Genomic DNA, 141,688 nt, shown 5'->3' on the forward strand with positions numbered 1-141,688 from the left:
AAGGAAACCTCAGCATCAGTGAGGGTTAGAGCCAGGGCTGGAGGCCAAGGCCAGAAACTCAGAGCACGGGCTTGAACTCTTTTTTTTTTTTTTTAAATCTAATTTACTATCATTGTATGTGTGTATGTGTTAATATAGATGTGTGTGTGGTATGTGTGTCACAGTGCATATGTGGAGGTCAAAAGACAATGTCAGGAGTTGCCTCTCTTCCACCGAAGGCTCCGGGTCGGGGAAGACTTGTCTGGAGGAAGTGACATGAACAGGGACGCAGCCAGGAAGATGGTGGCCCTGCAGAAAGCTAAAGGCTAGATTGGTGGAAGCAGGGCCAAAGCCAGGTGAGGAGGACCTGACATGTCTGAGGGTTGGACAGCGGGGGGGTAGGAAGCTTGAGGGCAGGAAGTGCCCCGAGGCCGCAGAGCAGCCTGCATGTTCTTCTGGGAGTCGCCACGGTGCCCAAAGAGTGGAGGGCCCTGACCTGCAAGCTTTGCTTTGGGAACGGAGTCTGGAGAGCAGTGGAGGCTGCTCTGGAGCTTGTAGGCCCTTGTGTCCTCAGGGTTGGAGGTGGTGGCGGCTTGGAATGGTGTGGAGCTGTGGCTAGTGGCTGGATCACAGATGTGTCTGGGAGCTGAAGCCAGCAGGGTGATCTGGTGGATGGCATGTGGAGGGTAGAGGAAATAGCAGAACCAGGGGCTCCCCCATCTAAGTTTTTGGCCCAGGTGCTGGGTGGATGAAGGTGCCATTTATGGCTATGGGAGAGCAGATTTGGGGAGAATAAGTAGGGTTGGGTTTGGGTCACAGTTTGATGGTGGAGTGCACCAGACTTTGGGGTGAAGAGACCGGAGCACAGGGAGAGCTCCAGCTGCCCACAGACAGGGTCACGGTGGTATGCAGAGTTCTGGGCACAAAGAGGAAGTGAGTTACCCAGAGCTACAGAGAGTCAGCGGCCAAGGTGCTCCTTCCACTTCAGGGGAGACCATCTCTGGGAGGATGAGGAGAGACGTGGATGAAGTACTGGGGTATTCATGTGAACAGGCCCAAGTGGATCAAGGAGAAACCCCAAGAATGAGCTCAGAGACAGATCCCTCCAGCCTGGGCCACTTGCCCTCCCACCTTTGAGCTGCCCAGCTGGAGGAGCCTTTTCGGAGCTGTCTCCTGCCTGTGGTGTGGATGGAAAAGCCCAGGTCCAGAAGAGGTGGGGCTGGAGTCAGGTTGTCGACAAAGCCTACTTGACTTTGCCATCATTCTATGGTGGGCTTTTGCCTGGGCCAACTCAGGAGCTGGGTGGAAACCATTCAACCGTGACCTTCCTGGACTTAGGACTCAGGGCCTGAAGTCTCTCCTGGCCACTTGCCTGATGCCTGCCTCTGCCTCATGGCCAGCCCACCCCTAGACCTCTGGACCCCTCCAGGTCCCCCTCAGCTTGGCTCTGGTCATGGCTCTTGCCCTGAGGCCAGGACTGAGGCCTCCCTGGCTGCTGCCCAGACCACCCAGCGCCAGGCCCTGGCGGAGCCCGTCAGGGCTGGCCAGCCGTGGTCTGGCTCCGCCTGAGGGGCTGTGGCCTGGGAACCACTGGCTGTCTCCTCGGGGAAGCGGCTGGGTCTCCAGAACAAACATGGAACCGCAGGCTCCTCTCCTGCCCACCAAAGAGGGAGCTGCTTCTGGCTCCCAGCCACACCCCACTCTCCAGGCCTGGCTCCCACTTGTGTGGGGGATGGGCTGGAGGCAGGGGTGGGGGTGGGCGTGGGCAGGAGGACTGCAAAGCAAGAAGAGGGCAGATGGGCCTTTGTGATCGGGAGGAAGGGACAGATGGCTGAGACAGCTGTGAATGGAGAAGGCTGTGGTGGGAATGCAAGTGGCCTGGGGTGCCTTGGGAGACCCTCAGGAAGGAGGCTCTGATGGCTGGGGTGGAGCTGGCCTCAGCCTCAAGCGAAGAACAAAGCTTTGGAATCCTACAAAGCTGGTTTCAAATCCAGACTCAGCCACATCCAAGCTAATGGGTCTTGGGAAAGTGGCTTTGCCTCTGGACCCTCAGTTTCTCCCTTTACAGGAAAAAAAAAAAATTCTCATAATTCCAGATTCACAGAGTAATGGAGGGATGACATAGTCCCCTGGGAAGAAAATACCTAGCCCAGGGCATGGCACCAAATGGCTCCTAAAGGACATCAGCCACAGCCCCCTCGTGGCTCCATAAGAGCCAAAACAGGTCCTGGTGGGGCAGGCCAGGACAACCTCACTGATTCATACCAGCTGGGGGGAATGGGCCACATCTGACTCCAGTCGAAGCCGCAATTAGAGCCCAATTTAAAGAAATGCTGGCCTGGTCCTTCCCCGACAGGTGTGATTACAGGCTCAGAGCTAAAGTGTTACTAACAGGATGACACAGAGGCCAGGCCAGGCCACAGGGGTGTCCGGCCCAGCCCCCTTCCTACACTCCCGGGGGAAACAGGGACCTTCAGTGCAAGAGGGGACCAGGCTCTAGCCCCCAATGCAGGAGAAGAGGGTGACGTCCTATACTTCCTGCAACTCCTAATTTCTCTGAAAGATTTGCTTTGGCATTTAGATGATGGGGAGTGGGGCAGGCAACCGCATCCCCCAAGGAATGGGCATCTTGGAGTCAGTGATGGCCACAAAACCAGGGGCTTCCCCATGCCCACCTCCCAGGGACCCAGACCCGATCATCAAAATGATCAGTGGTGGCACTTCCCATCTGGAACCTCTGCCAGATGCCCGCAGGACACCAGGGTGCCTCATCCTCCTCACAGACCCTAGGAGGGAGCTGCTAGTGTGACCCCAGTCACACTAGGGAAGGGAACACTGGGGTTCTCCAGTGACTTGTCCACCGTCAGACTTGGAGCCAGGGGCAGATCTAGGCCGTGACACAGCACAGGTGTTCCCAGTAACGTTGGATAAATTACCCTGAGCCCCTTCAGCAGAAGGCCTGGCCAGGGGGTTCGAGGGTAGATGCGTCATCTCAGTGAAGGGAGTTGGTGAGCAAGCCGGCAAGGGTGGAAGTGTGGTGGGAGGATACTGTGCGAGCACGGATGAGGTGTTGGAAGGGTGGGCGGGTAAGCAGGAGATGGGTGCCTGGGAGGAGGGTGGCTGTCTAAAGGTACAGAGAGGCAGGTAGGCAGGGAGAGGTGAATGGGTGGATGGGTGAGTAGATAGGTGGGTAGGTAGATAAATGCGTAGAGATGCAGATGAGTGGATGGATGGATGGACGGACATGCAGATAGACAGTGTGTAAGTGGATAGACAGGTGGATGAATGGGTGGGTGGATGGATGAATAAATGAATGAATGGGTGGGTGAATGGATAGACAGGTGGGTGGAAAAGCTGTTTAAGGGGCTCTGTCTTGAGAGGCGAAGAGGGACACAGACGGCCCAGCTGCCACTCCTGGGAGACCCTGAAATAGAGTTTGGTATCATTGTTGAAACATCACGCACACGCACACACAGGCACAAGGTCTTTAATATTCTGGGTCTTAGGTGTCCCATGGCTGCCTCAGATATCCCCTAGGGCACACAAAACAGTACCTCAGGACTGTCTCTTCACTTTAGAAGGCAGAGTTTCCCTTCTTCAGGTCCCTCTCCTGCATCAGTGGCCAGAGCGGAGCTCCAGCCCTGGCCTAGGACAAAGTGGGCTGGGGAAAGAGGAATCCTCAAGCCTACCCTCACTTTCCAGCTTTCGCTGCAGCTGCCTTTGGAGAGCCTGGGGCTGGAGCCAGCGCACCCTGCCTTGGCTCCCAGGAGCTCAGGAGCAGAGTACTGGAGCCCTCTCCTGGCCGTGTATCCCATACCCTACCGGGAAGGGCTATGAGGAGGCTTATTCACCCAGCTTGTATGGCCGGCCCACTATGTGCCTGCTGCTGGGGCTCAGCTGAGCATACAGGACCCCCTCTTCTGTGTCCGGTGACTGTGCTTGGATGTCACCTGATGCCCTCACCATGTCCTCCAAGTTCTCTCCTCATTTGGAAACAGCCCTCCTTCTCAGGCAGGAACTGTATCTCTACCCTCAAACCAGTCTGTGGAACTGGCTGTCCCTGAGAGGCCTCCCCTCTCTCCTAGGGCCACCAGACAGGACTGCCAGATAAAACACAGGGTGCCTAGTTCACTGTGAATGTCAGGTAAACAGGAATCATTTTTTTCTTTCTTTTTTTTTTTTTTTTTTTGCTATAAGTATGTCCCAAATATTGTATGAGGTATACTTAGGCTAAAAATGAGCCTGTGTTTACCTGACATTCAAATTTAACTGGGTACCGCATGTTTCTGTTTGCTGCCTGCCAACCCTCACCCTGAAGCTCATTCCCCCAGCTGGCACCTGGCCTGGCCAGATGGTCCAGTCGTGCCTGGACTTGGCCTCTGCATGCCGGGCCTAGCTCTTGTCAGCCCTAGGACTCCTGTCCTCCTGTCCAGGTGGACACCCAGCTCCACCAGCCTGCATTGAACAGGCTGTGGACCATCAGGTGTGCTACATCCGGGGGATGGGCATGGAGAGGGATGGAGTCACAGCTGCAGAGAACAGACCAGGAGTGGCAGACTGAAGGGACACAGTGATGGAGGCTCATGAGACCTGGAAGAAAACTGACTCTCTCTCTCTCTCTCTCTCTCTCCCTTCCTCCCTCTCTCTCTCTCTCTCCCCCTCTCTGTCTCTCTCTCATGTGTGTACACAGGATGGTCCAGGGACCAAGACAGAAAGCTAAACGTGCTGAGCTGCTTCGGAGGAGGGTCTACACTGCAGCAGAGGGGAGCCTGGGCCTCTGCATCCCATGATCAGGCCTGGGCTCACAGGCCTCATGGGGCAAGGAATAAGAGCCCCTCCCAGAGGCACACATAGGAACATTCAAGGCTTCCCAGAAAGGCCTATGGGGCAGCCAGAGTGGCTTTTAAAATTAGCCTTACTTACCAGATCTGGTTATTTCAGGAGGCTCCATCCTGGGCTGTCCCCTCAGTAAGGCAAGCTTGGGGAGGGAGGGAGGGAAAACCTCCATATTCCAGGGTCCCTGGCTGAGCAGCTCCTGCAGCCTGAGAAGCAGGGAACATCCAGGCCCCGGTCCCTTGGCACCAACCTGGACCTGCAGCCACCTCTTTGGCCAAGTTGTCCCGGAGTTGGCCATAGATATCCAGGGACACCTTTGCTATGGGGGCACAGGGCTGGTGGGAGAGGACCCTCATTTGGGGCACGGATTCTGCACCAGGCTTCATGCATGGATCCTTCGAGGTATGATAGGATCTGCCACCATAGGTAGGTCTGTACCATGTCAAGGTGACCAACTGGAGAGTCCAGCCCACAGGGAGCTGGGGATGCCAGGGGTGTGATGTGCCCCCACTGTCTCCTGGGGAAGAGCCGCTGTTTCCAGAACCTGCGTTATTTCTAACAGAGCCAGTTGCTTCCCGGAGCTGGTGCCCCCCGCCCTAGCCCTAATTCCAGCCTTGGGTTGGCGTCCTGGCTTGCCCTCCCCACCTCAGTACCCAGGGTAGGCACAGAACTGGCGCGGGGACAAGAGAAACAGCACTGTCCACTTTGATCCCAGAGGCGTCCTCGGCCTCCCTGAGCCCCACCTTGGAGCTTGAGAGTATTGGCTTGGGCTGTGTTGCTGTGGCCTGGAGGCTTCTCCCAGCATGGCTGCAGCCGTGCAGGGGGTGATGGTGCTGAGAGGGGCTGGCCAGGGCTTGCTCTCCTAGCCGCTCACCTGTTCTTGTTCCAGGGCCCTGGTGCTTCGGCTCAGCTCTGGGATAGACCCAAAGGCATTGGTGCACAGCCGAGTGAAGCCCCGTGAAGGCACGCTCAGCCCAAAAGCCTGTGCTGCTGAGACAGGCCAAAAGCTTGTGGCCTTGGAAAGCATTCCCAAAACCTCCCAACTACTCCTCTTCCTCCTACTACTTTAATTTTATTCGTTTGTTGGTTTACAGAGGGTTTCTCTCTGTGTAGCTTTAGCTGTCCTGGAACTTGCTCTGTAGACCAGGTCAGCCTCGAACTCACAGAGATCTGCCTTCCAAGAGCTAGGATCAAAGACCCACTACCCAGCTCTACCACCCAGCTCTAGCTACTCTTCTGGAGCCAGCTCCTGGGACAAGGACCTCTGGACACAGATTTGATTATAACCATCTGAAGTCTTGGCAGTAAGGATGTCCGAGGTTATCTTTGTTCAGAGGCCAAATCATCTCTGTTCCTGCCCCAATCCCCTTGCACTATTATCTGAGCCTTCCCAGCTCCAGCTCCAGCTCCACCAAGACCACCATGCTGAGGCTCCATTCACCAAGCCTCATACCAGGACCAGAGAAGAGGGAGCAGAGGACCAGCGGGCCAAGATCACTAGGAGAGTGAAGCCAGCCAGTGTCCGGGAAGTGCTATGCTGGGTGCCATGGCTGCAGGCCTTAGGCTGGGCAGAATGCACTCATCTCTTAGAGCTGAGATGGTAGGAGACGGAATGAGCGAGGAGGGGAAACCACTGAGCCAGGGTATCTTGGAGCCAAACCCTGCTGGTCAGGGCTGGAGTTTGGGTATGAGTCATGGTCCTTGGGTGGCCTGAGGCATGTGAGGGTCATAGAAGGGCCCTGTCGAGAAAGGCATGGTGCATCTCAAAGAGCCTCAAGGTGCGCTCAGCATCTTCCTGGGAAGGTGAGAGTGATGTAGAGAGAGGGTGGCAAGGTTCTAGGGAAGCTGAGCATGGCTTCTCCCTCAGAGCGCAGCTGGATATCTACCCCTGAGGTCACTGTCCCACCCCTGAACCTCCTGTGGCTCGGTCCCTAAAGGAACCCATCCTCCATGACTTCTCCGGCCAGCTGGGCCCACAGAGACTCCATTAGCAGCCGCCACGGGTTCTAAGTGTCTCTCCACTGCTGTCTGCGTGAAGTCCCAGCCCTGGGCTTGGCATTCAAGACTGTGTGGTCTCCGGCCTCACCCCAGCCTATCTCCTTGTCCCATCTATGAATGTGCTCACTTTGGACCCCTCCCAATCTGAGCTGCTCTCACCCTCTACACACACAGGTCCTTCTTGCCTAGACCCTGTTCCTCCTCCAAGGCTTCTGCCCAGCCCAGCACTCTCCATTCTTTAGCCTGTGGTGTGACTGTCAGCTCCTGAGGCAGGGACTTTGACCTAGGCTCTGTCCCTGCTGGCGATCCTTTGGTGCCCCCTGGTGGCCATATAAAAGAACTCCTCGGGATTTGCAGGACATAAGTCAGTTGAGCACCAATTTTTCAGTTGTGTGCAAGCCACTCTGGTGACTGTGTACCCCAGCTCACTGGGTGCTCAGACAGCCTCTGATGAGGTCACAGGCTCTTCCTGCTCCTGGGAGAGGACACTGACTTCCTCACTACCAAGCTAAGGGGAGATGGTACCAGGGCGGACTCCAAAGCCACACTTCCTCCATGGGGAAGGGCTCACTGTGTGGGGAACAGCAAGGCCATGGAGGGGAGGCCTCATCTGGTGCTCACAGGCCCTGTGGCCTGCTGGCCTGGGAGGTCCCTCCGGACTCAGCATTGCTGAAAGGGACAGCTTGGGTCCTCTGGGCATCTATCTGGAGTGTGTCTAGGCAGGGTTTATACAAAGCCACGCTCAACTCTGGGTACAATAGCGATAAATAGAATTTATTTTGTACAACCCTTACTGACATACATGTGGCCACAGGGCTTCCAAAGTGGGTGTTGGGGCTGGAAGTCTCACCTTGGGCGTGGCTCCTAAGAGTGAACAGATACACACAAAGACATGGCTCACAGCAGCTGTGCCTGGCAGCCCCCTCCACAGCAATGGTGGGCAGGGGGTGGTGAGGCCTGGACTCCAGACCGGCCGAGACCCCTCAGCCCAGAACGCCCAGGAATGTGGAGTGGCAGAGTTAAGCTGGGTGCTGGAGGAGGAGCCAGGGAGGACTATCCCCACCAGGGGATACTCCACCACCGTGTGGAGGCAGTGAGAGGGCGTCGGCAGGTCTGTGGTAAAGCTGGGGGGCTCAGGGAGGGTGATGGGTACAGCAGCCCCAGCCCCTTAGCCCGCCCGGGGCCTCAGGAAGCAGTCCGTGTGATAGGAGGTCCCCAGGACAATGACCCCCTTCCGGCCAGGTGCAGTGACCAGTCTTCAGTGACCTCTGAGAGGATCCTGCTCACTCGCAGCAGAGACGTCCAGAGAACGAGGGTGTCCTGCCCAGGTCCCAGAGCAGAAACCCCACAGGACTCGCTGCCCAGTGCTCACTCTGCACCTGCTGCTCCTACGGTGGGGGGTGCGCGCGCATGGAATGCTCCTTTTCTTTTTCCTACCCTGTTCCCCGTGGCTCCAGAGGGGAACTCAGGGGTGACAGAGGCCCAGGTGGGGGCGATCCAGGGCCACAGTGCCTGCCCACACCCAGAGCCCCAGCCTGGGGTTGAGGGGTGGGGTGATGCCAGCAGCATCCGCTCCCAGCTCTGGATGGCTCCGCCCTGCGGAGACAGCCCAGGTGGGTGGGCCCGGGGCTTGGAGGCAGGGGTGCCAGGGGCTGGGGTGACTGTGGGGCAGAGGGCCAGCTGCCTGGATGTGTTGCAGCGTCTTCTCCTTGTGCTTCTGAGGCCTCATCTGCAGAGAAAGGGAGAGGAGAGGCTTAGGGCTACAGCCTGAGAAGAGCAGGCATGGGCTCCTCCCATCCCTCGGGCATTCCCAATGTTCCATCACCACCCAGATCCTTTCCCACAAATAGGGAAACTGAGGCCAAAAGGTGCCAAGACTAGCCCAAGTCCAAAGCCACCGAGGCACAAGATTCCCACCCAGCTGGAGGGCTCTCATCCCCTCCTCCACCCCACAGGATCTAGGTAAGTACTGGCTGACCTGCTCAGTCCCGCCTTCTGATGAGGTGGCAGCTAGCAGCCCTGTGGGGACAGATGCAGCCAGAGGTGGGGCAGGAGACACGGGGAACCAGAAGTCATTGGCTGAGAACCAAGTCCTTCTGGCCTGGAGGGGCACCCCAGCCATCCAGTCCCTGGCTCCTTGTCCCCCACTAGCTCTACCCTCTCCCAGGAGGGGGTTCCCTCATACCATCTGGGGTGTGTGCTGCTCAGATGTTTCCAATTGGATCTTGATCTCGGGACACGCAGGGTCCCCCGACTTGCCGGCGTCTGGGTGGGGTGACCGTGTAAGGCCTGAGAATGGGGGCAGGAGGGAGCCACCTCACTGGCCAAGAGGAGGCACCAAGGAGATGTAGGCATGGAGGGGTGCTTGGCACTGAGGTGCCCCAACCCTGCCAGGTCCCTCCCTTAGGGATCCTCACCCTTACTTCGCCTCCCAGCTACCCTTTATTGTCCTCTGAGACCAGTCCACCTACCCTGGACTACGGCCACATCACAGCCCCATGCTCTGCCCTTCCCCCTCCCACCCAGCACAGCCTGGTACCTGGGGAGCTGCCCCCGCTCGTGGTGCTCACGCTGTCGTCCAGCCATGTGCTGTAGAGGAAGGAGTCCCGCTTATGGGGAGTTCCTGAGGACGACACGCTCTCCTGGGGAGGGGGGGGAGGTCAGCCCCGCCCACAGCCCCACCCCACCCCCATCCCTCTTTCACGCAACAGGCTTCTGCTGATGTTCTTCTGGTCTGGGTCTCGGGGATAGAACAGACACGGTCCCTGACCTCAGGGAGCTTGAAGCCTCAGAGGCCAACAGGCTGTGAAAAGCCCTGTAACTCCTCTCTAGACGGCCAGCGGGCAGGGCCTGCATCAGTCAGGGTACAGGCCAGGCCAGTACCAGGTACCCCCTGGAAGTATGTTTGATGAAAAATGGCCAAGGTGCTGAAGTTGAGGCCCGGGCCAGGGGGAGGGAATGAGTCAGCCTGGCCCAGGGGGAAGGAGAAGGTAGGAAGGTGAGAACTGCAAAGGTGTGAGGGTGGGGTTAGCCAATGACAGGGACTGCAGAGGAGCTCCGGGGGTCTGAAGAGGTAAGAGATGAGACAAGCGTGAGGGGCGCCTGGGCCCTCCGTGGTGTCTGTGGACAGCACCGAGGTCTGTCTGCCATCTCCTATGAGCTGGGACACCCTCGCCGCCAACCCCTAAGCCACAGCCGGAAGCCCCTCCCGAGGCCTAAGAGAGCCCTCTCTCACCCCTGTGGGGCCCTCACCCCCGGGCATCTCACCATGCCTGTGTCATCCCCGTCTACGCCCTCTGTCTCCTCCACCACGCTGGCGAAGCTGCTGGCGCTGGATGAGGATCTGGAAAAGCCCTGCAGCGCTTCTGCTCTCTGGGCGGCCGTCTCCGCTCTGTCACACAGTGCCAGCAGCCAGCAGCTACGGGGCTGCACCTCACTCCCTTGTCCCCCGACCTCACCGAGGAAGCCCAGCCTGGAGCCAACCCAGCACCCTCCAGCTGCCATGCCAACTCTTCCAGCCTCTTCGCCGTGGCTCTGGGTAGGTCTCTCTGCCTCTCCTGGCTCCTCGCTGCCCCCAGGGAAAGTCTGATCGCGTTGGTGCTCAGTGACCGTGATGTGTAATGGCTTTGTCTACTCAGCGTTCATTGGCCCCCTGAGATAGTCTAGTATAGTGGAACCCATCTCACACACACAAGGAGGGTGGCACTCAGCCTCAGGTCACTTAGCTCAAGACAGAACAGGGATTAGAACCCTCACACCCAGGGCCTTTGTGGCTCCTGCCCAAAGTCTTGCCTGTTCCAAAAATTCCACGACCCAAATTTGTCCCCGTCACACTTTTCTCTCCGCTCGGCAGTGTGACCCTCCAGCTCATAATGAATCCTCTTGCCTCGCCCCCATCCTGGCAGAGACTGGCCCAACAGAGCAGCAGCCTCCTCAGGCTTCCCTGCTGTGGTCCCGCCCGCTGCCCGCCTCTCTTAACAGTGTGTTTTAAAAACACTGCGCTTTTCATAGATTTTTTTTCTAGCCCATTTAAGATAAAACTCCACGCTCTCACATAGTCCCCAAAGCTATGAGCAGGTCTCTGCCTGCCTTTCTGACCTCATTCCTGCCACTGCCCAACGGGCGCAGTCCTTCACCCTGCTCCAACTGCCCCTGGTCTTTCTTTCCATTCACCGGGCATGCCTCAGGGCCTTTGCACTTGCTGACATCTCCCCAGAGCCCTCCTCTCTCCACCAGGCCTATTGCTCCTCTCTCAGCATTCTGTCCCCCCTAAAAACCCACTAAGGAGACCTCATTTCTTCTTATCCCCCTGCTCTCTCCCTCCGCTTTCTGCAGGTGTGGTTTGTTAGGTATGTTATCCAGGCCAGCAGCTCCCTGGCTGGCTGTGCACACAGCTTGCAGCTGTATTCCAGAGCACAGAGGGGACACAGCATCTACAAGGCGCTCAATGGGACATCAGGGAACAAAAAGAATGAGAGCCCCCCCCCCCCCACCAAGCGCAGTGCACCCAAAGCCCTACCTGTTCTTGGTTGTAGGCATCTCTGGGGAGCTCTGAGTGGAAGAGTTCTCAGACTTGGGCTCCTGTGAGACGTGCCCACTGTCTGGGGTCTTCTGGCCAGCTGGAGGGCTCTCCCTGAGGGGCACATGGGGACAGCAGGAGGGACTCAGCACCAAGCCTGACAGTGGGGTAGAATGAGTCCCAGGCTTTGAGGGGTGGACAAGGGGATGGTGTAATTTTGGAGGCCAACTCTGGCCCTGTCGATGGGCTTTTTGGCTAGCTGGCCCTTCCTCTATATGAAACAGTCTCCTAAAGGATGCCCAGCCAGGACTTGGTTACACTGGGGCTTGAACCCAGGATGTACAGTCTGAGTTCAGGTCGGGGTGACAGTCTACTGGCCGCTGCCTTGTGTTCATGAGAAGGACCCTGCACAGCAGCCCAGGCAGTTGGCTGTTTTCCTATCTCACGTCTCATGTTGCGGATGTGAGTCTATGAGAAGCACAGAGGCATGGCCAAGGCTGCGCAGCTGCAGTAGGGAAAGGACCCTATTTTCTTTCTGGGCTCAGCGCCACCCAAAGGCATTCACAGATGCTGCCAGCCCCTCTCTTGCTTGGCCCTTGCTGGGAGTATGAACTGGGCAAACTGTTTCTTCATCCGTAAGGTGCTGGCCCAGAGAACCAGTGGAACCGCTGAGCGTCAGATGCAAGCGCTTCCTCCTCAGTGACAGCTGTCACTGGAGGGGTATGAACTACATACAGGTCAGGGTGGCACTGTGGGGACTGGGCACCCTTGCAGGTCAGGGTAGGCAGCAGTCGGCGCCCCTGCAAGGGCAAGCTGGGAGATGCGCTGGCGCCCTTTGCAGGTCGCGGTGGGAGGCGCTCCGGACGCCCTGGTGGGCGTGGCCCCACTCACCCACCTCTTCTCCTGCACTTCCTGGATGTTCTCGATCCCAATGGCGCTGCTGCGGCGGGAGCCAAAAGGACCAGACTTCTTCCTTGTGGGGCTTTTCCCGGGGACAATCAGGGACTGTGGGGAGAGACTCGGACTCAGTGCCTGCCTGGCCGCCACTGGCCACACCTCCCACAGGGGCCCTGCCACCGCGCCCTGAAGCCAACAGGTTACGAGCAAGAAAGGAGAGAAAATGTGCTTTCCGGAGGGTTCCCTGACAGACGGGCAGGCCCAGAGAGGGTCAGTGCTGCTCCGGAGGACACACAGCAGGACTGTGCTGGACCTTAGTCCAGAAGGGCCAGGACAACCATTGGGCTGGGCAGGAATGAGGACAAATCCTGAGACGGCCCCGCCTCTAGCCCCTGGGCCTCATGGGAGCTGCAGCCTAAAAGCCTACTAGAGAGAAAGCAGTGGCGCAACCCCAGCCCCTGCCAGGGCTCCTCCACCCTCAGACTGCACACTACTTGGGGAAGCTGTGTCCCTCCAGCAGGGGCACACACTCCCGTGGGACGCCCGGCATCATAAGCATGGGGAGGTAGGAAGTGGGCCCTGAGGAGGCATGAAGGGAGGGGCAGGATCTGCAGGCAGCTCATGATAAGGAGGGGACACAGGGAAAGGGGAGGGATGATGCTTCATGCAGAACCGGCAATATTGGGAGACGTGCAGCTGGGCAGAGGATGTTCGAGTACCAGATCCCCGCAAGGACTCAGTCAGGGTTCTAGGGGCCAGGCCAGGGCCAGAGTCTCCTAGTGAGGGCCTGGGGACTCTGGCCCAGGTCCCAGTGTCACCAGAGCAGTGGCACTCTGCCCTGCACGCCCTTTGGGCCTGTCCCGGGAAGGGGGCAACGTCCCCAATATGGCCTCCGTCCTGAGAGCGAGCGGAGAACAGCGCGTGCAGGCAGCTCCAGAGCCGCGGCCCCTGGATGGATGACAACCTCTTCCACAGCTCCTATGCCTAAGGCGCTGCCCCGGCGTCCGAATCTACTCGCGCTTTTCCCGGGAATAAGCAATGACTGGTGAGGGCGAGGGGCAGAGAGGTACAGAGTGGTGGGAGAGAACATGAAGGGAAGGTAGGAAAGACAGAGAGAAACAAAGGAGGAATGACAGGCGGGTACCGCAAGAGCACACAGGGAAGAGAGAAACCAGGGGTAGGGAGGGTTCAGTGGGACACAGATGGGGCAAGGGAGATGAAATAGGTGAGAGAAAGAGGGTTTGAGAAAGGCAAGGGGGGGAAGAAGAGTCAGAGAGGGAGCAAGCAGACAGGGCAAGAGGAGGAATGACGGATGAGCAAGAGAGAAAAGGATGAGGAAACAGGAAGAGTAAGAAAAGGAAGCCACGTGAAGAGAGGGAGAGTTGTGCAAAAACAAAAACAGAAATGGGTCTGGTTACTGCCATGGTGGGTGCTGCTGGCCTGACCCTAACCCGGGGCCCCTCCACAGCCACCCACAGAGGCCGGGCCATTCCACAGGCAAGAAGGGAGGGGCTGAGAACCTGGGGAGAAGTTGGGCCAGTTCCTAGATGACAATGGACTTGGTGACCACTGAACAGCAGAGGCCTCACCTTGCTCCCCTGGCCAGACCAGACCACATGAGAGATTGGGGGAGGGGGGAGACGACTCCCGCCATACGGCACAGCCTCATAGCACGAAGCACAGGGCTCGGCATGCAATGGACAGTTAGAGGGAGATGAGCAGCTGAGAGGGTGAGCAGATGGATGGACTGATGGATGAATGGACAGATGAGTGGATGGGAGGCTGGCGGCCTGGCTGTGTAAGCGGGTGGATAGATGGTTGGACAGACGGACAGGTGGGTCGACGGATGGTGGGTGGATGAGTAGTAGGATGGGTGGATGAATAGTTGGGTGGGCAGATGAATGGATAGATGGATAGGTGAGTGGATGGGTAGATGGATGCGTGGGTGGCTGTATAGGTGGGTGGATGTATGAGAGTAAACGGGGAGTGGGAGAGGGGCAGGGCGATGGGTGCAGTGTCCGAGGTGGCCACTAGGTGGTGCAAAGCAGCTAAGTCATGATGTAGGTTTGTTGAATTCACTGAGGGGCGGGGCAGACTCCCATAGAGCCTGGCAGACAGAGTGAAGGGATTCACTTAGGCAAGCTCACACAGAAGCCCAATTCCAGACACACAAGAGGCAGTCGCAGGCATTGAGGCCCGGGCTGCTGTAGACAGTGCCACACAAGAAATACCCACACAGCATCCCACGTTCTGACAGACAGCAGATGTCCCCTGATAATCAGGGCTTAGCACACATCATTTGCTCACACAGCAGCCCGAGTCCTGAAACACAGTAGGTGCTCACACAGCAGCCCAGGGTCGGGGCACACAGTAGGTGCTTACAGACTTGATGCCCACATAGCAGCCCATTTCCCAATACACAGTACGTGCTCACACAGCAGCCCAGGGTCGGGGCACACAGTAGGTGCTTACAGAATTGATGCCTACATAGCAGAGGTACAAAGTAGGGGCTCACAAGAACTCAGGGCTGGGCTCACAGTAGGTGTTCACAAAGTGCATGTCCACATCCTGACACACAGTGGATGCCCACAGCCTGACATACAGAGACCTAAGGCTTCTAGAGACCTCATACAGATGCCCATACAGCAGCCCAGGTCCCGGCACACAGCAGACAGTGGGTATTCAGTAAGGACGGGGACACAGAGGCTGCAGAAAGTCACACCCAAGTAAACAAAGGGCCAGGAGGAGAAGGCCAGGGGCTTGGGGAACAGTATCCCAGTACCCGGATGGGAGCACTAGATCATGGAGGACAGTATCTATACCAAGTCCAGTGCCGAGGGTGGGCACATGAACAGCAGGGCAGTGGGAAGAGGCAAGGCGAGGCCTCAGAAGGCAGGGAGCACCAAGGGCCCTGGGGGGAAGGAGAGCCACCGGGCGGGGGACACACTCACTATTCCAGCTGCCTTGGCCAGGTCAGGGTTGTTGGGGGTGAAGCTCCCGCTGTGGCTGGTAGACACAGTGTTGGTCTTCTTGTTGCTCAGGCCCATGGCGTCCATGGACTGGCTCCGGCTCCGGATGACCCTCTGTGGGAGTAGGGGTGGGCGTCAAGGAGGCATGGGCTTACTGGGGCCTCTTACCCTTGGGAAACCTCAGGATCACAGGCATCTAGCCCCCTCCTCCCCTGTCCCGACCAATGCCACACCTGGTGACCCTTGATAAAGCATCGGTTTCCCTGTGTGCCACACGAGAGGCAGGAATACAGAGCTGAAGAGTAGCTAGGCTCTGGCCGTGTCACCGGCATGCTGAATGTATCATGCGGTGTCGTGAGGATGGCTGGTAGTACTGAGTGTGGACATGGCTGGCTCTGCTCACCAGCAGCCCTCCAGGACCCTCTGAGGGCCCCTTCCCCTCTTTCCATACATTTTCAGATCCTGCTAGACCAAATCCTTCCTCTGGAGCCAGACAGTGTATATTTACTGTCATCCAGGCCTCCCCACAAGGTGGGACTGTCTAATGCCCACTTCACCCAGGGAATTAAAAAAACCTAGGCAGAGGTGAGCCTGGGGCCCACAAAGCCAAGTCCTGTGCTCTTCCCTGCAGACTCTGTTGCCTTGGAGGCACACTTTGACCCTAATCTGGGGGCCCTACTTGGCACCAGCCAGATGAGAAACCCCTTGCCCTGCTCAAAGAAAACACTAGGCACCGTTCAGCCCATGGGTCCCTGACTCTGGCTGTAGGGTCAGGGTTCCCCATGACAGTTTGTTGGTGTCCTTTGCGGCCCTCTCAACTAATCTTCTATATAAACCCACAGTTCCCACTATAGCTGAGCCTGGGTAAGAGGGAGGCCACCTCCTGCTGGTGGACTAGGAGGAGCCGAGCAATCACAGCAAACTGCCCCGCAGCTGGGTGAGGCGAAAAGGGAGGTGGGAGCCCCCCCACCTCTAGACTGTCCCTGCTCCAGTAGATGGGCAGGATTTTACACCCACCTTATGCTAACCTAACTGCTCTGCAAAGAATTCAAAAGCTGTTAGGAACCCCCATTTCCTTACTCAACGGATAAACTGAGGTTTGGAGAATGCCAAGCTGACAAGTGGCAGAACTGAGATGTAAACCCAGGGAATCCATGCTCTTAGCTAAACCACAAAGTACCAGCGGAGGTCACACAGTGAGGTCCGTCCGCAGCATCACCCAGACAAGACAGACCTCAGACTGCGGCGGGCGGCCACAGCGCTCGGCACCAGCGGCTCCTTGCTGGTCTAGAGGACTCCAGCCTCTGGTGTTCTCACACAGAGCCTCTCCTGAGCCCCTCTCCAGCCATTAACGCCATCCTAACTAGAGCCCCACCTTACACACCTGACTCAGACTACACAGGGCACAGGGTGCATCTCCAAATCTCCATGCACCTGAGAGCTTAGGTCCACTAAGCTATGTCCTCAACCCTAGCCACCCTTCCCAGCAGAGACAGGAGCCCTCAGCCACACCCTGCCTCCAGCCACACCCCCAGAACTAAGACTGACACCTGTCCTGGCCACACCTCCAGCCACACCCCCTCAAAGCACAAGCCCCTCCCCAGACCCCACGTCTAGGGGGAAGACCAGCAGCCGCTCCCCTGACCCGCCCCCAACTGAGCTGCCTGGGGCTGCCGTGCCCCACTCCTCCTCCATCATCACCAGCCTACCCAAACCCATCCTGCCCGGGTAGGGCCTTCACCTTGAAAGACTCGAAGAAGCCGCCGCCACCCCCGCCGTTCTCCATCTTGTCGTCATCGCCGCCCAGGCCCATCATGGACTGGCTGTGGATGTGGAGCTCCTCATAGAGCGTCTCCAGAAGGGCAGCACGCGTCCGCTCCTGTGGGTCGGCCGGGAGAGACCCCAGAGATCAACCCCCGGCCTGGCAATCCAGTCCCGGCCTCACCTACCCTGTGCGGGAGCATGGGGAGGTCCTTAGGTCCCTGCAGAGGCTTCCCCAAGCCTCCAGCCTTCTCCCCGGCCCCCTGCATGGCATCTTCACCTCCCAGCCCGGGCGGACACTGCCCTCCGCTGCCTCTCACTTGACCTGCAGCTCTGTCCTCCCCAGTCAGCCCCCCAAATCCAAGGTCCGAACATGCCTTTTCCCTCCGCGGAGGGTGTCCACCCCTCCAGTCCACGCTCACCTCCAGTTTGGCAAACTTCTCTGCTTTGTAGCAAGCGTACTCAGCGTTGATCAACTTCGTCAGCAGAAATTCCTGGAACTCAGGCCCCTGGGAGCCCCCAGAGTGGAGGAAATGAGAAGCTGGTCAGATGAACGCTAGAGGAAGGGGCTGGGGGAGCCGGCTAGAGCTCCGGAGCTGTGCGGGCCGTGCGGTTCTGAGGCCTGGGGTTGCCGTCTTCGCTCCCAGGGGGCTGCTTCTCTTTAGCCTCATCTCTCTAGCCAGGCACCTGTGAGGGACCCTGTACCCCTGATGGAAATCCCCTAATGGGGGAGGGCCCAGCAGAACACGCAAGCATGGGGAGGGGTCAAACCACGGTTTACCGCGTGTCTAGGAGCCTGATCAGGACTTGGTGCCTCCCAGCTCTGCCCCCCACCCCCACAAACATTTTAGAGGAAAGAACTTGAAAGAGAGAAGAAATAAAAGGCCACAGTCAGCTAACAAAGAACATAAAACAGCCCTGCAGTTTGCGCCATGAGCTTGTAGAGTGGGCCACAGCATTTATCAAGACAAAGAGGCAGTAGAGCTGGAGGGCGAAGGAGGACTAGATCAGGACACCACACGCTGGGGACTCAAGTCCTCCTGGGGCAAGACTGAGGCCCCTCAATCCCCTCCCGCTTTGGTCCTGCCCTGGTGATGGGGAGGTAGGGCTGCCTCTCACCTTCCTGAACACAGCAGGGTCCGGGAGGGGGGGCCCAAAGAAGGGCACATCGTCTCTCGCGGTGACGGAGACCTGGAAGGAGAGAAAGCTGTGTCTTGGGGTCAGAAACCCCTAAACCAGCTTCTGTCTTGTGGGGCTGGGGAGGCTGTGGGGTTTCTCCGTGTGGTCTTCTCCAGCCCCTGCCCAGAGTACAGGGTTGGGCTGGTGGTGTGTGTTGAGGGACCTCATGAGGATGGGGAGGCTGAGGAGGCAGTGTGTGTGTGTGTGACACCAGACCAGAACGGGAGGGAATGGCCACTCTCGGAGTCCTCCCTCTTCATGGCCCACAATCCCTGGGAGGCCCCAGGTGCACTCACCTTGTAAAGGGGGCCATCGGGGCCGCCCCCCTCTGCCTGCACCACCACATAGGCATGCAGAAAGTTGGATGCAATCATGTCCGGCACGAAGGGCGTGTTTTCGTCCTGGAAGACCACAGCGACGATGTCGTTCCCAATATGCCGCTTCCGCTGCAACTGAGCACAGGGCCACACGCCTTCACAGCCTGGCCGAGTACTGTGTGGGGCAGGAGTGCCCAGAGAGTGTGGGATTGGAGGTGGGGATACAGCAGGCAGAGAGCACATCAAGGGACCTGTGTTCCCTGCCCACCCAGAAAATGGCAAAAACTTGTCTGAAGATGATTCCCGTTTCCTTGGAAACCTCTGACAGATGAGAAAACGGAAGCTAGAGAAGTGTGATTCCAAGGTCTCCTGACGCCTTCAGGGACTTGAACCCAGGTCTCAAACCCAGGTCCCGCCTCTCAGCCCTGCCCCCATCTCAATCCCTTCTCAGCACCCCCAAACACAGTCCCTTGCTGAACAAGGAAATTACTGTTGCTAAAAGGGAAAACCAAAGGGTGGGGGGGAACAGTAAGAATAATAAATTTTCCTCATCTGTTCTAACACCTTTTTAGCACCTTTGGCTGGGGAAGCGGAGTCAAGCAGATGGCCTGATGGGAAACTCCAGGCGAAGTGAGCCTGATCTTGAGTTTAGGTCTAAGAACATGCCTGAACTCCCTATTCTTTCTGCGTGGGATTCCACACTCCCTTCTCTTTAGCAGCTTGACAGCCCGTCATTTCATCTTAAAAGCGCTTCCTAACTCCCAGCTCTGCCAAGTCTCAGGACCCTCACATGACCCCACCATGTCTCTTGCTCCCCCAGCAAAAAAACAAGCTCACCCTGGCAGGGCCCCTCCTGCGTACAGTCGACTCTAGTCACATTCCCCCTGTACATGCCATTATCATCATCACTTCTCAGAGGCAGAAGCCAGACCTTTCCCACCGCCTTGATCCACCTGCAGCCTGCTTTGTGGGGAGCGGATCATTTCCGTATCCACCTCCCAGGGCCAGCCTCGAGTCTACTGTGGTGGACACTGAGCGGACAGGTGGATGGGGTCATGGGTGACTGTAGGACACAGGTAGATGGGTGCCCAGGCTACCTGCTGGGCGTCCCCTTCTGTGTATGGCAGCTTGGTGGACACGTGAAACATGATCTCCTTGTTGCGGAAGTTGCAGTACACAGACTCGGTCCCCGTCTGCCCGTGAGTCACATCCAGGCCTCCTCGGAACCTGTCCCCAGGCCCCCAAGGCCACGGCTCAGTCTCCAGCTCCAGTCAGGCCTCCATGGGGCCAGGATGGGGCTCCCTCCCTGCTCAGGGACTGTTCATCTGGGGCTTACCCCTTGAAGTCCTGCAGCTTGACTTTCTGGCCCAGAAACTCAAGGAACTCCACGAAGGCAGGACTTTCCTCGTTGGTGCTGAAGAGTTCTTCCTCAGACGTCTGGGGACCACACAGGGTCACAGAGCTGCAGCACCTGGGTGGCCCTCCCTCAGCCCCGCTTCCTCCCAGGGTGGCCATGGGCAGTCCCCAGGCTCCTGGGAACCTGAGTGGCCTGGCAGGTGACAGTTGAGGGTGGGGTGGGCCGGGCCGAAGGGCCAGGCTAGGGGAGGCGAAGGGTAAACACACCTGCCCGAGCTTCTGATAAATGACTCCAAACTTGAAGTTATTGCTGATAACATGTTCGTCAAAGGTGACAATGAGCCTGGAGGCCTGTGGAGAGCACAGGGTAGCGTTTGCTGGGAGCGTGGCAGTGACCTCCTCCCTGAGCCAGGCACCACACACCTCCTCAGACAAAGTCAGGAGGAGAGCCTGCACTGTTCCCCTGACCCTTGCCTTCAGAGGGCTTCAGCAGTTTGCCTTAGGTCGGCAGCCTGCAGGCCTGTGTAGGGCTAGAACTTGGCCCTGGTCCTGTTGGATTTCCAAGTTCTACCACAGGCCCTGCCTAGCCTGGCTAAGGCCATCCCCAATCCACTCTGCAATGCCCAGCTCACTCCCTGACACTTTGGCGAACCCCCTCATGCTCCCAGACACCGCAAGTCTGACCAGCTTGCAGTGGGGCCTTGAGTGGGCATCCCTCCGCACCCTGAGCCTGTTTCTCCCACTGAAACCAACATAGGGGACTTGATTTCTGAAGCCCCCTCCCTTTACCCTTCAAGACCTCAGGCTGAACAAAACTCCAGCCAGGACCCCCCACGATCTTTCAAGGCCATGTCTTCCAGGAAGACAGGAGCCCTTATTCCAGCATCGACACAGCCGTGAAGCCAGCAGCATGGGCTATAAGTACACATGTTATGGAGGAGGCATTTATGGGGGTCTCAGTGTTATTCTGTCTGTCTCCCTGCATCCCCCAGAAGGCAAGGGCCATGCAAAGAAACTCCAGAGCACAGACATCCTAAAAAGCTCCCTGGATAGCACTGAGACACTCCAGGCATGAGCAAGGCTCCAGGCATGACCCCCTTATTGGCTGTGCGACCTTAGGTAAGCACAGAACCATCCTTTCTACTGTACACTGTGGGTAATACAAGAACGTCAGGGGCAGGCAAGAGGGCCTGGGGAGACGTCGAGCCATAAAATGCGCACACGGGTGCTCACTCCTCCATCTGTCACCCACCCTTGGTAAACAAGCCAGGTCAGGTACCTTGGGGTAGAGCACAGGGTAGAATCGATCCACGTTGACATCTTCACATACCAGCTGCAAGAGATGACGGGGGAGGGGTGTGGGTTGGGGTCAGAGAGAAAGGGGGAGACTTCCTGGGTCTTGGTAGGCAAGTCTAGGGGAGGCAGCAGCAGATTGGGGGTGCAGGGACTGGCTGTGCTGGAAGCAGCGGAGGCTAGAGAAAGACGAAGGACCTTCGCTACTGCTCAGAATGGGACTCAGAGAACTGGGGCCACCCGGGATCTGTGGGTGCTGTAAAGGGAGCTAGAAGCACATATGCAGGTACCCAGGGCAACCCAGGGACCGGGTAGGAGGCTGCCCATAGAAGCAGCTGAAGTATGTAGGCACAGGGGTCCTGGAAGTGCCAGACCTGGGAAGCTCATGGCCTCACCTTTGCCATCTGGACCACGTTGGGGAACTCCGTGAGGCAGGAGATGGGGATGACGTCATGGAAGGTCCGACACTTGGTCCTGGGAGGAGAGAGCAACACAGGTGAGAGACTGGACAGCAGGAAGATCTCAGGGAGACCAAAGGCCGCAGTGGGGCACCAAGTCTGACTAAGGCACTACCTTGCTGTGTGACCTCAGGCAAACTCTCGCTCCTCTCTGGGCCTCCATCGGGACGGTGGGTACACTGAGCTGAGCACAAATGCTACGTCTCAGTTCTCCCTACTGCCTTGGGGTTCCCCCTCCACTGCCCTTACCTCAGCAGCAGCCGCAGGTGCTCCTGATCCCCAATGACATCATACTTGAGCGAGAAGACCAGGTGGCCGAGAGCAGCGTCCAGTGAATAGTAGTTGAAGTGCTCCTGCGGCGAGAGGGACAGAGGAAGTGTGAAAGATGAGGTTTTTGGCTTCCCAGATGACATCCCTCACCAAGCAGCAGATGCCATGGGCAACAGCATCCTCTGCGTCAGATTGATCCCCGCACCCACCCCTGCCAGCTGGGCAGCCTGAGACACATGCCTGCTTCTCCTCCACTCACTTTCCTAATCTACTAGATGGGAGGGAGGCCACCTGCCTGGATGGGGCAGGCGGGTGAGGTTAAAGTGCCTGGCACCGGGTTCAAGCATGCCTGTTGGAACCCTGTCTCTGGCTCCTTATGAGCCACACGCATAGCTGCATACCTGTATCTATACGTGTGTGTGTGTGTGTGTGTGTGTGTGTGTGTGTGTGTGTTCTGGGCCCTGAGTACCCAGCAATCGCTCAATAAGAGAAGCCAGCCAGTCAGGTGTGGTGGTAGACACCTGGCATTCCTGAGGCAGTTGATCCTGAGTTCAAGGCCAGCCTGAGTTACACAGTGGGATGCTGCCTTAAGGAAAAAAGACGGTAGGGTGGAGCTGGGCGCCTCAGCAGGTAAATGTGTGTGCTGCTCTTGTAGAGGCACTGAGTTCTGTTCCCGGCATGCCTGTCAGGTGGCTCACAACAGCCTGTAACTCCAGGGCCAGGGGATCCGATGCCCTGTTCTGACCTCCCCAGAATGAAGGGAGCAGGAAGGAAGAGAGATAGAAAACAACCAGCTAAAAGGAAAAGGAAATTAAAAGGAAAAGAAGCCAAACGGCTGATTGCCTAATCTGTGGCTCAGTGGCCCCTGAAGCCCGGGCCCGTGAGAAACAGGAAGTGAAGCATCTTAACTGACCAGGCAGGTTCCTGCCTTCCTGCCTCACCTAGAGAAGAGGGTACAAGAATGGGCAGGCAGTCCAGAGGGCACAGGGATGCCTATGACTGGAATGAAATCCCCTCTACGGGAACCCAGGCCCAGCTTTTTTGGGGGATGGGTGGGGGAGGAGGAACCCCTAAGCCCAGAGGTGAGGAGCTGCAGCTGGGCGCCCTGGGCTCCCCCTGCTGGCCCAGGCCTGGGAGTGGAGCTGCTCAGCCACCCCCGCCCTGAGAGTCATCTGGAAGTGAACCTTGTTTAAACATGAACATTTGCAGGCCAGGTGGAAAAAGAGGTGGGGCTGGGGCCGTGCCCTCGGATTTTCGTTCAGGGGCCAATGAACGGACCTAGACCACCCCCCAGCCTGGGCACAGGAAGGAGAAAACTCCCAAATGCCTGACACTGTCCACGGGTACTTGGCCGGGAAGTCCAGGGGCTGGCAGTTCCCCACAAGGCCAGAGGAACCCTAGAGACACAGTGGAAGGTAGGCTCTCAGGACATCTGTGCCTAAGGTCACCCTCGTTGCCTCTTACTGGTACCACGCGCTCCCTGCTTCTTTCCTGGCCACCCCACCTCCTCTCCTCCGTCCGCCCAACCCCAGCTGTACATTAGCAACTGCTGTGCTGAAGACCCCCACCTCCACCCAGCACTGTGACCCCTTTAGTAAGCTCGAGAGTGCCAACTGTGTTCCAGGCTCATGGTCCCCGATTCCTAGACATAGCTGAGAACGCTGGACAGTGGACACGTGGGATGAAGGTTCTCCCGTCCTCCACCCCAGCAGCCAGGAGGTCGAATCCCAGGCTATGCTCTGGGTCTGTCCCCAGGCAAAGGCTGGAGCTTGGGCTTGCTGGGTTAGTTACTGGCACAGGGAACGGCCCCACCCACCCCCAAACCAGACAGCACCAGTATTTCTTAGAGGCAGGCTAGTGCCCCGGTTCTACTCTGAGACCACAAAGCGTCCCACGCCTACAAGGGCACCCCTTCCTCCATTGGCCCACCCCTGGCTGTGAGCCCCACCTTCTGGTGCATCTTAGTGAAAGGTCAGTCAGTGAGAGCGGGTTCGATTCCAGGCTCAACGACTGATCTTGGCCGAGTCCCCTCCCCCGAGTGTCAGCTCCCTCTTCTGTGTGGAGCGAGCAGGCAGTGAGGTGGCAGCTACCGTCCACCACGTGTTTGTAATGTCCTTCACATGCATTTGTCTTACCCTCGTCTTTACAGATAAGGAAACAGTTTAAAAGGGTTCAATAAAACGCCCCAGACAACACGGCCAGATCAACAGAAGGAGGAGCCACCGTTGGCAGCTGGGCCCTGAGGCTCCACAGCGGCAGCGCCCCATGTGGAACCTGACATATTTAGGGTCCCAGCACACGATTCTCTCAACGCCCACCGGTAACTTCTCTCACTCTGTGGCCTAGGTAGGCCCTGGTGATCCTCCTGCCTCAGATTCCCAAGTGCTGTGATTACAGGTGTGTGTTACCATACCCAGGTCATACCTGGGAACTCTGGAGAGTTCTTGCCTCGCCTTGACGCTCAGCAGAGTGTCACATGGGTGCCAGACCCCCGAGCAGTTGGCCGTGGTGACGCCAGGCCCCATCAAATCAGGACTCTCCTGTGCCTTCCCAGCCTATCCTGGCTGCTGAGGGCTAGGTCTGCATCGATTTTGTCTTCTGTTCCGTAGCGCCCAGAGCAAGACCAGGCATACAGCTGGTGCTCATTATTTGTTCATGCTACTAGGACCTTCTCATTAAGACCTCCCAGCAACCACACCAGAGGGATGTCATGATTGCCATTTTTACAAATGGGGAAACTGAGGCACATAACAGGCAAACCTAAGCTAAGGTGAAAACCATGGCCGGGCCTCTTCTCTTGACAACCACGCCCGACTGCCACATGACCCCCCCCCCAAGGCTCACAGTTCTGGAACAATCACCTAGCTTCTCCTTAATGCCGCTTCCCCTCCCCGGGGCCCCCCGAGTCCTGCTCACCTTGCCGAGAAAGTGCTTCCGGTAGATACGCGCTGTGGGGTTGCACTCCAGCTTGACTTTGGTGGTGGGAGACTGCAGTGGCTCGGTCTCCGGGATGCTGGTGATTTCATGGTTGGTGCCTTCAATCCAGTAGCCCCCAAACTGGGGCAGCAGGATGAGGGGGAAGGGCCCTTCTCGCCCCAAAACCTAGAGGGGGACTCAGCTGAGAGCCACTCCACACAGCACCCAATAAAGGTCCCCCAGGACAGCCTCCCAACTCAGAGCCAGCACTGCCAGGTGCTATGGGACAACCCAGGGCTATGAGACCCTAGACTCTTTTCCATCCACCCCTCTGGGGAGCCTTCGTGGCTCCTGTTCTCTTAGCACTATGCCAAGGATGGGGGAGGGGTGGAGGAGGACATCGCCTAGGGCCATAGGCCCTAGGCTCAGAGGCCTCAGACTCAAATGACCTCCTTGGAAGTCTCAGAACCAGAAGGTGAGTCTCCAGGGAGGAGGGCATCCCAGGGTCACGGTAAGGGTGGGTGTGGGGTTGAGCTGGTACCTCGTGGACACTTGGGTAGGGGATGTAGTCCTCCTCCGTCTGCAAAATATAAACAAGCCAAGGGCCAACTGAGGTGGGGCTTCACCCTTCACACACACACACACACACACACACACACATGTACACATTTATGTGTGTGCACACACACAGAGCTTGCCCTGAGGCTCCCTGAGTCTGATATCCTCAGAAGCTTTCTGCCCGGGACAGGGGAGGCTCCTGTCCGCCCTCCCCACATACACACAAAGGAAAGCTCAGACACAGTGGCACAGCCACCTTACAGCTGACCTTTGTACTGAGCTCCCCGGTGGCATCAGTCTGAGAACCGCTCTGAGACCCCAGCCTTGAATGAAGCTTCAGGCTTACAGCCCTGCACCCCCTGTAGCCCTGGGACCCTGGCCTAGGTCCAGCCACATCCACTAGGGGGAATCCCGAACCACAGGAACTGCCCGCCTATCTGAGGACTGTGCGTGGCCATGCCCCAGACAAGAGCTGAGTGGACCAGGGGCACACAGGCCAGCAAGACCCTGTGCATGGGTCAACACAGCCCTGTGATGACAGCCACCGCTGCAGCCGCAAGGGCTTCAGCTTTGGTGTGAGGTGGCCTGGAGGGGCAGGGGCCTGCAGTGGTCCAGGAAAGCAGGAAGACCTAGCTTTGAAGGCTCCAGCCAGGGTCAGGCTGAAGGCTCTTCTTCATGCTGCTGAATTCCCAGGGCCTCTTGCCCTGCTCAGCCAGGGCTCAATCCTGGCACACAGTGGAACCTGGGACACCCTTCCTAGACCCTACCCAGCCCAGTGAACCCTGCCCAGCCTGCCCCACCTACTTTGAGGGGTGGTGGGAAGGAGCACCGCTGTTCATCCATCCTGCTTCCCTGCAAGAGAAGGTACGCTGTTGCCCTTCTGCCATGCTGGCCACCCGCCAGCAGCCCTGACTGGGCTGAAGGGAAAGCCCCGAGAGAGCTGCCCACGTAGACAGGGGCACTTTCAGGACAGGGTGCTGGCCAGATCGCTCCTCAGGCTTCCGGCATCCCCGCAGTAATGTGCTGAGGGAGGAGCTGGGGGCTCTGGGCAGGAATGCACGTGCTGCTGGGAGTGGGGGCAGGGTGGTGCATGCAGGCATGTGGTGTGTGGAGGGGAGGGGGGGCCAGTGCATCAGGAGATACATGGCAGGGAAGAAGGAAGAGAGGGGAGGCTGAGAGGCAAAGAAACCGGAGGGGTGGGAGCCAAGCCAGAGAGCTGACAGGAGGGACGCTCCCTAGCTTTCTAAAGCCACCTCCCACCCTACCCTCCACTACCCCCTCCTCCAGACACTCACCCACACTGCCAACAGACTGGGGCTGGGAGGTGGAGAGTGAGAAGGGGTGAAGGGGCAGGGCTGCACCCCAGGCTGCCTGGCTCACGAATGCCTCCCCACCGGCATTATCCCCTCCTCCGGTCTGCAGGGGTTACTGCAGAGGAGCTTGCTAGGACTCTGATGAGCTGGGTTGGTATTTAAGTGTGGGGATGAGCTGCTGGGGACCCAGATGAGTTTGTAGCCAGAGAGGAGACAGGTACCTAACGCTAGTCCTTCAAAGCTCTGCAGAGGACATCGCCACCTTTAGCCCAGCCATCTCTGGGGCTCTCTGGCCCATCCTTACCTGCATCTTTTCAATCATCTCAAACAGATCTGTGTTCTGTAATAGAGATGGGAGAGCTGAGGTCAGTCCTGAGGAAAGCCCAGCTCTTACTGCCAAGCCTGCAATAGGCTCTAACCACCCCAGCTTGCCTGGACCTCTCATGAGGTATCAGAAGCGATCAAGCAACCAGGACAGTGTGGGAGGGGCTTTATACAACTGACCCTCCAGAGTTTGGCCACTTGCCCAGTGAGCTGAGCCAAGGGCCAGGTCCTGAACCCAGGTCCTGGATCTCCCACCCCACTCATTTTGCTTTCCTGAAAGAGGAGGCAGTTGTTAGTCAGTCTAGGGAAATAGACAGAGTCCCCCCTGACAATGCAAAGAGATCGGTTCTGGGATTGGCATATGGACCCCCTGAGAGCCCCCAGGACCCAGTCCTAGAGCCAAGCTCCACCAGGAATGGGATGAGGGGGTCTGTGGCTCCACCAGCACCCAAGAAGAAAACCGGTTCACCGATGCCCCGCCAACAGCCCTCCCCACAAACCAGGGACTATTTAGGGAGAGATGCTGGACCGCCATTGTCCCCTCACTTGTGCATGAGCCCTCACGCACCCCCACACCCTCGGGCCAGCCTGTCCAAGGCGAATCAGGACACACACAGGGTTAACACAGTGTCTGGCAGCTGCTTGGCAGCATGGGCCTCTCCAGCACCAACTCCCTCCTGAGTCTTCCTGGAAGGCAGCATCACTACCGGACAGAGGCTGGCAGATTGGGGGCCTGCGGAGCCCCCAGAGTGTCCAGGATAGCCTTTCCCCCAATCCTGCCAGGGTTTAACTCAGGTGGTGCCTGATGTCCAGGAGGGGCCATCTGAGCTCACACACATGTGCTAAGCTTGTGTACCAGGAAACACACACTCTCCATCTGTGGGACACAAACACTGGCCTGGACAACCATGATTTGAAGAGTTTCACTGCACCACCTTGATGCACATAGCTTTTGTGTATCAAGAAATACACACGCACACACGCAGATGCACACACGAATCCATATGGAATCTGTGCACAGGAGTTCTTAGAGACATCGCCTAACACACACGTACATACTCAGGCCCATGTACCTGAGATTCACACCTATGCAAACCCATACCAGTGCGTGCCTGCATCCCAGTAACTGCACACACGAACACAGCCATTCCCCTGGCTGAGACCAGGACACAGTGGCATGCGCAGGATCAGCCATGTGCTCAGGGAAACGAGGCACTACTGCCAAGACGGAGGCATACTGCGCAACAGACCCAAGACAGCAGCCCACACTGTGGACCAGAGTCCTGAGCAAAGAAGAGAACTCAGACAACTGCCAGCGTTGCTAAACCTCGTGGGGTCCTGTGTACAACCACCTACCACCACACAGGCACAGGGTGAAGGTCCCAAAACCTAAGCCCTCATGTGCACACCCTGAAGCCTTCCTACAGAACAAGACCCCAGCCTGTTAGGTCCACTTCAGCAGTACCCAGAAGCCCCTGGGCCATGGGCACCTGTGGCCACACCCAACACCTCTGAGTCTGGAAGAACAGACCCCGCTGGCAGTTTGGCAGATAACGCAGACATGCACCTACAATCCAGGAGGAGGAATACACCTGTCCACTCACTCGACACATTGTTACAACACTGTCTCGTCTGTTCAGGGTCAGCCAGACAGCCTCTGACCTACCCCTTCCAAAGAGCCCCAGCAAAGGGCTGACGGGGAGGGGAGGCCCCTTCAAGGTGACCAAACAGCCAGGCACAATGAACCACCACACACCAGAATCACAGCCACATAAACACTGACACATGGTACTGTCACCCAGAATGTACACACACAGCAACAAGTAACACCCACAGTTACAGCCCCACAGGCGGCAGCAGACGCCCTGACACATGGCAGAGGCAGGCTGGGAGTGGTGTGGCCAGAAGCCACGCATCCCACCTGGGAAGAGCCACCATAGAGTTTCCCTCTGACATCGGTGCTCCAACGTGCAGTCCCAGCAGCAGTTCCACATACACCGTGGTGTCACAGCAGCCCACGGCCACGGTGTCCCCACGTCTGTGCCACGGGCAGCTGTGGAAAACTGCCCACGGAACTGGGGTGTCAGTCCAAAAGCGCACACACCCACAGGGACGGGGCTCGGGCATAGCCTGCTGGACTCCGGGTAGTGAGGCTGAGTGGTGGCCCTGGGTCCCCCAATCGGCCAGGCCGCCCCAGCCCCTGCTAGGGTCCTCACCTGCCAGCCGGCCCCAGCCGGCAGCGAGCCCCTCCGCGGACGGCCTTGGGTCGCTGGGGGCCGCGTCTGCGCCATCCCGAGCCCCCGCCCCGGCGGCGCTGTAAGCCGGCCCGGCGCGGGGCCCCGTAGCCCGAGCTCCGCGCTCCCGTCCCGCCGAGGCTCTGCCTTCACTGGGCTCACCCAGCGGCCTGGCCCGAGGGGGCGGGGCGCCAGGTGCGGGAGGCGCGGGGAGGGGGCGGGACGTCTGGGCCACGCCCCCTCGTGGGGCGGCCCGGCTAGCGGCCCAGGACAGTGCGCCTGCGCGCAGGAAGCCTTAGGCACTTAATGTTAGCAGCTGTGTCTTCCCAGGCTAGGGACTCTGCCTCAGGGCTTCAAGGACAAGGTTCTTGGGACAGCTGTGCCCAGGGAATGCAACAGTCCTGGAGATAGTCTTTTACTTGACCAGTTCCTTAGCTGGCCACTTTGTGTGTCTCACCGTCTCACCATAATCAAGGAGGTACAAATGTCCTCAGCAGACAGATAAGAAAACCGTATTCCAAGAGGTGCAATAGCTTATCCGCGATGGCACCGCTAGAAAAACCAGGGATCCTTGGAAGAGCCTGGAGCTGCCTCATCCTCACCTCTTCTCCTCCTCAGTGCCCAAAGGCGGCTGACCTGTACTTGCCCTGCCCAGCCCTAGGCTCCACAGTGCTTTGCTTGCAGCCTGGTGTGGAGAGAGAGGCACACAGGGTTTTTACGACACTTGTTCTAAGGTCTAGGTTCTTCAGCGTCTAGTTCCGGCCTTGCTACAATTTGCAGAATCTTTGGCACCTCACTTGGCCTCCATTTGCCATCTGGAAATTACCAGGCCACTCAAGTCCTCCCGCCGCTGTCCTCGCATGTTGGGCTGGTGCAGCAGGGACAAGGCCCCCGACAGATGCTGGAGAAGCCTGGGCGCTGCAGGGGCAGCACTGTCCTCCAGCTAGGAGCCAGGCCTCCTGAAACTCCCCAGCAGTGCTGCCCGCTACCCTCCATCCCCAGGGCAGGGGAGCTCCTGAAAGGAAGGCAGGCAGCACTTTCCCTTTGCTCCCAGACCTGGCCCAGGGTCAGGCGTGGACCCAGAGAGCCAGCGGGAACACCAGAGATGTGCATTCCAGACACCAAGTAGCTTTGGCTTTAATAATTAACAGCAGCAAATATTGATTTACCCAACCACTTCCAGGCCTGCATACTTCCGGGTACCCATCACAACGCAGCCAGGGGAACATCCTTTCCCACACTGGCCCTCAGGGAGGCCAAGCCTGCTCACATCAGCAGCGATTATGTAGGCCAGGTAGTGGATGCTGTGCATGCGGCTAGGTCCTTATCTGTGTATGTGCAGCGGTTCGTGATGTACTGCGTTTCTGTGGCACAGAAATGTGGAGTGGGTGGCAAGGGGTGGGTAGGGATGGGTCTGGGTGTTTACTTTCCACTTCCTTTATGCGTCCATGTGCAAGTCTGGATACACTATAGATATGTGGGAAGACAGTAAGGCTGATTATTCCCGAAGTGCTTCCACAGGCATCGCCCAGTGGCGAGCTGGCAAGGTTTAATAAAGAAGATACCTTCAGCAAGGTGGCGGTGACACACCCCTTTAACCCCAGCACTTGGGAGGTGGAGGCAGGTGGACCTCTGAGTTTGAGGCCAGCCTGGTCTACACAGCAAGTTCTAGGACAGCCAGGGCTACACATGAAAACCCCGTCTTGAAAACCCAAGAAGAAGAAAAAGAAGACACTGTCCACTCTATGATATAACTGGCACTTGCCTTTGGACACAGGCTGGTCACATGCCCCTCAGACTAGTTCCGGTGCCACTGTAGATATGTACTAATACAGGGCGCTGAGGAAAACTGGAGAGGGTGCCAGGCAGGTTGCCTTAGCCCGCCAATAGCCTGCTGGAAACCCCAGATGAGTCACTCTGGGAGCTGGTTTCTGTGAACGGTGACAACGGGACACAGAATGGGTCTTAATTTGGAGGAGGGGGGAACTGTGGGGATGCCGTGGTCTGAAGTTCACTGTCTGGGCTGTCTCAGCACAACTGGAAAGAGGTGGCCAGCTGGGTGGAGGCCAAGAAGGGGGTTGAAGGGAAGCAGATCAGTGGTAACAGAAGGGCCCACCTTGAGCCGTCTGAGGCGCAAGACTCCAGGGATGTGCTCCCGTAGGCTTCCTTTCCAGATGAGAAGACCAAGGCCAGGCAGGACAGACGACAGTCCTGTGCCCAGGGAAGACCTCACTCTCAAATCCAGCTGTTCAAGCAAGTGGCTGCCATCAAGTCACTGTTTCCTGAGGACCCTTGTAGCCCTGCCCGGGGCTGCTGCCCACCAGGGAAGGCAGGAGAGGGTCTCAGGAGGCCCTTGTGCTACTGACAGCACCCCTGCTCCGGATCTCTGTGTAGAGAGCCGTCCAACACATAGATCACTTTCCTCGGTCCTCCTTCCTCCGGGCTAGGAAAGGTGCCAAACTTTATTCTAGGCCGGAGCTCTGAAGGAGGTGCCACACAGACCCTTCCTGGCTGTGCAACCCTGGGGGAGAGCCCTTTGCCTCTCTGAGCGTTTGGATCCTAGTTGGGAGCATGGCTTCCTGCCTGAGGTTGATGAAAGGGCTGAGTGGCAAGTTGGCTGTGGGTGGGCTTTTAGTCACTGCAGAACATTCTGCCAGAGCAAGGGTTCAACCCCCTGCACTGAAGAGTCCACAGGCCACACCCTGGCCAGAAAGCACCAGCCAGTCCTTGCCCCACAACATCCAGCATGTAGCCCACTGGATGAATAACAACACCTCTGGGCTTGGATTTGATGACCGTGGCCACAGCACAGAGTGGCCAACTGAGAGACAGAGCGACCCTACAGGCAAGACACTAAGTACTATGCAGTGCCAACCAAACCTCCTGGAACACTGGCTCCCCCTGGCCCCTGATATTCTGAAGAGGCCATTGAGTCACCCATCTCATGGCCAGGGCACGGCTTCTGGAGATAGAGTCTGTGTCCTGGCGTGCAGGGAATCTTTACATTTGGCACCAAGCAGGTACCAGGCAAAGCAGAGCTGTTGATAGCAGCAGAAAGGTCTTCACCCCAGAGCCTGGAGTCAGGCTGTTGGAGAGACACCTTTCATCCAATCCTGGCGTGTGTATTTTGGGAAGCAGGGGCTACCATTACACCTGGCTTATAGCAGGGGCAGCTGTGGCCATGGTGATAGTGTAGAAAAGGCAAAGGAGCCGTCTGCCTTTTTTATCACTAGGCCCCACACCTAGCACTTTGGTAGACCCTGGTTCAACCTCTGAGAACACTGGTTCAACCATTCAGTCCACCCAATAGTCAGGAGCAGTGTCCTTTCGGAAACCAAGCCCCAGTGGCATCGCTGTGAGCATTTACAACTTCCCAATAGTCATGGTTAGGCGTCTCCTGGCTCTGGAACAGTGGGGCACAGCCCAGAGTCACAGGCTGGCTTACCTTAGGGTAGGGTGAGGCAGGGTGGGATGGAACTGAGCCCACGAGTAACAGGTCTAGTGCCTGCGGGAAACTCTGCTTCTGTCCATCACTCCTCCTGGAAGAGGAAAAGAATCTGCAGTCAGAGAGAGCCCAGGGCTGGGGGATCGGGAAGCTGGTGGAAGAGGCCTCTGAGAGCTGGGAAAGCAAGGCGGGTAGGAAGGGCTCTGAGCTCTCTAGGAGCTGGGGTGAGGGGGAACACCTGAGCATGGCTGACAAGCAGACTTCTCTTCCTAGAGGTCAGAGGTGTGGACCCCAAGTTCTCTCTACTAGTTCTCCAGCCCATTCCGAAGATGGGCGACTGAAGTAGGGACAGCAAGAGCTGCTGCAGATTCGGGAGCTGTCAGGGTCCCCTGAAAGCTCTCTGGGTCCCTCCCAGAGTCTTTAGAGGGCAGAAACCTCAAACTGCTATTACTAATGCCAGTAAGTGTCACATAGTGGGGGCATCATGCCAGGCCTGTGTGACCCAGCCTCCAGGCCTTGCAGGCATGACTTCTCACTTCCACTTTAGGACATGGACTAGAATGTACGACAGAGGTCACAGGGCCATCCCGTGAGAGGCCTCTGTTCATGATCTATATGACTCTAGGCCTGGATGATGTCACACCCACAGCCCTTCATGGACAGGGAACAGGTCTAAGAAGAGTGAAGTCAGCGCCTGTCTCCCGCTGAGTCCCAGCTCCCAGGTCAGACGTGCTCAGCGGCTCCCAGATCCAGGGAACCTGCAGCCTGGTGAAGCAGGCCTGGCTTCCATCGCTGCCCGAGGCCAACCTGGCATGGTTGCTCCCCCGCCCCAGTTCCACCAAGGCAGGCTGGTCCAGAGAGGGTGAGTCATCTTCCAGAGTAGCTTCAGTGGCCTGTAGCAGGCTTGAGTCAGGCAGAGCTAGACAGACACACCCAGGAAAGGGAGGACCCATAGGCTCTCAGCCCAGAAGGAGACCCTGGCAAGTTCTAAGCCCCTTTGCTTCCTTCTGGGTCAGAGAAACCAGCCCCAGCCATGTTTGGCACAGGGAACCCCCTAACCCCCAGGGTGTCAACTTCTTACAAGGTTTGTGCCCTGGCATTGCTTGACTCAAAAGGACAGATTGGTGGCAACAGCCTTTTAAGCCCATGGCATCAGTGTGGGCATGATTTCCAACACTGACTGGCTAGTGTAGCCTGAGTCCAGGACACAGCAGCCCCCCTCTTGGCCTCAGTTTCCAAAACAAGTCATTACCATGACTGGGCAGTCATAGGTATTCACTCGATGAACTGTCTTCCAAGTAGGGCCTCAGAGAGGATTGCTGACTGATTGCCTGACTGTGTGTGTGTGTGTGTGTGTGTGTGTGTAGCTACGCATGCATTTGGGAGCCAGAGGTCAACGCCATGTGTCTTTCTTGATTGGTCTCCATCTTGTTTTTTGAGACAGGGACTCTCCCTGAACCTGGAGCTCATGATTTGGCTATCCTGGTTGGCCAGTGAGGCCTAGGCTTCCTCTTGTCTCTGTCTCCTCAGAACTGGGGTTAAAGATGTGTGCCATCGTGCCAGCCTTTTACATGGGTGCTGGGCATCTGAACCGAGGTCCTCATGCCCGCATTGCACAGTCTTCACCTACTGAGCCGGCTCCCAGGCCCCCTACTGACCCCATATTTTACAAACAAAAGGACTAAGGCCCCAGCAAGTGCATGACAGAGGGACTCGAAAGCTCACAGTCTTGATGTAGCATGGCTGCTACCCATAACCAGGAAGCAGTGTTGACGCTGAAGCAAAGCTGGTTCTCTGGGTGGGGACCACTGTCCAGGGTTCCCCTGGCTGCATGTGAGGATGATTTCCACAGCCAGGCTCAGTAAGTGGCACCTTCTGTCTGCCCATTTCTTGACAGCCACGGGTCAGTTTGCTGGCAACTCCCCCTAGCCTGCTTCCCAGATTCCACACCCATCTCTGTCAGAACTGCTGAAGCTGGAATGGGGACAGCTGTAGGGGGTGGGGGTGCTCCAGCTCCCATCTTGGAACCCCTTCCTCTACGTAGCCCCCACCTCCACCTCTCACCTCCCTACTCTGGGCTCCTTTCTCTCTATTGGCCAGAATCCTGTCCCTACCTCAGCAACCGGCTGGGTCCTAAGGGCTGGGGAAGGGAGGGTGGGACTGGGGCAGAAGACATTCTGAATGGAAGGACAATCTTAACAAAAGCCTTATAGCCTTAAGAGGTAGCACTCTCAAGCCACCTACTTCCTAACAAGGGGAAACTGAGGCTCAGAGCGGGTATCTGTACCCAAGTTTGTCATTTCCAAAGTCAAGATCTGAGCTCTGTACTATGGCCAATCCCGAGGGCCCAAACCTGACAGAGCCTCCCCAGCCTGAGGGCGGAGCTTTGCTCATTGTCAACAGCTGGAGAGAGAGGTGTCAGCAGCATGAGCAGGGCCGACCAGACCACGACACATGTATGAGGAAGCTTAGTGGACAACCCAACCAGTAGGAATTGCTTTTCTCCATCCACCATGGTCCCAGGGATCAAACTCAGGTCCTCAGGCTTGGCAGCAAGCTGCTTTACCCAGAGCCATATTAGCAGCTGGGGTCCTTATTATTATTTTTTTTTAGAGAAGAAACTAAGACACTGAAAGACTGAGTACCTGCCCAAGGTCATATTCAGTGACTCCAAGTCCATAAAACTCGTAAGGATCAGGGTGAAGGAGCTATTCCTTTAACCACACTTGAAAGAGCCTCTTAGCAAATAGCAGATGCTCATTTAACACTCTGAAGCAAAGAACAGATTTAGCCTTTCCTCTTCCCCTCCTCCTCCCCTCAAGTCTGCCTTCTGCTCAGACATTCCTGCTCCACATCTCCAGCCCTCCTTCCCTGCAGCCTCTAGCCTCTACACACCTCCCTGCCGTCTTCATGAAGCTGACCTAGGGCCCTCCTGTCTGGTCTAGCCCACCCTTGTCTCTGTCATCCTGTTTATATGGGGGAAAGTCCCTTGCATCTTGTCCCCCTCCCACTCTTCCAAACCCTTCCTGACCCTCAGACCTAGCTCGGTCAAAAGATCTCCCATTCTTTCGATCCCAGAGCAAGGGATTCTGCACTGCTAGAAGCCCCGTTGGGCTCCCCAGTTCACACAGGCCGTCTCCTTCCGTTACTGCAGTGACTCAAGAGGAAAATGATGTGTGCACACGCGTATATGCATATACGCATATATGCATATGTAGTGCATACTTGTACACTACAGTATATGCGGAGGACAACTCGCAGGACTTGGTTTCCTCCTTCACCGTGTGGGTCCCGGGAATCAAACTCAGGGAGTCAGGCTTGGTGGCAAGTGCCTTCACCCGCTGAGCCATCTTGATGCCCCCCACCCACCTCCCAACAGTGGCTTTTTGAGATGTGACCACATCAAACTTTCATCCAGGGCTGGAGGGATGGCTCAGAGAGCACTGGCTGTTCTCCTTAAGGTCCTGAGTTCAATTCCCAGCAACCACATGGTGGCCCACAGCCATCTGTAGTGAGATCTGGTGCCCTCTTCTGATGTGTAAGCACACATGCAGGCAGAACACTAGATAAATAATAAATAAATCTTTAAAAAAAAGACTTTTTTCCTCTAGATGAAAAAAAAAAAAAAAAAAAAAACAGACGCTGCAAGACTTTCTCTAACAGTCCAACATCACCCAGCAGGGAAAGGACAAGGCTGGGGTCTGACTTCACTACATATACCTCAGCTACAGAGGCCCCTCATCCTGTCAACTAGCTTCCTGCCCACAGCGACTTTCTAGCCCAGCCCTGGGCTCTTGCAGACACTGCCATGGCCTTCCTGTCTCCGGTCCTGCCCTGCCTGCACTAGGCACACATCCTTGGACACATGAACTGTTGCAGCCACAGAAGAGGTGGCTTGCCCAATGTTGCAGGGAAAGCCAACCTGTAGTCTTGGCCAGGCACACTCTAGAGTGACCTTCAGCTCTTGCTGCTGGCTGCCTGGTTGCCAGCCAGTTGGCCCGGTGTCCTTACCTCTCGGTGGTGTCCATCTTTCCCTGAGAAAGAGTAAGGCAGGGAGGGGTCTAGGGGACGCGGCCCCTGTTCCAGAGTGGGCCGGCGGGAAGCTGCTGCAGACAGCTCCCGGTTTCTTGGCAACTGTTCGGCATCTCGCTTATCACCGCATCAAGGTAACATAACAATAATAATCACACCTTGGGGGTTGGGTGGGGGTGGGGAGCAGGCTCTGTGCTTTTCAAAGGCTTCTTTTTTTTATCCTTTGCTTTATTGGCGCTCCTGGGCTCTCACCGGAACTGAGCAACTGAGCTGGCAGATAAGGCCAGGCTCCTCATGCCCAGAAAGGCAAACTGAGGCTTAGGAAGAGCAAGACACCATTTGGAGGTGGTCCAGCATTTGACAGCAGATTGGAGAGGAAAAGTCAAGTTCCCCACAGTACACCCTTCAGGGCTCTGGACACCTCATGAGGGTAGGAGGACCTCAAGAGATCTTGCCCTGCCAAACAGCAGGGTCCAAGCCAAGCTTGAACTAACGGTGCTGGAAGTGCCAGGGCAGGCTGAGGATGAGGGATGGCTCACCTCCCCAGGGTACATTCTCCTGTGACCCCACAGGAGGGTGGCAGGAGAGCCCTGTCTCTTCTTGAATCTACAGAGTGAGAGCTGGGAGTCCATCTGCAAAGACTGGCTGCACTGAGCCCGGATGCCAGGCACCAGAAGGGTAGCTAAGCTGACCCAGGCGTCTGAACACGGAGGCTCTGGTGCACCTGTGCCCTGCTGACTCGCCCTCCCAGCCTCCACTTCTCATGCCCCTCTCCTTGTCCCGTCCTGAGGACACCCACCTGGCACACATGGGCAACCAGATACAGTCGTCTGGAGAATTGGCAAGCTAATGAAGGCTTGGGCAAGCAGAGCCAGCCAGGGACAGAGGCCTAAGGGAGGGATGCCTGCCAGCAGAGACTTGGGGTAGGGGGCTCTGGCCAAGTGCTTCTCTCTACCTGGTGGGTGGGAAAGAAGCACAGATTTCCCGGTAAGAAACAGGTTTGGGGGGGCCATGTCCCCCAGAGCCCCAGTCTCCTTTCACAGACCTAGAGCTTTGGGTTTAAGAGAAACCTATTATAAAACAGGAGCCAAACGGCTAACCGGGAGCTGCCCCCACCCAGGGGGTACAGAGGCCCATTGTTTTCGAGGCTCAGCCATCTGGCACAGCCCTCCTTCATGCCCCATGCCCTGCCTGCCCATCCCTGCCTATGCCCAGGTGCCAGAAAATGTGGCTAGGCACAGCCAGGTGAACAGGTTTCATTGCAAGGTGTGTTTGGGAAGGGGGGAGGTAGGGGGCTTCCGTCCAGGCAGGAGCAGAAGCCTAGGCAGCCAGACATAGACCTGAGCTATTCCACTCCTGCCGTCCTCCTTCGGTACCTCTGACCTTATGGGAACTGGAAGGGAGCATGAGGCTGGGGGTCAGGGAGGGCCAAGAGACACTGTTGACCATGATGTCATATAATCCTTAAAACAACACCTCGGAGGAGGCTGCTGCCGCCACCACCCATCTCTGAGATGAGCCCAGGATCTCCCTCAAAAAGTCTTAAGATGGGCTTGGGGCTCCAGCTGCCAGGGCCCCCATGGATCATGAAGATGAGAGGTCTCGCACCCCAGGCCAGGGTCACCAGTGGGCAGGAAGGTGGCATATGGGGCTCTGGGCACCATGTGCTGGCTCCGAGCCCAGATACCCGGATCCCGGAGCTGGGCCAGGCAGCGGCCTCCTGAGCAAACAGCAGGTTGGCAGGCCAGAGAGGAGGTCATGGGCTGGTCCCAGCCTGGCTGGGGTGCTGGCATGCCCAGCTCAGGTAGCCTGACCCTCCCAGCTCCCCTGGTCCTGAGGCATGGTCCCTGGCCCTCATTGCATACAAAGGAGGAGGCACGTGAGAGGACCCTGGTGTGGGGAGCTTTTCCTGCCCAGGGAAACATCACCTTCCAATTGTCACAGCACCAGCTTTCCCCAAGGAACGCTGTACCAGCTACCCAGAAATCCACGAGCAGGTAACACAATCCACATTGTACCTGGAAGAAAACTATAGCCCCAGCAGATAGGCAGGGACTTGACTACAGAGACACCTGAGGCTCACACCTTGTATTTCCAGTCCTTGCCCACACTGCCACAGAAGAGAGCATGTGCCAGCTCTCTCAGATGGGCCTGCCACCCCCACCCCTGACACAGAGCAAGGGTGGCCAGGGTGCCCTTTGCAGCACCCACAGGCCACGGAGTTCCATAGCTGCCTACAGCCTCTGTGCACCACCCCACCTCACCCTTGACCTATTGTCCTAGCCAGCCTCTGCAGCCCAGGGGGTCCCCCTTCCCCAAGCTCCTAGCATTCCTGTGCTCACTCACTCCACCGGTGCCCACGCAACCCTCCCCCCACCCCGTGCCCTTCATTCCTATGCTTGGTCGTCTATCCACACCGCACGTTTTTCCCGCCTGCTGTGAGCCGGACAATGGTGCTTCTAGATGTTGACAGGGGGGGAGGGTGGGTGAGATACCCCAAAAAGCAGATCCCCAGCAACACCCAGATTCTCTAGCTGTGCCTGGGACTCTCCGATTTCACCGGCAATATGCTCAAGCCCCCATGACCAAGGCCTTGTGGAATCCACCCCGCCCCTCTGCATCAGCCTTACTAACGACCTGAGCCTTGAGGGCTCCAAGCTGGGACAGAAACCCAGGGACAAGGTCACCATCTCCTGACTGAAGATGACAAGGGCTCTGTCTTGGCATCAGTATGTAGGTGTGTGACTCCCATCTCTCCAGACCTCGGCTTTGACGTTAGACCTTGGGTCTCAGGCTACACCATCCTGAAGTTCAACTCTAAGATCCCACAGAAGGTGAATGGGAGAACAAGAACTGGTGGGGCAGGGGAGGTCTCCCAAGGATCATCTGGAACCAAACCCTGGAAGGAAACCTTTCCCTGAGGGGAGACCCTAAACCTCTCAGAGGTTCTTTTCTGCTCCAGGCCTCAGTTTTTCTGTCTGCAAAATGGGATAATAAACACCTACTTGGCAGAATGGTTACATGTGCTGAATTAGGTGCCATATGTATACCCTTACTAGCCTAGCATTGAGTATATAGTAGGTGCTTTATAAGTTATGGACTTCTGGCTATAGAGGCAGTATGGGTCATAGTGTAGACTCTAGAACCAAGTTTCCCACATTTTAGTCCTAAGTCTGACACTTAACCACTTTGTAACCTTGGAAAAGTTACCTAACCTCTCTGAGCCTCAGTTTCCTCATCTATAAAATCAGGATGAAGAGGAGCTGGAGAGATTGTTCAGTGGTTAGAGCACTGGCTGCTCTTGCAGAGGACCTAGGTTCAGATCCCACCACCCACACGGCAGTTCACAACCATCTATAACTGCAGTTCCAGGGGACCTGACACCCTTTTTCAGCCTCTGGGGGCTTTGCACATACACATACATACATATAAGCAAACACTCAGTCACAGAAAATAAAAATAAATATTCAGGGGAGGGGTAGACAGTTTTGTTTGTTTGTTTGTTTGTTTGTTTGGAACTTTCTGTGTGGACCAGGCTGGCCTCAAACTCACAGAGATCCACTTGCCTCTGCCTGCCGAGGGATGGGATTAAAGGTGTGCGCCACCACCACCCAGCATAAAATAAATAAATCTTAAAAAATAAAAAAGCATATCCAGCAAAATCAGGAAGAAGAACCAGAGATGTAGCACAGTGGCACAATGCTTGCCACACACACACACACACACACACACACACACACACACACACGCAGCACACATTTAGATTTACAAGGGAAGATTACAACAGTGTCAGCCTGTGAGGATTTGTAAGCCCAGACCGTGAGCGGTAGTGAATGCTAACCTCAAACCTCCCCCTTCGCTGCCTGTCTTCTTTCTTTGCTGTCAATAGGCCGGGCTCTGTTCCAGAAGGGTAGATATGAGCAGTGAAACAGCCAGCTGTATGGTGGATTGGTCCCCCCGGAAGCCAAGGCAGGCCGGCACTGGACTGCAGCTGGAGACCAGAGTTTCAGAGACAGAAGCCTGGGCAGGGCTTTTAAGATGCCTACCCACCTCGCCTCCTTGGGACCCCCAGGGTCAGGATAAATCCCCATGACTTCCAGGCTTTCCCCAGGGCAAACGACACAGGCTTTGGCCTGGCAAGTTGATGGCGGCAGGGTTTGCAGGAGCTGAAGTCCGATAGGTTCCTGGGGCCCCTTAAAGGAGGCTGGTACCTGAGGGTGGACTCAGCAGCGGAACACTTAGATGGCTCTGACTTCACCCACAGTGTTGCAAAAACTAACACAATTGCGGGGTCTGACGGCCCAGGCCTATACCCACCATTCTAGAGGCTGAGACAGGATGGAAAGTTCTGGGCTTGCCCGGGCAACTTAGTGAGTCAATGTCCCCAAATGAACGTAAGAGGGCTAGGGCTACAGCTCAGGGACAGAGTACTTGTCTGGCGTGTATATGGCCCTGGGTTTGGTCCTCACCACCATTATGAAGTGAACACTGGAGACATTTCAAGGTACATACAAGATGCGAAATACTAGGCAGCAGGTATAAAGGCAGCCTGTAGTCCCTGCGGTTCGGGCAGATTAAGTAAATAAAGCAAGGCTAGCTCCACCCTGTTGGTGTACACCTTGAAATCCCAGGACTTGGGAGGCCAAGTGAGGCCAGGCGGGCTTATACAGGGAGTTCTAGGACTATGTAGACTCTGTTGAAAGAAAGAAAGAAAGAGAGAGAGAGAGAGAGAATACTAGAAAGGTTAGCTGCAACAAAAATATGTCCTCTTTCATGAAAAATCAAAATGACCTGCAAATGTCTCCATAGCTGTGTCTAAGAAGCTGGATCGCAGGAGCGTCACTTTTTTTGTGACACACTTCTCTCTCTCTCTTTTTGTTTTTGTTTTGTTTTGTTTTCTGAGACAGGGTTTCTCTGTGTAGCCCTAGCTGTCCTGGAACTCACTCTGTAGACCAGGCAGGCCTTGAACTTACAAGGATCAGCCTGTCTCTGCCTCCCAAGCGCTGGGACTAATGGTGTGCATCTCCTTTTCGTTTTAATGCAAGCCGTGAGTGCTGTGGGATGAACCTCCAGGTTTGCACTGACTGCCGCTGAGGGATGATCTCAGCCCTTCCCGAGGACTTAGTTTTGTGATTAAAAAAGGAGAAAAGTCAAAAAAAAAAAAAAAAAAAAAAGGAGAAAAGTCAGTCATGGGGTGCACAAGCCCATAATTCCCAGCACTTGAGAGGCGGAGGCAGGAGAACTGAAAATTCAAACTCACTGTTGACTGCATAATAAATTCAAGGCCAGCCTGGGCTGTGTGAGACTCTGTCTCAAAAAAAATTTTTTTTAAAAAATAAAAAACCTTGACAGCCCATATATAGACCTGGCTCTTTGGAAAGCTGAGAAAGTGGCTCTCGGGCTGGGTGGCAGTTAGACCCTACCTTTTCATCCTGATTGACACAGTCTCACTCTGTAAACTGGCTGGCCTGAAACTCACTCTGAAGACCAGGCTGGCCTGGAACTCACAAGGATCTGCCTGCTTCTGCCTCCCAAGTGCTGGAATTAAAGATGCATGCCACCTCACCAAGCACCCTTCCTTTCTAAAAAAAACAATAAAACACTGTTTACTTGGGGGAGGGGCACATGGCATCACGCCGTCACGCACGTGTGGAGGGCAGAGGACAACTCGTGGGACTTAGTTTCCTCGTTCCGCCATGTGGGTTCTAGGGACCAACCTTAGGGTATCAGCTTTGAGGAAGACACCCCCACCGGCGAGCCATCTCCCCTCCCCCGGTCCCCACCCTGTCTTTTAAGAAAACAGAAGAGCCATGGTGACTCCAGCCCTTTGTCCACCCCGAGCCTGCAGCCTTCAATAACTGCCTGGGGGTCCCATGCTGGCTGGCCCAGCCACTGAGCACTGCGTTAAACCTCTGGAGATGGATGAGGCCCAAGGCTAGCCAGTGAGTTTTGTTCCTCATGCAGACGCATAGTAGGCCCCTTGGGTGTCCCGCCAGTGTAATGACACACCAGCTTTGCTGTCGGACAGACATCAGGGATCAGCCTCTGTATTCTGGAAACTCTGGGGACAAGATCAACCCTGGAAAAGGCTCCATATATTGATACTTCCCAGTAGACTGGCAAAGCCTGGGCTAAGATTGTTTAGACCAACTAGAGGTTATCAGAACCTCACGAGACAGCCGTGGATTTGGAATTGCAGATATAGACGCAGAAGAGTTAACGGGTCTGCAAGAAACTGCAAATTATTACACTGCAGATAAAAAGGGTGCCAAGGAGGTGTTTGGCAAATAATAATAATAATAAACAAATAAATAAAGACAAAGGGCAATGAAGCACATTTCCAGACGGTTGGTTCCTGGCTCCTTTGCTTTCTCCAGTTACCCAGAGAGGGAGAAGCTGACCCAGAGAGATCAGAGCCCAGAGCCAGCAGAGACGAGGCAGGTAGCCACCTTCCTGGCACTCCACACTCTTTCCCTGAGGGCTGAAGGATACTGGTGCCACACCAGCGTTCAGGAAGCCAACACTGCCTATCTCATTTGTAAATGCAAATACAGGCCCTGTGCCCAGCTGGCCACCAGCTGTGGGTTTGCCCTACTGTACCCTAGACCCACCCCAGAGACCTCCTGGTCAGACAGGTGGGTACCGGCTGGCCCAGCACCCCCTCCCTGAGCTCTGAGTAACTTTGTGTCAATCAACTTGTTTGTGGAAGAACTGAAGGTCGCTTGTCCCTGTCTCAGGGAGAATGGCAGACCGGCCATACCTGCACATGCCAGAGTCAGAGAGTAAGGGACTGAGAACAGATCTGGAGGCCTGGGAACCCCGAGTTCAGTTCTTGGCTGTGTCAATGTCTGTGTGTGGCCTGTGCCCCTGAGCCTCAGTTTCCTCAATGCACAGCTCCAGCCTGCAGGTTCCCAGGAAAATTCCTAGGCAGCTAGCCACCTCACCCACAGGGGCTGGGCCCCAGGAACCAGGCTGTTAGCGGTGGGTGTGTCTGTCCCTTCTGAGTGCTGGGTTCCCTGCAAGCAGAGCAAGGGGGGCATGCAGCACTGGGTGGGAAGTGGCTGGGTGTGCATGACAGGAAGTGGGGGTGGCAGAGAACGCTCTTGTGTCTGGGGCGTGCGTGGGTTTGCGCGCCTGTGTGCTCGGATGGGACTGTGCCACCCACCTGCCTAATGGATGCGCTCTGCGTGAGGATGAAGATACGTTGCCTCACGTGGTCCCCCCCCCAGCTCCCCTTCAGTCTGGGCCTCCCTCCCCATCCCCTGCAGCTCCAAGCCCCAGGGGCTTTTAATAATCCCAGGCTTTGTGCACGCCCTGTCCCTGCCCTCACAATACCACCTCATGCTCTGCCCTTTTCAGCCTCTTCTGAACCCCCTACCAAGCCAGGAGAGGTGCCCCACTAACCAGCCTGCCTCAGAAGCCTAGGCCAGGCTTTGTGACAAGGTAACCTTGTTACCAGAATTTGCTCGGCACACAGTGTGACCCACTGGATGCCCAGCTGGTTAGGTCATCATCCTCCAGCTCAGTGAAGGGGTGTATTCATGCGATCCCATGTTCGCCAAGAAGCTGTCGGCTAGACCAGCCTGGAGCTGTGTGGGCACATGGGCTCGAAATAAGAGAGCTTGAGGGACCTCTGGCCCTATGGGCAGCTGGCTGGGGAAAGCAGAGAACTGAGGTCAAGAGACGGTAACATACTCCTAAAACAAAGCATCTTCTGCCTGGACCACCCTCCCCACAACAGACTTTCCCATCAGTCCTTGGGACCACCCCAGTATCCTTCCAAGGCAGGATGGATTCTTCTTCGTATGCCTGTTACAGAGCCCGCTAACCACTTGAAACCACCTGATTGGCCCATTAGCTCATCTCATGTCGGTTTCCCTAACAGGAAGGATGCTGTGTGGGGTCAGGACCTGGTTCGTCCAGCTCCCTGCAGGTCAGATGAACGCTGACCCAGGCAGGACATGAATCTGGGCAGTGTTTGCCGAATGAACAAATAGCTAATGAAAAGCCTTACAGGTCCTGGCATAATCTCGGCACTCGGGAGACAGAGGCAGGAGGATTTCTGTGAATACGAAGCCAGCCTGCTCTTGATAGAGTCCCAGGATAGCCAGGACTAGATAGAAAGACCCTGTCTTAAAACAACAATGGCGACGATGACGACAACAATGACAACAAAGGAATGAGAGGAAGAAAAAAAAAAAAGAACAAAGTAAAAGAAAGCTATGTGATGATTAAATCCCTATTTATGTATTTTTGGGCGTATACAGGCTCAGACAAGGCAAGCCTCCGGCCCGAACTCACACAGCAAACAGCCAGACCAGGTCAAACAGGTTAGCCCTGCTGGCAGCTCGGTGCCTAGGAATGTGCGACTGTGACCTTTGTTTTACACAGCTAAAAAGAGCCTCAGAGGAGCGATTACCTACAGGTCCCTGGGGTCACCACCCAGGCTTCCCTCCAGCACGACCTCCGCACCTCACTGGCCCTGAAGTGGGGAATCCCATCCATCTATCCATCCATCCATCCATCCATCCATCCATCCATCCATCCACCCACCCACCCATCCATCCATCCACTGCATAAAGGAAGAAAGCAGGACTCAGGCGAGGGACTCCGCTGGGTTGTCAGCTGAGACAGCCAACCCGAGTGGCCGGTGCCAGGGCTCCAGTGGGCAGTGTGTTCACTCACATAGGGGAACTGAGGAAAGTCTCCTCATCCTGAGGCAGAGTCCTCCATGACACCAAGCAAACCGGCCCACTGTGCATTCCATGCCAATGGAGTAACTGCTGCAGCTACCACAGTCAGGGTCAGATCTGTGCCAGGTCCTGAGCTGGTCCTTGGTGCACAGTGCCTTATGAAATCACCACCTCAGTGTCTAGCCAACTCTCGCCAGGGTCTCAAGCAACCTCTTCTCCTCTCTAGTTATTCTTCTGCAGGCATCTGCCTGGGGTCTGGGCAAAAGGTGCAGCAGACTTGTGTGTGATAGAAATGGGTAGACTTGAACTCATTTCTTCCCTGGGCCTTGTTTTGTTCCTCTTTTAAACTCTAACATACACACGCACACACATACTCTCTCTCTCCTCTCTCCCCAGGCTAAAGAGCTAACAAGTGGGGAAACTGTGGCCCAGAGAGGCTCCCTACCTTTCCAAATTCGGACTGTGGTAGCAGCCACAAGCCAGGTCCACAGCCCGGAGCTTGCAGTTCAGCCTGCAGAGCACCAGCAGGGTACTGGGCTACAAAGCCCCGGAATGATTCACCTTCAAAGAGGAGTTCAGGGTAAGTCCTAGTTTGGGGTTCAGAGACTCTAGTGTTCCCCAGAGGAGATCGGACACATGGCCTGGTGGGTAACTCTGATGCCCTCAGTGGCCAGGCATGGCCCAGGCTCTGTGCCCAGCACATACCATCTGCTCCTCCCTGCCATGATCTGCTAGAAATTCTCTTACATGAGCCCCACTCCCCACCAGACACAATCCACAACCTGTGTCTCCCCACCCTTCTGTGACACACACGCAGATGTATACACACACACGCACGCACGCACGCACAATGCCATGCAGCCCATGTTCATGCTGTGCCACTGTGGTGAGTGGTGGAGTCTAGGATCACTCTGATGAAGGATCTCTGCACCTGCCCGATGTTGGGACCTTTTGGATTGGGTGGGAGGAGCCACTTACGTGGTGGCAATGCCTGGGCTGGCGTCCTGGGCTGCGTTAGTAAAGATGGCAAGCTTAGCAGCGGGCATTCACGGCTCTGTGTGCCGACTGTGGATGGGGTGTGACCGGATGCTTCAAGTCTGATCTCCCTGCCATGACATCCTGTACTCTTACTGTGGCCTCATCCCTTTCCTCTCTGGACTGAGAAACTCCAAGAGCCGTGGCCTCGTTGCTGCCTCCACAGCTTGCCACCCTGTCCTCTGGCTTGCACAGGCTTTGGCCCTCAGAGAGCCCTCCACATTAATACCCGAGCCGGCCTACTTTGGACAGTAATCTCACGTAACACCCTGCCCCCCAAGATACCAAGAGAGGCCCCTCCCAAGCTGTCCACTCATCTCACGTGCTCAGGCACATGGCTCCTAGTCTCTGTGAATTCATGAGTCTGTTCTTTCAGTCTGTTCTTTCACAGAGGCAGGCAAGATCCCTGAAGACCCGCAGGGGAGGACTTACTCAGCTGAAGTGATACTATGGAGAGTGGAGGGCCCAGAGAGGCAAAGCAGGTTGAGAAATGCCACACAGTAAGTGGGTAGAAGCCAGAGAGGGCTTTCCAATCTGGGTCTGCCTAGCTACGGAGTTCATATCTTTCCTGACAGAGCAGGAAGTCTGAGATTCAGCAGGATGTGAAGTCAATCAAGAAGAACCAGGACCTTGAACGTGTGGATGCTGTGCCTGGGGTTCTCGGCAATCGCCTCCCTAGGCCATACCACAGCAGTCTGGGATCAAAACCCACCCAGAAGGGACCTGACTCTTATCTCCTAAAGCTACAGAGAAGCCTCCCCTCAGAAGGCATCTCTCTGAGCCCCATCCAGGGGTTGCCCTTTTGTATAGAGTGATGGGAAGGGTCAAGGATAGAGGATGAAGATGGAGATGAAGATGGAGGATGAAAGGGAGAGCTGGGAGGCAAACGTGCAACACTTGGCAGGAAGAGCAGCCTCAGAGAGCTCCCTTCTTTCACTGAAGGGCTGTGGGGGTGGAGGTGGCATTAAGACCCCGGAACACACCCAGGCTCAGGCAGCCCGGAAAGGAAGACCCTCTGAAACCCAGCTAAGCTGCTCAACAATGCAAGGGGCCCCTTCAAGGGCAGAGAGCCTCCTGTCCCCGGGCACGCGCGAGAAGGTGTGACAGGTGAGCCTGATGCCCAGCGTGGCAATCTGAATTTCCATCTCCAGGTTCCATCTGGTGGGAAGCGAGAACCGCTTCCTGAAACGTGCTGTGGTACCTCATACCCTGCGCCCCCCCACATTAGATAGATAGATAGATAGATAGATAGATAGATAGATAGATAGATAGATAAAATGTAATGAAAATTTTTTAAAAGAAGGGATGATGGTTCAACCGAGGCACAAGGGTCTCAAGAGGCCAGTGAAGGCATTGAAAGTAGAGGTGTGCTTCTCACAAGGTCCCGAGAAACTCCCAGTACTCCAAGGGGTCACAAGCCAATGAAGCCAGCCCTCGCCAAGTGCGAGGCTACAAGATGCTCTTCTGTGGCTCTTCCACCTCCAAAGACTCCAGGAGGTCTGTAGCCTCCGGGATTCCACGAAGCCAGGCAGCCGAGACTCGGCGCCCGCACAGTTTGGTGGCTGACACAGTGAACCTCCCATCGTTCCTGCAGAGCCCACTCAGCCTCTCCCAACCTCAGAGCCACCTCTGACCTCGTGCCCCCTCAGCTCTCCAGCCGCCTGGCTCCTCACCGTCCAGGGAACATAGTGAGATCCTTCCTGCCTCAGGACCTTTGCACCAGCTCTTCTCGTGGCCGGTTCCACCCCTTCCTCCAGTTCAAGTGTAAACACTAGATCTTCTAAAAACTTCTCAGGGTTTGCTCTCCCTGCCTCAGCTTCCTCCTGGCCCACGAACAACTCATGGCTCACAGAGTCACTGGGACAAAGCAGTTCATCCATCTGTGTCAAGGCGGCGGGGCACAGCCTAGAGCAGCTAGCTTCCTCCTTCACTTGTGAGCCTGCTTGTGATTCCAGAGAGAGGCTGAGGTGGCTTCTGTCAGCTTACAATCCTTCTGCCCTATTCATTTCTCAAACGAGGGTACCAAGGCCCAGAGAAGTACGGCCCAGCCCTGGCCTGTCTCATGTTTCACTGACTCCAGCACCTGGAAGCCTGCCTGCACACAGTAGGTGCTTAGCAGTCACTGCAAACTCCTCACACACAGTAGGTGTTCAATGGTTGCTGTTGATTCTCACTTTTTGGAAACCTGCACACACATAGTAGGTGCACAATAGTTGCTTGAGGCTGAGTGGATACATGGTAAATAATTCATTACAGCTCCATTCCTCGATGGTTCCAGACAGCCAGGTCTGTGTGTATGTGTGTGTGTGTGTGTGTGTACCTCAGACTACATCAGCCACCTCGTCTAGGTCTAGAAACTCAGAAGTGGCTGATGGGATGTGTTTTACCCCTTGGCCAGTGGGATTCCTCACTCTAGCTGAGCTGGAAGAGACGGTGGCGCTGCCTTGGCCGGTCCAGACTTGGTGTTTGCCCCACAAGGTCCTGCCCAGAGCCGGGAGCAGGTGTGGGCTCAGGAGGCAGCTGCTGGCTCCCAGCCTGGGCTCTGCCAGCTGCCCGCCAGGGGCCTACCCGCCAGATGCATAATAGATGAGGAGGCCCAGCGGGCTGGGCTTGCTTGGCATTTCAGAACTGCTAATGAGGCCAGCCCTGTGCCTCCTGCGGCAGTGCCAGGCCCCAAGCCTGGCTGACTGATGGCTGAGGGGAGCCACCGGGGACAGGGGCCACCACGCAAGCCCACCTCTCAAGGCTGTTGGAGCTGGCAGGTCCTGTTTACCAATCTCTGCCTGCCTGCCCTGGCTCAGCCACTTGCCCTCTGAGTCTACTCTGGAATAAAATAAGCTAAGCGAAACACCTTGCCCGGGGCCTGGCCACACCGTTAGGGGGACACATCCTGGTGGCAAGTGAGCCCTCCCACACTCAGCACTGACTCCCATTTGGGGGGTATTTGGGAGCAAGATTCATGTTTCCGTAGTTTCCCTGCTCCACCGACCAAGGTCCCCTCTCCAGCAAGAGAAGGAGCCAGATTCAAATCCAGCCCCAACCAGCTGCATGACCTTTGCCATCCTCAGGCTAAATTGCAGCCTGTGAAATAGAGGTCTACTACTTTCAGGCCTGGCTTCATGACTGACCAAGGCACCCTGTTGGCTGGGTCCTGCCTCTGCTCCCAAGGCCTCTAGTCTTCAGGGCAAATCAACTGCTTTTCCTACAGTTCTTCCCAGAAACCCCTGCCTTCAGCATGTCCACCAGCTGCCCCCCTACCTCTTATCCTCCTGCCTCTGTCTGGACCCCCCATAAAAGCCCAGTCCCTATACCAAGACAGCAGGCATCCTTAGGGCCGCAGAGGCGGAGCCATGCCTCCAATCCAAGATATCCCCCCGGGGAACTTGGCTGGGTGCAGTAGCTCCGGAACTGACAAGTATTCGAAGTCCAGCCCCGGAGGGACTTCAGGATAGCCTGCTCGGAGGGGCCCAGAGCCTGCCTCACACTTCAGAGCCACACACGGATGGGGTCAACAGCACAGGCGTTGCCTTGTAGGGACTTCCAACTCAACCAACGTGTTGGGGTTCTGAGCAGGGACTGACCTGCCCAAGGTCCCCCAGCTAGAACATGGCAGAGGCGGATCCCGCCCACACCTGTCAGCCTTCCCCAGCCTCGCTCTTTCTGCGAACCGGGGGGAACAATCAGTAATGCGAGATAAACAGGCGGGCGTTCTAGGGAGAGGGAGGCGTGATGTGGGATCAGAAAAGAACTCCCTCCCCTGCCGCCCAGCAGCCGAGGAAGGTGTCTGGTGGAGGCACGCTGGGATGGCAAGGGAGACACATGACCAAAAACATCATGGTGGTTCTAGTCAAGAGTCCCAAGATGCAGGCCGTGTGTGAAATAAACACCCGCTAAGAGAGGAAGGCGGAGACGGCCCACAGGTGTCAGGAGATCATGACTTGAAGGAAGGCTGTCACACACCAACATAGGCTAGGACCAGGTTGGTGGTGAGGAGGGGTAGGTGGGGCACACCTGGACAGCAGCCCAAGCGACCGAAGGGGCAGGGCAGGGAATTGTGGGTAACCGGTGCATCCTGAGGATTCAAGATCCTTACATCCCAGAGGCTTGTAAAAAGCCACACAGCCGTTCACTTCCCTCAGCCAGGGGCCCTGTCTCCAGCTCTTGTCTGTGTCAGGCTTGCTCGCCTGCCCCCCAATAGAACCTCCCTGAGGTCTTGGAGACCCCTCTTCAGAGCTGGAGGTAGATCTGGGCCTGGAGGCAGCTGGCTCCTATCAGGTTCCCATGTGGGTTCTCTATCAGGTCAAAGATCAAATCCCAACTCTGTGTGATCTTGGGCAAGTCACTTGTCCGCTCTGTTTCACCCGTATGTTATTAGAGATAACAGTCCTAAAGTCAGAGGTGTGGTCAGGATGTGTTAATGCACAACCAAGTGTCTGACGGTCACAGCAGCTACCTGACAAAGGGCAGTTATTGGTGACTGAAGCCTTGGAAGAGAGCTGCCCTCCTCACCCCTGCTTGCCCCTCCCCACTCCTCCTCTGCTCCGGCCCATCATTGCACATCATTCTGACTCAGCAGAGCATCAAAAGTAAAGCTCAGAAAGGGAGAGCCACCGGCCCCCAGCTGCACAGCTGGCAACAAAGGGAAGTGAAAGAGACACCCCAGGGCTCAGCCTGGACACCTGTGTGCCTCCGGCCCGGCTTCCCAGGGCCCTGGGCCCACTGGTGCTGGTTAGGAACCTGGCCCCAGTTGGAGCGCCGTGGGGTGTGCAGACCCCAGGAAGCCCCTTCCTGCAGGGGCAGGGATCTAGAAGAGCTGGAGTCACCAGGGAGCTCCCACCGGAGGGGAGGCTTCTGCGGGGACAGCTGGCGGGGCCATGTCCTGTGGGTGCCAGGAAAGCCGGGAGGCGCCCGCCCGTGGGGCATCGGGCACCCGGTGCTGTGTGAACCTCGAGGTGAGGCCACACCTCCACCCACTGCCTGGCGCCTCTCGGTGTTGGGGAAGCTGCCGATGCCACCTCCTCCAGAGAGAGGGCAGCCTCAGACTCAGGAAACAGCTTTAGGGCTGGGTATGAATGGGACTAGAGGATTTGGGGGTCGGTGAAAAGGCAGGACATCTGCCCAGCTCGGGGGCACACCAGGGCAAGGGCTGGAGAGTGGGAATGAAAGGGAATAGGAGGATGAAGGCCTTTTATACCCTGGCTCAGGTTTGCACACCTGAGCCCCCAACCTCACACTGCCAGACATGTATCTGTACCCCCATTTCCTGGATGAGGATGCTGAGGTTCAGAGAAATAGAAAAGCACCGATGAGTGCCCAGCCAGCGTGAGCTGAGATCTGACTCCAAGGTTGTGGGGAGAATATGTAGGTTTTAGGGAAAAGGTCTCCCTCGCCCTTCCTGGAGGGGCTGTAGGTCTGATTATAGGGGGTGGGAAAGGACTGGGCCCCCCCCCAGGAGCAGCCAAGGCAGCCCAGGTGCTCCTGAGGGTCCTCGGTACTCACCACACACTCTGTCGGGGGGAGAAGGATTTGTCCACCCTGAAACACAGCAAGTGGACAGCCCATGAGGGGACATCCTTCATGGCCTCACAGGGCACACCAGACCCGTTCTGCTCCATCCTGCCCCCTGGTGGTCCTGATAAAGGAGCCTGATGCCCTCAAAATTCCAGGGGTGAGCAGGTAAGGTTAGTTTAGACACCCGGGAAGGTGGGCGGGGGCTATGCAAGGAAGAAAGAGAGGTAGAGCTGGGGTCTGGGGCTCAGGGAAGCAGGGATCATGAGTGTTGGCAGGGGTGGGGCCCGAAGTGGTTCTGGGGCAAGCAGAGCAGGGCAGCGAGACTATAGGGTCAGGGCAAAGCTGCAGGTGTGCAGACAGGCTGGAGACGTGCTCAGTGTCAACGGCTTACTGCAGAATCTTGTGCGGTCTCCTAGTCTCACATCCCTGTCCCACCTCATATCCACCCAGGAGCCAATCACCTGGGGACCGGAGTGATCCTCCCCGACCCTCAACTCACACCCCTGCCCTTCCCTGACATCACGGGCACCCCCAGACTGCATTCCCCGTGTCCTGTAGGCCCAGCCTGTAGGGAATGGGTGGGCATGGCCTTGCCCGGCTTCTCGCCCTGTGTTCCCTGAGAGGGCACCTTGAGGCGGGGGGGGGGGGGGGAGGGAGGGAGAGGAAGGGGGCACTGGAGCTCCTCCCTCCATCCTAGTGGGGCACCACAGGACCGGGCAGCTGTTGGGAAAACAAACAATTCTTGCCTTTCGCCTGAGGCAAGCAGGGAGCGCAGAGCAAGGAAAAGGCTGGGCGGCAGTGGCTAGGGGTGAGGCACTGAGCTAGGGGGCATGGTGGATCCTGCTGGGGAGAAAGTGAGCCTAGAAGGCCAAGACCCACCCAAGGTCACAAAGCAGACCTTGTCCTCACCTTCTGGGCTGCCCCTGGATGCCATGACCAGGAAGCCCCACCCAGCCTCGGCTCCTGGCTTCACTTGACAACTAGGGTCTCCCTGTCAAAAGGTGCCTCTCTGTCTGCCCACCCTGTGCCTCTGCAGGTCTCCCTCTGAGCCGGAAGAAAGCACGTTGGTTGGGACCGCTCCTCCACACAGGTCACGGGGCACTGACTGTTCCCCACACGCTACACCAAACCCGAACTGTGTCCCTCTGGCTAAGGTCACAGAGCCCCTCAGCTGCCGCAGGAAAGGCCCTGGGCCCGGGCGCGTGTAGCCCATCTCCCTCTCATTTGCCAAGTCTCTCTGCTACTAGCAAATCCCATCCCACCTCTGCATCCCTCAGGGGCGGATGCAGGGGGCAAGGAGGTGAGGTGCCCTAAGATGGACCACCTACCGCTCTGCCCCAGGCTGAGCCTCACAGGTCAAGCAGGAAGCATATAGAGGGTTCTGCTTTCATAAGGTGAGATGGTCAAAGCAGGAAGTGCCTACTACTGACGGCTCCTAGGGACCAACTTCCGAGGCCTCAGAGGAATGGCAGAGGCAAAGTGGGGGTCCCTGAAGGGGCTTCTGAGACTGTCTACCCCACCACACGCACCTAGCCCCCGCCACCCAGTTTCTCTCTCTCTCACTCTCTCTCTCCTCTCTCTGTCACACACAGGCATCCTCCACACTCTCACATGCATGTTCATAGACGCTGCAATCCACACTTACTCTCACCCCCCACGCGTGCACGTGAACACCCAACAGAGCACGCGGGAGCTCACGAGCCCTGAGCACGACTTGGGTGATCGCAGCCTCCGCATCCCTCCCCACCGCGGGGCGGGGGCGGGGGCGGGGGCGGGAGGGTGTCACCGCACCCAAGCAAGACCCCGGGTGCGCACACGCACTCGCACACGCGGGCGCACCTACCCTCCATAGGCGCCGAAGGTGAAGCTGCGCTTCCGGCCGCTCATGGCTGTCGTCGCTGCTGCCCGCTGCCTGCCCAGCGCGGGGTCACCTTGGCAACGCTGCCCCGGCCGGGACCGTGTGCGCCCCGGGCCGCCCGCCAGCTGAGGCGCAGAAAGGGCCGCTTGTTCGCTCTGGGCCGCGGGGCTTTCTGAGAGCGCCACCCCCACGCCGCCACCCGGCCCCATCCGCAAAGCCACCTCCAGTCCTCCCCGGGGACGGACGCCAAGTGTGTCCCACAGGGAAAGTTGGATCGGCCTGGCCGCCGGGGCGGTGAAAAGCGGAGTTCATGCGGAGACTGCGCACTGCCCCTCAGCCTCTGGGCCGATTGCCCTGCCGCCCCAGAACCGATACCGTTCTTCAGGTCAAGGCCCATTCAGGACCCTCCGTAACTCCCGAGTGAAGAGGAGCAAAGAGAGGGGAGGTTGGAAATACATCTAGCCCAGGATCCCTCATGCATTCACCTTTGGAGACAAATAGGGTTGAATCCCAAAATCCTGTCATATGCTCACTCAACAGACACAGCAGCTCTGCCCTGCTCATCCAGCTAGCCTAGAGCACGCTCTGACACTTATAGAGAAATCATGTGACAGCGAGACACGGGCCCTGTTCTCAGGACTCTCTGCTCCCCCTCCTGCAATGACCCTTCAGCCCTGCCCAGGAGCTTTGAGTGTTTCTATGGAGCTGTCTGCTTAGGAGCAAGGCCAGGTGGCAAGGAGTCTCAGAGGCTTTTTTTGTAACTGAGGTTGGCCGAGGCTAGCCCCTTCATCTCTTGGGAAATGACTGCTGGATTCCAGTTTGCTTCGCCCAAACAGGACTGGAGAGGGCTGGGCAGGGCTGGGCAGGGCTGGGCAGGGCTGGGCAGGGCTGGGCAGGGCTGGGCAGAGCAAGGCAGAGCTCACGGTGAGCAGAGGAACCCCAAGGAGGGCCCTGCAGCATTCAGAGCTGATTGAGGTGGCCGAGAGCTCTCACCTTTCCAGCTTTGAGGAGGCTCTGGCTCCCTCCTGGCCCTCTTGGCAGGGTGCTGAGAACGGGGTTGGGAGTTGAGGCGACTGTGCTGGACCCCAGACTCTGCTGCAGAGGGCCCTCCCTGCAGGGCAGTGTTAAAAGCAGCCACGTATGGGGCAGTCAGGGGGGCTAGATTCTGGGGAGGGGTGAGTCAGGGTGAATCTGGGAGCACAGCAGTCACCTCTGAGGAAAGAACAAGGTCTTCCCCTTCTGTGCTGCCACAGAGGGTTCCAGGCAGGAGCCTGGGGACAGAGGGACCCGGACCCAGCCCAGGCAGTATGTGTGGTGGGGGCTGCCCGGCCCTAGGCTCACTCAGGACTCCAGCCCTGACTGAACTGCCCGCTGGGGCACGGGCCTCAGCCTCCTAGGCTCACTGAGGGGGCCGATCGCAGAGTGGGTTCTGAATGCGCAGTTGGCAGGGTGGCCAAGGAACCGCCAACATGCCAAGTTTCCCAGCTGGGCCTGGCCCCAGGGAGGCCCTCCTGGTGCTGGGACAGAGGGCCCTTGAGACGGACCACGGGGGCTGCAGGGTTCCCACCAAAGACAAAGAACCCAGTGTGGGCTCCAGCCTCCGCGCTCTGCCCAACTGCAGCTGCCTTGCTGGCAGGAGATGGGGGTGGGATGGCCAGCGAAGGTCATGTTCTCTCAACTTCACAGGCGGCTGTGGCGGGCACTCCACGGCCGGCAGCCGTTCAATGAACCCTCTTGGCCTGCAAGGCTATCTGGAAGGGTGCGCTCATCCCAGGACGGAGGCTGAAGGAGGACGGCCGAGGACAGGGTATAAGAAGGCCTGCACTTCCATCCTTAGGGTTCCAACCCAGCTCTCTCCTCCTCCAGCTGTGTGACCTAGGGCGAGGTGCTTAACCTTTCCTGTCTGTGCCTCAGGTTTTTCATCTGGGAAGCAGGGCCAGTAATGAAGGTGCTAATTATTCAAACGGGTTGGCAGCACATGAATTAAACTGCCGATCGTAAAGTACTGGGGACCCTACACCACACAGTGTGTGTGTGCATGTGTGTGTGTGCATGTGTGTGTGTGCATGTGTGTGTGTGTGTGTGTGTGTGTGTGTGTGTTAAGCAAAATCTTCACTGAAGCATCAATCACTAGGGGAGGAGGCTTAACTGGATGAGTTTTCCATTCTACCAGGGTAGCAAAGATTTACTAGGAAACTAACTGACCACCCAGATGGAGACCCAGGGTGGCGCAGCTATGAGAGAGAATGGGCCAGGTGTGGTAACCCCACCTGTAACCACTCGGGAGGCTGAGAGAAGTGGATCTCTGTGAGTTCAAGGCCAGCCTGGTCTGTAGAACCAGTTCCAGGCCAGCCAACTCTACATAGTGAGACCCTGTCTCAATAAATGAACAAAATAATAGATTTTTTTCCAGGCATTGTGGGGCATGCTTCCTCCACGTGTCTAAAAAAAAAAAAAAAAAAAAAAAAAGTGTGGGGTGGGGGTGGGCACTGCTGGGGAAATTGCTCAGTGGTTAGAGCACCGGCTGCTTTTGCAGAGGCCCCTGGTTCTGTTCCCAGCACCCACATGGTGGCTCACAGGCCTCTGTAACTCCAGTTCCAGGGGCTACCAAGCCCTCCTCTGGCCTCTTCGGATGCTAGGTTGTATACGGTACACGTGCTTACGTACATACGTACATACGTATATACACACACACAGGCAAAACACTCACACGCATAAAATAGTAATAAAACCTTAAAATAGCGTTGAGGACAGAATGAGGCAGATCTGTGTGAGCACACAGAAGAGACTCCAAGACAGACACACGGAGAGACAGCAGATGAAGGGAGCCATCCTGCAGCAGGTCTCCACAGACCACCGAGACAGGGAGCGCCGCCCCCCGCCCCGGCACAGAGTGGGTGCTCGCAGGCCTGCACTCGAATCCTGGCTACGCATGTGGGAGGCCCCTTTCTTCGGTCTCTCGCCTAGAAAAGGAAGCCACAGACTGGGGGTGGGACTCCGCTGGCAGGGTGCTTGCTCAGCCTCCATGGAACTCTAGGTTCAGTCTCCTGCACGGAATGAAACCAGGAATTTTGGGCCCATATGTGAACCACACCTTTAGTCCCAGAATTCAAGAGCCAGAGGCAGGCAGATCTCTGTGAGTTCAAGGCCAGCCAGGTCTACATGACCAATTCCAGTCCAGCCAATACTACATAGAGAGACCCTGTCTCACTAAATGAACCAACAGACAAATAAATAAAGCAAGAGTCAGGCACGGTGGCACACGTCGCTAATTTCAGTACTAGAGAGGCGGAGGAGAGCGAATCAGAAACTCAAGGTCGCCCTCAGCTACTGGAGACCCCATCTCAAAGGAAAAATGGAGCCGGGCTGCTCTCCAGGGGTCAGCCCCCTTCTGGGAAGAACCCCCCTCCTCTTGGCCTCCTGAGTCTGCACCCAAGTTAATTGAAGCATGCAAACCTGGGGAAGAAGGGAAGGTTGCAGGGATGGAAAGCGTGCCTTTCCCAAGCTCACCCCAGGCTGACCTCTGAACACCCTTCTCACCTGCTTCTGACATTCCTTTCCCAGCCCTCAGCGGTGAACCAGAGAAGAGAGCAAAGGGAAGACCCCAAGCTGGTTTCCACATGCTGCCTGTGAGGTCTTGCCAGGGTCCTTCAACTGCCTCCTTCCCTCTCAAGCTATTCCCATGCAGGGATATGCCCAGGACCTCCCAGGCAGGAGACATGGCAGGCCTGGGCTCCCTGCCCCGGTCTTGGCAGCTCCCGGGTGGTTTGGCTGGGATCCGTTTCCTCCCCGGGCTTAGGTTTGCTCATGTGTTAATCAATCTCCCTCACACATGCACTCCGATCTGCTTCTCTCCAGGCTGAAGGCCTAACACTGGTGAAGAACGCTTGCCTAGAAAGAATTCCACCAGCTGAAGAAGCGCCTCCATCCTTCTATAAGCCCAGCTACACCCATCCGGTCCCAGGAGCAGTGATTTCTAAGCTCTAAGATGTCCTGGGTCAGGTGGTGTCTCCCGGGCCAGGTATAGCTCAGCTCACACCCTCTCCAAGCAGCTGCTGTCCAGGTTCCGGTGGTCAAGCATTGCCATAGCACACGCCCTGGAGGGCCCGAGGACAGACAAGCTTTCCCAGGTCCACGCACACTTAAACTTGTACAGAGCACACACGCAGGTGTCTAATTTGTGCCTAGTGTACCACGGGGAGCCCTGCTCACATAGAAGTCAGCTCACGTGCACACACACGTGCAAAGGTCAGATGAAGGTTACGCCTCTCGGTCCCAAATTTAGGGGTGCTCACCTACTGACGGTGACTAGGCCTGCACACTCACAAGACACAGGACAAGACCACAGAGATGTGCACAGAAACCACACCTTCTAACTAGGATTGTCTTACATGTATACAGGGTGAGTACAGACATGTAGGCACACTCCTGGCCACCTTAAATGGCACCCAGCAAACCGCTGGGAAGGAGGGAGCCAGGAACAGCGAGACTGGCTCTTCGTGGGTCAGAGATGTGCTCAACCAACCAAGATACCCCCAAGAAGAGCCTGGTGGGGGAGAGGTCAAGGCCTCTGACCTGTGCTACCGCAGGAACTGACTCAGCCTTCCTCTTACTCCCTCTGCCAAGTGCACGGCCTTCCTGCCCGTCTTCAGGGCAGTTGGTCAAAGCTTGGGCAGGTACCCACAGCACCTGCCAGGGCAGCAGGCCGGCTGAACCCCGTCCTCTGGGTCGGGAGGGAGACCTGGATCTAGCCTCCATATCTGTTAATCACTTGCTATTTCCCAGGATGAGCCCCTTCCTATTCTTGCCTCCCCGGCCCACCTTCGAGATGAGGGAGGAATGCCCTAACCTTGCCTTAAAACGTCCTCTCCTCTTCTACGATGCAGCAGTGGCCAGTCTGGGACTCGGCGAGCTTAGGCAGAGCCTCGAAACTCCCACCTTGGCTGTGGTTCTCAATGAGGCCAGCTCCGCCCCCCGAGAAGCATTAGGGAAATACAGGAGGGTGGTTTTAATTTAGCAATTACTGAGGAGACTCACCACAGCCATTCAGAGGGCGGCAGCCAGGAGAGCTATTCAGGGACAGTCCCACTCAAGGCCGACTCCGGCACACACATGCTGCCCCGCCTTGCCTGTGGGCACAGCCTGGTAAGCCGGCCTAGCCCCTAAGCGCCTCACACATCAGTATCGATCTGTGTTTTTCTTGTTTTGCTGCGATACTGGGGCTGGATGGAACCCACGACCTTGAGCGAGCCAGGCTGGGCTACAGCCCCAACCCGTGAGTATCTTTCTGATGTGGCCTTAATCCATAATGAAATTTTCTGAGGTTTAACTGCTGGAGTCATCCTGAGCTAGAGGTCAGGTGCAGCAGTAAGATCTTTCTACTGTGAAATGACAAAGTATCTCTATCATAAGTACCAAGGGTTTGGTTACTTCTGTGACTCTTGCGCTTTGGCCGCGCTGGGGCATTCACCCAGGCAAGTGGAGCACTGTTTGGTCCCCTTATGGTGATATGTCATTAGCTTTTGAAATGAGCTGAGCAGGCCTATTATTTAGATGTGTTAACTCTGGAAATGAACACAGCCCCTCTGAGCTCTCTGAGCTCAGCTTGGGAACCAGAGGCGGTCCCTGGCGCCCTCATCCGGCCGTCTGTGGAACTGCAGGCCAGAGCAGGCAGCTCTCCAGGACCAGGGACAGCGCCCCAGCCCCGGCGCCCCCTGCCGCTCTCTAGCAAGGTGGGGACCCTAAGCCTCCAGAGAAAGCGCCCCAGTCCCCGCTGTGCCGCGCTCCCTCCCTACCTCCCTGATGCGGAGGCGGCCCCACAGCCTGTCCTCGCCCTTCCCTCTAGGCTGTGCCTCTCCAGGCCACAATGGAGCACCTGCGCACCACAATGGTGGCACCTGCTTCACCGCCTACCTTGTTCCTTCTGCCTTTCGTTCCTCTGAGAGGATTGCTGAGCTGCACCTACGCACCCTGGAGCCTCTATGATCCTCACAACAGCCCCGGGAGCCAGATCATGCAAGAATTGTCTACCTGCCATAACTGATGGGGAAACTGAGGCTGGCAACAACTCCCTTGAGAAACTCTTGCTTCTCAAGGCCTCAGACCCCATCCCTCATGCTCCAGCCCAGAGCAGCAGTAGCTACCCACTACCGAGGCCCTGTGCCAAGCACATCTCCTGCTGTCCCATAAATTCAGATTGCTGTACCCATTCCACAGGCCAGGAAACCCAGGCTCCTGGGGGCCGAAGGGCCTGCCCAAGAGCCGAGGTAGATGTGGCTGTAAACACTCCATGAGGCATTCACTCTGCTTTCTGAAAGAAAGCAGCTGTTCTGCTCTGGCCCTCACAGGCTGGCGTGGATGGCTGGAGCCCCACACAAGGAGCACAGCCTCCCCGTTTGCTCAAGCTTTAGCTTTACAAGACGCACAGTAGGTGCTTAATAGATGCATGCTGCTTGATGAACACCCCTCCTTGCAGACACAGTTCTGTAAGCACAGCCACAGGGCCAGGGCACAAAGCCTGGACACAGGGCAGGGCAGGGCAGGGCAGGGCAGGGCAGGGCAGGGCAGGGCAGGGGCCTAGCCGCAGGAGCCCCAGGGGCCCAGCTCCCATGATGAGGCCAATGCTGAGTGGAGGCCTGCTGCTCACAAAAGGGCTGGCACAGGGTAGCTATTTATAGCCACAGGCGCACCTGCTGGCTCCTGCCCCATTTCTCCCAAAGGGAGGTCAGGTACACCATGGGCACTCGAGAGGGTACAGACAGTAGTCCACAGCTGACTGGGGGCTGGAGAGAGGCAGCCATCATGGGTGTCTGGGGATCACGTACCCCGAGGCCTAGTCCCTAACTCAGCCTCACCGTACCAAGCATTCTGAGGTGTTCAGTGGATGCAGAAACGATGCCCCAGGCCAGTCATGAACAGAGCGAAAGGAATGCCAACTGGATCCCTGTCGTCACACACGTGGTCTCAGGCTGGCACAAGCTTGCAATCAGTCAGGCCTGTCTTTGAATTCCCCTGCTCCTCTGTTCCTGGCTGGTGGCTTTGGGTCCTTTCCGCCAACTTTCAGTCTGGGGTTTTTAACAGGTGACGACAATTATGGTGACTGCGCTCACCTCACAAGGTTGATTTTAGAACTCGGAAGTTCTCAGCCCTAACAGGGGGTGCACCCAGGAAACAGGGACTCACCACCGGGTATGGTACCCGTGCCTGTAATCCCAACACTTAGGAAGCTGGGGTGGGAGGATTCTAAGTTCCAGGCCAGCCTGGGCTATATAGCAAGATCATGTCTCAAAAACAAAAACGGTAAATGTGTGGCTATTGCGTGTAACCTTCGGTGTGTGAGAGAGGCTGAGGCAGGAGGATTGCCACGAATGTGAGACCACCTTAGGCAACATAGTGAGACCCTTTAAAAACCAAAGACCAAGTAAGCAAAAGTGAGGTAGGCGTTTAGTGTGGTTACTGGAGGTGTCCTGGTATAGCCATGGACTATAATAATAATATACAGGACATGTCCTGGTACAGCCATGGACTGTCCCAGGAGACTCAGGTCTTGAGCCGAGCTTCACTCTCACTCACAGAGTGACTTGGGACAGGTCCCTTCCCCTCTCTGGGCTTCTCCCTCTGTCTATGACAAGGGCTCTCCAGGGGCCCTTCCCACTTTGGTTTCCAAGGTAGCCCTGCCCCATGGGCATGGCAGGCAGAGAGCCTCTTGGGCAGAGGCAGAGGTGAGGTTCAGACTTTTGGGACTCTCCTCTAAGCCTGCATGACCTGTTCATGAAGCTCCCAGGCCCTCCTCACCATCAACTATCTCTGGGACTCCGTTCCCCAGACTGGAATGGAGCAGGGAGGGAGGGGTGCCCTCTGGCCATCCTGGCCCCTCTGTCTTCAGTACCCTCTAGCCTATAACTCCAAAATGTTCTCAGCCTAAGGACCAGAGAAAAGCCCACGATGAGCTGGTCCAAACGCCTCACTTCACAGATGACGACGATCTAGCTCGCTGAGTCAGAGTGAATCACTCAGGGCGTCACATCTGGGTGGCCCCCCCAAACCCCGTGCCCTGGGAGGCAGTGTGACTCGTATGGCAGAGAGGCGAGAGAGGGACCTCATGAGTGTACACATGAGCTTGCATTTGGATCCATCCCTTTCCCTGAGAACACTGGGCCACTCAAGTTATCACGTACCACGGTATATCCTGCCCTGGCACAGGCTTGGCTCTGAGAAGCCCATATGGTACAGGGTGAGAATCAGGGAAGGCTCTTAGGTGGCCAGTGATGCCCTCCTTCCTCCCTTTCTGGGGACATCCACTTCCTCCATGTTGGCACTGGCAGGTGGATGGACAACTGACAGGAGAAGCCCCTGTCCTGGAGGCACCCTAGTCTCTGTGGCCAGAGCAAACTTCCTAGAGCTGCTAAGGAACAGCTCTCCCCTCTCAGTGGCACCCTCTGTCTCCCTCCCCATCTTATCCTGTACACCATAGTGGTTAATGGAGGCTAAAGCTGCCCTTAATTAAAACCTCAGCCCACAGAGTGACCTCTGGAGGCCGCTTAACCTCTCTGAGACCCTCATGGCTAATAATAACAGTTGCTGAGAAGTCAATGAAATGGGTCCATGAAAAGCACTTCAAGTGGGACTCAGTAAGTGCTCAATTCATGCCCCTCCAGGGTTCTGCCACTCAGCTCAGATTCAGCTTATTCTCCCAGAATTCCAAAGGCCTCGGGGCAGTTTCTGTCCTACTGGTAAGGACGGCATACCTTTGGGGCAATGGGGTAGAATCAAGTCCCAGGCTGCTCTGTCCTTAGGGACCATAACTAGCCTACGTGGAGTCTTGGTGGAAGCGATGGGAGAGGTCTCAGCCCTAAGGGATCTGCCCGGTTTGGTTCCTAGTGATACGTAGAGCTCAGTGACAGGCTACAAAGTGGGAGGTAGTTCTGAGCGGGCAAGGCCGAGGCCCTCTCATACGCAGCTATAGCCATGTGACTTACTTAAGCCTGCCACCAAGGCTGGCACAAGGGCCTGCAGCAGTCTACAGGAGGGTGCGTGGCCTCTCTTTTGATTTCCAAGGTCAGAGAAAGGGTGGCATGGCAGAAGGCTTGCCAACCACCAACACAGGCCCATCCCAGCACCTCCTGAGGTCAGTGGCTTGGCTCACTTGGAGAATGAGAAGTCAGAAATTTTTTCCCCCAAGTTCTGGTCCTACACAGCCAGGTAGGGGACAACCCCAAGGTCACCCTCCATTAGCCACCTCTACCTACTCCTGGAGTCCTGACTAAAGGAGGGGACCTTGGACAGGGGCATCTGTCTCCCCTAGATTCAGGTCAGATCTCAAGAGCCAGGCAGAGGGCTGAATGCCTCTGTCAGGCCTCCGGTTTTCCCTCTGTAAGTGTGTGGCTCCTGCTGGCTTGAGGAGGTGGTTCAGGTGTCTGATAGTCACCTGCTGTCCCCTGTGTACCCTGCCACCAGCTCCAGATTCCCAGGGGCGCCCAAAGAACAGGCAGTCACAGAAACGGCTTGACTCCCCAAGAGAGTAACACCCCTGGGGCTCACACAGCACAGCCATCATTAACTCCCGGAGCCTGGCAGCAGTCACAGGCTTCTCCCCTGCCACATACCTATCAGTGGGTTCAGAACCTGCCCCACTACCGCCAGACAGCAAGGCAGAGGCGGGGGACCGGGTGCTGACTCTCTGTGCAGATGACAGACAGCCTTGCTTCCTGCGCTCTCAGCAGATGACAGCCAGCTCCCTGCCAGGCCGGTGTCTTGACCTCCTCACCCTGCTTCAGGGATGGAAGACAACAGTGGCCCTTTTGTCTGCACATTCAAGAAAGAGGAGATCCAGGGTGAGAGGCAGCACTCACCCAGCACAGCCGGGCAGAGAACTTCACCAGCCCAAACTGCTGCTTCTGCCCTGGCTATTGAGTCTGGCCGTATAACCAGAGCCTGTGTGCAGAAAGCCTGTGGGCTCCTTAGTGACGTTGGGGCTAATGCCGAGTCCTCAGAGTCAAACCATCAATAAACCAGTTCACCTTGTCACTCCTTCCTGAAGCCAAAGCGGCCCAATTTGGTCCTCTTGTAGCTGGTACACCACCAGGACTGCCTTCACCCTTCTCACCGTGCAACCCAGAATTCTGCTGACACCCGTTATCATGTACCTACTATGTGCCTGGCCCTGACTCCTCAAAAGAGAAAATTGTCCATTGCCTTTAAATGTGATGCCATTTTTTTTTTTTTTTTTTTGTAATTATAAAGTTTGGGCTGGATGTAATGATGAATGCCTGAAATCCTTTGGAGAGACTTGGGAGACTTGGGAGACTGAGAGAGGAGGATTACCATGAGATTAAGGCTAGCCTGGGCTACAAAGTGAGAACTTAAAAAAAAAGATAAAGGGGTAGGTGAGATGGCGCAGAGGGTGAAGGGGCTTGCTGGCAAGACAGACAACCTGAGTTTGATCCTGGGACCCACATGGTGGAGGAGGGAACTGGCTCCTGCAAGTTGTCCTCTGATCTCCACGTGTGCTATGGCACGCCAACATACGCCCACACATAAATAAGCTGATAAAGAAATGTCTTTTCAAAAAGGGAAGAGAGGAGAAGGCAGGAGAGGAAAGTGAACACACCAAAGTAGTCGTTTTTGTTTTTTGGTTGGTTGGTTGGTTGGTTTTCTGTGTTTTGGGTTTTTCCAGACAGGGTTTCTCTGTGTATCCTTGGATGTCCTAGAACTCACTCTGTAGACCAGGCTGGCCTCCAACTTACAGAGATTCACCTGCCTCTGTTTCTGGAATTAAAGATGTGTGCCACCACCACCTGGTTTATTTATTTTTGAAGCAGGGTTTCTCTGTACAGCCCTGGCTGTCCTGGAACTCACTCTGTAGATCAAATTAGCCCCAAACTCAGATCTGCCTGTTTCTGCCTCCCAAGTGCTGGGATAAAGGCATATGCCACCACTGCCTGACAATACTCTGAAGTTTTTTTAAAAGATTTTTCTCCAGGTTTCCCTGGTGTTTGTCTGTCCTCTGTGCTTTGGCGTTTTCCTCAAAGCCTAGCCCTATTTAGCCAATATTTAGCCAAGTTAGCCCTATTTAGCCAGTTTAGCATTTCTCTGGGGGTGTGCCTCTGTCCTTACAACATCCCCAAGAGGAAAGCAGATAGGAGCTCAACAGACCTGCTCTATGAAGAACTCTGAGCTGCAAAAGGTAGATAGCTCGTCCGGTGTCACCCAGCAGAGATCATACTTGGCATCTTTGGCTTGTGGTAATTTCTCATCTGCACATCTAGAGGCTGAGCCCTTCACATTCTGGGCAAGTGCCCTACCACCGAACTGTCTTCCAGCCTTCCTGCTTCTTCTCCTCCTCCTCTTCCTCCTCTTCCTTCTCCTTCTTTTTTTTTTTTTTTTTTTTTTTTTTTTTAAGACAGGGTTTCTCTGTGTAGCTTTGGCTGTCCTGGACTCACATTATAGATCAGGCTGGCTTCGAACTCACAGAGATCTGCCTGCCTCCCTGAGTGCTTTGATTACAGGTGTATGCCACAGCGCCAGGCACCTTCTTGCTTTTTATTTTAAGACAAGGTCTCACTAAGTTACCCAGGCTACCCAGGGTACTCATTGTGTACCCAAGACAGGCCTTGAACCTTCACTGCTCCACCAGGTCCAGCATTTTAATTATTTGGTTGTTTTAGAGACGGTCTCCACATGGAGCCGAGACTGGCCTTGAACTAAAGATCCTCCTAATGAGTTTGCTATCATGCCAGCTTGGATTGGATTTAGATCCTTGATAACTCCTATCCTGTGTCTTTATTTATTTATTGGAATTTCGGTTTTGGATATGGTGTCTCTGCATCGCTCTGGCTGGCCTTGGACTTGCTATGTAGACCATGCTGGCCTTGAGCTCCCAGAGATCCACCTATCTTGGTTTTTCAAGTGCTGGTACTAAAGCCGAACAACACCACCATTAATCTCTTTAAAAATGTTTTTATTTCATGTATATCAGTGTTCTGCCTGCATGTGTGTCTGTGTGTCTATGTGTCAGATCCTCTGGAAATAGGAGTTACAGTTTCAGCTGCCATGTGGGTGCTAGGAATTGAACCTGAGTCCTCTGGAAGAGCAGCCAGTGGGCCATCTCTCTGGCCCCTTAGTTAATCTTTTTAATACTTAAAAATATAAAGCAAAACAAAAAATCCACAGTCCCTGCTTTACAGATAAAGAAACGGAGCCTCAGGAAGATGGAGGAGAAAGGCCCAAACCATGTAACTGCTCAGCAGAAAGTCGAAGTGCAAACTCAAGTCCGCTCACCCTGACAGGAAGGTGACCTCCCGTTGGCAGAGCAGCCAAGGCACGCTGGACCTCACCTCCTCGCATACCACAGTGACTGGCGTGCCCCGCTCACCTCTGTCCCCACTCCTGCCTGTCTGTGTACACTGCTTGCTCACTGGGCACTCGCAGAGCCGGTGGCAGGGCCTCTCCCTGTGCTGGTGCACCATAGGCATTTTGGATGCCTTCTTTTCTGTTTTCCAACGTAAAAGGCTAATATCTCAGTGGGATCCTCTCTGTTTTGGGGTGCCTTCCTACCAGCACCTCCCAGATTCCTCTCCTTGCCTTTTCTCTTTCTTTCTTTCTGAGACAGGGTTTCTCACCCTGAGACTTGGCTGTCCTGGACTCACTTTGTAGACCAGGCTGGCCTCGGACTCACAGAGATCTGCCTGCCTCTGCTTCTCGGAGTGCTGGGATTACAGGTGTGCTCCCCCACCCCGGCTTCCTTTCCTTTTTCTGAATCACCTGCTTGCCAAGTATCATTCTTCAGCCCTAAAATGAGCCAAGTCTGTCTTGAAGGCTTAGAATATCCACACTACAAATGGACACGAGAAGGCCTCCTACCCATGGGTCCCCCTTTTTTTTGTGCTGATCCCAGTGTGGCTACCTCTGAAAACCCAAAGCCTGGCAACTCCTGGCTAGTCTAGAACAGCCTAGGCTACCATAGTCCTATAAACCTAGAGCTTCTAGCCTGTTGAAAGTGGCCCCGTCCAGGGCCCTCTCATGATCACACTGCTTAGCTGAGCCAATTTTCCCTTTCTCATTGGCAAGGGGCTACCTCTTCACACCTCTGACCTGCCTCACTACCCAGCTGGGCCCAGAAAGGAAAAATGATATGCCTGCCTGCACAGCTAGCCAGAGAAAGGCCCAAGCTTGGGTAGAGGGTCAGGACATTTAAGCTGTCTAGGGTGGGGGCCCAAATGAGCATGGTGAAACCCAGAGCCCCTCATTGCCCCCAACCTGACATCTGCCTTCCCAGAAGGCCTCCCCTCAGCCTACCCAAACGCCATTCAGCAGCACCTTCCCAGTGATGCCAACCTCTCAGACACACAGCCAAGGTGCCAGGGCCCAAGGCTTGGGAAAAGGCGAGCAGAGATCTCCAAGGACCCTCTTGCATTCACACCAGCTGGGCCCCAGCCTGCTGGGAGGGCAGAACAGAAAACAGGACTTGGTCAGACTCCTGACAAGGCAGCTGAGGAGAGGGAAGCTGTGGCTGTGATGTGGCTGTGCCAAGCCTGTGCTGGGTCCTGTGTGGTCTCAGGAGAGACCTGAGGAGTGGTTCCCTTGGGGCCAGATGAGGGGAGAGACTCTCAAATAGCTGTTTGGGTAAGTGTGAGGTAGGAGCAGGAGATGAAGGCAGAAACATGAAGCAGTTTCAAAAGCTGTTCTTCCATCCCAGCTAGGTTCACAGGAGGCAGAAAGAGGAAATAAGGTAAGGGTTTGCTGGGGAAGAGGGGTTCAGAGGGGCCTCTGCCATCCCCCCCACAAAGGTGACAAGAGAGTTACAGCCCACACACAGGAAGCCGATGCCAGGCACGCGTGCAAGCGTGTATCCATGTGGGCGCCTGAGCACGTCTGCCAGGTTCATTTTTAAGGACACGGGGCCTCCACGTGTTCTCCGCATGTTCGTGTCTCCTGCCAGCTCACTGGAGGCCACTGAGGTAGAAAAGCCCCCCCACTCAGGTGAAGGCTTCAGGAAGCTCTTCCTCTCAGCTACAGAGGTGGCGTCTGTTGGGGCGGCCTATTATCTCTTGTGGGTAGGGTCAGACAGGGTAGAGAACGGCTGTGTGTGCTTGAGTCTGGGTCTCAGAGTACTTGTGAGTCAAGCTGTGTTTGTGTCTGTGTCTGGCTGTGCAGGGGTCCCAGTTGTTTGCCTAGCACGGCTGCTCAGCAGTCTCTGACAGCTGGAACAAAGGCCTTGAAGACAGGCAGGTGGCAGGGAAGACAGACCTGTCCCTAGGAGTCCTTGAAGAGGCTCTGTGTTCTGAACCATGGCAGCAAGGCGGGCCCAGGAGCAGAGGCGAGGCGTCCCTCAGCCTCTACCTGTGCAGATACTGCTGCGGGGGTGGGGTGCTCCCTGAGTCCAAGAAGAGAACTTTAAGGAAAAGAGGAGCCCTGTTGCACCCCAACAGGCCAGAGAAGCCCCCCCCCCCGCCTGCCCGTGACCTGTGCTGGGTGATGGTTAGAGCAGCAAAGGAGGTTCCTGAGACTATGGCAAAAGCCTCCATGGAGAACATTGTAGGCATGGGAAGGGCGTTGCTGCAAGTAGAGACCTTCTCACCCTCTCAACCATCTCCACCCGGAGGCACCTCCCCTCCCCCCACAGGTAGCAGCGGGCAAGAGTCCATGGTGAACCCACCACCTGGCAAAATCTCCACTTTGGATCAGGAGAACTGATGTGTGCCAGGTGTGTTGGCACACACTTTTGCTCCTAGCACTCAGGAGGCAGAGCCAGACAAATAACTAGTCAACCACAGCAAGTTCTAGGCCATCCAGAACTACGCAGAGAGACCCTACCACAAAATAAAAAAAAGAAGCAAAACAAAACAAAACAAAACCTGATTGTAGCCCAGAACCGGGTAATCAGGGGTCACACATAAGCCGCTTGGCCTGGCCAGGCCTCTGTTTCCTCACCTGTGTCAGGGGGACCTTCTTATCCTGCCTCGGGACACCTAAGCTGTGGCTAGAGAAGGTGGACGGGACAGCTGCTCTCTCTGCAGGTCAATCAGCGCCTTGGGATCTCCTTGAAGGCTGAAAGGCACACCCACTCCTTGCCCTGACTCTTCCACTGCCAGGGGCTGGAGCGGGCCTGAGGTCCCACAAGGAAACCCCATGGGGACAGGGGTCTGAGCACTCTCTAGTCCTGCTGCCCTCAGGGTTCTGTCTAGACGATACTAGATAGTCATCAGTGCTATTCTGAGCAATTTCCTCCTCAGACAACCTTAGGAAAAAGAGGTAAGGTCCTGCCTTGGTAGGACACCCCGCACCCTTGGAGAGGAGGAGGTGTTATCGAACCCTGACTCCCTCTGGCCTTTCTTCTGCTTCATACCTGGCAGGATTTGCCTTCCTACCTTTCCTGCAGCCACTAGGTGTCTGGTCCCCTGACTTTGGCAGGGAGGGGACTGAAGGACAGGGACAAATGCCAGTAAACCATGTGAGGATGGGGCGGGATGTCTTTCCTAACCCCTTCTCAGGCCTGTGCTGTGACAGCCACCCACCCACAAGGTCAAGCATTGGAGAGGGATGGATACAAGGGACACACACACACACACACACACACGCACACACACACACACACACGGTGGTGGGAGGGGGGCCACCGTGTTTCTTCACCAAGCCCGCACATCAACAAGGCTCCCAAAGGGCCTGCAGGGCATAGTGGTGGCTACCACCGGTGGATTTGCCATCATCCCTGAGATCCAGCAGAGCCAGAGGTGGCAACAAGGACTACGTGACGCCAGTGCCCCGCTCTGCGGTGGGTCAGACCAAGCAGGGATGCATTCTGTACCTGGAGATGCAAGGACATCAAGGCCCTGGCGGTACAGCTCAGGGCGATGGCCAGGGGACCCCCACTTCCCTGCTCAGAGGAGCCGAGTGCCTCCCCTTGCGGATGCCAGGCTGGCCTCTCCCTAGAGCGACCACTTCTCCGCAGTCCCCTCCGGAGGGTGACAAGGTTGACGGAGCCTAGGACTCGGGGCACCTAAGGGTGGAACCCGAGCCTGCCCAGCGGCATGGCTGGTGTCTGCAGGGGTCCCCCGCCCGGCCGCGCCGCCATCTAGCCTGGCCGAGCTCCTCCCCGCCCAGATCCCCCGCACGGAGCCTGCACTCACCACAGGCCTGGGCTGGGGCGTCCTGGGCTTGGCACTCCGGTGCCCGCGGCTGCCGCTGCAGCTCTGCCGGGACTCGCTCGCCACTGCCGCCGCCGCCGCCGCAGTTCGGGGAGGGGGACGTCACGTGACCGCCGAGCGCTCCTTCCCGGCGCCGCTCCCCCCTCACTGCGGAGCCTGAGCCCCAGGCGCGGAGCGGCAGGGGGGCCACCCCAGCCTCGCGCCCCTATCTAACAGGTAGGGAAACTGAGGCCCAGAGAGGCGTAGGGACACGCTCAGGGCTGCACAGCCAGACAGTGGCAGTTCTGGAGGCCTCTAGCCGACAGCCTAGGCTGAGAAGGATAACTTCTGGGACCAGTGAGGCTGCTGGAGAGTTGTGAGGGCCTCTCTTCCACGGGCAGCACCGGGGCGGGAGCTGGGAGAGGCCTGCTAGTCAGAGGCTCCCCGCTTCTCTTGAGGTTCTTCCCTGCCCCGCCCTAGGCAACAGGAGTGGAGGGAAGGCTGCAGAAGCACCAAGGGCGAAGCCCACATTTAGAGTGACCGTGGAGCACCCAGGAAGAGCCCAGGGTCCCCTAGCAAACTGCCATCATGAACTCCTGGCTTGCCCACCGGCTCTTATAACTGATGTCCAACAGAACGCAAGGCTCCCACACAAGCCCTCTTCCCGAGGCCAGGGATAGGAGCTGTGCCAGAGCCTTCCTGGGCCGTACAAGATCCTGACCAAACAGGAACACAGAGCAGACTGTTACTATCTCTGGGTCTCACTCGTTGTTCTGACTGGGGAAACTGAGGCTACAAGAGTGGTGGAGAGAACTCGCCCCGTTATATTTGGGGCTGCCCAAGGTCAAGGTAGGATTTGGGAGAGACAACAAAAATCATAGATTTCATGTTTCTTGAGCACCCTCCTCCACTCCCGCTCTGACTTCCTGAGCCACAGGGACTGCATTTCATTTAGGAAATGATCTGGGTCTTTGGCAACCCTCACACCAGCTGCTTGCAGGACTTGGCCAGATTTCAGACCCCCAGGGACCATCGCTCACCTCAAGGGAGATTAGAGAAAAATCTCTCATGCCGTCCTCCCCCCGCCCCCGGGAAAAAGGCTGAGTAGTGGACTGACCACGTTCTCTCCCAGCAAGCTCTCCTGGCAGTGAGGTCGGGTGGAGGCTGCAGCCCAGAACCACACACAGATGGAAAGACTGCAGAGCCCCTGGGGTCTGAACACCAGCTTTTCCAGCGCCGGTGCTGCTGACGTGGTGGCCCTGACAACACAGTGTTATACGCAGCCGGCTGAGGCACTGAGGAGGCTCCCGGACGACACCCTGGTGGACCCTCTGACTTTCTACAGAGAAACACCCCAGGGCTCAGAGCTATGAAACGAGGAAATTGAATACAGATATTACGGAGCTGGGACCCTGCAGTGTGGGGGCAGCCGTCTCTGCCAGGGCTGATGTGTGGATCTTGGCGATGCTTGGTGGAACCAGTCCTGAGAAATGACAACCAAATCCCTACATACCTGCTGGCCAGTGTGTGGTAGACTAGCTTCACCCATCTCAGAAGTCCAAATTCCAGGGTTCTCCTTGGCATCCTTTGGCTTTTTGTACACAGTAGGGCAGAACCTTGAATTCAATTCCAAGCACAGTTCCCGTGCCTCTTCCTGCTTCTCCAATTCCTTTCCCAGTTGAGGCCTCTTCCCTCCCCAACCATGTGATAAGCAATTTGACAAAAGGCCCTGCAGACAGACGGATGGACAACAGCCTGCTCCAGGCGGTGTTTATTAGACTGAAGTATCTATCCCCTCTGGGTCCAGACAGAGGCAGTGGGGTGGTGTAGAAATACACAGGAGAGCTGGATCTGATGGTTCAGACCTGTAATGCTCATTCCCTGGTAGGTAGGGAGATCCCAAGTTTAAAGCTTGCCTGAGTTACTCCAAATTCAAGAATTCCCTGGATAACTCAACAAGACCCTGTGTCTGCCTCTCTTTTTTGGACAGGGCTGTCCTGGAATTCTCTATGTAGACCAGGCTGGTCTTGAACTCAGAGATATCCATCTGCCTCTGCTTCTGCCTCGAGTGCTGGGATTAAATGTATGAGTCATCACACCTAGCTTAAAAGACAAAACAAAACAGACCAACAGGCCTAAAGGGTAGTCAGTGGTAGAGCACTTGTCCAGTGTGCATGGGCATGGTCTGGGGTTTAGTCTTCAGTACTGCAACAATAACTAACTCATCACTAGGGGAAAGACAGCTCAGTTGGTAGAGTGCTTGCTTAGTCTCATGAGACCCTAGGTCCAATCCCCATCACCATATGAACCAGGCATGGCAACGCGGGCCTGTGATCCCAGCACTCAGGGGTTAGATGAAGAAGACTCAAGGTCATCTCTCAGGCACTTAGTAAGACCTTGTCTCAAAGGACAAAACAAATCCTGCATCAAGCAAAAAGCTCAGCTGCACTGTCACAGGCCTTTGTCCTTCCATGCCCTGGACCCAGAGAGTCAAAGCTCCTGGAGGTGCTGATTTGCAAGGGGGAACTGCTCATGCCTGACACTGGGTGGGTAAAGAATGGAGGCTTTTCTGTTCCAGGTCTTTTTCTTCCTTAGAACCAAGGAGCTTTTCAATTACAGCCTTTCCTCTTTGTAGAAAGCCTCTTCAATGAGAGGTTTATAATCTCTTGTGGGTCCTGGAGGGCGCCATTCTTAAGATGGCCAGAGCCCCTGGGGAGGAGACAACATGTGCCTATGAAGGGGGCTGGGTACACAGCCTGGCATGGATTGAAGGGAAGATTGGACAAAGGCCCTGGAGCTTTGCTTTCTTTGGCCTATTTCAATCCAAACCACTCAACACTGACCACTCACGCATGGCTGCCCCTAGGCACAAGCTTTCTTTTCCTTAACATGCTCCAACCCAGCCACCACCTTGCCCTCGCAAACACTTAAAAAAAGAAAGAAAGAAAAGCTGGCTTCAAATGCCTTGACAGCTGAGGCTGGAGAATGGAAATATATATGGCACATTTACAGCCTCCAAAAGGCTGTGTGTGTCCTAAGACAGAAATGACGCCCCTTGGGAAGGACACTTAACCTCCACCCAGCTCTGACAAAGGGAAGAAAAGGAAGGCAGGGACTTCCCACAGGAAAAGAGGCGTGCTAGAACCCTCCAGACATGCTGGGCAGAGAGGCCTAGGGGCTATACCTAACAGGAGTCTTACGAAAGGGGCTGTTGACACAATCCAAGAGCTCTAGTCTCAGATGTACTCACTGGAGAACCCCTGCGGACCTTAAGAAAACTATGGCCAAGGCTGGCAAGGAAGGCGACCAGGCTCTGACAGGAGCCTAGGCTAGCCCACAACTAACCAAGATGCTTTCCCTGTGATGGTAGCTATTAGGTACACTTATTTTGGCTGAACTCTGGATCCCAGTTGAAGAAATAGCACACTCTAGTTCCAGAACCTGGCAACCCAGCACAACTTGTCACCCCTTTCAACCGGAGAACCAGGCTCTGGTTGATTTGACAGGTCCTCAGAGGCAGCCATTTGGCAACTTTCCAAACACACACCTGGAGCCCCCTCCAGGGAGTTGCTGAGTGAACAGGGCTGGACCTCACAGGAGGCCCCACTTTCTCCTTCCACCCGGCAGGGAACATGTTCCACAATGTGCATACAACAAGCTTCCGGATGTTCAACCAGGAACACATTTGTCCAGGATCATTAAGAGGCGCTGGTTGCCCTTGGTTACAAAAGACAGGAATGGCAGGGGCAGGAACACCCAGATACAAGTGTGCAGAGGCCAGTGTGCCAGCCGGCCATGGTCCAACCCAGGCAGTGGCTTCTCTGGACTATGTCCCCATTTCCTGTGGCCTAGGGCCTGCCTGGTCTGGCAGCACTAGCCTAGATCTGGAACCCAGCAGCCACAATAGTTGCTGCTACAGGGCTGGCTCCTCTGAGTCCAACGGCAATTTCAGTGACAGGCCTGGCTGCCTGAGGTACTGGCCAAGCTAGCGCGGTAAATTTCTTTCACTGTATCTGTTGGTGGTGGGGGAGGGAGCAGATGACTTGCTCTAAGGCCATGCTCAGTCGTTAAAAGTGCTGGCCTGGTGCATACCTGGACTCCTGCAGGCAGGAAGAGGAGAAATTCAAGGTCATCACTGGCTAGTTTTAGGTCAGCCTAGGCTGCAGAAGACCCGGTCCCCAAGCCCGGTGTTGATAGTGCACGCCTTTAATCCCAGGACTCAGGGAGGCAGAAGCAGGCAGATTTCTGGGTTCAAGGCCAGCCTGGACTATAAATTGAGTCCAGGTTTGCCAAGGTTACAGACAGAAACCCTATCTCAAATAAAACGAGGGGAAGGACACTTGTTCCAAAAAGAAAAGTGGGGGAGAGTAAATAAAAAAGCAATACAAGCAGGAAATGGTAGCCCACACCATAGTTCCAACACTGTGGAGGCCGGGTCACAAGTTCAAGGTTGGGCTGTGCTCCCTAGTAAGGCCCTGTGCCTAAGAAACCAAAAAACAAAGACTGGGAGTCTTTAATCTCTGCACTGCAGAGGCAGAGGCAGAGGCAGAGGCAGGCAGATCTCTAACTTGGAGGGCAGCCTGGTTTATGGAGCCAGTTTCAGGACAGCCAGAACCACAAAGAGAAACAGTGTCTCAAAAATCCAAAAGTTATGCTGAATAAGTGCCTACTTGAGGATCCTTGATCTTGCCTCCCCTGGACAGGACATAGCAGGCTTGGCCAGTGACAAGACCACACAGGTCTAAATCCTGAAGGCAGACCAATGTCAGCCTGAACAGGACCTAGACCTCCAGGATGTGACAATGACTCCACCCCTCATTCCTACGACTGCTTCTGGACCGTGTCAAGGAACACAGAAGAAAACCTGTTTCCAGCCCTATGCTCTTGAATTATTACTTGCTAACCTTCAACAGTCCACAAAGAAAAGCCACTCTGCTCTCAGGCCAGGGAGTACCCATGAAGCACCGACAGGCACGCTGGTGCCTGCACAGCCTTGCTTCTGCTGTTCCAGGCAAGTGCTTTTGATGTTCTTGGCAACAGCACTCAGAACTGAAGCTGCCCTTCTGGGGGTAAGAACTGCCCATCAGAAAGGCACAGTCTAACCAGGTTTCGAATGTCTTTCCGCACGACCCTGCCGATAAACAGGGACTCCGGCAGCAGTGAGCTCTGGCTCTGGTGATACTTACAGGCTAAAGGGGAGGATCTATGAAAAAGGCCAACGGAACACCTGTCCAGCCATCACTGCAGCCTGCAGGGCTCATAGCACAAGGTATACTGAAATTCTCAGTGAAGCCGGAGCAGGAAGCTTGGCTGGATGGCTTCTGGATCCCTCAATACTATCGAAGTATCCCATCACAAGCATTTTCCCCAACAGTTTGTACGAACACTGGGATGAAGATGGCAGCAGGTACTCAGGAATGAACTTTTCATGCTAGCAAAGGCAAGGCTGGAATTACTGGGAATCAAAGGTGGACCCTTCCTCCGTACACACCAGCCATCATCAGCACCACCCCCCACCATCAAGAAGGAACTGCCCCAGGGAAACAGCTGTTCAGTTTGTCTGGATCTGGAACTTAATGTACAATCAGACACCTGGTTAACACTCTCCACACAGCTGCACTCTGTCCTACCGTCCTGTACCCTGAGCACTTGGTGACCCACCCAGCTAGTCTCCAACAGGAAAGACGGGATTCCCTGCTCTGTACAGAGACAAACCATTCCCTACCTATCAAAAAACAGGCTAAGCAAGTAGAGTATCAGTGTCTGGTGTTGACCAGGATCTGATCAAACCTGGGACTGGAGACCAACACCAAACAGGTATAAGGACAAAGAACTCACTCTGGACTAAAGGTCGGTGGAAACAGAGACACAAGTGTCTTTAATTTGGCAGAAAGGTTAACAGTGATTTTCAACAGTAAAGTTCATAAATACAGAAAAGGTGGTTTTCTCAGGGAGTAAAGACTTCAAATGATAGCCTACATGTCTGATAATGGCAAAAGAACCATTTAAGCATAGGAGACTCTACACATTTGCTTGGGATTGAAGAATGATCAGAAATGTACAGAGGAAAGCTGGGGGCGTACGTCAGTATGCTTTTCTAGCGTGCACGAAGCCCTGAGCTTGGGCTTTAGCACACCACATGAAACCTGTCACAGTGGCCACATGCCTGCAATCCCAGCACCTGGGAGGAAGCAGCAGGAAGATCAGAAGTTAAGGTTGTCCTGGTTATAGAGTGACTCCAAGGCCAGCCTGGGTTACAGCAGACCCTGTCTGGGAAAGAAAAAGGAAGCCTACTACGGGGAAGCCTGGAGTGTCATGATCTGGCTTAAAGTGGTTTCTGAGTGCAGCTTTAGAACCCAGTACAACAGCCTGCGCTTTAGGGTCATCCCAGCTCAGAAGATAACCAAAAGGCATGTGTTAGTATGCAGGAACATGGCGGCTGTTAAGCACAAGTGCACATTCTCTGAGATTTGGCTGCGTCAAGCTGTGAAGAAACTGCAGCCCAGGGATCCCAGGCTTCTCAGGAGTGGTCTTGTTGAGTGGTAGGGGCCTGAGCTACAGCTCCAATTAAGGGCCTGGAGGAGCCACACAGGTTGCTGGGCAGACGAAGCACGTTCCAGCACGCTGAGGCTGGGTGTGCCCACCTGCACCTGTCTGCCTAGAGTTAAGGGCTATTTCTTTGTTACCATTATGTGAAGGAAATGAAGGATGCCTATGCAACAAACCTTACAAGTGTCACAACTACTGGCTTGTGCACACCAAATCCCAGGAAAAAGAAGGAACCACAGCTTGTCACTTATCCCCACGACCTTTTTGGGGTGCTGAGGCTCTGTCACACGACCACAAACTCCAGGCTTTTTTGTATGGACAGTAAAGGTCATTTGTCACATACTTGGTGACATTTTACTCATCTTGGCCTTGGGAAAGGGTAAGCTCTTTCAGGTGAGGTTTGGTCCCATCTCTGTGGTGCTCAGTAGAGATCTGGAAACCAGGGTCACTTGAGTCCCTGTGTCCGAAGGCAGGAGCTCTGTCCAGGGAGGTGTGCAGTTCTCTGGCTCTGCCCCAGACTTTTCCCCACCTCCACAACACTCTTTATTGCAAATACAAACACCACATTGGGAGTTTTACTCAGCAGCCATAAGCATTGGCAGAAAGCTATCAAAATATGCTAATGTTGAAATCAGCTCTTATACACCAGTTAAAGATTTTGGACAAACTAGAGGTTTAAGAAGAAAAAAAAAAAATTAACAAAAGGATTATGTCACCACCTGAGCCACAAACATATCCACTAAATAGAGAAAACACTAAAAGCCAATCAACGCAAGCCAACCCCACGCTCTGGTAAAAGCCTTGTTTCCGCAGACACAGATGCTGCTTAGACTATTTAGTCCTGAGCTGGATGAGACAGCACACCCTGTACACTCTTTTCAAACCCCCTAGGGCATGTCCTAAGAATGGTTTTCAGAAAGAGAAGTGAGGTCCCGAGGAAAGCGGAGCTGAAGAATGGCATGGCCGAGTCTATGAAAACCCCGTGTTGTCTTACTGAGCTTCTGTCCAGCTTGCATTCTTCCGTCGTGTTTTTCAAATGTTCAGGGAATACTTGCTTTGTTGCCACTACACACTGAACATTTCCTACCATTTCTGCAATGATGGAGGAAAGCTGAGACAGTCCCTGGCTTGACAAAGAAAACATACAGATGCCCTCTACCCAGCGCTGACACAGCGAGCAGGTGGCAGGGCTGTGGCCGACCTGCAGAAGTAGAGCTCTGAAGATATGTTCCATGTTGACAAGTCCTTCACTTTCATGCTTTATTCAAAGGTGAGTATGGTTTAAAGACAGGTATTGTTTAGCAGGTTGTGTCTCTAGACAGTCATCTGGAGTTCGGAGCAGGATGCTGGTCCATGTACTGCAACACAAATCCGCTCCTGACCAGGGCATCTGTATGAAGCCAGGACTTTATTCCCTCCTGGGACTCTAAATCTCGTGTGTAAACATGATTTACTCTTACTGCTACTCTGCTTGCTCAGTCCTTACTCACCCTCTCCCTCCCACCACCGCTTAAATAGAAAATCTGAAACATTTCCTTCAAGTCTGATGTCCATCAGTGCAATCTGCTTTATTTGACATAAGGCAATTGGGACAGTCTCTTTTGAATGGATATTTGCCTTTTGGAAGAGCCAGGTAATAAGTTTAATTCTTAATCCACATTTTCTTTAATGCCCTAACATGTCAAGTTTTCTTCCTTTCTGGTCTTCCCTTGGCGGTCAGCAAGTGGTCAAAAACTAATGTCCAAGCAGACCGGTACCTGAAACAGAGCACACATGGAGGATGGCTAAAATTAGGAGTCTGTGTATTCTGTTTGGCAAGAATGTGTCAACAGGGAATATCCACTATAACAAATGAACACAGGGGCCCTTGGCACAGAAGATCAAGACAAAATACCAGAAGACTCCAAGCTTTCAGTGAAATCCCAATTTGGTTGACAGCCATGTTTCCTATGCACATCACACAAGTTAACCTGGGTTTCACCGATGCTTTCATTTCACAGCCATGTCCATAAAAAAAAAAAAAAAAATATATATATATATATATATATATATATATATATATATATCGTGCTTTTGTATTGTTTAGATCCTACCACAAGTTCGTCTGTGGCATTCACATGCAGACAACAGAGCTGCACAGGGAGGAAGATGGTATTTAGGCCAGGAGCTTTGTCACTGTCCAAAGAGGAGCCGCTGGCATTTGACTTGATCTCACTGGGGCAGAATCACAGCCCAGCCCAGAGCCTGCACCTGCCAAGGGTCTGCACAGCACCGCGCCAAGGAGTCAAAGTAGTGCCGCCTCCACCCGAAAATCTTCATAATTAATGAAACCCTGCACTGACCTGATTTAATTCTGCAGTCTTCCACCACTAATTCTAACCAGTTACACACTAGCTGCCCTGCTGAGATGGAACTGATAGGAACACTGGGCAGAAGGTTAAATATAAATCTAGAAATGAAACTCATTAAATCCCAACCTCCCCTAAAATGAAAATGAGGGAAGAATCCTCACACTCAGTCCTGATCTCAGTGCTGAAGAGAGAAGCTGGAATAAAAATGCTTTCAGCTAAAATTAATTTTAGTCATGAGACTTGGATTGGATTAAATTTTAAAATCAAATTGCAGCCACACTGTGGCTGTGGCATGAAGGAAGCATGACAAATGCCTTACCTTTAAAGCCCTCTTCCGGCATACAAACTGCAGAAAGAAAAGATTCCAGAGTGAAAGACAGCCTGTCAGTTAGCAAGAACACGCCAATGTTTCAAGATGATAAGTTGAAAATAACTTTTAATTGCCTTAGTCACCTGGATGACTCTTTTGAACCTATGATAGCAATCAATTGCTGATGAGCTTTCTTTAGAAAGCTAAATGCTTATGGAATGCCTGGAGAAGACTTCATTCATGGCTGACCTCTGGTCCTGCCTCCTGCCACCATGGTAAAAGCCACCATGAGGCTCTATAGCAGTCTCTTCTGATATTTATTTTCCTTCCCTTTTATTTTTTTGAAGGTTTAACTTCTTTGTGTATGAGTGTTTTGTCTGCGTGTATTTTTGTAACCCCATCCATGCCTGGTGCCTGCATTAGTCAAAAGGGAGCCAGGCCTCTGGAAATAGAGCTATATATGGTTGATCTGGGAAGCAACCTGGATCCTTTACAAAACAAAACAAAACAGAACAGAACAAGTGCTTTTAACCACCTCTCTGGTTCTAGTTTAATTATGTTGTTTTTTGTTTGTTTGTTTTGTTTTGAGACAGAGTTTCTCTGTATAGCTCTGGCTGCCCTCTATTTTAATTACTTTTGAGACAGGATCTCATACTATGTAAGCCAGGCTGGCCTACAACTTGGGTAATTCTCCTGTCTCAGACATATAAGTGCTGAATTACAGGCATGAGCCACACCTGGCTCAGCATTCTTTCTAAATAACACATTTCTCTTACGTTCCATATCTCAGCCTCTGATTACCTTCCAGTGAAGAACATTTAGCATTTCTACCACCTGGCCCGCCTTGGCAATACCATGTCTGCCTACAAGCTGCCATTGGTTTTCTCCACTGACCCGCGCCCTGAGCCCAGCAACTCCTGCACTGATCATGTGTGCCCTGGCTTCTGCATCTAGGTACTGTCACCTGCTCAATGACATTGCCATCACTTCCATCATCACTTGTAGAAAGCTTATCCTAAAGCCCATACCCAGCCCCAAATTTGGACCAGTGTCTACACTGTCTGCCACACAATCCAGGCTCTGAAATCTACTTTCCCATCTCCTAGTACTTCCAGCCCCGTGCCTGATCCTTCCGTACCATGTCACCAACCCTTTGATTAAGACTGCATTCCTACATAGCATGCAGGCAGGTAACTTTGGAGGCGTTCTGTGAGTTTAAGTCATTGGGCAAGTGAGCACAATTGGTCTGTCTAGCTGTAGATGCAAGGGCCAGAACCCTCCCAATTCTGTCCTAAGAAAGCAGCCCTGCTTCTTCACTGTGGAATATCCTGAGTCAGTTTATTCCTGGGGGGAAAAATTTTTTTTTTTCCTAGAAATGTCCCTTTTATACATAGCCTAACTACCATTTACCCATTTTTCTCTGTGGTTTTGTTTAGGTTTATAGAAAAAGGTTTGTTATACAGGCAGGACTGGCTTTGAGCTCACAGTCCTCCTGCCTCTGACTTCCAAGTGCTGGGCTGTGGGCCTGTGTTATGCTCAGTCATGTGCAGGCCATTTTTAAGTTTCCGGCGCACTCGACAATATTCCTTTTTAGTTTGTTCAAGACACCACTGTTTTCATGTTCTCAGTTTGCTCCTCAGCTGTCACGTGACACTGGCTGTCTACTGAGCCTATAAAGTGTAAAACTACCACAAAGCTCCATCACTGGGCACAGTGGGGTCACAGCAGTCTTGGGAGATTAACTGGCTTCTTACCAGTGGTAACTTACTCTCTCATGTTGGCCTGTTTCCCTGGAAGGAATTCCCTTGGCACTGGGCTGCCGGAACTGGAACACTAAGGGGGAGGGCACTCTTCCTTTAGTGCACATTTTTTCCGAGTGCTGAAGTAGGGACTATAGCTAACCTCTGAGGTACCCAGTGTACAAGGGGTGACATAGATATGAATGGAATGAGTGGGAAGATCACAGGGTGCACAGCTGTCTAACTGTTTCTCACACGGGCTTTTGTGAAGAGGGGATAAAGTGTACCTACCCTCGGAGCTGCAGAGCCTCCTATTCCTGTGTAGGTCATACTTTCTTTTGACGTCTTACACACCCAAGGCTTACCTTTTTCTGGTTTCCTCATGTTAATAAACAATGACTGTACTCCCTGCTTTCCACTTCCCAAACCTTTACCCCACACTATGACCAACACTGGGAAGTTCTCCCTTAAGAGCATGCAGTAGCTTTTTTTCCCCCCAAGGTTAAAAGTAAAGGCCAGGACACTTCAGCTTCTATCTACTCCACCAAATCCTAGGTTCATCTCCAGCTCCTGAAAGCAAACTGGTCTTTACCTTGCATGACATCATCCATTGCAGCATAGTCTGCAATTGGTTCATCAGCCTAGAAAACAAATGGAGACAATTCAGAACCACACGGAAGAAGGGGTTGAGGGATGAGCAGGCTAGTCACGTGTCACCCGAAGCCTGTCCTGTGGTTCCAATACTGCTACAAAGCCTGCTCCACAGTCCTTACCCTCTCACTGAGGCCCAGCCTCAGGGTAGCAAAGTGGTACTGCCAGTCCACAAAGGGTTTTCTAGTTAGAAAAGAGACCTGTTTTAATGGAACAAGCCTAGACCCCTCAGGGCCAGCAGCTGGGGCTGCTCCATTAGCAGGAGTCTGCTTCACAGGTGACTGAGGGACAACGTTCCTCAACCATCCAGTGCTGCGTAGCTTCATACAAACAGCCGGTACTGGGTGGGAGGGGTCTTGTGCCGACTCACGGCCTACTCTGTGTGACAGGGCACTGCTTTCTCCCTCCTAAACACATCTTTAAATGGCAGGGTGTGAAGTAGCTCTGTTTAAGAGGAGGTAACTGCAAAGACAAAGAAGCCAAGGACAGTCCAGATCCTCGCTCCTCACAGGCTGCAGAAGCCTTGTACGGAGCCATTCTGGAGGCGCGGAAGTTGGTTTAGCAACTCAACAGGTCTCCAGTATCACACTGCAGACTACAGTTCTGGGAAGAGCAGAGTCGGCGTGGAAGGGCTGGGCCTGCTAGAGACAAAGGTGTACCTGCTTTGTTGTCTTCCTAGCTCACTGAATCAGAACTGGGGGATGAATTACAAACACATGCAAATCTCAGGTCAGGCATCTTTGGAATTACTCTACCACATAATGCATTGTTGTTTGGTACAGCAGGGTCCTTCTAGAAAGGGTCCTTCACAGAAACAAAAAGATGCCAAGAGATGCCACAAAGTGAGCACTTGGGGAGTAGAAGACGGGGCTAATGAGGTCTCGGATGACAATTTCTAAAACACACTGGACACCCGCTAAATCCAAAGCCAAGTTCCATCCTGGACCAGAGTCTCCATTAGTCCACTGGGATTTTGCCTGTATCTGAACAATATGCCTTAAACCTACTCCCTTCCTTACCAGCAGGTACAGGGGATCACTAATTTCAAAATCCAAAATGCTTAGTTTTCTTTCTGAGCTTGTGACAGGATATCTGAAGTATAAAATTTCCATACCCAAACTCCTTTGATGGGCCACAGTTCCAACACTGAAAATACTGTATGAAATCACATCCAGGTTGCTTATATGGAGTATACATGAAATATCTCATTACATATATGCACACATTTCAAGATGCAGGATCTCTGGCCCTAAGTATTTTGAAAATGGGAGTCTCAGCCCATGCCCCTGAAGCAATACAGAAGTGGAGGCCAAGCTACTGTGCTGTGCCCAAGCTGAAGTGAGGAAAGGGCCAAGCCTAGAGCTATCTAATGAGATCACAGGAGGCTCCGTTCGCCTCTATGAGATTTGTGTGTCCTGGCCAGTTTTTCTGTCAGTTTGATACAAGCTAGAGTTATTTGAGAAGTTGAGGAAATGCCTCTGAGAGATACTTTCTTGATTAACGATAGATGACCCTGAGCAGGAGGTCCCTGGTGGTATAAGAAATCAGGTGTACTTAGGCATGGCACATGCCTTTAATCCCAGCTGTGAGACCCTGTTTCAAAAAAGACATGAGGTTCAAGGCAGTAAGCAGCGCTCCTCCACAGCCCCTGCCCTCCTGTGCGACAGACTACAACTGTAAGCAGAAAGAAATGACCTTTCTTCCCAAGTTGCCTTTGGTCGTGTGTTCATCACAGCAACAAAAACCTAACTAGGACATTTTGTTAAAATGACAGATGTAGATTTTCAGTAGCAAGAGTCAGCAATCCTTTTGCAGGGCACACACATATCCTCTGTGCTTTCTTGAAGGGAGGAGCATTGCAAAGAACTCATACACCCATACCCGGGTTGGTTTTGTTTTAAAGGGCAGACTCTTTAGCTAGTCAAAATCAAAACAACCCAGGCACAGTGGTGGAAGTCTGTAATGCTAGTACCCAGGAGCCAAGGCAGGAGGCCACCCTTGACAATACAGACCCTGACTCAAAACAACACCCAAGGAATGTGTGCATACACAGCAACCAAAAGAATGAGAAAAGAAGATGAGGAGAGGCTCACATAGACATTAAAACCAGAGACCAGGTCACTAAGGTGAGCTCAGGGTGGTGCCTGGGCTGACTGTCAATCTTGGGTGCAGACCCAGGCGCCTGGCCTCTCTGAGTGGAATGAAAAATAGATCTATGGTCTGGAGCCGCTGGCCCCTTGTCAGAGAAAAATCAAAGAGGAGAAATCAGGGAGATGGGAATTTTCTTGGTAGTGTTGTTTATCCTGACTCTTCATAGCACAGACACCAAACTACATAAAAGTGCCAAGGGGACCAAGAGGAGGCATCTCCTTTTGTCTCCTTAGGGCACAGGCAGTGGTTGTTGGTATTTTGTCATCACTACAGTCAGGGTGACTCAGGAGTACAAGATCCAAGCGGTATGCTGGTCTCCCCTCAGGCTCTATTAAAGAGGAACAAAAGCTCCTGCCCCCCCCCAAGAACTCCTCCCCAGGAAGGACCCACGCTTCTCTACCACCACCGTGCACCCATCCTCCAGCCGAGGGTGTAGCACCGACACCCAGAGGCCACAGCGGAACAACCAGCTGCTACTCACCTTTAGTAAAATGACAGACTCAGGAATGACGCCGAGGGTACCAAGAGTGGCACAGTCATCATTTAAAATCTTTCCATCAATTGACAAATTCTGGTCAAAGGGAGCGACTGAAAATGCATGCATGATCTGTGGCAATATAAAAGAAACAAAGTCTATACAAAGGAAAACAATGAAACCTATGTCCCCTTTGAAAACATAAAACACACATTCTAAAAATCACAGAAATAAAAATAAAATAAAAACAAAAGGCTCCAGAATACAAAAGCACCCGCCCACTGCCATGTTGCCAGAAAGTGTCCCAGGAGGCTGAGCCTTAGGAGCTCAGAGAACGGACACAAATATATATTTGGGTTGGCTGTTGCTTGCCCAAGTCCACCACATAAAGCTCAAATGTATTGCTCAGCTCCACAGTTTATCAAGATCACTTCATTCCCAGACTGCCCCACATCTTTCCATAGCAAGCACATGTTCTTACTCAAAACCATTTTTAGGCTTGAGTTATCTGGTACCTATAGTCCCATTTGGGGGGAAATTAAAGCATGAAGGCTCCCTGAATCTAAGAGTTCCAGGCTGGCCTGAGAACCCTCCCAACCCTGTCTCAGAACAACAAAACACACGTACACACAGACAGATACCAAACAAACAAAAACAACTATATTTAAATTAACAAGCCATTTGGATATTTTAAACATTTTTTCCTCTTTAGTGAACAGCCTGGACTGTGTTGTTCAGACCTCAGAATTTTCATATATTCTTAGACTCAGTGTTGCGTCTCTGGGAACTTAAAATACGACTTTAGGAAGAAGGCCACGCGCCCAACCCCAACGCTGGCATACCCAAACACTGCGATGAGTAATTCCTTCAGAGTCTTTCCATATTCATAAAGTTAAAAAAAAAAATTAAGCCAGGCTTGGTAGAGCAGGCTTGTATTTGCAACCACTTGTGAGGCTGAGGCAGGAGAATCAAGATGAAGGCCAGCCAGTGTAATTTAGTGAGATTCTGTCTAAGTGGTAGCACACTCATCTATCTAGCATGCACAAGGCCCTGGATTCAATCCCTGATATCACGAAATAAGTAATAATAGCAGTAACAGTTTCAATCATTTCTGGGTAGTGATTATATCCAGAGGGTGATCTTGAAAAGGCACCAAGAGTGACACTTTTCTATTCTTAACAGAAAAGATAATTTTAATGAATCACTTCAAATTTTTTATTTAATCAAATCATTTGCTTTGACTTTATGTAGCAATGGGGGCCCCAGAACTGACTACTTAAGATATGCTGGCCTCCAGTTGTCAGAGCTCTACCCAACCTCTGCTGGATTAAAGGCATGCATTTATAACACTCAGTCAACACATACTCTTTAAATATATTTTGTAACGCCCATTCTTATTTTATTATGCCATTATCCCTAACACTAAAGGAGTCATCCAGATTTCATGGGGTAGAAAGACAGGCTGTGTGTGGGAAATCAGTCCTAAACTACCTATGCAAGTAAGGGCTACAGAGCTGCTTAGCACAGCAGTGACTTTAATATGGCCCACAGACAAGAACCTTGGCCAGGCAAGAATGCTACCCAGTCTTCTCAAAAAAGACATGAACTCCCAGAGATTGAGCAGGGACTGACTAGACAGAGGCCTGATCAGTCATGACTCCACCAGTGACCTTCCTGAAGCAGCAAGCCTCTCTTCCCCACACTTCTTATTGTGCAGGAAGAACTGGCTGGCTGGCTCTGGCAACCCACACCAGCACAGCACCATGGAGCAGGCACACCAACACATGCGGCCGTGCTTTGAGACAGATGATGCTGACTTCACACGGGGAAGGTCATAATCATTCCACTGGGGATGGTACCACTTCTTCACACTTGAAATGCTTACACCAGGCCATGGGACAAGCACCAAACAAGACAGCAGTACCAGCTCTGAGGGGCTGACACACTGCTCATGGTACAGACAAGACATGCAAGTGTGTTCGAAGCGGCATTCGTTAAGTCAGCGCCTGCCGAGTCCTGAACTAGATGTTGGGAATACACACCAGAACACCCCCAGCAAGGTCTGCAGGACAGGTGTGAGGACAGCAGGGGCTGAGATGAGGAAGACAGACAAATATGGCCGGGGTGTATGGACAGTAACTCCCCAGCTGTGTGGCCAGCATAGGCACCGAATGTCAGCTCACCATGACGGAGGCAAGGAAACGCAGGCATTCAGCCACTTTATTTTACCCTGTGCCCAAACACTGACCTTTCTGAAGAGCTAGCAACACTTGGGACCAGAGATAGGAAGTGGAAGAGTGAAACCAAACCAACAAACCTATTCCCAGATGAATTCCCAGATGAACTAGCAACTATGCAAAACAACTTTATTTTATACTTAGCTAGCTCTCCAGCCCCAGAGCAGCTGTAAGGTTCTATACAATAGTACACGGTAAAGCATCTACAACCACGTGCTTACATTGTGGCACGGGGTGTCACCCTATTCACCCATCAGAGCTCCATCCTACATTAGAAAGCACCCACAGCACCACCAAGAACCGCAGGTATGCCCACACTGCTATGGTGGAAAAAGGGTCATGGCTAGCTGATGCTTTTAAAGCCACCACTGAGCAGCGAGGGGAAATTCCACCCTACCACCCTTTTCTTTCAGTCCTGTTTGATTCACAGTGCTCTTTGAAGCTAAAGTGGGAGATAAGAGGAAATGCGCAGAAAGGAAAAAAAAAAAAAAATCACCCAAGAAAAGCGCGTGTGGGGTTTCATTTGAACAGCTGCTGCCATGAAGCAGCTCATCCGTGCAGGTAACACGCTCTCAGGTGGAGAGGTTATTTCTGCTGCCTTCTGATTTATTCTTCAAAAACAGTCATCCACAATAAGAGCAGAACAGGCTTTTAGAGACGTCCTTATCCACAGGGGCTCTTTTGTAATTTAAAGGTTTGCCGCTGGCAGGCAGAGGGCCGGTGATGGAAACAAGCTCCTCAGACGGAAAGGGCACAGCAACAGACGGAAGGTATTATGCCGATACGTTTATTTTCAGAGCCGTGGGTTCAACCAAGGGAAATGCGTTCTCAGGGCAATCTGGAACACACGACACCCTCAAAGGAGGCCTGTACTTTTGCCTCAATTACAATGATAAATATCAGCAGCAAGAAAAATGCGTAGCCAGTGAGCGCTGCCACATAAAGGCAGCGGACAGGGAGCGTGGTCAGCTTCTGGAGGTCCAACAGTGACTCAAACCCCGGGGGCCAGATTGCTTTTCATAGACATCTTGAATTTATCAGCTCTTTCTGCCAAGGTTTAGAGACACACCATTGGAAGGCACACTTATAGAACTTTTACTGGTACCATAACAAAGCATTTAGGTAATTCTCTGTGTTATAATCCCCTTACTGACTTGTGAGTTGAGTGGTTTTTTGTTGTTGTTGTTTTTTGTTTTTTGTTTTTTTGGGGGGGGGCATTAATCAACAATTAAAGAGACCACTGTATACGAGTTAAATATGACTTAAAAACCTAGCAAATGAGGACCAGTGAGATGGCTCACTAGGTGAAGGCAATTTCTGCCAAGCCCAATGAGCCAAGTTCGATCCTTGGGTACCCACAGGAGGAGAGAACCAAATCTCATAGGTTGTCCTTTGACTGCCACAAGTACAGCATAACATATATGCTCCATACATATATCCACATCCAAAATAAGCACAAAATAAGTACGTATGTAAATAATAATGTAAAACTAGCAAATGGATGTCTCCAAAAGTACTAGGAAATGAGAGGCAGAGCAGAAACATTGTTCTAAGTGGATTTCAGCCATATTTCCAAGATGACCATGAACACATAGCAAGGTTGTTTCAAAAAACAAAACAAAGAGCAGGGACTGGAAAGATGTCTCAGTGGTTAAGAGTGCATTGTTCTTGCAGTCTCACAATGCCTTTCAACCAGCTCCCAAGAACCCTCCACTGTGCCTAACCCCCTTAGGCATAGTAGACATACATGCAAATAAGAGAAAATTTTAACTGGAGCTTGTGGGCTGGCTAATTCTACGTCAACTTGACAGAAGCTAGAATCATCTGAAAACGAGGGAACCTCAATTGAGAAGATGTCTCCATAAGACTCAGTAGTAAGGCATTTTCTTAGTGGGTTATGGGGGAGGGCCCAGCCTAATGTTAGTGGGGCCACTGTTGAGCTGGTGGTGGTTCTGGGTTCTATTAGAAGGCTGAGCAAGGCCCAGAGACCACGCCAATAAGTATCATCCCTTCATGACCACTGCATGAGTTCCTGCTGCCAGGTCCAAGCCCTAGAGTTCCTGTCCTGACTTCCTCAAGTGATGTATTACAATGTGTAAGCCAAACTGTTTTTGGTCATTACATTTCATCACAGCAATAGTGACTCACACTGGGACACTTGTGAGAAGACTCAAGCATGTAAACAGACTTTCACACCATGCCTGATGACCTATCTGTCTTATATTCCTAACATTTGTCTGACGGAAGGACAGAACAAATTTCCCCCAGGTATCTGGTGTCCTCTGACCTCTATTGCACAGAACTACACGCACACAAAAGTAACAAGCAAATGTTAACAAAAGTGGCAAAGCACTTTTGTACAAGCTTGAGGATCGGGGTTTGAGGCCCAGAACCCACATTAAAAATCTGGGTGTGTGGAGCCGTCAGTTAAGAGCACTTGTTGTTCTCGTAGAGGACAAGGTCAATTCCCAGCACCCACAGCGGCTCATACCTGCCTAAAACTCTAGCTCCAGAGGATCCAATATCCTCTAAATTCAAAGGATTCCTGCATGTACTCAACATACACACACATATATTCAGAACTTTATACATATAAAATAAATGTAAGTAAAAAAAATGTGCTCACTTGAGCAGCATGTATACTAGAATCGGAACAATACAGAGATTAGCATGGCCCCTGTATAAGGAGGACCCACAAATTTTGTGAAGCATCCCATAAACAATAAACAAAAAGTTTTCTATACGGAACTAGAGAAATGGCTCAGTAGTTAATAGTATCCCAGCATGTTCGACAGCTCACAACCGCATCTTCTGGACTCTACAGATCTATGTACTCACATGTAATGCACCCCCCTTCACAAACCATAATTTAAAACTAGGTGTAGCAGTGTGTACTTGTAGTCCTAGTGCTGAGGAAACAGAGATAGGTGGATGCTGATCCGCTGGCCACACCTTGCTGGCAGGCTCCAAGACAATTAGAGATTGTCTCAAAAACCAAGGTAGGCTAGTGAGATGGCTCAGTAGGTAGACAATTATTCATTCAGTCCCAGCTTTCAGGAGGCAGAGGCAGACAGAACTTGGAGAGCTGGTCTGCACTGTAAGCTCCGGACCAGCCAGAGCAAGGTAGTGACTAACCGAGTCAAAAACAAAACAAACATAAATCAAACCCAACCAAAACCAAGAGGCCCAACTGGAACCCATGTAAAAGTGTCTTCTAGTCTCTACGTGTGCAACACAGCACGTGTAGTGGGTGGGAGCTTCTGACTCATCCTAAGTGAGTTTCCCCTAATATTGTTTCTCCCCAGGTTTCAGATCCTGGCAACACTCACATACCTATTAAGGGGTCAAAGAATACACACCAGCCTGTGATGTGAGAGAACATCCTGGGACAACCTTGATTGCTCCGAGAGATTAGCCAGATGTCCTGATGCTGTATATATGCACACAGCTCAAGTATTTTTGCCCTTAGATGCCCTTCTTAAACAATTCACATGAATAGCCTGGTATGGTGGCACACACCTTTAAGCTCAGCATTTGGAAGGCAGAGGCTTATAATGCCATGAGCAGGCAGACTAGTAAAAGCTCAGCCCCAGGAAATAGCTGTATGCAATAGACGGAGAGAGGAATCCACAGAGGCCTTGAGAGTATAGCAGACATGAACAGACATCTCCCTCACCTGAATCTTCAGTTCTTTTAGTGTCTGGTTAGCAGACACCAGCAGAGCCTTCTCTCCTCGCACCTTCCTGTGCCGCGTGCTCCGCCGGATGACCTGCTTCTGGTAGGCCACGTACCCCTGTTGGGATGTCTTTTGCCGCTTGGTACCTCCATTGCTCTGCAATGAGACACCAAAGAGAAAGCTCTGAAATTACCCTGTTCAAGGGTTCTTCAGGCAGATAGAAGCTGCATATAACCGCTCTTGAAACCCTCTGAATCTACAATGAGCCCAAGATTCTAGAGATTAGCAGGCTCACATATAATGGGGGAGGAAAGGAGAGTAAAAATGAACTTATAACTGCACGTAAGTAACCTAAATGTTTGGTATAAGAAACATAGAAGAAAAGCAAGTTTCACCTTCAACCAGTAGCAATGAATTATCAGTTGTAGTGGCCTTCTAATCCTAGCACTTGAGAGGTGAGGCAGGGATTCTGATTTCAAGGCCAGCCCTAGTGCTATACAAGACCCAGGGCTGGTGAGATAGCTCTTGCTGCCGGGTATGACAAACTAACTTTGTTCCCCAGAACCCACACAGTACAAGGTGAGAACCAACTCCTGTGAACTGTCTTCTGACCTTCTTGTATATACACACAGAATACACACAATACAACAAATACATTAAAAAGTTAATTTTAAAAAAAGCCAATAAATTTAATATTACAGCACTTCATAAATAAAAAATTTTAAAGATAATTATTTATTATACAGTATAGTTATTTATTATGTATTAATTATATACAGTATTCTGTCTACATGCTAAGATGCCGTGTATCTTATTGCTGGGAATTGAACTCAGGACCTCTGGAAGAGCAGCCAGCAGACACACTCTTAACCTCTGAGCCATCTCTCCAGCCCCATAAATAAATTAAAATTTGCTTGTATTACACATTTCTTCTTGGAGGTAGGGAGAGTTCATGTATCATAGGATGGTCTCCAATGCCCTATGTCTCATTGGATGACCTTGACCTTGGGCTTCTAATCCTTCATCTCCACCTCCACAGTGCTAAAACAAAAGCAGTGTGCAATCCTGTTAGGTTTATAATGCTGGGGATGGAAACCAAGGCTTCTGCATGCAAGGCAAGCACTCTAGCACTGACTTGAGCCCCACCTCTGGACCTTCTCATTCTGAGAATGATATGGAAGCTAAATGCCAACCGTAAAATGAAAGGTTAGACTTGAATTAAGAAATCAAACACAGGCTGGGTGGTGTTGACTTACGCCTTCTATCCCGGCACTCAGGAAGGAGAGGTAGGTGAGTTTGAGGCCAGCCTGGTCTACAGAGCATTTTCAAGGACAGGCAGGGCTATACAGAGAAACCCTTCTCAAAAACCAAACAAAACAACAACAACAACAACAAAAAAAAAAAAAAAAAAAAAGAAAAGAAATCAAACACTGTGCTTCTTGTCTTATGATAGTGGTTAAGAGGTAAACATTTTCAACTATAAAATATTCTTGTAAAAACTGTTAAAAAATAATCATAAATGAGTGCTCAGGCCCAACTTGCAACTTCTAGAAATGTTAAGACACAGTACAGACAGGCAACAAAGAAAAGAAACAACTAGGACGTGGTCTCCAAGCACCCGGTCTAGATGGAAACCACCCAGAGTTATGCAGACCATAGCATTTTTCTCAGTTTGGGTTTGAGAGGGAGTTGGTGGACACAATCATGCCTGCCAGCAGCTTCTCTCAGGCACACTGTAAGCATTGCCTGGGCTGTGTTAGCCTCCAGGATACACAGGATCAAATATTCAGAACATAATAATCACTGAACTGACCTAGGCATTCGGCGAAGAAAAAGCAGGAACCATATATGGCTACATGAGACAGGCTGCACTAGTCTTTGGAAAGAGAGAAAAGGGGCCAGGTGCTCCAGAACATCTTCTGGTCTCAAAAGTGTCTCATCGTGTAGGTCTACCTTGAACTCACTATGTACTGCAGGCAGTGGGCGATCGTGCCTTCCCAGTGCTGGGATTAATGTGTGCATGCCTCTACTTACAAATCCCTCACTGAGAGGCTAACGAGTCAAGACTCTCCAGTGAAGCAGGCTAGGGAAGCAAAGTGGGATATTCCCTTTAGATTAATTATACCTAGATAAAATAACTGCAGCTCGCCTCCAGTTTCCAAGCTGTCACAGAGTGTACAAGGAGGACAGGATCCACCGTGGACACCTGGATCCCATTCACATTACTATGTGTTCTGCAATTCATAAAGCCTGGCAGGGCACAGACTCAGGGACAGCCTTGTCTCAGGCTCTGGCCACTGGCCAGGATCTACCCAATCTAACCACAGCTTCCATGCTCATACACTTGAGTGCAAGATTCTTGAGAAAAAGTCAGCTAACAATACACAAGCTGAGTGTCTTATTCAACTGTAAAGGAGGAAGTTAACTATAGAGAGAAGGCAGGCTCATGGCCCACCCAGGCATCTACGATTCAAACAGATTTTAAAAGATCTAAAAGCTGGGCTAGAAAGTTGGCTCAGAGCTTAACCACACTGGCTGTTCTTCAAAAGGTCCTGAGTTCAATTCCTAGCAACCACATGGTGGCTCATAGTCACCTATTGTGAGATCTGGTACCTTTTTCCAGTGCACAGGCACACGCATGCAGGCAGAATGCTGCATAAATAATAAATAAATAAATCTTAAAAGAAAAAAAATCTAAAAGCCTTTCCTGGAATTATTTTTCTTTAACCCATCTCAACCCACTAAAACCAGTACATTGGCTTTTTTTTTTCCCCCTAGCTGCTGGTTTTTAAAGGCTTTCAATTACCTAAGAGATAGCCACCGAGTAAATCATTAACCTGAATTTTAGATAACATGGAAGGAACTGGGTTTATCTGGCTTAGAGAGAAGAGAAGAGGATTTGCTCAACTCCATTAAGGAGCACTAATGCCTTGCTTTATGGCGTGCATTTACCAAAGTGCATCAAGCTACCCATATTCTGAGACAAAAAAAGGGGGGAGAGGAGGACACTAGGTATCTCTGGGGACTAACTAGTTACTATACTCTAAACGGAGGGTTAGAATTAAGAGCCCCGCCCTGCCCTTAACCAAAAGTATTTAAAACATCCTAGAATATTACAATATCCAAACATGGACAAGGGAGACAGAGGAAAATTATAACATGTACAAAATAATTATGGCGTAAAAAGCAATGTTCTCCAACATTCTGCATCGTATTTGTATACGTGAAATCTGTTGCCATCCACAACTGAGGACAGGAATCCCACACCCACCTGAAAACACTGCTGTGGTCATGACCACAGTGAATAACACTGGATATTTAGAGAAATAGTCAGCCTTTCAAAGTTTGAATCACACGAAAATGTAGAATTTGCTAAACAACTCTTGGGCAGAGAAGCAGTGCTGGAAAGAGGCTGATGACAAACACATCTGCAGACTCCTAGAGAGGCCACACTATAGGCAGGCAGAGTCAACACCAGCAAGCCCAGCACTCTGGAAGTCAAACAAGATTATGCGATCAAGGCCAACCTGGGTTATAAGGCGCATGCAGGGCTAGCATGCCTGTGTCTCAAAAAGGAAAAAGGAAGACAACAGGGAAAACTTGACTCCATCATGTCAAGCGACAGACAGCAGGCCCAAACAGATCTGAACAGGGCAACAACAGGGCGCCTTGGTTAGAAAGCCCTGCATCACCACAGAACACTGAATCTGCCCGCCCACTGTCCAGGGGCAGGACATAAAACTGGTTTTGTTCCTTCATGGGTTTTGTTGTTATTTTTTAAGATTTTTTTTTTGGTAGGATTGCAACAAGTCATGGATAACAAACACTGATCTTTCCATACTAGCTGGGCAACTACAACCAACATATACCTTGAGGAAATTAAGGCTTAGGACTGGTTTTTTTTCCTGTTTTTTTTTTTTTTTTCAAGACGGCCTCGTGTAACAATGCTGTTTTCGAACTCACTTTGTAGACCAGGCTGGCCTTGAACTCAGAGATCCACTTGCATCTGCCTCTTGAAAAGGTGCAGGCCACCACAGCTGGCTGCCAGCTAAAGATACAAACACACACACACACACCACACAACAACAACAACAAACCAAAACAGTAGCAATATCACTGTGTATTTACTGACAGACCAACATGTTCAGAAACTGTGCTCTGCATTGGACGAAGCAGGGGACACTCAGAAGAAGCTAACCATAATTTGACTACCAAATCTTGGGGTAAAGATATTCCAGCTATTAAGACACAGGAGCAGGAGGAGATGGATGGGGCAGAGGCAGATAGAGGCATCTCAGTGAATTTGGGCCCAGTCCAGCCAGGGCTACATGGTGAAACCTGTTTCAAAAAGCGAAAAGGAAGGGTGGTGGAAGGAACAGGGTTGGAGATGAGGTGGTGTGGCAGCTGAAGAAACAACTCCAGGGTTAAGAGCACTTACTGCTCTTCCAGAGGAACCAAATCTTGTTCCCAGCATAATACCAAGAGGCTCACAACCACCCATAAATCCCAGTTCCACGGATTCAATGCTGTCTTCTGGACTCTGCGTGCATGTGCACACACACGCCTTTTTTCTTAAGCCTTAAAATAAATGTATAAAGTGAATATGAATACGCAAGGAGCACAGTGGACTATCTGTTTTCCAAGCAGCTATAGCCACCCACATATCCATCTATTAAGTGCATTCCTATACTTCCTAGGATAAGTTTTTCTACAGAAGTAGAGGAAACAGAAACCATTCCTTAGTTTTTGTTGAGACAGTCTTAGTACTTACAGCCAGGGCTGGCCCCAAACTCATACTCAGAATCTTCTTGCCTCAGCCTCCAGAGGACTTAGATTATAGACATACACCACCATATCTTATCTTTTTGAAAGATTTTTGTGTGTGTGCATGTGTGTGCAAGCACCCTTGGAGGTCAGAGATCAGCTGGATATACTAGGTTTCAAACTCAGACCCTCTGCAAGATGCAGTGCTCTTAACCACGGAACCATCTTCTCCAGCCCCATAAACAGTCCATCTTAGAAACTTGATTATGGTTTCTAATCATGAAATGAAAGACTAATAACACATCAGTTCATCTCACTCCAGTTATTATAACTTGCAATTTGTAGGCTGGGTGGTGGTATATATCATTAATCCCAGTGCTTGGGAGACTGAGGCAGATGACTCTCTAAGTACGAGACCAGCCTGGTCTACAGAGTGAGTTACAGGTCAGATAGGGCAATACAGAAAAAGTGTATTGAAAAGCCAAAAAGAAAAGACTTCTAGTTTTTTCATAATGGGGGAAATCAGGGCTAATATTTTCATAACTTAGAATCCCACGATTAAGCAACATACCAAGATATGCGTGTCTTGTTTTAGTACTCTTTTCTAACTTAAAAGGATAGATCTTGCCTTCAAAAATTCTATTATTTTTATATTTAAATAGATATATCTGAATATTTAAAATAGCTGGTGAGCTAGATCCGCGGTTAAGGATGAGTAATGCTTGCAGCGGTCCAATCTCAGTTTCCAGGGACCTGGACGGCTCCCAAAAGGGGCATCCACAGCTTCTATAGCTTCTGAGGGCCATAAACTCAGGTGTACATACCCATGCCCAAACATACAAGTAATTATCACAAACCTTCACCTTAATCACACTTAGTTGACTTGGTGCAGGCATGCGTGTTTGTAGGTCAGAAGACAACTCGCACAAGTCAGTGCTCTCCTCTACAGGAGTCCCAGAAAATGAACTTAGGTCATCAGGTCTGGCTGGCACCTTCACCCACTGGGCCATTAGCACCTGGGCAGATCCCATCCAGGCAATTTTAAGCTGCCTGATGTGAGAGCTGGGAACCAAACCCAGGTCTTCTGTAAGAGTAGTAGCATTCTACCAAGTAGTCTAGGATGGTGTCAAACTTTTAATTCTCCTGCCTCCAGTTCGGGAGAGCAGGACTGTGTTTGTACCACCATTCTTTTCATACCAGGCTCCCTTTCTTTTCTTATTTTCTCTAGACAGCCCCACTCTGGCCCAAGGTGGCCTCAAACTCATGGGTAGGCAATCCTGCGTCAGCTTCCTCACTGGTCTTAGACATAAGCACTTTTCGTTTGTCTGTTTGTAGACAGGGTCTCACTATGCAGACCAGGCCATCCTGGAGCTCTCTAAGTAGACTAGACTCGCCTCAGACTCATAGACTGACAGCCACTTGCCACTTCTCCTGAAGAGCTTTAAAGTTTGTGTTGTGCCACCACACACAATCTTCTTTCATAGAAGAAATTAACTTTAGAGGCTATGTAGTTTATTTTTATTTTTTTAAGGGGGAGGATAGAAAGCAGCTGCAGCATGCTACAAAACCTAAAAACAAAAACAAAAGAAAAAAAACCCACAGAACAGAACAAGTAGAGAGAGGACCCAGAACATTATCCCAACCAGGGATGAAAGACACCAGGTGTCTGATGTAGAAGAAGGCATAAGAAAGGAAAGAGCTTCAGTACATACTTGATTAAAGTCTGGATCTTTCTCTCCATCTGGCTTAGCTTCTTCCTTGTCTTCTTCTGTCTCAGAACTACTCACATTCAACTCTGGAGCTGAGTCCTTCATCACCTGAAGGCACAAGGAGCACGAGAAAGGTTAAGTCAGTCCCTAGGAGAGCATGCGGTAAGAGGGCAAGGGGCTTGGAACCTAGAGACATGAGTGGATCAGGAATCAGGACCACTTCTTTGCAGTCTATCTAACCAAGTGGCTTATTTATTTACTTACTTTTTTTTTTTTTGGAGGGAGGGGTTACAATTTGACTATTGTAGCTCTCACTGTCCTGGAACTCCATGTAGATCAAACTGTCCTTGAACTCATAGGGATTCACCTACCTCTGCTGGGATTAAAGGGATGCAACCACTACGTCCAGCTTAGTTCTATTTTATTTTTAATTCTGTATCTATGTGTGGGAATGCATGCACACATGAGCTCAGATGCCAGAAACATTAAACCCCCTGGAGCTGTAGTTACAAGTTATAACTCCTCTGACACAGTGCTGAGAAACAGACAGAGGATATGTTCTTCTGCATAACACTGTGGAAAATGCTATTAAACTCAGAGTAATCAACTATGGCTGGAGGAGCTGCCTCTACTAGTTGAGCCAGTTAAATGTCAAAAGGGGGAAGGTCAAAAGGTCAAATACTGGGGACATGCTTATGTTATGTTCCTTTCCTTAGCAAATTTAGAAATAAAGGCCTTTATTTTAATCTTAAGTAGAATTCTACACCCGTAATGCATAAATTTGGAAGGCAGCATTCTAAAACAATGTATTTAGTAACTAGCATCAAAAAATAAAAACTGCCTTTAATTCTCCAAACCCTGGAATCTAACCAAAAGAGGTTCAGAGAACAAAGTTAACTCCCAAAGCCAAATATATAACAATAGAAAGGTCACTCTGAATTCCCACCTTCTCATTTCACGCAACCTTCAGATCAGTGCTGAGGTCCAGCCTGGCTTTCTCCATCCTATGTTCCCACCAAGTCTACATGCAATAGGCAGGGCAATTTTATAAACCAGAAGCCACACAACCCTAGAAATTCTCCTGTTCTTTTTCTACTGCCCAAGCTCAACTCTTATTGGTCAGATTTGATAGCCTACCTCTTCTAGCCATGGTCACAAGAAGAATTGGTACCTTTTTGTTGTCCACAACTTTGTGGACATAGATGGTGGCTTGGGTATATTCTCGTAGGTCCCTCTGCTGCTGGCACAACAGGCCTTCTCTACAGTCTGGACAAAGATCTATAAAACAGTAGAGCAGAAGCAACTAAAGAATCACTGCAAAGACCTGTATCACCTCCACAGTGTACTCAGTGACTGATGTGTGAGGCTGCATGCAAATGATGAGGAAATCTGTGCACTATCCGTAACTAAGCGGTCAGATGATGGCGGCTCACAGGCCTGCCAGAAGCATCTTTAACATTAAGCAGAAAAGCAGTACTGAAGGACTCTTTTCTTCCCCGTTAAACAGTCAGCTGACTTTCAATGAAAGAAACCAAAAGCAGTATGAAAACTTACTAGGCTCAGAAATATACTGTGTTTCAGAAGGGTTTACGTCTCCCACTTCAATTCTTGTGATTTTAATTACTTTATCCACAACAAAAAGCTTTTGAATCATTTGCCATTCGCTGGGCCATATGAGAGCTATACTGTGCAAAAAAAACAAAAAACAACAAACAACAAACAACATGCCTTAAGACACGTGGAGATCGACAGAGTAAACATCCTGCAACAAAATCAACACCAACAATTTAAGGGGAATGATTCATCAAATATGAAACCAGAGCAGCAGGATATACACACAATAACGTCGTTTATAGAAAACACATTAGATATGCTATACAATTTAAAAGCGCAATACATTCAACTGTGCGCACGTTAATTCTGACTTGGGTTTTAAGCCAAGGTCTCAACATGTGGTTGAGGTTGGCCCAGAACCTGCCTACATTTCAGTGAGCACCTTTTAAAACGATGACTTTCTGGGACAGATGACTCAAATTCTCAAGTTGGTAGAGGAAAATAAAATGGCAATAAAAAGAAAGAAGCTAAGTACTTTGGGCCCTCCACTGTACTTGAGTTGACTGATTGCTGGGATTGTAGCTATGCACCACCATGACTGGAAGATGAGGCAGTGGGTATCATCTCATATCCTGGAGTATGCTACACAAACTCTCTAGTGACTCAGCTATCTCCCCAGATCTTAGACATACTATTTCTAAATATCTAACAGTCACAATGGCAACACAGTAATGGAAGGACTGGGAAGTCTAAAAGGAAATAAATATATTTACACTGAGTTTGTTTAAATGACCTAAAAACATTAAAATATAACTACATATAGTGCATCTTTATCCCAGAGGCTTTTCCAATTTCTTATATTTACTTATTAAGTGCTACAGTGGGCCAGCCTCCTTATATTCTCTCTAAAGGTAGATAGCTCTAGAAAAGACAACTATTAAGTGCGTGCAAAAGCAACTGCAGTTTTTGCATTGCTGAAATTGCCACGTTCTGAGAAACATTCTTAATTAATGTGGTAATGTCATACACCATTTGAATGTACGTTTCTCACTTTGTTTCTTGCTAATGACTTATTAGTTGTGATCAATTTTATACTATGAAAATGATGTCATACAAAACCCAAATTCAAGCAATCTTCTTTTTATGAGTTGTAAAGCAGTAAAAACAACTCGCAATAAACACAACATTTGCTCCAGAAACTGTTAAGAACGTACAGTTCAGTGGAAGATCAAAAGGTTTTGCAAAGGAGATGAGAGCCCTGAAGATGAGAAGAACAGTAGCTGGCCATCGGAGGTTTCCAATGACTCCCTGAGAGCCACCACTGAGGCTGACCCTCTTATGAGTAGTCAAAAGCTGCCAATGAAACTGGCATTGTTCTGCTTGAAGCAATTTGGAAAGGTAAAAAGGCTGGGCGACTGGGTGCCTCATGAGGTAGGTGTATATGTGATTTTGAACTACTGCCCTATCTTAGTTTATGCAACAAAGAATCATTTCTCAATCTAATTGACGGGCAAAGAAACGTGGGCTGTACATGACAATCTGTAACAGCCAGCACAGCGGCTGGCCTGAGATACTCTAAAGCCACGCCTGCACCAAAAAGTCTGGTCTATTTGGTATCTGCTGCTGGTCTGATCCACTGCAGCCTCTGAGTAGCCACAAAACCCTTACCCCTGAGAAACACTCAGCAAATCGATGAGATGCACCAAAACCTCCAACAGCACAGCCAGGATCAGTCAAGGGCCCAGCTCTCCATGATAATGTCTAATCACGTAAGCTGAGGGACAGGGCTATGAAGCTTCACCTCATTCGACACCTTTGACTGGCTTCTTGCCAAATGACTACCACTCCTTCAAGTATCTTGACTTTTATCGCAGAGAAAACACTTCCACTAGCAGCAGGATGCAGAAAATGCTTTCCAAGAGTCTGTTAAATCCTGAAGCACAGAGTTTTAAACTACAGGAATAAAGTTATTTCTCATTTGTAAAAGTGTTGTTTGTAATAATTCCTATTTTGATTAATAAAGATATTTGGGCCTACATAGGCTGAAACTGCAATTCCTTTTGCACGAACCTAATATAACCAAGACTACCCTGACCAATTAACTGGTAATAAAGTTGCCCTAGAGACAGCCCACTAGCCACCAACAAAAAAAAAAAAAAAAAAAAAAAAAGTCCAGGCAACTGGTTGACAGTGGGAGCAGAAAGGACATGAAGGACAAATTTCCCTGGGTGGCTTATTCTGTCTGAGGAAGCAGGCACCCCATCTCTTTTTAAAAACAAGTGTTCATGGTCATAAGTTGTTATCTAGAAAGAATACAGTGAGATAGTTCAACGCATTCCTAACGGCCTTTCATGGGAGACAAAAAAAATTCCCCTAATCACACTTGATCGCTGGGGATAGACAGCCACACGAAGAGAAGAAACTCACAGTTTTGAGTCTTCTTTGGTGAGGGAAGGAAATGTAAACATGAGTCCTCCATGTGGACACAGAAGGGCCGAGTTCCCAATTGATGACACAGGAGTAGACCTTGCAGGCTTTCTATTCAAACAAAATGGAATAAATACAACTCACTATTGCATGAAGAGATCTTCATTTTTATCTATCTGTCTCCCAGCCACCTACCTATTTCATTTATTAATTTATTTTGGTGTTAAGTTTTTGAGACAGGGTCTCACTGTGTAACTTTGGCTGGCCTGGAACTGTCTATGTAGACAAGATAGGCTGGCCTCAAAATCACACAGATCCGTCTGCCTGTCTCCCAAGTGCTAGGATTCATTTGCACCAAAATAGACTTTAATTTGAAAAACTGTTTACTTGTGTTTGCCTGAGGGTGAACTTGTATGTGTATGTTTGAGTATATTTATGCACATTCACATATGTAGGCACATGTGTGTAATGGCACATATCACATGCATGTGAGAGCTTAAGGCTGACATCAGGAGTCTTCACCATTTTCAACTCTGGCCAGGGCCCACCTATATGAACTAGTCAACTAGCAAGCTGGTTCTCTCCATTAGCATGGGTTCTGCAGATCCAGAGCCTCAGGCCACATGTGCTTCTACCCACTGAGTCATCTATCTCCACAATCCACAACATTTTATCTGTGTGTCTGTGTTTTTCAAACAGGGTCTCTGTGTATGGCTTGTCCTTGAACTCAAGAGATCCACCTGCCTCTGTCTCCTGACTGCTGAGATTGAAAGCATGCACCACTACACTTGGCTTTAAAACACTGTTTAACTACAGACACACACAAATGAATATGTTTATATTTTTTAATTTTATTTTATGTGCATTAGTGTGAAGGTGTCAGATCCCTTGGAATTGAGGTTACAGACAGTTGTGAGCTGCCATGTGGGTGCTGGGACTTGAATCCGGGTCCTCTGGAAGAGCAGCCAGTGCTCTTAACCACCGCGGCAGCTCTCCAGCCCACAAATGGGTATTGTTAATTAAATTAACGATTTGGGTTTAGTTGTGTAACTTGGTAAAAAGAAAGAGGTGTGCGTCAGGGAAAGTAACTAAGAATATACCAGTGAGAGAATCCGTGAGTTGTTTGTTTGTTTGTTTTTAAATACCAGTCAGACCATAATAAAGAAATTTCCAATTCCTACCTAACAAATTTCCGCCATTCATCTAAAAAGAAGTGTGACACAATATAGAGAGCCTCTGTATCCTGGAAACAAAAAGCACAAACAATGTGTTAGTTTCATCTCCCCGCTAGCCTCTTTTTAAAATTTCAAGGTGATTTTCTCTTTCAGGTTCAAGGTGGCTTGGAACTCTATGTAGCTCAGGTTGTCCTCAAACTCACGATCACTCACAATTCTCCTACAGCCTCCCACAATGCCGGGGTCACAGATGGGAGCTGCCACATACACTCTGTGAACTACACTATTTTCAACACAAACCCATTGTTAATAAATATAATGGTGGTTTCCCCCATTCAAGTTGTGCAATTAAATGGAAAGAGTGAGCTGGTGTATCTCCCAATTAGGAAATGAAGTGAATGAGAATGAGAAGAGGTCTGGGCTGATCTGAAATAACCTCGGCTGAGGCCTCTCTGAGGCAATCACAATACCTCTGGCCAGTTACTGAGACATGGTCTGTTTTTGTCCTGGAACAAATTTGGAAGTGAGGTCTTCTGCTCATTTGCAATCATTTTATGCAAGGCTTCATTTTCTTCACCTTCTCGTTCTAATATCTGAAAGAGATGGCAGCAGTCAGCTGTGTTGCCCCACGCCCACCGCCCCGGGAGGAGCACACCATTCACACAGACATCGGGAGCTGCGCACCTTGCACTGTGAGCAGCCCTCTCTGTAACTCGGGAACTCAGGGGCCTTCGGGAAGTACTGCCGCAGCTTGCTCCAAGCCTCCGGGGAAACGAGCCTTCTTTCATTCTCAGATATGCTTAACCCCCCTACATTAAAAGAGAGAGAAAAAAAACCAAACTACTTAAAAACAAGGATGAAAGAAGTCAACATCTATTTCTTAAAAGTTTTAATATATATTTATTCATGTGTATGTGTGTGTGTGTGTGTGTATGTATGTGCCAAGGCATCTGTGTGTGTGCAGGCCAGATCACATGCAGGAGGTCAGTTCTTTCCTTCCACCAGTGTGGATCCCAGGAGCGTGGGTTCAATTAAGCACTTTTACCCAGAGCCCCATCACTGGCCCCAGTCCCTCTCCTGACAGAGACTCTGTAAGTGGTTTTCTCTTTTCCTTTTGCTCAGTAACCTCTTTGGTTCATTTGTTGGCACTGGCTCCACCTGCAGTACCAGAGTGAGCACACACAGGATGCCACACATGCTAAACAATTCATTTCATTATACTTTGAGCTTCCCTCCACCCTAGGATCTGAGCCCCTGCAGGGATTAAGAGCATTTTGTCTTCAGCCCCCCCCCCATTTCTAATCCCCCCCCCAAACACTTTGCTTGTCTCCTAAAAGCATTTGGCAATGAAGCAATGCGTTCAAGGCTGTGCACCTCAGTAAAGCAATGACCTGACTAATCTAAGCCACTCAAGCTCTGAATCTGTTCCCCATTTGCAACTGGTTTTGGTTTTTCCTTTTTTTTTCCCCCTTCCTATTTTTTAAATTTTATTTTATGTGTGTGGATGCCTGTATGTCCATCTGTCTATGCAACACACAGGTGTCTGATGGTAATGGAGGTCAGAAGACACCAGGTCCTCTGGAAGAACAACCAGTCTCCTAACCACTGAGCTACCTCTCCAGCTCATCTTGGCTTTCTTGGAGCAGGTTGTATGTACAGTAAGTAACTCAGGATGGCCCTTTAACCTCCTGTGCTAGGTGGGCCAGTGTGGGCCACCACACCCAAAAAATACTGGTCAAAGCACTCTACCTTGTTTCCAATGCCCAGAGGGCTATGGTCAGAACCAGAGTGATCTCAGATTACTCGGATTACTGCTAAATCACCCGAAACCAGCTTGTCAGGGACATCCCCTGACTAGTTATTTTCTATTTTTTCAGACATTCCAAGGTCAACCCTGAGTGGACCAGGCTGACTGATTCACATCTCCCACATGTAAGTTGTTTCCATAGCATGGTACCCAGAGATGTGCTAACAAGCAACACAGCCACCTTTCACACTGTAAAAAGGGGAATATACAGGGCCAGCACAGCACTCAAGGGACAGCGATGTCTCTTCCTGCCATCCCAAATACATTCTAATAGCACAAAATGTCATCTTCTTGAGTTACTTCTACTTCTCAGCTCTTCTGGTCCTTTGAATACCCTCAAAGAAAGATTATCTTAAGCCAGTGTGGTGGGGAGTCTATAGAGTATGCCACGCTATGGCAGCGCCAGTGTGGTGGGGAGTCTATAGAGTATGCCACGCCATGGCAGCTGGAGCCTGAGAGGGCAAATACTCAAGGGCGGGACTGGCAGGGGCAAAGAGGCAACTGCAAGCAAGCCTCCAGCCTGCCCTCCTTCGACGTGGCCTTCAACCTTGTGCCTGCCTCAGAGCCTGAAGCAGCCTCTCCTGTATCTGAAACAAGACAATGACTCTTGTTCAGAGACAGACTCAGGGACAAACAGAAAAATGTTGCGATAAAAAGATAATTCAATGGGCTGGAGACAGATCAGTGGATAAGCACCCTGAGTGCTCTTGCAGAGGACCAAGGTCTAGCTCCTACCATCCACAAGGCAACTCACAGCCACCTGTAACCAATTCCAGAGGATACAATGTCCTCTTCTAGCCTCCGCAGACCCTGATGCTCCCATGTAGTGAACAAGCACACATGCAGGCAAAGTACCTGCAACACATTAAACAGACAAAATCCACCACTTAATAGAAACAAAAAAGGATGATTCTACCCAAGCACTTAACTTGTAATCCAGCAGTTAGGGTTATGTTAGCTCGACAGCACAGACCGTGGCCTTCGGGAGCCCCTCTCCTACTGGGCTCCAGCCACCAAAATGGATACTTTACAACTATATTTATATTTATTTTCAGTAGTCAAGCAACATCATTTTTGCTTCTTTTATTTTTTGATACAAGGTCTCATTAAGTAGCCTTGACTGACCCGAAACTCTCTGTATGAAGACTACAAGGAGGAACTGGCACCTACAAAAAATTTTAAAGCTTAAAAGGAGCTAGGAAAATAGCTCAGTTGATCAAGCGTTTGCCTTATTAGTCTGAGGACCAAAGCTTTATTCCCAGAGCCTATGTAAAACAAAGACTGGGTGTGATGTCACACACTTGTAATCCCAGCACAGTGGAGGCAAAGGCAGAGGCAGATAGATGTGCCTGAGCTAGCTAGCAAGACAGCCTAGCATACCAGTAGACTCTTTTTAAGACTGACTTTTATGTGCATGGGTGCTTTGCCTGCATGTATATACGTACACCACATGTGTGTTTAATGCCCCTGGAGGCCAGAAGAGGCCATTGGGTCCTCTAGATTGAACTGGAATTACAGATGATCATAAGCAACCATGTTGGTGCTGGGACCAAATCTGGGTCTTTCTGCAAAAGCAAGTGCTCTTAATTGCAGAGCCATCCGTCCAGCCCCCAAGATCCTCTTAAAAAGGCGGGGGGGGGGGGGGGGAGGTGGATGGAAGGTGCCTGTGGTTTGTTGTTCTCTGGTTCCCATTATATGTGAACCCATTTACCGCCACACACGCATGCGCGCACAAAGGCGATTTATGCAACATAAGAAATTGGCCAAAGTCAAGAAGTAACAAGATGGCTCAGCAGAGAAGACACCTGCCATGCATGCCTGCCAACCTGACTTCCACCCTGTGAATCATGGGAGGGCTGAAGAAGGGACTCTACAAAGACGCCTTCTGACCTTATACTTGCACAGAAGCATGCCCCTGTACCAGAAGAAGTAACTGTGAGCTGAAGAAATAGCTTTTACGAACACACTGTTCTTAGAGGACTGGAGTTTGATTCCCAGCATGCCTGTCAGCTTAACCATCTCTGACTACAGCTCCAGGAGCTCCAATGCCTCTGGTCCACCTGCACCCATACATACATACACAACAACAAAGACATGTGTTTTTTAAATAAATAAATAAATAAATAAAAAAGGGCAACCAACCATATTTACTATGCTACAGAACTGCCTCCACAGACCTGGTAATGGGTATACAGAGGTTAACATGGGATTCAAAAAAATCTAACCCGGAATCTTAGAATCTTAGCACTAAGAAGGCTAGGGCAGGGGGATTAATTTAAGTTTGAAACTGACCAGAGTTAAGTTAATTAGTTTTCTCAAAAAAAAAAAAAAAAAAGAAAAGAAAAAAGAAAAAAGGAATTGATTAACAAATGTATAGTACTGCCTTGGCTGGCTTAGAAATTGCTATGAAAACCAGGATGGTCTGCATTTAATAAAGATCGCCTGCTTCTCTTAGTGCGGTGCTGGGATTAAAGGTATGTTCCATGACATTCAGAAAAAGAAAGACGGCATCCTCACCCCTTGCAAGCCCTTCAGACATGTCACACAGCTGAAATCCAGCTCTGTAAACACTGTACAGATGGTCCCAAAGTTCAATGTAAGCTTAGACTACAAAGACTAAGCCTTTTTCATAAATAAATGAGCAGAAAACTACACACCACCATTAATCTAAGTAAGAGATGGTTAATTCTTAGCCTCTGCCTTGTAGACAATGGCCCCCTCTAACCACACATATAAAACCAAAGCCACAAGGTTGACAAGATGTAAGTCCTCTGCCCTGAGTGTGGGGATACAAAATAGAGCAGACATGGGTGGGTTACGCTCTACACCGAACTCAGGTTTGCTGAGCCCTTGTCTTCCATTCATGTTTTCACAACAGTGAAAACAGGTCTGAACCAGCAAGCATACTTAACTTCCACTTTGACTTCTAAACACAGACGGGGGGGTGGGGGGGAAAGAGGAGCTTCCTAACCAAAAACGAAAAGAAAAAAAAGCATTTGGATCAAGGAGTGTCATTCTGAAAGCTAGCATAAGCTCTCAAATATTTAGTAAAGAATCCTCAGGAACCTGTTCTGACACATACCTGGAATTCCAGCACTTGGGGAGGTACAAACACAAGACTTCTGAGTTGATCCCCAACCTGGACTACCTATCTTAAGAGCCAAGACAAACCTTTATGGTTACAACCTCAGGGAAAGCAGAGAAGAAAACATGACAAGCTGACACCAAACTGACAGGAGACTTCAGCTCCCAGCTTACCATGAGGACACAGAATGTCTTCATTAAAATTTAATTCCTCCTCCTCTTCTTTTTTTTCTTCCTTTGATTCATCTAATTAAAAGAAAAAGACAATCAGCTCTCTTGCTGTTGTAGTTCAAAGTTCAAAGCAGCACAACTTTAAGGAAAGAAAACTTGAAACAATTCTGAAAATGAGAGCCAACTGAGTCTTGGACAGCTGAGCACAGAAGGGATGTATTTCCTTTCCCTTAAAAGAAAGGGGGAAAGCTCGATGGCAGCTAATGATTTTGAAGAGTTATGCAATAAGCCTGCTGTGGTGGTGGCCTACACTGTGACCCTAGCACTGGGGACAATGAAAGAAAAGTATCGGGATTTTAACGGGACAGTCTGGCCTCTGTGAAACACTGTATTTCAAACAAACAAACAAACAAACAAACAAAAGGTGATGGTGGCAGCTAATAGCTTTAATCCCAGCATGGGGGTGGGGGTAGGGGTGGCACAGAGGGAGGTAGATCTGAGCTATGTTGAGGACAGCCAGGACACAGTGAAACCTTGCCTCAAACAAAACAATAAAGTTTATCCAATAAAATGGCTTTTCTCAATCTGAAAACTTACATGTCCTATTAGTCAAGTCTTACCACGTGTCGTTTGTCATTTTCATCACCCTTCTCTTACAGGGGCTGAGCAGAAACCTTACATGACACATGAAATACCTGTGATGTTTAGGAAGTCTGTGACACAGACTTACTCCCCATCCTTGCTTGTCTGTACGGGCACTATATGTAGTTCTAGACATTGGAAACTGATCAAAAGAAATCTTGAACATTCAAAACTAGTTATTCAAGGGCTTTCCAGGTTAAGGAAGGAAACAGTTTTAACACAACCTAGACAGTGACTGCCAAGTGTGGAGGCATACACCTATGATCCCAGGACGTGGGAGGTGGAGGCAGGAGGACTAAGTTCAATGTCAGCGTGGGCTTTGTGGCTCCCCATCCCAAAGTGGGGAAAAGTAGAAAGCCATGCTAAGTACGAAAGTTATGTAAGCTGTACTGTGGTGCACACTTGTAACTGCAGCAGCAGAGTAAGGCAAGAAGATGACAAGTTCTAGGCTAGCCTGTGCTAGACAAGTGAGAGCCAACACCCTGACTCAAAAAGGCAGGGGCTGGGACTAACACATAATAAAGCTTGGTGTGGTGGGACAAATCTGTAATCCCAGTACTAGGGAGGTGGAAGATGGAAGATCAGAAAGTAAAAGTCATCCTCAGCTATATAGTTTTGAGAGCAACTTGGGCTACATGAGACCTTAATCTGTTTGTTTTAAAGTGTAATGCTTAAGTGTAGAAAATACACTTGAAAACTGAAAAAAATAAATAAAAATAACTGAAAAAAAAACATACAAGTATGTAAATGTCAGTATTTGAAAACAAAGTCAATAGAACTGTGGGTTAATGCAAAGGTGGTGGGCGTACTTGCCTAGATCATGTGAGGGCCACGGTTCCAGGCCCAGTACTATAAAATAACAAAATGAAGAAAAGGGGGCATAAGGGAGGCAATCCAGGTTTAAAGTAAAGAGGCAATCCAGGTTTAAGTAAAGGCTCACAAGACACAGCAGTACTGAGCACAACTAACCTCAAAACTAGTAATGCGTAGAATCACAAGTCTCCATATGAGACCTAAAAGTCATTCTAAACACCTTAATTTCCTCTGGTATCTGTCTACTGGCAGGTTTAAAATAACACGGTTTCCTGTCTGAAAGCAGGGCTCAAAAAAGAATAGACAGTAAGAAGCTGACCAAATCTTGCCCTCCTTGAGGCAGGGTGCAGAGATCCCACAGAAAATGGCTACTCTCCTAAAGCCAAATTGTGAAACTCACCAGTCTGCAGAGCCTTTCTCTCTGGAGGCTGTGCAGAACTGACACAAACCCTGAACGTGACTAATGAGATAGCACTTGAGCCCAGAGCTCACCACTGTAAATAAAGAAGGCGCCTCAGGGCTCTGCTGAGTCTGAGTGGAATTTCAAAAGCTTCAACATCTATTATTTGCCCTTAGCTGTTTCTGAGACTTTGAGGCTTAATAAACATTTTTAACATACATGGGCATACATTTTTATTTTATCTTTATTTTATTTTTTAAAGATTTCATTTACTTTTTATACAGCATTCTGCCTGCATGTATGCCTGCAGGCCAGAAGACGGCACCAGATCTTATTATAGATAAGATATAGGCTCATAGGAGCCACCCCGTGGTTGCTGGGAATTGAACTCAGGACCTTTGGAAGAACAGCCAGTGCTCTTCAACTCTGAGCCATCCCTCCAACCTGGGCATACGTGTTTATTACAGCCATTTTAGTGAAAATTAAGACTGAAGACTCAAGGGTGCCAATCTAATGTTTCCCACCTAGAACAGGAGTAAGCTGAGTCCAGCACAACTACTTCAGGCTTCTCATCAGTTACCACAAATTGGTGGGGACATAAGGGAAAGGGGATCATAGTACAGCCTTGCTGTGGAGACCTCTAACTCCCCAGAGAGACATGAATTCTCATGTTCAAGAAAAGGCTAAGGACACAAGTCTGCAGAGCAAAAGCAGCAAGCAGCTGAGGTGGTGGGAGGGACCCTGTGGACAGAGCGACAAACCCCTTCCCACACACACACACACTGCAAGGCCCTAACTCTGGAAGCATGGACACCCATTACCTTTGCTGAAGGGACTCCCATTCATCTTCCCATTGCGTTGCTCAGTCTCACCATCTTGCTCATCTAGTTGTTCAAGAGCCAGCTGGCGCCAGCATCGCAAGGAAGACTTTCCCACCCAAAATCCGTCATTGCTGTGGAGGAGAGAATGTTAAGTCCTAGCAGGTGATTACCAGTGTTTCCAGTCTGTCCCCTGAAGCCCACAACTAAAATGAATCACAAACACAACTGTTTTTAATACAGTTCCTGATGTGAGCCATTTCACACCTCACTACTGAACTGCAGGTGTCTATTGCTTTGTTTCCATCCTACATCTTGCACTCTTTCTCATACTCAAGTTAAAATCCATGCCAATCATATCCAGCCTTCTTCAACTTGATCACATCAGTACACACAGCTGTACTTTTAAACTGGCACAAAGACACTTGTGTATACACATCCTCATCGAGGTCACACATACACATATACGCTCAGGCCACACAGGCGGCCTTGTGGAATGGCCCCGAAGGGAGCGTGGGGTCTGCTGGAGGGATATTAAAAGGAACAGACAACATGAGCACAGCAAATAGCTTCACTTAATGACTCTTGGCTGAGCGGCAAGTGGTCTGGAGTGGAGTTCAAGACATAACTCCAAACACTGTTTCTTAAGGGCACCCCACTGAGTTCCTTCAACATCACTTCATCCCTGCTGAAGGAACACTGCCTTCACAGGCCTGCTGAAATGATTCTTCCACACAAGCTATAAGCCTGTACCTCTAAGTCTGAGTACTGACTCATAGTCAGGCTGAGACCTTTCTTCTTCCACTCTAAAAATTGTGAAGACTGTGTCTAGCCCCATTTAAAAAAAAAAAAAAAAAAAAAAGTAAACACTGCAAAAATCCTTTTTTTTTTTTTTTAAATTCTAGTTAAAGGGCAGGAAAGATGGCTCAATGGTTTAAAGCATTGGTTGTTCCTTCAGAGGTCTCAAGTTTGATTTCCGGCACCCATACGATGGCTCTCAACTCTCTGTACACTAGTCTGTGGGTATCCAATGCCTATGTGGGCAACAAGCATGCATGTGATGCTCAGAAGAACATGCAGACAAAACACCTACACACATAAAGTAAATTAAAAAATTTAAGTTTAGCTTTAACAAACTGTATGTGCTGTAATGAAGTTGGGGGGGCACTACAGACACATGGCACATGTGTGCTTGGAGGGACAGGGCTGAAGCCTCCGTCTACTGAGCAAGGGGCTCTTCACCTGGAGCTCACTGGTTCCAGCTTGTCCCAGGAATCCCCCATCCCTGCCTCCTGGAATTAGCCTAACTTTATACTGAGGCTCTGACCTCATCTTACACATTAGCAAAGCAAGCCCACTATCCACAAGGCTATATCCTCTGCCACAGAAAATATATTCTGTTTTTTGTTAAGAGTCCTGGGCTCGGGGGCTGGAGAGATGGCTAAGTGGTTAAGGACACTGACTGCTCTTCCAAAGGACCTGAGTTTAAGTCCCAGCACCCACATGGCAGCTCACAACTGCTTATAACTCCCAAGATCTGACACTCTCACACAGACATACATGCAGGCAAAAGACCAATGCACATAAAATAAAGGTTAAAAAAAAAAAAAAAAGTCCCAGGCTCAACAGTAAAGCTACCAAGTATGGCAGGTACCTGAGTTCAACCCCTAGGACCCACATAGTGGAAGGAGAGCCAATGCCTGAAAGTTGGTTGTCCTTGTTCATGTCTGCACATGCTCCATGACATTAACACATATAAAATAAGTGAATGTAAAAAGAGTTTAAAGGACATTCAAATCATGTAGCCCAGGCTGTCCTCCTGCCTCGGGCCCTAGATGTGAGCCATGTTCTTCCAGGCTTTTCCCGAGACCTGCTCTGCTCTGCACCTTCCACTTTCTAACAGCCAACTCTTTTCTGTGAGTGAGTACACAGCTGCCAGATTACCGCCTGGCAAAAACACGCTATGTAACGTACCCCTTCATTGTTGCTTTCAGCAAATTATTCACTGTTTTGTAATCTTCGTTCAGTTGGCTCTTCAGGCGCAGTACACGACAGCGTTCTACAACACAGTCTTTACACAGGGCTTTCACTGCAGGAAAGAAAGACACCAGAAATAAGTGACTCTGAGTGCAGGAGGGAGAGTCAACCATCTGAGCTCCCTGCAGGTAATGGGTCTCCACGTGGACACTACACTAGAGCAGATACTCTAGGAATCACATGCAATTTAATTCTTTTTTTGAGTTTAGAATTTCATTTATTATTACTGTGGGTATATAACGCGCGCGTGCGTGCGTGTGTGTCATGGTGCACATGTGCATACCCAACACGTGGAGTCTGTTTTCTTCCTTTTTTTTTGGGGGGGGGGGGTCCCAGGAATTGCTCAGGTCAACAGCCTTTGTGGCAAGTGATTTCACTTTCTGACCCATCTCACTGGTCCTGGAATGTGTGTTTTTTCAAAGAACTTGCAGGAGCTGGAGAGATGACTCAGTGGTTAAGGGCATTTGTTCTTGAAAAGGACTCGAGCTCAATGCCCAAAATCCACATGGTGGCTCAAATCTGTTAAGTCAGTTCCAGGGGATCTGATGCCCTCTTCTGACCTCCTTGGCACCAGGCACGCACATGGCATGTAGACACACGTGCAGCAAAAACATTCATAGAAGTAAGATCAGAAAAAATAGAGCTTTCCATTTTGAATGCAAAACCCTGTATATACAGAAAGGCCTAGAACATATAATTAAATGTTGGGCATAACCAAAAATAGCACTTAACATCAGGAAAGTGAAACTGGAGGCCATGCAATTCCCTTAGCTTCACTGGAGATCAGGAAAGGAGCCACATTGCTAGCTGCTCATTAAAAAGAAAAGTGCGGGCATGTAGCATAGACACGCATGTTGACAAAACACCCAGATACATTAAGCAAATAAAAAAAAATTTTAAATATAAACAAATAGAACACTTTTTGAGAAGCAGCAGCCAGAAGTAAACACACTGGCTATTCATCGTTACAGACAACTCTGTACATCCCAGGGTCAATTAAGCATAAACTAAGACTCTCCCAAACCTACAAAAACAAGACCGGAATGGACCGAACAAAGGCTCAAGGCTTTTAAGAGTATTGTATAAGCTGGCAAGCTACAGTAGACTATCCCCTTTAAAGGCAACCTATTTTGTCTGTACTCCATGAGCTGCCTAGCTTCACTTCTGCTCTACTTGGCAAATCCATTTTGCAAAGTGTGTACCAACAGTTTACTTCTATTTGTCACACAGTCCTGATCTCAAAGATCACAGTGAAACTGCAGGCACTGCTCTTGTGCAGAGAAGATATCCCGACTTACCAGTCAGTCTTGGACCGCCTCCATATCGACTGTAGAAGATGTCAGCCGCATATTCCGATATTCTCTTCATGATTGATATTTTATCTGGATGAAGCTTGTCATGGGAACACAGGCAAGCATGATTATCAATAGGTTTGGTGGGTGTTGATTCATCCAACCACTTCTGCAGCCATTCAAGAGAGACAAACTCATAGGGCTCTGAGAAATAAAGAAATGGAAAGAAACTATGTATTTTTACAGTTTTTGGACTAAGTGATACAAGCTATTATCCAAGACAGCACAAACTTTGTCCAAAGTCAGCAGGATCGGAAGAACAGCTGGGAGGTGTCTGATGCGTGACTACAAATCCCAGTTGGCTATCGCTCTTATGAGCTCGACTTGTGCATGGAAAACACCTGCACAGAGCCCTGTGGGATCGGCGGGTATTATTAGCCACATTCTACAAGAGGCATCCAGAGAGACGTGCCTTGCTTGAGAGCACAGCAGAGCTTCCATGAGGACACCTGTGTGCTGGATGGAAAATCACCACCTCATCCCTTACTTTTCACAAGTATGTGATAAACATCTGAAAATTCAAATGAGTAGCTAGGATCAAGCTCTGAGATACAAATTAACCTTGTCAGCTACATCCACACGTCACAAGCTCATTTCAACACTCAACTTCCCAGCATCCAAGATGAGGCTGGTGTTAAGGAAAATTATTGATAATTCCCCCAAAGTCTTTGTTCATTTCATTGTTATTTATTTTAAGAAAATAACATTTGAGATAAGTTCTAGGATGCAGTACACTAGAACAAAATCAATAATTTTGAAATTCAAAAATTAATTAAAAACACCAGACATTTCAAAATTAATTTTAATTTGGGGAGGAGGAGTCCCAAAGTTCCCCAAAAGGCAAAATTAAAAGTAAAGGGACAGCTTTGATTACTTACAAAGATCTCCAGTGAGTCCCAGCATAAAACATAGGAGAAAACATACACAGGTTGAATTCATGTATTTGTACCGTGTGCTACTTCTGGCGAGATCTGAGGGGCAAACACTTAAACACAAAGCTCGCTTTGACCAGTTTCACACGCCCCAGAGTCACACAACCAGAAATCTAACTCCCACTGAATTTTGGTGTAAAACATTTCAATGTTTTAATAAAAACAAAATTTGGAAGTGTCAGATCTGTTTTTGCGCTGAAACTGGACACCAAAGGGCCGCCTCTGATCAGCGCTAAGGTAGCTGCAGGGGGCAGACTCTCTATGCTTCAGACCTTTAATTTGCAAAATGAAGGTAATAATACCTGCCTTCTACCTACCTCACAGAGATGGTGCTGAGTGTAAAAGATAAGATATGGGAAGCATTTTGAGCTTTTTGGAAGAAAAGAGATACAGAAAAGTTAATTATACATCCAAACAATATATATCTATAAGAGGAGACCGTAAGACACAGAACAGGTAAAATGGTGGTGGCATCCTACAAGATACCAGCAGAGCAAGGGCTAGCGGTGTAGTTGAATGTTAGACTACTTCCCTAACATGAATGAAGCCCTAGGCCGAATCCCCAGCACCACCGATAACTCAATGAAAAAGCAAAATTGTAACACGTGCACGCCTGTAGTGAGGCACACTCAGAGGCAGAGTGACTGCTTTGAATGTGTGCTGCCCCGTTCAATCCCCAGCACTAGGCTCACCCTGTGCCCCACAAATCATGTAATAGCCAATTATATTAAAAAACGCTTCCCTTGTGCTGTTTATCAGGTTTAGGATGGTTATCAAAAGAAGGTGACCCATACATATTTGAGGGAAATAAGTTTCCAAGAAGTTACTCCTTCCCCATACAAAATCTGAGAGTAAAGTTTTGAATAATTTAAGTTTTTCAAGGTGGTGGTGGTGGGGGTTGATACAGGGTCCCATTTAAGGACTAATTATTCAGGTGTTCTGTTTTTCTAGCCCCCAGGAGGTGATGAATAGAGGACACCTTCTGCTGTTGAAGAAATACACCAAAGGAATCTGGCTATTAAGATGCTGGGAGTGGTGACTCTCATCTGTAATCCCAGTACTCAGGGGCTGAGGCTGGAGGATCGCCATGTTTGAGACCATCAGGAGCTATCTGGGTGAGTTCCATACCAGCTAGAGCTGGGATGAGACAGTGCTCCAAAAGACAAAAAGTGAACAGTATAGGAGGGATCCTGGGATGACTAAAGAAATACAACATGTCCCGGAACTCAAAGGCAGGGGGGTTAGTCAGACTGTCCATCCTCTACCAGAAAACTCCCAAAACAAGTTTATTTGCTCCTTTACCTTTGAAATGATTATGAATTAATGTAAGATCCAAAGATTAGGGGGGAAAACCCTACTTCTAACTTTACAGTTAAGAACAGCAAGAAAAAGCAGAGGCTGTGCCCACAATTCTGATCTAACATCCTACTCGGTATACCAACAAGTTTCCAGTTTTCGTTTTAGTGTACTAGGATCCTGGGAAAGGAGGCATTAGCTGTGGTAAGAGGTCTTTCAGGGTCTAGGACAAGGAAAGAGTCCTATGACCTAGACACAGTGGCAATGCTCCTATAATCCTAGCACCAAAAAGGCTGAGGCAGGAGGATTGCCATGAATTTGAGGCCATCCTGAACTACAAAGACAATCTTGAAAACAGCAAAATATCATGAGTGACTTTAAAGTGAAGTATAAAACAAACAAACAAACAAACAGTGATTTTGAGCACAACAAAGAGTCCTAAATAATTACAGCATGACCATTTATCTAGAATTCAAGCAGCTTTGAGTGTACATAATACCATCCAAAAGGTTGGAATTTCTGGTGAGACTTGGATTTTTAGGGCATGCAGCCTTTCAAAAGAATGCTCTCCGAGTTGCAAATGGAGGCAATATAAAGCAATGGTTGCTTTAGAACAAGGGGCTTCCACTAGGTAAGATTCCTAATAAGTCAAGGTAAAGAAGGCATCAGGGCACCACCTGTGTTGAGTGTGGTTCAGGACCTAGACCTCTACATCCAAGCACAAGCTCCTCCCCCAAGAGCAGCACCCTCACTGCCTCACGCAGTGCTGTCTAGGGGCAGAAGTCCTTTTCACTTGTAGTCACTAAAGAAACTGACTACAGTTTGGAGAATAGATTTCTAGGGCCACTTCCTTTGAACAGAGGCCATGAATTTGAGTGTTGTGACTCCTGAGTTCATCTCCTATCCAAGTAAAGGTCAATGACTCCTCTAGCACCTAAACACAGTTCAAATAGGAAGTCAGAAAGAAGGACTGGATCATACTGAACAGCATTTTAGAATGATTATTTTGCCCTTCTGGGTGCTGGTGTAGAAACCAGCCCCTGTCCATGTAAGAACACGCTCTGTTCTTGAGCTGTACCACAGTCCCCGAGAACATCCAGACTTCACACAGACCTTGCGATGTAAGTTACCTTTGATTTAAAATTACATCAGTAATGGGAAGTAAATACCAAAAGGCAAAACCAGAAGTACAATTATGCTTGAACACTTATTCTTCTTCAAGTTCAGACACACTATTCTTTTCCATATGCAGGAATGGGGCCGGGGGATTTATGCTGATGTGACAAACAATTCACAGCCACTGAAGGCGTAAGTTAAATTTGAATAAACAAGGATACATGAAAAGATGAGCAGACTGTGCGGAGAATTCTAAGCCAGAGGTGAGCTGGAAAGATTTCCTAGCTTAACATCTCCTACTAAACACCGTATACGGGTGCATCAGTCGGTGCTCGTAGGCAACAAAATGTTTTTAAAAACAGAAGGCTACAGCAATCCAATCAGATCTGGCTTTAGAAATATTTCATATCTCAAAGAAGAAAAAAAACATTGAGATAAACTTGCTATATAGACCAGCCTGGCCTAAATCTCACAGAAATCCGCCAGCCTCTGCCCTCGAGGGCTGGGATTAAAAGCGTGCAGCACCACATCTAACAGCAAAACTATCCTCTAAAAATTGATCACATACATCGCGTGTATGCATGGCAGCGGTATGAGGGTGTGCACAGGCAAAGGTCAGAGGACAGCACAGGAGTCAGTTTTCTCCCACCAGGTGTGCTGGGAACACTCAAGGTTGTGAGGCTTGTCAGCAAGCCCCGGAGCTGCTGAGCCCACAGTAAGAAAGTCTATACAGGACAGAGTGCAGAGTGCCGACCTAGGATTGCATTCATGAACAGCCTCCCACTTTGAAAAGGATGTGACAAGGAAAACTACATGGGATGCTCATGTGTAGTTACTGCCAGTTAGTATAGTGAGTTTAGAATGTGTGGGCGGGCCTCTAAGAGGACAAAATGGGTTTTTCATGTACACTGCAGCACTGAACGACACAAACAGCACAGCACACAACCCCAGGCAATCGACGGCAGTAGTGTGTCCTGGAACATCTCACAGACCAGCTCCAGCAGGCAACCTTTGGTACAGCTCCTTCACCTCCTCGTGCTTCGCTCGGCCCTTGTCCACGCTCTGCTTGCGCATCTCAGCCATTTCAACACACCATTCCTCAAACTTGGAATTATCCCGATCTACCAGCTCTTGAAGAAAGGCTGCACAGAGAAACAGAAACCAGCCTTATGCTCACTTCCAGAGACAGAGACTACACTGACATGCACATTATCATCCTGAGATGTGTGGACACAGTAGGGAAAACCTACTGCAGTCTGGCTTTGGCTAGACCTCCAGGCTAAAGACAGGAGGGACTGCAGGAGCAATGGACAGGCGATCCCTGCGCACACTGCCCAGACACATCAGGTAGCTCTACACTGCAGCATGTGGGACCCACCAAGGGCACCTTCTGTTCCACAAGTTTAACAAAATAAAAACCAAATGTCAATCTATGCTATTAAAAACTCCTTCTGCCTTTCTCTGGGGTTGGGTGATACAACAGTACAGTCATTCCAAAAGGCTCAGGAACTGGTAAGTGACCAGCACTTACAGACCTGTCACAGTGAGCAACATGGTGGTGGTCATTAATTAACCCAAGAGTCCAGAATTCCAAGACATTCCCAGAAGCAATCCAGGACAAGTGATTACCTGGGACTTGAACCGTTGTGTGGTTCTTTTCCTGGGTTTGTAGTCTATAAACCAACATGTATGCATTTCGAGAGCAGTGAGTTCCTTTACCACACTTGGGTTTACGGGTCTGAGATTTAGAAGGTTCTGCTGGGAAAAATAAACAAATAAATAAAAGACAACTTCACTAGATAATCTGTACTTTAGGGGTCTGGTGTGGAAGGGAAATATAAAAAATGACTTATATGACTCAGTGAATAAAGAGCCTGCTGCACAAACATGAGCTGACCCCATCCCCAGAAACCACGCTTAAAAAGCTGGGCACGGCAGCACATACCTGCAATCTCAATGTTCAGGCAGTGGAGATGGGCAGATCCCTGGGGATCTCTGACCCTAAACAAGCTCCAAGTTATTTAGAAACCCTAGATTGACCTGGAATTTCTGCGTGTGAGTGCATGAGCAGACACACGCACACCCGATTTCTAAGAGCTGGAGCGCTGGCACAGCAGTTGAGAGCCCTGACTGCTCTTGCAGAGGACCAGAGCTTTCGGTTCCCAGTTCCAAGTGTCAGTTCCCAACCACATGTAATTGTACTTCCGGTTCTGACCTGCGTCCGGCCTCCTCGGTCACTGGGAGCATGTGGTACAGTTATAGACAGGCAAAGGACTCTCACACACACTCAAAAAAATTTTTTTAAATGTCTAAATTAGCCCGGCAGTGGTGGCGAATGCCTGTAATTCCAGCACTCAAGGAGGCAGAGGTAAGTGGACCAGTTTGAGTTCGAGGCCTTCCTGGTGTACAAAGTGAGTCCAGGACAGCACAGCTATACAGAGAAACTCTGTCTCGAAAAGCAAAAAGAATAAATAAGGAGATAAATAAAATAACTGTCTAGACTATCCCAAGCTCTAAAACATTAATGTGGCAGGCCCTCAGATAGTTTTCACTACTCTTTACATGTGTGCGTGCATGAGCAAAGGCACACTAGACACCTATCACATACTAGACACCTATCACATACTAGACACCTATCACATACTAAACACCTATCACATACCCGCTCCAGCTTTTTTTTTTTGAGACAACGTCTTACTAAATATAGTTGCTGGCAAGCTTTGAACTTCCTAAGTAAACCAGGCTGGCCTTGATCTCACAGAGTGCTAGATCAAAGGCATGTACCACCTTGCCTAACCCTAAATGTCAGTCTTCAGTTATAAAAACTAATCCAAAACTGGGTGACTCCTTCACTCAGGGAGTCTGAGGCACGAAGATCTTAACAAGTCTAGGGACTCAACAGTGAACCTCAGGACAATCTAAGCTATATGAGGCCCTATCTTGATACACCATCCCATCCACGGAGTAAAAGCAGACAGAAGAGAAATACAAATATGTGCACAGTTATAATATCAGAACGTGGAAGAGGTAAGTATTGGCACAAGTTTAAGGCTAGCCTCGGTCACATAATAAAACTGTCTCAAAAAATCCAAATGAGAAAGTTATTAAAATATCGGAATACTGCTAAGCATAAAAATTCTCTTAAGTTCTTTTAAAGTTGAGGACTACCTACATATAAAATGGACAGCAGACCCTAAGAACTCTTCTTAAATACTTAATTTTCAATTGTGTGTGTAGACTAGTGAGCATGAGTACAGGTGCCTGCAGAGGCCCTAGGAAGGTGTCAGCCCACCTAGGGCTGAGTCCCAGGTGTCGTGAGCCCCTAGATGTGGGTGCTGAGAACCAAACTCTTTGCCTCTTGGAGAGCAACAAGTATTCTTACCAGCTAAGCCAGGCAGCTCTATAACAAAGACTTTAAATTTTACAATTCTATTGCTACAATGTAGACAGCTGCAATAAACTTCAGTAAGAAACTCCCAAAATGAAACCACAATTATTTACAACCTAAGGTTTATTTTAAGAAAAGCACAATAAGCCCAGCAGGTGGCCCAAGCTTTTAATCCCAGCACTCAGGGAGGAAGAGGCAGGCAAACCTCTAAGTTCCAGGCCTGGTCTGGTCTACAAAGGGAATCCAGGCCAGCTAAGGGAAACCCTACAGGGAAATCCTAACTCGAAAAACCAACAAAACACATACAAACAAAATAAAGTTAACGCCCCCCACACACACAAAAACTACAGTGAAAATTAGGAAGCCAAACATCACCACAGTAAAACTGGAACTCAAGCCCAGCTTGACCTAAATTGCACATCTCAGACCTCTTTGGAACACTTATTCCCCAGGGGCTGTGGAAGTTTGGCATGGAGGGCTGGCGGCTGGTGAGGGGCTGTCACTAGGACTGGTCCTCACTCCTAGTGCACTCTGCTGCATGGCTCACCTTGGCTGGGTACCACACATAACTGCTGGCCCTAAAAGCCAATTCACACCTTCTCTGCCAGGAAAGACCAAACTGCCCTGAAACCATGAGCTTTGGCTCTTCACAGCTTTCCCCACTCCAGCTTTGATATCAGACATTGCAAAGCTGACAAGAAACAGGCACAGTCTATAAATGGAATGGGATTTAAACATCCAAAGCCAACCAGGCCCAAGTGCCAGTGTTCCTCCTTCACTGGACACCTTGGCAACTGGGCTGGCAGTGTGTGTGGTGCAGTCAAGTCGCTTCAAGACAAGGAACCAAAAGGCAGGAGAATTACCACGTAGAGTTCAAGGACAATGTGGGTCCGCCTCAAAACAACAAACCACGGAAACTCTCAGTTCAGACTCCAGGTGGGGAAGTGCCAAGGACCACTGGCTCCCTGAGAAGACCTGGCCACTGACTGGGGAACAAAGCTGGTGGATGATAGCTGAGGTGATAGAAGCGGACAGGAGACTGTGGCTCAGAACAGTCTCTCTGCTACAGCTATTAACTTCTCACCTCGAGAAGAGGACCCTCCTCTAGAAAACAATATCCATCCTTTTCAGGCCACCTGCCCTCCCCCTGGTTATGAATAAACCCTGTAACTGAAACTAACTCCTTTGCCTTCATGCTTTCCTGGCACAGCCATTTCTGTGGTAAAATATTTAGTTATCCTTGAAGCAAGAAGTACTAACAAAAGATGCCTAGTTGTTTTAAGTATCCTCAATCACTCTTAACAATCTTGGGCCATGACAATACCAAACATGGTCAGTAAGTACATTTATATTTTAAGCCAGGCATGGTGGCACATACTTTTAATCCATCACTCAGGAGGCAGAGGCAGGCAAATCTCTGTGAGTTCGAGGCCAGCCTGGTCTCTACATAGTGAGTTCTAGGACAGAAAGGGCTACAGAGTGAGACCCTGTCTCAAAACAACAACAAAATTTGTATTTTAAAAGGGCACTCACAACTTAAAGGTTTTACCTAGATCTTCCTCAATCCCTAGTTGTAATTTCTTCCCCTCCATCTTCTCTATGTCCTCATCGTTGAACTTATACCATTCTCCAGATTGAGGGTCTTTCACATGGGCGATGTAGTGGCCCGAATAAGCACTCACTCCTCTGTGGATGAGGACTGCGCTGAGCTCGTACACGAAGGACCCACCTACAAAGAGAAAAAGGCATAAGAAAAACATTCTGCGTTAGCGTACCTTACAGCTTGAACGTAACTGACATCACTTACGCATTTGGCAGAATACAAAATCTGACACTTAAGAGCTGGGCACAGTGGCCGCACCTCTTAGACCTAGCATAGCACCCCAGGGACTGAGCGAGGAGGGCACAACTAAACTACTCAAATGAGCAAAGAGGGACCTGAGGTAAAAAGAAACAGTCCTGGCAACTGAACAGAGCTATCACAAGTTGGAGGACAGTGTGGGATGTTTAGTCGATTCTAGGCAAGGCTGGAACACAGGCAAGACGTGTCTCAAAACAACCAAAACACAAAACAAAACCAAAAGAATAAACATTTTGTTTGTTTTTTGAGACACGTTCTCCCTATGTAGTCTTGTCTGACCTGGAACTCAGCTATTCAGAACTCAAACTTCTAGAGATCCACCTGCCTCTGCTTCCTGAGGGCTGGAAGAGCAGGTGTGCTCCACCATGCGCTGCTCAGTAAAACCTTCTAACGTTTGAGAAAAGCAACTGGGTGTGGTAATTTGTATCTTTAATCCCAAAACTGGAAAAGCAAAGGCAGGAGGATCTCTGTAAATTCCAAGCTAGCCTGATCTACATATATATGTGTAGACAAAACAGTCAAACACACAGAATAAAAGTAAAATTTAAAACACAAATCAGAACAAACCTTTTAAAAAAAAGGATGGTTCCAGCACCCAAAGGGAGGCTCATGACTATCCATAATCGGATCTAATGCCCTCCCTCTTCTTCTGATCTTAGCAGGCACAAGGAAGGTTCACATATACAGAGAAAACATTCATACACAGTAAAAAATAAATAAATAAAAAATAAACCTAAACAAAGTCTTAAAGGAAAAAACTACTTACAATGACTAAGCATGATCACCACAATATATGGCACCACCTCCATATCTATAGATAACTTAAACTGGTGACAACTGGAAACGTTCAGAAACAAATTACCCTTGTAACAAAAGCCTTCACAACATTCAACTTTGATTATTTCACTGTTGCAATATTCTTAACTCTATCAATCAATAAACAACAAACATGCAGGACCCTGTCTTAGACTAGAGGAAGATAGCAGTTAACCAAAGAACAAAATCCTACAACCCGTGTAACTTAGTAAGACTGATAGGTGAACCAAAACTCAGGGTTAAGATACAAATACTGGGGAAGGATACAATTATTTCTGAATTGGGCCATGGAGAATACCAGGGCTCCTGAGGTAGGAGGGAAGGCAGGAAAACAGAATGAGATGAAAGCTTCTGGGCCAGCTAGCCTCAAGGTATACCAAGGCAGCAGAAATCAACAAGGTGTTAGACAATTGACACCCCACGACACTCACGTACATAATATTCTTATGTCTTTATTAAATGTACTGATCAACTGGCAAGAACTAAGAACTGAACATTAAAGCAGAAAGCTAATCAGGGCAAGGCCTGTACGGGATTTCTTTCTGGTACCAATGGTACTCGAACACTCCTACTCTTCAATTTTCCTAAGATACATGGAACTTTCAACTTCTGTCAACCACATCATGCAAAAAAATCTCCAATTTTGTCCCTGTTTCCCTGGCAGATAAGCTCCCCAGTTCATCTCTACTTGTTCAATATTTTTAGGCTCTACAAGTGAGTAAGATCTTAAAGGATTTGACTTTTTATACCAGGCTTATTTATTTCACTTTCAATTCTGGGCATCCATTTTTATCCTTGTCAAAAATGGCAGAATTTCTTTGGAGCTGTAAAGTATTTCATTCTGTAAATATGCCATGTTTTCTTTTAAACTAGAGTTCTTAAGTTTACTAAGTAACGGAAATGAACTTTCCTGCCACAACAAATAGTTATGGAAAATTATTAGCTATGGTGATTTGAATGAAAGTGGACTCCATGGGCTCAGACATTTAAATGTTTGGTCTCCAGTTAGTGGAACTGTTAAGGGAGAATTGGGAGGCATGGCATTGTTGACGGAGGTGTGTCACTGAGGGTGGGCTCTGAGGTTTCAAAAGCCCACAACAGGTCCTCTCTCAATGTCTCTGTCTCTCAGCCTGTGGGTTAGGATGTAAAGCTCTCACCTACTGCTCCAGACCTGTCTGCTTCCTGCAGAGATTATCATGGACTGTGAACAAGCCCCAATTAAACACTTTCTCTTGTAAGAGTTACCTTGGTCATGGTGTTTCTTCACAGTGACAGAACAGTTAACTATGACACCAGCTTTATGAATATAGTTTGGCATTTAAGGGCTCTGATGCCTCCGGCCTCACCAGGCACCTGTACTTACACATGCACACACAACTGAAAATAATCTTAAACAGAAAAATAAAAAACCCTAAACCTCCCTGAAAAACTAGACTCCAGGAAAATTTAAACAAAGTTTTTATACCTTAGAAAGTTAATTCTCAAAGCCACGCAGTCTTACATTGTGAATAGGGTGGCATATGTCTGCGACCACATTATTTGGGAAGCTGGGGACAGGAAGTCTTTTGAGAGTTCAAGGCAGGCCTAAGCTACAGCAAGACCTCTTTACTAGTAGTCTCGGATGTGGTCCTGGGATAACTAACAGTTCTTCGGAACATGAACCCAGTCAACAGTGACACCATGTATCACAGAAATGGCTCTATAACTGAGAACTAGGAGACAGTAAACTGAAAGCAGTACGATTTCTCACCTCAGTAATAAGAAATAAACAAAAATAAATAAATTTGAAGGAAAAAAATGAGATTAAAATAAAACTAAAGAATTTGACTGCAGTAAACAAAAAGTAGATTAAAAACCAAACTGAATGACTAAAAATAAAAGGTATTTAATTGACAGTAAAAACTATAGAGGAAGCTGGGTGTGGTGGTACACGCCTGTAATCCCAACACTGGGGGAGGCAGAGGCAGGTGATTTCTGTGAGTTTAAGGCCTGACTGGTCTATAAGTGAGTCCAGGGACAGGCAGAGCTACACAGAGAAACCCTGTCTCAAACAACAACAAAAACCTACCGAGGAGCCAGGACCCAACTCAATGGTAAGCTAAGCATACACGGGCTCTTCCCGCCTAGAACCGAAGGAAAACTGTAGAAGAAAAAAAGCTTAACCTCAGACCAGAGGTCCCTGAACAGAAAAACTTTTAAGGCAGAAAATAGAGAAAAAACATGCAAAATGCAGCGTAGGTGGAGAATCTAAGGCATGCTTACTAATTGCAATCCTGGGAGGCAGGAAGAGCACAGACAAACTTTAAAGTAAAAACGGAGAAGCTTTCAGGTGGCCAACACTGGCTACTAAATACTGCAAACACTAAGACCAAAGAAAGAACCTTAAAATGAGACACAGTTACAAAAGAATCAGACTGCAATCAGCTCAACGGTGGCCAAGACTGCGGAAGGACAGCCACCTTGCAGTGAGTGTAAGCAGCTGTCTACACACTTTGAGAACGGGTTTCCCAAGGACAAAGCCTGATTTCAGAAGATGACATGAACAAAGAAAATCTGCCAAAAATAAAAAAATCCTATGCTCAAGAATTTTATACACAATAACTCAATAAAGAAAAAAGTATGATTTCCAGGGCAGGACAGTTCTTGTCACATAAGCGAGAGCACCTTGCTCTGACGACAAGCACCTACCCACTTTCAAAAAAGCAAGGCATGAGGTAAGGAGCACGTGAAGGTGCTCACCAACAAGCTTGTCACCCTGGATTTAATCCCTGGGCCCCATGGGAAGGAAAAAACCAACTTGAAGGTGTTCCTTGACCTAAAATGCACCCTGGCATGTATAAATGCGCACACACGCACACACGCACACACTAAATATTTTCTTTATAGCAAAGTATGGGTGGCATGCCAGTGCTATATAGATGGCGGCTTACCTAGCCTAACTCACACGGTCCAAGTTCAGTACGAACATGTTACCTACCCCACACACACAGAAAGAAGACAAAGGGAGAGAGCTCCTGAAGTTGGCTATTGACCTCCACATGCATGCGCACACGTGTACCCACAGGACAGACATGAATGCATACACACAGATACACATACACTAAATAAAATTATTCCAGACGCAGACTTCCTAGTACATGCCAGCCGGCCCCCTCCACAGCACAGCAGGGCTAGTTACACGTTATCTTTGCCTGGCAACCTCCCAGCAGGCAAAAAGAATAAACCCAACTATCAAGTCCAGGGAATGGGAATTTGTAGCAATGTTTAATGGCAAAACAAACAACAAATGGGGGGGAGGGGAGGAAGGGGTTTGAAAAGATGAGAGGGACATTCAGCACCCAGTGAGCGGAGTTTGCTAGAATGACTCCTCTTCTTTTGGGTGGTTCAAGCAGATGAACTTCCATGGTGTTTGCAGAACCACACATTTTCTATTTTGAACTTTTATCAATGTGTTAATATATTTTACAATCAAAAGGAAAGAAGAAAGAATCTGATGAGACATGTAAAATTTCAGTGTGCTTACTTTTTAAAAAAATGTTCATTGGTGTTTTGTCTGGATGTCTGTCTGTGTAAGGGTGCCAAACCCCCAGGAACAGATACTACTAGTAAGCTGCCATGTGGGTGCTGGGAATTGAACCTAGGTCTCCTCTGAAGAGTAGCCAGTGCTTTTAACCCTAGAAGTCTCTCTAGCCTCCTAAGTGTGCTTACTCTTACAGAAAGTAACATCTGGTCACCTTGTCAAAAAGCTGCTACTCAGAGAATGCAACAGAGCTCTGAGGACACCGCAGCTGTGCACTGCTGTGCACGCAGAGAGCAGGCCGTGGGTGCAGGCTCGTCTCAAGCGGACGACAGTCACAGCTTGGGACAAGTAGTACCTTTGTGCTCCACATAAGGCTCCATGTCCAGACTCTCCGAGAAGCCGATGTAGGCGTTGAGCTTCTTCTTGTGTCCGGTTTGCCTGCCATGAAGGGACAGCCGGTCACCAGCAGGAACGTGTGCACACGCCATGGAGCTGGAGCCCACCCAGTCGGCTGGCACACGGGCAAAGGCTCAGGCCCCTGCAAAGCTGACGCCTAACAGAGCTCGTGTGCAGAACCCCCTTATTTTTATTATGAGATGAAAGATACATTTCCACGGAGAGGAAAATTTTATCTGAAATACACAATCGTATAGGTAATTCACGTCCTTACAGTTTTTAATGAAAAAGCTAAGAAATTAATAGGAGGTACAAACAGATCCTCTTTACCCCTTCAGCTCCCATCCACATACAACTGACCTCTTGAAGATTTTACTGTACCATCATGAAAGAACAAAAGGCTCCATGTGAGTCATTGTACCTTTGTCTTCTCTGCCACCTACTTGGCACAGACTTACCTGTCAAACACAAAACGCATTAGCTGCAAGTTCAGAGTGCAAGGGAGGCTTAGAAGTCGAATCTTCCTTGTAGCATTCTGTTTGCTTTGACAGTTTTCACAGAAGTATCGATTGTCTCCTTCTAATTTTTCTTCCTGATTAGGAATAAAGCAGACTAGTTAGGAAGGATGTGAAGCAAGCATTGAAAGCTCTGCTGTAAGCACAGCTTTTTTAGTTAGCAGCTTCTATCCAAATGAGGATGCCACAGTCTTCCATTTTTCTCCTTCTCCTCTTCTCTCCCTCCCTCAGGGGCCCTCTGCAGCTTCCTTGGCCAGCTGCTTCTTCTCCCTAATCACTTCATAGGTCAGGGCTAAACTGGCTCTACTTTCCCCCTCATTTCTCCCCTTCAAGACATGTTTAACACCAACCTTTGTGTACATATGTGCTATGTGGTGCTGACATTCGTCATGCTGAACAGGCTCTCTACTACAGAGCTGTGCATCAGGCCAAGCTCTTTTTTCAGGGTCTCGTGAAACACAAAAAAGTCTCTACCTAAGGTAGCTGAAGCTGGCTTTGGATTCCTGACTTTCCTTTCTACCTCCAGTATTCAGCTCTATCCTCATCTCTAAAAAACTACTTCCAACCCTGCCCTTCTCAGTCTTCTTCCGTCATAGCAATAACAACTGATTGTGCCATAAACCTTAAAAACCCTTGACTTTCACCTTCACACTCAGCAAGTGCGTAAGTTTGACTGACTACTCTGAAAATACAAAAGCCAGCTAGCTAACCAGTGCTACTCAGCACTTCAGCTAACCCATGGTCCTGGCAGCCAGCATCTGCATTGTGTTCTGCCCAAGCCCCACCCTTCAGCCTCTTCAAGACAGCACCTGCAGTCTTCCTTTGAACACTGCATGGTCCCATGATCACAGCTGTGATAGTCTTCGAGCCTCTCTGCTGTGACCATCTCTACCCAGCTACTCATTTTCTGTCACTCTTCCCTTGCTCAAGCACTATGCCACACACACCTTCCTGTTCTTAAACCACAGGCCCGGTCCCACCTCAACTCTGCCCTTGTTGTTTCAGATCCCTTCTGCTTTCTTGTATAGCTCACAGGTACTGCAATTGTTTCACTTCAAACTGCAGCCAGCCTCTGCCTGCACTGTTTTTCTCCACAGCACACAGTGTAAATTCTACTCTAATTTAGTTAACGAGCCTCTGGTAGCCATGCAACAGCACAGTAACCTCCACTGAAGCTGATTTTGCCTGTTTTGGCCAATACGGTTAGCCCAACACTGCCACTGTGATTAATACTACAAAGTAAACACTCAGTATGTCTTCAGCTCGACAAACTCAGTGTGATTAATGACATGGAAATGCTAATGTGTACAAGAGTGATGAACACACAATGCTGTTTAAAGACTGGAAGTTGTGTACGCCAAGCTCATCTATCACACTGTTCGCCTGGTCAGACTTGATAACCAAAGGCTTCCTTCCTCAAGGCAATTTCCCCTTAGAAGGAAAGGGAGCCACCGCTACCTCTGCAGAACTCAAAACACACATAAAGCAGAAACACAGAGGGAGGGGCTGTATTTCAACTTAACGCATTCTATTTTTTCTGTGAGAAGAGAAATTGGCTTTATGGTAACAAAGTTAAGATTTCTTTAAATACTATGCTACTTGTAACCACACACATGTACCTTTACACGCTTACTGAAATTAAGTTAAGATGCAGACTGCTTTGGTAGAGGTTCCTTTACACGAACAGCTTATTTCTTATTTAGAAAAGTCTCCAGCTGGGCATGGTGGTGCACACCTGTAATCCCTGCACTATGGGAGGCAGATCCCTGTGAGTTCCAGGCCAGCCTGGTTTACAAAGTTAGTCCAGGACAGCCAAGGCAACACAGAGAAACCCTGTCTCAGAAACAAATACAAAAAATAGAAATAATCCTCCCTCCCCGGAAAAAAAAGTTTCCAATAATAGATGTAGTTATGAGTCAAAATGATACCCAAAATAGCGTGGAACCACTCGTGAGCAGCTGTGTATATTGACATACAAGTACCTTCAGGAATTCGGAGATGCAGTCTGTTAACTGCTTGTGGCCTTGAATGTTTAACTCCAGTTCATAGAACTTCGATAAAAGCTTAGACTCTCGGCCACACTGGTTGCAACTGCAATGAGAAAAGAAACAACAATAAAATTGAAACCAGAGTGAGAAAGAAGGGCAACCCAGTGTCACGGCAGCACATCCTAGACCAGCAGTTCTTAACCTATGGGGAGTCTCATATCTGATATCCTGCATATCAAGATATTACATCATGACTCATATCAGTAGCAAAATTTGTTATGAAGTAGCAACAAAATAACTTAATGGTTGGGGACAACCACGACATGAGGAACTGTTAAAGGGTTGCAGCATTAGGAAGGTTGAGAACCACTGCATCAAATGAGGGGTGTGTTTATAACCTTATTTTGTTACAGAAAGTACAGCATATAAATGACAGGTAAAAGAATACAAAACCTGACTAGGGAATCAGTCACTTAAGGACTAGAACATCCCCAAGAAGTGTTGGCCATGATTTGGCTTGCCAGTTCCAACCTTACATTTCAGCCATACAGTACAGTCATCAAAGACTTCAGCCAGACAGTTCCCAACACTTGGAAGCACTCAACCGCAATTGGCAAGTAGCTGCTTTCATGTTCCCATGGAAATGTACGCTATAAATACTCCAGGTCTCACGATAATCCACCACACTGGTAACCTGGCACTGAACTGAAAGGTAAGGCCAAGAGAGCTGCAATAGACTCACACAGTCACATAGGCATACTCCCCACAGAACTGCTGCTGCACGATGTTCCGAACATCTGGATTCTTCTGTTTAGACAAAGTGTCTTCCAACAGTGACATAAAGAGCTTGGAAAACTCTTGTGCATCCTACAGTTTAAAATAACAGAAAAAGGAAGTTACAGCTTACTTACTTACTTACTTCTAATGCAAATGGTACTCAGAAACTACCGTATTTTCAACTCAGCATTTTACAACAAACACTACAGCTATCCTCGATCAGTCGCACAAGTAAGTTTGAAGAAATAGCTGACAGGTTGGAGAAATGGATTAGCAGTTAAGAGCACTGGCTGCTCAGGCAGTAGACCCAGCTTCAGTTCTCGGCACCCACATGGTGACTCACAACTATCTCTAACTCCAGCCACAAAATATCTGACACCTTTTAGCCTCCTCAGGCACAAGGCACTGACAGACAGTGCACAGCTCTACATACAGGCAAAACACCCAGACAGTAAAATAAATAAAAAACAAAATAGAATTTTTAAAAAGGGAGAAAATACAAAACAGTCAGGCAGAGATGGCTCAGCAGTTAAGCTCTCTCTGCTCCTCTAGAGGACCTCTCAGCTCACAACACCACATCAGAAGCTCACAACCACCTGTAATTCCAGTTCCAAAGGATGCAACACCCTCTTTTGGCCTCCATGAGCACCTAAGCACACACAATATATATATATATATATATGTATATATACATACACACATAAATAAAAAATGGCAAGCATAATAGGAACACACTGGTCAGTAGATGAAGAATGTCTTACAGCTAGATTATCAGTATATAGTCTGGTTGTCCTGGAACTCTCTATGTAAATCAGGTTGGCCTCAAACTCAGAGATCTGCCTGCCTCTGCTTCCCAAGTACTTGCATCAAAGGTGTTTGGTAACAAGGCCCTGTTTCATCTTCCCTAGAAAGGCTCTAAGGAACACACAAGCACCTCTGAAGACTAGAAGAGGGGGTAGGAGGAGAGCACGGAAGTTGTGCTTACCTGCTGTTGCCCAGTATCCAAGCCCAAGGCTTTAACAAATCCTGAAGGATCAATGTATCGCCTGTTACTGTTTTGCAACAAAGCAAACAAGTACTGTAGATGCTCACAAATTGTCTGAGGCTCATAATCTATTGGAAAAAAAAAAGTTTCAAGTTTCACTTGAAGTCTACCTGCTTCCAGCTAAGCATAGCGGTACATGCCCACAATCTCTGCACTTTTGGACAGGACAAGATCATCAAATTTCAGGAGCATCTTTGTCAGCCTACATGAACGTAGATGCTGACTTTTTAAATTAAAAAGGGGGTGGGGGGCAGGTGTGGTGATGCTCACATTTAATCCCAGCACTTGAGGCAGATGCACCGCTGAGGCCTTAAGTCTGAGGCCAGCCTGTTCAACATTCTGAGTTCCAAGGCAGCCAGGGCTATGTAGAAAGACCATGTTTCAACTCCCAACCAACCCCCCGCAAAAGTAAGAGACAGGTTGAGATGGGCCTGAAGAGGTAGTTCAGGAGTTAAAAATACTGGCTGATCTTCCAAAGGACCTGGATTCAATCCCCAATCCCCAGGCTCCACGTGGAAGTTAACAATCATAACTCCAGTTCCAGAGAGTCTAATGCTATTTACCAGTATCAAGCACACACACGGTGCACAAACATACATGTAAGCAAAACACTCATACTCATAAAATAAAGTAAAAATTAAAATGCTTTATTTGTATTTCATGTGCATGACTGTTTTAGCTCTATGTATGCATATACACTGTATGATTGCCTGGTGCCCAAGACAGCCAGAAGAGGGCACTGGACCCCTGGAAACTGGAGTTACAAATGCTGTGTAGATACTGGAAATTTGAATCGAGGTCCTTTACAAAAATAGAAAGCAAGCAGCTGATCCACCTCTCCAACTAAAAAACAAATAAGTTTCTCTGAGGGGGTGGGTGGGAGGTATTTCTTTCATTTATTGATTTGCTGGTTAATAGGCAATGTCTTCTGTGTATCAGGCTGACCTCAAACTTCCTATGTACTTGAAGATGACCTGGAAATGTCACTAGAGAAAAACCTTAAAAATAAACAAACAAACAAACAAATAAATAAATAAATAAATAAATACAGCTAGAGAGATGGCTCAGCAGTTGAGAGCACTGGCAGCAATTCTAAAGGACTCAGATTCCAGAACACGGCAGCTCAGCTGTCTATAAGTCCAGTTCCAGATATCTGATGCCCTCACACCAATACACATAAACCGAAACAAAAGCCAGTGATGCACGCCTTTAATCCCAGCATTTAGAAGGCAGAGGCAGGTGAACGGAGTTCCAAGCTAGCCTATTCTACAAGAAATTCCTGGACAATGAGGGTTACACAGAGAAAATCTGTACTGAAAAAAATTAAATTAAAAACTACTAAAAAAATAAAAATGGCCAGGCATGGTGGCGCAGTCCTGCTATCACAGCACTCTAGGAGTCAAAGGCAGGTGGATCACCATTTGAGGACAGCCAGGGATACACAAAGAAACCCTGTCTTGGGGGGGGGAATGATGTTTACAGCATCACACTTGGCATGGGACCAGCACTCACATTTCTCCTTCAGAGGAAATGGCAAAACCCTCAGCAGGTAGCACCTGCTCCCCCATCCCTACAGACCTTTTCCTCCATGAACACCATCTCCCATCTTGTAGTCAGTACAGGTGCTCGGGCATAAGTATAGTGCCTGCCGAAGCTCCAAGTTGAGGAACCACACCTGGAGAAAGGTGTTGACATAACAGGTGGCTCCCAGGTTAGTCAGGCCCACAAAGGAATTCTACAGAAACACAAGAGTTACAGTAGCAACGTTAGCCTCCATGAAACTAAAGTTTTATAAAGATCATTAATCTTAAATTTACAGACTAAGGATTTTTAAATCACGAGCTTGGCATGACCACCTGAACCCTCTCTTGGCTGCAGGCGGGGCAGACCTTTCATGGGGGCCTTTTATGTTTGACCACCATTGTGGCTGACCATAGTAGAAAAGACTTCAGATAGCAACAATGCTCAGATGTTCCTAAAAAACATGTAGTCTGACGCTTTTTACTATGCTTTTAAATGCCAACACTTAGAAGAATGACAAAAATGAGAGTTCTACAAGAGACAAGAGAGGAAAGAGGGCCCTCCTATTTCAGGGATCTACCACCTAAAACAAGGATCCCTTCAACTGAGAAAATACGTATGTACATACATATTACATAAGAATACATACTACCTTAGAGAGCAAACGGGCACCTTCGTGGCAACTTGCCATTGAATTAGCACCACTCCTTTGCTCTAAACACCTGCTCTCACTACAGCAAGCCCAGATGGCCTAAGGGCTTGCATACAGGTGTGAGTGGGGGCTGGAGATGTAGCTCAGTGCAGAGCTTGTCCATCATGTACACGACCCTGGGTCTAATCACTAGCCCAAATAAGTAGTTTTACATAATTATAATGCCGTTAGTGTGGCTATTTAGACTTTTTGAAATTAAAAAGCAAGAGTTCAAAAGCACATGGCCACATCTCCAGTCCTCTGGCACCTACACAGGTTCCCGAGATCGATATCGTTTATGGTAATTTATTTCTTTTGCTTCTTTTTCAGAGCTGGAGGGGTGAGATGCAGGGTCTCTCCCATCACTGTGGTCCATGTCCACTATAAGAGGTCTCTGAGGATCACAAAACAAGCCCTCCCAACCATGACACTCACCTTCTTCCTCCTCTCACAGTTGGGATCATCAATGTTATGAAAACTATTCTCATCTATTTCTCCTAACCAAATATGCTCGCCAATCCCAACTAAGCAATTCGGATTTCCTCTGCAGTTTCTTCTACAAGGAGAACAAAAAGGAAGAATTATAATTCAATTAAAAAATATTCCCAGGAAGTGAAAGGGATTAAACTATTTATTTATGCGAGCTCCAGCTCTCACTCGCACGCAGGCACACACACGCACGCACACACACACACACACACACAAACCACCCCTCAAGACAAGGTTTCTTTTGTAGCTGTCTTTCTTCCTGGCTGTCCTGGAACTCACTTTGTATACCAGGCTGGCCTTGAACTCAAGAGAGCGAGCCTGCCTGCCTCTGCCTCTGCCTCCTGAGTGCCGGTATTAAAGGTGTGCACCACCACTGCCTGACTGAGATGAAGCTTTTTAAATCAGATAAATATGGTGTCTGAAATAGAACACCATGGTGGGTTGGTGCTGTTACAGTGCTACCCAACAGTATATTTAGAAAAAAAATTACTTAGATCTGTATTATAGTTGAGTGTTTAAATGGGGAAGTCAGCAAATAAACAAATAGTTGCCCATTTGTGTTAAAAGAAACACAAAACAGACAAGGCGGAGTCTAATGACACTATTGCTTTGCATATCATGAATCAGAAGCTGGTTAAGTGGGTGTGAAGCTGTTCTCTGAATACTGAGTCCCTGTGTTACACTGAGATGGGGTTGGTGTCAACAGCTTCTCACCACACAAACAGGAACCTGGCAACCAACAGAAGCAGAACATATTTCAGCTAGACAGTTGGGAGCTGGGGCAAGGCCAAGCCACTGGAACACCATCATTATTCAGAACACTCATTAAATATCCCCAAGTTAAAGACAAATGAACAAGGACCAAGCTCATTAACACATCCTGACTTCTAAATATTCTCCACTAAAAACCTCGGGCTCCTGAGGGAAATTATAACATGAACTAAGAACGATGGTGCATGCTGAAAGGAGACAGAATCCCATGTGGGGGATTCTGGCCAAATCTAGCAACAAAACAGGTAGGTCACCAAAATAGGGATGCGGTGGCATGTAATTATAAGCAGCACTTGGCAGACCGAGGCCAGCAGACTGCAGTGACTAGAAGTCAGCCAGGGCTACATGGAAGACATTCTCAAAAGGAAAGAGGAAGCCATTGTGGCTCACAGTGTAATTCTCTAACATCAGGAGCCAGAGGTAGAAGGAAGCTGGAGGCTGGGGGGGGTGGTTTACACACTAAGCTTCTAGGGCTAACTCTTGAGATCCTGTCTCTACAGAGTCCGCTGACTTCATGAAACAGAGAAACAGGTAGAAAAAAGAAACTTCTCCTTCACAGAAGGGGGGGTGGGGAAAGAGGATGGAACAGCTGTGACAGGGCCAAAAAGTAACTCAGAGAAACCCAACAACAGACAGCCTGACAGACACTTGCCCACCTAGGCCCTAGGATATGGCATCACTTCTGTACTGCTCCTGCCAAAAGCATACAACCTGAGCCCATGAGCAAATACCTGGCCACCTGAATCACACAAATACCCCACAAAAAAATAAATGTCATGCACACAAAAAACAATTCCAGATTAAGACAAGAGACACAATTCAATGTAACAGGACCTTCGGTCTTCCTTTCCCATTAGAATACATTATTAGGATGTGTATGCATATTTCTGACTCACCCACTAAAGGCTCTACTGACAATATTGAAGACCGGAACATGGGGCCAGAGAGATGGTTCAGGGGATTAAAGCACTTGCTGCCAAGCCTTCAGAACTTGCCATGTGGCCTTGGCTGGATGACCTGGAACTAATTTGTGGTAATCTACCTGCATCTGCCTCCTGAATGCTGGGGTTACAGGTGTATACCACCATTCCCATCTTTTTTTTTTTTATCACATTTTTTTGGTAGGGAAGGTATAAACACTCTCTCTCTCTCTCACACACACACACACACACACACACACACACACACGTCTGTGGGTGGCCATGTGCCGCACGTGGAGGTCAGAGAACAACTCCCTTCTACCACATGGGTCCCGGAAATGGAACTAAGGTCTCCAGGCTTGGAAGCAAGTGACTTTACCTTCTGAGTCACCTTGGTGACTCTGTTCTCTTACAGGCTCGACAGTGGAACACAATGCAGTCATGAAATAAGTAAATAACTTTTAAGGTCCTATAAATGCACTGTCTTCCAGGGACAAGCCCCTGATAATTAGCCAGTCTCACACAGCCACCCCTTACATACAGGTATACCACATTAAATGGACTCAGCAGATTGTATCTGCACAAGCTCGTACATGGGTGTAAAATGATAATTAAAGAAAAAGAGGTCAGCTAGAGGTGGTAGCACACACCTGTAATCCCAGCACCCAGAAGGCAGAGGCAGGTGGATCTCTGTGAGTTTGAGGCCAACCTGGTCTACAGAGGGTTCGAGGACAGCCAGGGCTACACAGTGAAATACTGTCTCAAAAACAACAACAAAAATGGTTAAGAAGTCTGAGAGAAAAGTAGGGGGACATGGGAGGTGCTGGAGGGGGGAACGTGGGATGAAAATTATATAAACAGCATTCATGTATGAAATTCTCCAATGGATGGATGAAAATTATATAAACAGCATTCATGTATGAAATTCTCCAATGGATGGACAGGCTCGGGGAGCCTGACTGGCAGTGCACTCAGAAAGAGGCAGGCGGCTCTCTGAAGAAGTAGTTCCAGGCCCTCCAAGATAACAGTAAATCTTGTCTCAACTGAATGCCATGTGATTTGGCTGGGCAGACAGTCCTGTGGGTCTTTTGGAAAGCAGTTCTGGAGAGCTGCTTAGCACGGAGTCTCCTGTGCCTGATGCAGGCTTCCCCATCCTTTTCCATCCTCCACACATGGAAGCCATGCCCGCCCAACAGCTCTAAAGCTGGCTTCAAAGATGCCACAAACAGTAAGTCTGTGACCTAAAAAAATTCAGCGAAACTTTCAAAAGCCAAATAAGAGGTTTGGGTAATTTGCATTGTTTGGCCTTTGTAATTCTGACCTTTTATTTCTCTGTAGAAACATGGTCTCATAATGTAGCCTGGCTTGGCCTCAAATTCAGAGAGCCTCCTGCCTCTGTGTTTGTGGATTAAAGGTGCTTACACCATATTTGAAATTAATTGTATTTTGTTGCCTTTGAGACAGAATCTCATGCAGCCCAGGCTAGCCCCCCAACTCCTTAAACTGAGGTCCACCTTAACTCCTGCTCCTCCTGCTTCCACCTCAAGGGCTGGGATTACAGGCATGTGTTACTATACATGGCTTTAATTTCTTACTAATTGCTATTAAGTCTCAAGTCAGAGCTGGTGAGATGAAGCTGCTTTCTTTCTGGCCTAGGGCACTTAAGAAGGGTTCAGGCTGACTAGAGCTTTCCAAATGTTGGCTCTCTCCTAAACACAGCCCAAATGTTACTGTAGGCATTTTGTGTTGTTGTTACAGAAATAAAGACATTTCTATTCTAAGCAATCACTTCCAGGCCAACCATTACACAATGCCTAGGATGGATACAAAAGTCATTCTTGCCTACTCCCTTACTGGTGCCAGGCAGCCCTCACTCCTTACAGGGTTCATTATCCATCACAAATGTATCTCATGGGTATGCAGGATTTTATCCTCACACGCACAACTCACAGATGTCACAGATGTGTGGGATTTCTTACACATCATCACATGTGTAACAAAAAGAATGTTTCTGTCTTTTGTCTCCATCAAAGAACAAGAACAGCCTCAGTGTTGCCAAGGTGGCAGATGCCGAGTGCCCATGCGCCCAGCTTCCTCACATCCCAGTGCCATTAGGTCCTTTGTGACAAACTGCTCCTTAGGGGTATACCCGAATCACTCAAAACTCAACATACACACCTACCTAGGCACTTAATGGGGACTGAAAGGGAAAAAGGCCAAGCTCACTCTTCTACTACAGTGGGCATTTCTGTCCCCACTCAACAAGCCCAGCCTCAAACCAATGCAGTGTGTTCATTCATCATGGTTCAGTACATTCTGACAGTCTGTTTCTAACATGGCCACATACGGCAGAAGGCCCAAATACATAAACTGCCTGCCTTCTTTCTATCTATCTTTCTTTCTTTCTTTCCTTCCTTCCTTTCTCTCTCTCTCTTTCTATGTAGACCAGGCAAACCTGAAACTCAAGAGTTCTGCCTGCTACTGTCTTCTGAGTGCTGGGATTAAAGGCCTGCGCCATCATGCTTCTAAACTACTGTTTGTATCCAAAATCACAGTATCATATACCATTTTTGAAATTTTCCAAAAAACATTAAATGACAAAAATTCTAGCCAGGTGTGGAGGTACATGCCCTTAATCCCAGCAGTCTCTGAGTTTGAGGCTAGCTTAATGAGTTCCAGGACAGCCAGGGCTACACATAATGAGACCTCGTCTTCAAAAACAATAAAGCTCAAAGTCCTATTAAAAACGTACCTTCACTTTTTGGAGTTTTGGCATATCAACAGTCAATCACAAGCCTTGAAAGAGACTTAAATGCTGTAACAGTTCCCATACTCAGCCCCAATCACCCCACCCAATCGAACACATAGGCTACATCACACTGTGCATTAAAGACAAACAAGTTTAAACAATGTGAAATCAGGTGTGATCTCTGAGCCTAACAACCCAAAAACCCCAGGACAGGTAAATGTTTACCTAGCATGTATGAGGCCCTAGGTTCAATACACTGTACCACACAGATTAGAGGAAAAAAAAATCAGTTTGAAATAAAAGATTAGGAGTTGAACAGATGGCTTGGTGTGTGCCTGGTGCCCATGGTGGTCAGAAGAGAGCAGGCAGACTCTCATGGAACTGGAGTTGTGGACAATGGGAGCTCCTATGTGAGTGCTGGGGATCAAGCCAGGTCCTCTGCAAGAACAAAAGTTCTTAGTTGCTGAGCCATCTCTCCAGGCCCAGCTTTATTTTGGTGGGTTTTTTGTTGTTGTTGTTTTGGCTGGCTGGTTGGTTTTTTGTTTTATTGAGACAGGGTTTCCCCTGGCCATCCTGGAACTTGCTCTGTAAACCAGACTTGCATTGAACTCAGAAATCCCCCTGCCTCTGCTTCCCATGTACTGGTATTAAAGATTAAAGGCGTTTGCTACCCCCTCCCCCAGCAACAATTAAATTTTTTTGTGTGTGTACATGCTATCACACATGTGTGAAGCTCAGAGGACAATTTGCAAGGTCCTTGCTCTACCACAATGTAGATCTCCAGGCTGGGACTCAGGTCCTCCTCAGTCTTGGAAGCAGGCACTTACTGCTAAGCCATCTTCTGTGTCCTCCATTCAGGTCTTAAGTTCATTTAGTGGGAACAATAGACCATGGTGACAGCTATGGAAGTGGCAATGGTTTAAGAGCTCCTGTGCTGACGAGAACAGTGGCACACATCTGTGATAACCTCAGCACTCGAGAGGCTAAGGCAAGTGGATCTGAGTTCGAGGCTAACCTGGTCTACAAATCCAAGATAGCCAAGGCTACACAGAGAATCCTCTCAGAAAACAAACAAAACGAGAGAGAGAGAGCGAGCAAGTGTGACCAACCAACTGACCGCAAGTCGCCATGCTTGGGTTGTTTATACATATAGTGATGCTGTCCTAAGTTGCATTTTGCTATTGACATACATGCTGGCAGCATCTGGCCTTCCGGGCTTGTCACAATGCACCTGAGTTAAGGGAAGCAATGTAATTATGCACAATTAAATCCTGTCACCATAGCAAAGCAACTAGGCTTTTCTGTCAAATGCGGAGATGCCCAACTAATAATGTCCAGGAATGCCTTAGATGAAAGACAAAAAGTCCCAGTCTTTAAAGAATGGCTCAGAACAGGTATGACAAACTGTTAGGCACAAAACTTCTGATAAACAAGTGCTCTGGTAACAGCAGACACAGGGCACTGGAGAAAAATCTCACCAGAAGGCTGCCCTCTGGGAGTCTCCAAGAGCAGGCAGAAACGAGCTCTCTGCAGGAAGACGGGAGAGCGCTACAAGCAGAGAACAGCAAGGGGAGAGGTTAGGCCAGGCCGGGGGGGTCTCCTAGCACACCTGAAGGTTCAGGTAAAAAGTGGGAAAGCTAAAGAGGCCATGTGAAGTCAGAGGCCGTATCAAGTACGGGAGACCTCAAGGAGAGGGTAGAGCTTATATAACAAGTAGCCACAAAAAGACTCCATGCGCAAAGAGAAGCTGAACTGCCCTGTGGAGGGTCTCTACCTTCTCCAAGCTGTTATGTACACCGCGTATACGCAGGAGCCCTTGGTGCCTGTGAGGCCCCACGTGGGGGCCGAGAACCAAACAAACTGAACCCAGGTGCTCTGCAGTCAGTGCTCCTAACCACTAAACTATCTCCCCAACCCACAAATTCTCCTTAACATGCCGTTTTGCAAGACAGGTTTTCTGGCTGGGTCTAGGCTACTCTTCCAAAGGTTTCTGAACATCTCCATTTAGCTCTTTCATCTAGGAGTCAAGCTGCCATGAAACACTTGACTGCATTAAAGCGAGAGTTTTTATTTAAAGCTTTTAACTCTGGCTGTTCTTCCAAAGGTCCTGAGTTCAATTCCCAGCAACCACATGGTGACTCACAACCATCTATAGTGAGATCTGGTGCCCTCTTCTGGCATGCAGGCACACATGCAGGCAGATGCTGCATAAATTGCAGACAGATGCTGCATAGATAGATAGATAGATAGATAGATAAGGAAGCAAATGAACAAATAAGGCTTTCTACTCCTTGGGGCAATTTTGAGCTCCAATGAACAGACTGCCATCCAATGCCTTGTGTCATAGGGTAAGCATGCTATATCTTTAGAGATCACTGTTTCTGTTGAGACAGTCTCACTTATAGACCCTCTTAGACTGGACAACCCTACAAAGACCTGGCTGACTTTGTATTTACAGTAATCTTACCTCTACCTACCCAGTGCTGGGGTTACAGGTAAGCGTCCTGTTTATGTAGTAGGGACAGAACACAGAGAGGGCTTCCTGTACTCTCCAGCAACTAAGCCAAATCTCCAGCCCAACTTTCCTTTCTTTGTTCATAGGTGTTTCGCCTGCATGGACATCTGTTTGAGGGTGCCAGGTCCCCTGGAACCATAGTTACAACTGTGAGTTGCCATGTAGGTGCTGGGATTTGAACCCAGGTCCTCTGGAAGAGCAGCCAGTGCTCTTAATCACTGAGCCATCTCTCCAGTAACCCCTCGCCCCTTTCTTTTAAAGAATGTACACCTTTAATCCCAGCACTCAGGAGGCAAAGGCAGGCAGATCTCTGAATCTGAGGCTGGTCTACAGAGTAAGTTCGAGGACAGCCAGTGCTATGCAGAGAAACCCTGTCTTGAAAAACGCAAACAAACAACAAAGAAAACAAAACAAAAAAACAAATTGTCTCAATTTTTTTCACCCATTCATTTATTTATTACTTATTTTAAAAAAGGCAGAGGCCAGGCCATGGTGACACCCATACTTAATCCCAGCGCTCAGGGAGGCAAGACAGGCTTATCTCTCTGTGAGTTCCAGTTCAGCCTGGTCTACAGACCAGTCCAGCACAGCCAAGGCTACACAAGAGAAACCCTGTCTTGAAAAACAAAAACAAAGGCAAAAAGAACAACAACAACAAGCAGAACAAAGCCTAGTGGTTACAAAACCACTAGGGAGGGAGCATCTCAAGGTCAAGCTGGGCTACATAGTGAAACTTTGTCTCAAATAATCAAAACAAAAAAAAGGCCGGGTGATTAGACAGCACTCTCCCCTCTCCTCAGCAGCCTGGAAGGATTTAGTCTGTAAGATACACAGGCAACAATCAACCAGGACAAAACGCAAGCTCCTAAACCAGTAACAGTGTGGTCCAGTGGCGCACATCTTTAACCCTAGCCCTGGAGATGGATCTCTGCCAAGTCAAGGCTAGCCTCTCTACTCTAGGATGGCCGGGGTACATGGTGAGAAGGAGAAATTCATACCAGAATTAGGCTGTGGGGGCGCCTTTTGCAGAAGCAAAAGGGCAAACTAAATGCAAAGAGTGTTTAAGTTGCGGTCTGAAAACCCCAAAGAGGCCAGTAAGAGTGCTCAATGGCTCATCCCTAGAAATCACAAGGTAGTAGACTGCAAGTTGTGACCTTTAATCCCCACACACAGCAGCACCCACCGCCTCCCCGCAGGGATCTTGAGCACTTAGTGCTATTGTCCTCACCCCATTGTTACTTTTCAAAGCACTCTCAGAAATGCAAATAGTCCTAGAGCCAGGGTGTGGTGGCACTCACCGCTACTCGGGAGGCAGACTGATCTGTGAACTCCGGACCAGCCTGGTCTACACAGTTGGTTCCAGGACAGCCAGGGCTACACAGAGAAACCCTGTCTCAAAAATAAACAAAAAAGCAGGGCTTGGTAGTACAAGCCTTTAATTCCAACACTAGGAAGGCAGAAGCAGGTGGACCTCCATGAGTTCGAGGCCAGCCTGATCTAGTCAGGACCCGTTACACAGAGAAACCCTATCTCATGGTGGGGGGGAGGGGGAAAGGTGGACAACAATAGGAATAAATAAAAATAGCCAATGTGAGATGGGCATGGAGGTGCACAC

The 141,688-nt window shown here is 50.5% G+C and overlaps 2 protein-coding genes and 1 non-coding gene across 20 annotated transcripts in view; 1 reads left to right on the plus strand and 2 right to left on the minus strand.

The window, feature by feature from the left end:
- Positions 1–8,244: 8,244 nt before the first annotated feature.
- Rap1gap (RAP1 GTPase activating protein) lies at positions 8,245–70,035 on the minus strand. Of its 16 annotated transcripts, none has more exons than XM_021630810.2 (26): positions 53,737–53,885; positions 51,882–51,917; positions 32,623–32,716; positions 26,924–26,959; positions 26,111–26,158; positions 25,290–25,328; positions 24,749–24,934; positions 21,812–21,915; positions 21,500–21,578; positions 21,091–21,144; positions 20,079–20,162; positions 19,792–19,892; positions 19,553–19,682; positions 18,435–18,590; positions 18,079–18,150; positions 17,382–17,468; positions 16,940–17,077; positions 15,181–15,312; positions 13,194–13,271; positions 12,228–12,337; positions 11,333–11,446; positions 10,081–10,204; positions 9,353–9,402; positions 8,999–9,133; positions 8,792–8,832; positions 8,245–8,542 (listed from the first exon to the last, which is right to left on the minus strand). In XM_021630810.2, the coding sequence occupies exons 1-25, from the start codon at positions 53,778–53,780 to the stop codon at positions 8,796–8,798; spliced, it is 2,268 nt and encodes a 755-aa protein (XP_021486485.1). In that variant the 5' UTR covers positions 53,781–53,885; the 3' UTR covers positions 8,245–8,542; positions 8,792–8,795. The 16 variants fall into 16 exon arrangements, with proteins under 16 accessions (XP_021486485.1, XP_021486487.1, XP_021486486.1 ...); XM_021630812.2 differs by having other exon boundaries at positions 8,999–9,078; positions 9,353–9,455; positions 53,737–53,878; XM_021630811.2 differs by having other exon boundaries at positions 8,999–9,102; positions 9,353–9,455; positions 53,737–53,875.
- Positions 70,036–75,726: 5,691 nt separating this feature from the next.
- Usp48 (ubiquitin specific peptidase 48) overlaps positions 75,727–141,688 on the minus strand; it is a 67,983-nt gene continuing 2,021 nt past the window's right edge. The window contains exons 2-27 of one of the 3 annotated variants that reach the window (XM_021630809.2): positions 133,065–133,185; positions 131,996–132,152; positions 130,358–130,485; positions 129,338–129,462; positions 128,590–128,698; positions 126,551–126,684; positions 126,052–126,134; positions 121,049–121,228; positions 117,741–117,866; positions 117,104–117,253; positions 112,714–112,911; positions 111,353–111,467; positions 109,382–109,512; positions 106,709–106,780; positions 102,328–102,452; positions 102,114–102,236; positions 101,650–101,711; positions 100,469–100,579; positions 98,042–98,172; positions 97,659–97,765; positions 96,491–96,595; positions 90,015–90,170; positions 84,108–84,233; positions 81,417–81,465; positions 79,095–79,121; positions 75,727–78,181 (exon numbers count right to left, since the gene is read on the minus strand). In XM_021630809.2, the coding sequence (XP_021486484.1) occupies positions 78,159–78,181; positions 79,095–79,121; positions 81,417–81,465; positions 84,108–84,233; positions 90,015–90,170; positions 96,491–96,595; positions 97,659–97,765; positions 98,042–98,172; positions 100,469–100,579; positions 101,650–101,711; positions 102,114–102,236; positions 102,328–102,452; positions 106,709–106,780; positions 109,382–109,512; positions 111,353–111,467; positions 112,714–112,911; positions 117,104–117,253; positions 117,741–117,866; positions 121,049–121,228; positions 126,052–126,134; positions 126,551–126,684; positions 128,590–128,698; positions 129,338–129,462; positions 130,358–130,485; positions 131,996–132,152; positions 133,065–133,185 (2,974 nt within the window). In that variant the 3' untranslated portion in view covers positions 75,727–78,158. Of the gene's footprint in view, positions 78,182–79,094; positions 79,122–81,416; positions 81,466–84,107; positions 84,234–90,014; positions 90,171–96,490; positions 96,596–97,658; positions 97,766–98,041; positions 98,173–100,468; positions 100,580–101,649; positions 101,712–102,113; positions 102,237–102,327; positions 102,453–106,708; positions 106,781–109,381; positions 109,513–111,352; positions 111,468–112,713; positions 112,912–117,103; positions 117,254–117,740; positions 117,870–121,048; positions 121,229–126,051; positions 126,135–126,550; positions 126,685–128,589; positions 128,699–129,337; positions 129,463–130,357; positions 130,486–131,995; positions 132,153–133,064; positions 133,186–141,688 lie in introns of those variants that run through there. The other 2 variants (XM_021630807.2, XR_009590544.1) reach the window with 2 other exon arrangements.
- Positions 88,957–89,061, plus strand: LOC132653273 (U6 spliceosomal RNA). Its single transcript, XR_009591053.1, has one exon. It is a non-coding gene; the product is annotated as a U6 spliceosomal RNA (small nuclear RNA).

The sequence above is a fragment of the Meriones unguiculatus genome, chromosome 3 (assembly GCF_030254825.1).
Source record: "Meriones unguiculatus strain TT.TT164.6M chromosome 3, Bangor_MerUng_6.1, whole genome shotgun sequence".
NCBI classification, from domain to species: domain Eukaryota; kingdom Metazoa; phylum Chordata; class Mammalia; order Rodentia; family Muridae; genus Meriones; species Meriones unguiculatus.

Excerpts from the sequence above, each read along its gene's own strand:
- Rap1gap (XM_021630810.2), bottom strand. The coding sequence starts at position 53,780 with ATGAGCGGCCGGAAGCGCAGCTTCACCTTCGGCGCCTATGGAGG. Across the intron at positions 51,918-53,736 it reads ACCTTCGGCGCCTATGGAGG|GGTGGACAAATCCTTCTCCC; the intron begins GTAGGTGCGCCC and ends GCTGTGTTTCAG. Across the intron at positions 11,447-12,227 it reads CAGGAAGTGCAGGAGAAGAG|GGAGAGCCCTCCAGCTGGCC; the intron begins GTGGGTGAGTGG and ends TGTGCCCCTCAG.